This window comes from Schistocerca americana, chromosome 2 (genome assembly GCF_021461395.2).
Source record: "Schistocerca americana isolate TAMUIC-IGC-003095 chromosome 2, iqSchAmer2.1, whole genome shotgun sequence".
In the NCBI taxonomy this organism is placed as follows: Eukaryota; Metazoa; Arthropoda; class Insecta; order Orthoptera; family Acrididae; genus Schistocerca; species Schistocerca americana.
Window position 1 is genome coordinate 604232549 of NC_060120.1, and position 144179 is coordinate 604376727.

Genomic DNA, 144179 nt, shown 5'->3' on the forward strand with positions numbered 1-144179 from the left:
TTTCTGTTGTGATTGCTCTCATCTCCAGTACACCAATTCTAAGGACCGGTTCGTTGTAGCCTCATCTTTTCATCTACATCCAACATTTTACTACAGACTTGTCGAAGAACAGTAAAATATTCTCGTTTTAGTCGCTGAGAGAATGATAAATCTTTCAATACATGATGGATGATGATTCCTGTTTCCATCCCTGAAACACGTCTTTGTATTCCAACTGATGGCCAGCTGACACAGAGGAGCTCGCCATTGGTCAGCACTTTTTATTTACGAAACAACAGTTGTTCGAATCGAAGAGGCTCCAGATTTATCTTGCTGCCTATTGAAATTATACACCAGAAAGGATGGCAAATAACGAAATCGTACTTAATGTGCATATACATTATAAGAGGCCATGCTGAAAAGTAAAAGTAATTCCGAATTTTTGATGCGATAACTCTTAAAAGGTTTTTAGATAAAACGAACGTTATTAGTGAAGTATCTGCCCTAGCAGAATAGAAACAATTTATTGGACTCCCCAAAACGAAACAATAATACTATTTCCAAATGAACAAAACACTCGATCTCAACTGAGGATCGTCGCAAATACAAAATAACAAATAATAATTTTATTTATTTATTTATTGTTATTGCCAAATTAACAAATAATAATAGAGACCCGTGAGAGAACACAATCAAACAATTCTACAATGTGAAGATGTTCGTCGACTATACGAACTCCATCTGCAAGGGACTGGCCATGGCTGCCGGGGTGGCAGTTCTGTATACTTCCAAAGGGTGCGTCGAACTGCTCTTTGCAGTTTTTTTTTCTTTATTATATTTCAATTCGCCATCGGGGCGGGCTGGCAGCGGCATATGCGCTGCTCTTCAGCCGAAAGACATAAAACATGCAATATAAGACATTTAAAAATAACATAAAGGAGGAAACATGGTGTACATAGGTATAAAATAGGGGGAACATTTTGGAAGACAATAGACAAAAAGGGGCTGCTGTAAAACGGAGATAGGGACAATTAAAAGAACACAAGGCGAAGTATGACCGGAGCACAAAAGTATCGACGTATGGCATAGCACATAACAAGCACTGACAGTAGCACACAATTAAAATCATACTTCTTGACACACAGGAGAACAACACCAAACACAACACTGATGTAGCACACTGATGACAATGAGCAAAACACAGGATCTATCAGGGGCATGAAGATAAGGGAGAAGGGAGGGAGGGTTGGGAGAGGGGGAGCGATGGGCAGGGGCGTGTCGAAGAGGGCTAGGGAGGGGAGAACGTGGGAGGGACACAGCTGAGGAGGGTGTGCAGGGACTCAGGGGGGGGAAAGGAGGAAAATCCTCTCTGGGAGAAGGAGGGGAGAGGAAAAGGGGGTCCCTGGGGAGAGGAGGGAGCAAGGCTAGGTAACAGTTGGAAGAAGGGGTATATGTCACGGCGAAGTTCAACATCCGGGAGGGGGAGAAGCAGGAAATTGCCCTGATGAATGAGATGGAGGGTGTGGAAGTGGAGAGAGGGAGGGATACAGCGATAGAAGCGCGCCAATGGGTGGGGGGTGGAGAGGAAGGAGGAAACCAGGGGATGTGGGGATCAAGCGTAAAGGATGCAGAGATGTTGGATGTTGGAGGAAAAGGAGGAGGTGGGAGAAAGGGATGAGGTAGTACAGGAGCCGTGCGGGGGAAGGAAAGCAGATACAGAAGGCAAGGTGGAGCACGTGGCATTTGAGGATTTAGAGGGCCTTGTAAAAGCGGGTGGGTGCGGAGATCCAGGCAATGCTGGCATAACAGTGGATAGGACGGATGAGGGACTTGTGGGGGTGGAGGATGGTGGAAGAATGCAATCCCCATGTTTGGCCAGACAGGAGTTTCGGGAGGCAGAGGCGGGAATGGGATTCCTGCTGGAAGGTCAGGAGGTGAGGGGTCCAGGTGAGGTGATGGTCGAGGGTGAGGCCAAGGTATCTCAGGGTAGGGGTGAGCTGGATGGGACGACCATAAAGGGGGAGGTAGAAACCATGCAGATGGAAGGAGCAGGTGGTGACGCCTATGATGATTTCCTGGGTTTTGGAGGAGTTGAGATGAAGGAATCACTGGTTATATCAAGTGGTGAACTGATGAAGGTGGGTTTGGTGGGTGCAATGCTGTCTCTGAAGGGTAGGATAGAGAGCCAGGAAAGCAGTGTCATCAGCATATTGGAGAAGGTGGACAGGTGGGTGTGGCTTGGGCATATCAGCCATGTACAAGAGATAAAGGAGAGGGGAGAGGACGGAGCCCTGGGGGATGCCAGTATTGGGATCAAAGATACAGGAGTTGGTGTTGTGGACAGTGACATAGGAAGGACGGCGCAATAGGGAGGAAGCGACCACACAGACAAAATTGATAAGCAGGGCATAGGTTTGGAGTTTAAAGAGGAGACCGGGATGCCATACACAGCCATAGGCATTTTGGAGATTGAGGGAAACAAAAATGGTGGAGCGATGGGAGTTAAGCTGGAGGGAGAGAAGGCGAAAGAAGTTAAGAAGAAGGAGCCACACTGAGTAAGAGGGAGGAGGTGGTGTTGATTAAGGTGCTTATGGGTACAACAGGTGAGGCAGATGGGACAATAGGAAGAGGCGATGGAAGAGGGTTTGTTGGGTTTGAGGAATAAGAGGATGTGGCAAGTCTTCCACATGTTGGGGTAGAAGCCAGTAGATAGGATGACGTTATAGAGATGGGCAAGGACAGTCTTGAAGGAGAAGGGGCTTTCTCTGAGGTGGCAGTAGATGATACAGTCGTGACCAGGGGCCGTGTTGCATTTGGACAGGAGGATAAGTTTAATGTCTTGTCCTGAGATTGGACTGTTGATGTTGGAAGGGGGGCAACTGCCGCAAGTATTGGACACTAGAAGCAAGTGGAATGACCGAGGTATCGGCGTGTTCCATGATGGTGGGGAAAAGAGAATAATCAAAGTGGGAGTCATCAGGAATGGAGAAGACCTCGGGAAGGTGGGAAGCGAAGTGGTTGACCTTACTATGGTTGTCAGGAAAAGGGCGGTTGTTATGTAGAAGGGGGTAATAGGGGGCAGAATGGGTACCAGTAAGGCGATAGTAGGTGGACCAGTACTTGGAGGAGTTGATAGGGAGGGTGGTGTTGAGTTGTGTGCAGGTCTGGCACCAGTCCCGGCAATTCTTTGCTGTAATAAGGTTCCGTATGTGTCGCTGTATCTGCAGGTGGTGTTGGAGTGTATCCCTGTCAAGGGTGTGCAGGAAGGAGCAATAGAGGCGGCAGGATTCGTGGAGGAGGAGGACAGCCCATGGAGGGAGAGTCAGATGGTGAGGGTGGATGGTTTTAGTAGGAACATGGGCCTCCACAGCGTCAGTAATTACCTTCTGAAGTAAGGATGAGGCGTGGATGACGTCAGCAGGATGGTGATAGGTAAGAGGGTGGCTTTTGACCTGGGTGACGATGGATTCCTGGTAGGCATCCCAGTTGGCACGACAGTAGTGTGGACGACCTTGGTGCAGGGTGAGGAGCTAGGAGCTGGGGGGGGGGGGGGGTGACCAGACGTGATGGTGAGAAGAATGGGAAGGTGGTCACTACATGTAGGGTCAAGGATGTCGACAGTGATATGCCCAAGGAGGTTGATGGAGGCAATGACAATATCAGGGGTGATGTCAGTTTCGGGACATTTGTGCTGGGGAAGGGAAACAAGGTCACCTTGGATCAAGGAGAGGAACTGATTCCACTGCCGAAGGTCAGCAGGGAAGCGGCTATGGATGTTATGTCGGCGGCTATCACATAGGTGGAGAAGGTGTGGTCAATGTGGGACATCAAGTCATAAGGCAGAGGATCAGTGGAGCGAACATAGGTGGTGGCGATGGTAATGGTGAGGGAGGAGAAGAAGACCCTGAGGATAAGGTGTTCAGAGGGGTCATTGAAGAGGGGTTGTGGCCAGACGGGGATATGTTTAAGGTGGCCAATTGAGACTCCACCCTGGGCTTGAGGACCAGGAGCATCAGTGCAATGGAGGATATAGGGAGACATGCAGAGAGAATGGTGGGGCTGGAGAAAGGTTTCATTCAAGAGGAAGGTGTCGACCTGGTGGTGGGAGAGGGTGTTCATGAGGAGGTATCTGTTGGTACGGAAGGAGCGGATGTTCTGGAAGAGGATGCAACACTCATGCTGCACCATGATGGGAAGAGAGGTGGGGGAAGAGAGGGAAGGGAAGAGTCTTAAACTAGGGTGTTGAAGAGGGTGAATGTGAAGTGGGCTTGGTTGTGGGTGTACGCAGCAAAGGTGTTCAGTTTGAAGACGGAGTGGGTGGCAAGGGAGATCTGTTGGAAGGTGTGGGGGCGCTGAAAAGGGTAAATGTTTTGAAGGACAATGGTAAGGAACTGGACGATGTCCTCTGCCGTGGGGGTGGATGTAGGGAATTGTTGGAGTGGATGGAGGGGATCAACAGGATGGACAGGGACTGCAAGCTCAGGAGTGGCAGGAGGGGGTTTAGCTTTACACTTGTGGGAGTAGGTGGGATGAGGGCCATTGCAGGTGTTACAGGAAGGAAGAGCAGCCAGGTTGGACCAGTTTTTAAGAAAGTGGGAGGCCTTGCAATGGGGACAGGTGGGGGGGGTTGCAGTTGGGGGTCAGGTGATAGTTATACTGTCGTGTCACCGCCAGCCACCACACTTGCTAGGTGGTAGCTTTAAATTGGCCGTGGTCCATTAGTACATGTCGGACACGCGTGTCGCCACTGTCAGTGATCGCAGACCGAGCGCCACCACACGGCAGGTCTCGAGAGACGGACTAGCACTCGCCCCAGTTGTACGGACGACTTTGCTAGCGACTACACTGACGAAGCCTTTCTCTCATTTGCCGAGAGATAGTTAGAATAGCCTTCAGCTAAGTCCGTGGCTACGACCTAGCAAGGCGCCATTAGCATTATATTGCATTTATCTCGAGAGACTCTCACTTGTATCACCAAGAACGCTGTATACAAATGATGGATTAAAGTTAAGTATTCCAGCAGCTACGTACCTTTCTTTATAGCATTCATTACGTATCCTGTTTCAGACCTAACGCCCGCCTGCGTGAGTTAGCGCGTGCATCTTGGCCGCCTCTTTCAATTAGTGTGCGTAGTGTTGGCAAGTCTGCCGACACTACATATACATCAGGCATTGCTGGCAGCTGTCGGATTGGGGAGGAGACTTGGAGGATTCAACAGTGTGGCGACGGTGGTAAATCAGGGAAAACTGGGTGAGGAGATGATCAATGGAGGGGGCGGACTCCGAAAAGACCCGCATAAGGTAGGTGGGAACAGAGGCATTGTGGATACAGTGGGCAGTGCGGATTTCCAGATCTGAGTGGGAGTTCAGTTCCATCAACACCTCTTCCTCTGTGATCTCCGGTCTGAGCTTGGTGATCACGATCACGGCAGAGTAGGTGGGGGGGGGGGGGAATGGGGAGGCTAGGGTTGACGAGGAGAGGAAGGGTATCAGGATCAGGGATGCATGAGGGCCAAACATAGCATGTGGGAGTTTGTGGAGGAGGTCAGTGTGAAAGGAGGGGGCTGGGGACTTGATAAGGACTGAGTCGCTGCAGGGAATCAGTTGGGAGATGGTAGCACCAGGTAGATACTTTCATATCTCCTAGGTGAGGGTACAGGCATCAAGGAACTTGGGGCCTGGGGTGGATAGGACAAAGGTGTGGAGCTTGGGCTTGGGTGGCTGGAGGAGGGATGGTGTCCATGGAAATGACGGGAGGAGGGGGAGGAGGTGGTGATTTTTGGTGGGAAGTGGCGGGAGCAGAGTGGGCAATGACGCGCTTTTGGGGTGTTTTGGAGATCGTAGGCTGGGAGGACGGGAGAGGGATGGCGAGGAGAGGGAGGTGGCAGGTGGAAGATCCCAGCGGCATGGTGGAAGTGCCGGGAGAAGCAGCTGGTTCAGTGGTGGCGATCGTGGCCCAGCATGACGTGATGCGTGCGGAGGATGCAGATGATGAAGTGCTTGGGGGGGGGGGGGGTTGAGAGAGGGGAAGCTGACCACCTGAGGGCGGCAGCAAAGGCGGCAACAGAGGCATATGTGAGGTCGGGGGCAGCAGTTGGAGCGGTGGAGTGTGTGGAGGCTGGAGGAAGGGTGTAGAGGTGGGGGTACACAGCAGGGGAGGAGATGGGGGATGGGTGAGTGGGGGAAGGGGAGGCGAGGTGTAAGGAGGGAGGCCAGGGGCGGCAAGCCAGGAAGTGACAGTGGAAGAGGGGATGGGGAGGTGTAGATGACAGTGGAGGTGGAAGTACTCATGGTGGACGAACGGCGACGGACGGACAGCAGGCAGCGGCGACGATGGATGGCGGCAGATGGACAGCAGGCGGCGGCGAGACCTGAACGGTGGTGAGTTGGCAGGCAGGCATGCAGGCGGATGGACAGACGGCAACAGCAGCAGTAGGCAGCGACGATGGCAGACGGACGACAGCGGCTGGCAGACGAAACACGCAGGCAGACAGAGAGACAGACAAACATCAAACGTAGCAGCAACAGCAACTTCAAAGATGTAGATTACACCCTTAGGGTAGCCAATTCTTTGGAATCTTGTGCTTTTGAAGGAGGGGATCCAACCCCCTAGATTCCCTTTGCAGGCAGTGCACCACGCTATAAAGCCCGTTTGGTGGCTGTATCTGCCAGAACTACTTGCAATCACGTGCCTGGCGTAGCAAAGTAGTTGGCTCAAATGGTTCAAATGGCTCGGAGCACTATGGGACTTAACATCTGTGGTCATCAGTCCCCTAGAACTTAGAACTACTTAAACCTAACTAACCTAAGGACACCACACACATCCATGCCCGAGGCAGGATTCGAACCTGCGACCGTAGCAGTCGCGCGGTTCCGGACTGCGCGCCTAGAACCGCTAGACCACCGCGGCCGGCTGCAAAGTAGTTCCTGGGCTAGCTGCGACCTGTGGTGAAGCTGCTGCAGGCTCTGCGAACGGTTAGCGATCCCTGACGGACATTGGTGGAGGCCTGGTGTGTTGTGTTGTGGCCGCCGGTAAATATTTGTGTTGACAACACAGATGGCGTTGGTTTTCCCTGTGATGGAGGTATCCCGTGTTGGTTGTATGTGAAATGGGATGGTGGTGCTGTAGGCGCTACGATGTCTGAAGTGGGCGGCCACAGAAATTAACATCTTTAGTCTCCATTTCTACATACCTGCAGCCCTCTCCGCTAGAGGCTCCAAATCGTAACGTGTTATATGATGCAGTGTAACATAAGTATGTCGTTGCTTGAGAAACAGCGTGCTGCAATCGAGTTTTGAATTCGAAGAGTTCTCGTACACATGAAGCACCCTCTCCTTCAGCATGGTAATACCAGAACATTTATGGGGGCTGCGACATGTGCAACAGTCTGACACCTTGGGATCTGTGGTGCCGTTCAGTATCGATACCAGACTGGGCAGAACACATGCCAAGGTTGGTTGTAAACCAAGCGACGACCTCGCCAATCCGAGGACGACTGGGGTACACATGTCCCGCTGCATGCGCACGTAGTGCCACCACCGAGCCGGCATAGAAGACGCTGCAACGAGGCCCATCCAATCTACTAGCGGAATCAGCCCTAAGCCTGAGCAGTGTTTATAGCAGTCCATCTGTCATTGTGATTATATTTGACGACTAGGCTCTGATTAATGGACTCTCTAGGACTTACTGTTTGAAGTTAAGTAAAGATAGTGCCATTCTGTATGCTTCTAATCATTTCTGCTTTCTGTCCGAGCACCCAGCTAATCCTCAGCATCCACCTCTGTCGGATCCAACGGGTTCACCGTCATCCATCATCCAGCATACAGTCACATACATCCAGCATACAATTACGGCAGATTTTCGTCTGTTTCCAGATCTTAATGACATCTTTGAGAACTTGAATCTAATGTGATGAAGCGGCGCAAGTAGTGGTGAGGTTGCGGCTGCGTTAATCATATGTTCTGTAGTGAGGGTATAAACAAACTGATCTCTCTTTGGGAAAAATGTGTTCGAAGACAGGGTGACTATGTTGAGAAATACATTTGTAGATGTGAAGAATAACGATGTAGATAGTTAATAACGTTTGTTTTAATTAAAAAACTTTAAGAGTTTTCACATAAAAATTTTCAGTAAGCTCTTGTAGTAGATGAATGTACTACTTAATTTGTACATGATTTGCGGGTATACAGGTTGCGAAATTCACTGCACGGAGCTGTCACCTCTGGCAACAATAATGGCTCTAACCCGGCAGGACATCCAGTTCAACTGAGCTTGGATAACGGATATGGGTACGTCATTCCATGCTCCATCAACTCGATGCCACATTTCATCAGTCGTAGTGGCTGGTGACTTGAGGCGTGCCAATATCTTGGCAGCCCATGATCTGATATTTTAAGATGTTGAGAGATGTGAAGAATGCTCCAGCCATGTCAGCGGCCAGACAATCTCTGTATCTAGGTAGTTTATAACAGCATGTATAACAGGCGGTTATGTTATCTTCCTAAAAGATAACGCCACAGAGACAATCGCCGCCCTTAAGGGAGTTTTTCGGTCTCGGAGCCTTATTTTCTGCTCATGTTCATCTTTTTTGCTGCAAAAAATTATTGTTTCATACAAATCTTTATTAACAGTCAAAAGTACATATCTTCGACAGAATGTAAATAATTTCTGGCCGGTAAACTGATGAGCCTATGCAGCACAAGAAACCAACCAAAATACCTCTGCGCGGATTGCGAAACTAAACGGTTGGCACGATTGAGGGTCAAGTATAGGTCTTCACTAAAAATTAAACGTTTGCATATTATCAGAATTATATTGTGCATGGCATGAACCTCGAAAATGACACTTCCTGAAGGGCATCTCAAAATGGCGGACACCTGATTACGTAGGTATTTTATTTAAGTAACAAAAGTTTTGAAAAATATATCGTTCTTTTCACGTCAGAATTACAAAGTGTCATTTTATTAAATCCAAAAAAGTATGCGGTTAACACAGTACTTTTTTTAAATCATGCAAACCAATTAAGAAATCTTGTCTCGCGATATACGCACTTAAAGTTTCGAGTACGGTTTTTGTGTACATAACTTTACAGTTTTTCAATGTACGATTAATCTGCTACTCCTAGGCCATACAGTAAATTTTCCTCTTCTCTGAAGACATCATTTTCCAAAGTGAATGTCTCTCCAGCCGCAATTGTAGCCTCGACGCTTGGCGCGTTTCTCGCCCATTTCCGTGGAGGCTGAGCAAGCCGTGGAACCGATAACAAGTCCCATGACTTTCATGCTATGTAGAACACCTTTAAAAACTTCGTTGAAAACAATACACTGCCAATTTTTATCAATTTGGACGACTTTTGCACCCGAAAAGCCGCGCGGGATTGGCCGAGTGGTCTGAGGCGCAGCAGTCATGGACTGTGCAGCTGGTCCCGGCGGAGATTCGAGTCCTCCCTCGGGCATGGGTGTGTGTGTTTGTCCTTAGGATAGTTTAGGTTAAGTAGTGTGTTAAGTCCCATAAGATTTCACACACATTTGAACTTTTTTTTTCTTGCACCCGGAAACATGTTTTTTTAGAACATAAGTCCAAATTAATGAGTTCAGTGCTTGATTGTTGTTCTGTGTATAAGCTCCACGGTCTCTCTCCATCAAATTGTAATCAGGCGGATGTTTGTAAACATCAGCAATAGCTTCAATAACTTCACTCCTCAGTGGTAGCTTATGTTCAGAAATATCCAGTGTGCTGTTCATCTCGGCTTCGTTTCATTTACACTAACTTCCGTGCTGCAGTCTGTCATTTGCTGAAATTCTGTGATAAAGTGCTTCCAAACCCCCTTCTTTAGCTCAATTTCGTCGACAGAATATATTTGAGATATCTGGTGGGAAAATAAAACACATTATAACTATAAACCGATTTCTTTTCCTATGTATGTCAAATGATTCTTAAATCTGTAAATATTTTGTATTATGAATGCTATTTAATATCTTTAATTGAGTGACCTTTTATGTACATAGTCAGAGACTGCAAACTTAATGTAAACGCTTGTCAATAATTGGGATTAAAATCAACAAAATATTAACAATGAATTTTGCATTAATTGGGAATGGAGTACGTCTATTTATTGTAAGACGAATTACCACATTATCATAGCTGACAGACTAGATGTTCGGGTTCCTGTAAATACTTGTAACAGTTTCTGGAATAATGATGTGGCGACGAAAATTTAGCAGCCATTTTCTGCACCTCATGCAGATCGCTACTAACGGTAGTAAACATTTTCAGAGCCTGCAGTTATTATTTCACTACAAAGTCCGATGTCCAAGCGCGGATAATGTTCGCATACCTGTAATAATTAATATTCATATGGTCGCGAATTAGGAATTGCGAGCCTGATATTCCGGCAACGGATTACTAGTCTACATACCGCCTTTCTAAAAAAATATATAAATAATTTTCTTTGCCAATGTAATTCTTCTTCTTCATCGGGAGGGAGAGCTGTAACCTAATCGATTTTTTCTTCGACGAACAATATTACGATAGCTTTTCTGAGAGAGATATCGATCGGAGTCGCGAACAGCCCAAGTTCCGAGAGCGGCTAGAGCGGACATACGCGTGCTTCCACTGAAACGTAGTTCCCTCCAAAATTATTTTGATCATATATTCTTAAGACTATAATGGGTCAAAATATGCAAACAACAAACAATTTTCTGATACCTCGATACCGGAACATCCTCTTAACAGACCAGAAACGTACGCTTGCTGTCCAAACTATCGTCTATCAGAAGCACAGGTGATTTTGTTGTGTACCACGCACAAGTACGCCAGGTCTTGGCCTGTACGACGATGACAAATGCAGTCCGGAGACGTTCGTTCTCCTCGAAGTCTCCACACAAGGATACGTCCAAAAACGGAACTCAACCTAGAAGACGACGTGGTGCCTCTCCTGTTGTCGTTAGGCGATCCGCTGTCGTCGTGCCTGGCTCTGCTTCTGCGTCAAGGGTAGTGGGACTTCGGATGTCGCCGCACTGTCCATATGGATACTTGTCTCGCCGCAAAGGAACCCTTTTCCTGAAAGTGACGTGGCTGTACGATCCTGCACGGCTGGGCCAGCAGTGAATATCATCTCGGGTGCCATTCGTGTGGAGCCGTTGAGATCCAGCACCGCGTTGGCTATAGTCCTCCTGAACCCAACGAATTAATATCTCCGTGACAGTCGCGAGATTCCAACCGGTATTGTGGGATGATAAATGAGTATCGTTAGACACCAGTCCTACCACTGTCGAATTCCGTCACTTGGCGCTAGACATCTCTCTTACTCGAGGCATAACACAACCTTCTCACGAGCAACCAACATTCAAATGCGATTTCTAAAAGAGGTACCCATTATCAATTCTTTCCTACTTTGTGTGTCTGCGCCGAACTGCTTATCATTTTCCTATACACTGATCAGCCACAACACTATGATCACCGATCTACTATCGATATAAACCCGTCCAGGCGATAGTAGCGTCACCTAGCGAGGAATGACTGCTAATCACACACACGCACGGTGCTTGTCGTATTGGTGAGCTTGCTGTCCGCGTATAGAATGGGGAAGGCGCGTGATCTATCCGAGATTCACCGAGGGCTGATTGTGATGGCCCAGAGGTTCGGCACGAACATTTCGGAAACGGTACGACTTGTTGGGTGTTCGGGAAGTGCTATGGTGAGTGTATTCAGCAAGTGCCGAAACCAAGGTGAACACTCCTAACGATGGGCCCCCCACAGCCGACAAAATATGCATGTGCCAATGTTAACACCACGATATCGGCATCTACGACTGAAATGGGGACGTGACCATCGACACTGAACGTTGGCGCAGTGTCAGATCGTTGCGTGATCTGATGAATCCCGATAACTTCTTCATCACATCGATAGGAGGGAGCGAATCCTTCTTCTTCCATGGGAGCAGCTCCTTGACACATGTGCTGTTGGACGGAGACAAGCTAGCAGCGGCTTCATTATGCCCTGAGGAACATTCATGTGAGCATCCATTGGTCCAGTGAAGCTCGTACCATGATGACCAAGAATTCTTTCCCGACGGCAGTGGCATTTTTCAACAAGATAATGCGCCATGTCACAAGGCCAGGAGTGTGATGGAGTGGTTCGAGAAACGCAGTGGCGAGTTCTAAATGATGTGTTGTCCCCCCAGCTCGCCAGGTTTGAACCTGATCGAACAAATCTGGGATATAATTCAACGTGGCTTCAGAGCACATGGCTCTCCTCCCTGCAATTTACGGGAATTAGGTGACTTGTGTGTGCAGATGCGCCAACTCCCTCCAGCAACCTAAGGCCTCAATGCTTCCAATGTTTCCACGACACGGCGTGTAGCCGCTGTTATTCCTGCCAAAGGTGGACGTACCGGCTATTAGGTAGGTGGTCATAATGTTCTGGTTGATAAGTGTACAAACGTCCACCCAGGTTCGATTCCCGGCTGGGTGGGAGATTTTCTCCGCTCAGGGACTGGGAGTTGTGTTGCCTTTATCATCATTTCATCCTCATCGAGACGCAAGTCGCCGAAGTGGTGTCAACTCGAAAGACTTGCACCCGGCGAACGGTCTACCCGACGGGAGGCCCTAGCCACACGGTATTTCCATTGAACAAACTTGTAGCACATTTTATGTCAGTTTGATCTTTATTGTGTGTCATCTCTACTGTGTTACACTCTTAATGGCTAGTAGTGTTCGAGGAAAAAATAACATATTTCGAATAAGAAGATGGGCAGCGAAGTTTAAAAAACAAAGAAGTACCACCTTTGAAATTCATTTTTAGAATTAAAATGGATAAAGTGAATCATTTTAACACAAATAATATAATCTCTATTGTTTTTTTTCTTTTACATACTCATGTTTTAGACCATAAAATAAATCTTCTTTTTTAGCATTCTTCCATAACATCACAAACCGGCATAGTTCCTTCCAAAAGGATAAGACCTATTTCCTTGCCTATCCTCCTCCAATCCGTAATCCGTCGTTAATGAACTCGTCCTTGATGGTACGTTAAAGTCTAATTTTCCTTCCTTCCTTCCTTCCTTGCTTCTATACATAACAGCAGTGCAAAACAAACACTGAAGTTAGTTGTTTATATTTCCTGCTACCGTAAGAACTGATTTCTCCTTCCACGTGTTGTGCAGACGGCGAGACCCAGAGTAACATGTGCAGTGGTTAGACACTGGACTCGCATTCGGGGGGACGACGGCTCAATCCCGCGTCCGGCCATCCTGATTTAGGTTTTCCGTGATTTCCCTAAATCGCTCCAGGCAAATGCCGGGATGGTTCCTTTCAAAGGGCACAACCGAATTCCTTCCCCGTCCTTCCCTAATCCGATGAGACCGATGACCTCGCTGTCTGGTCTCCTTCCCCAAAACAACCCCCCCCCCCCCCCACCAGAGCAACATGTTGTTTGCAGTGTAGCGTTTCAGTGGTCTCACTGTGTTATCAAAGGTAACTGCAGCGTATAGCCTATATTTGTGGATTCCTTATATCCTCCCATCTTTTATGTCATTTTGTTACAACTGTTAGCGATTGGTTTTCAGAAGATGTTAAAATATTCCAACCTAGATCACTAGACATCTACTCACACATAACTGTGAAATAATAATCAGTCGTTTTGCACATAAAATCCATTACCTGCAATAATGTCTAAATTATGCACCTATTGCCGAACAGTATGGCTTAACACATCTTCCTGGGCTATCCATTAGAATCTATAGCTCGATGACTCGCTGGACTTTTGGCAACGATCTCAAACAATGCTCCGCAGGTAATTAGCTAGGTATTTAAACACTTCACACTTCAGTACTTTGTAAATTAATAGTCGGTACCTCTGACTAATACACTCCTGGAAATGGAAAAAAGAACACATTGACACCGGTGTGTCAGACCCACCATACTTGCTCCGGACACTGCGAGAGGGCTGTACAAGCAATGATCACACGCACGGCACAGCGGACACACCAGGAACCGCGGTGTTGGCCGTCGAATGGCGCTAGCTGCGCAGCATTTGTGCACCGCCGCCGTCAGTGTCAGTCAGTTTGCCGTGGCATACGGAGCTCCATCGCAGTCTTTAACACTGGTAGCATGCCGCGACAGCGTGAACGTGAACCGTATGTGCAGTTGACGGACTTTGAGCGAGGGCGTATAGTGGGCATGCGGGAGGCCGGGTGGACGTACCGCCGAATTGCTCAACACGTGGGGCGTGAGGTCTCCACAGTACATCGATGTTGTCGCCAGTGGTCGGCGGAAGGTGCACGTGCCCGTCGACCTGGGACCGGACCGCAGCGACGCACGGATGCACGCCAAGACCGTAGGATCCTACGCAGTGCCGTAGGGGACCGCACCGCCACTTCCCAGCAAATTAGGGACACTGTTGCTCCTGGGGTATCGTCGTGGACCATTCGCAACCGTCTCCATGAAGCTGGGCTACGGTCCCGCACACCGTTAGGCCGTCTTCCGCTCACGCCCCAACATCGTGCAGCCCGCCTCCAGTGGTGTCGCGACAGGCGTGAATGGAGGGACGAATGGAGACGTGTCGTCTTCAGCGATGAGAGTCGCTTCTGCCTTGGTGCCAATGATGGTCGTATGCGTGTTTGGCGCCGTGCAGGTGAGCGCCACAATCAGGACTGCATACGACCGAGGCACACAGGGCCAACACCCGGCTTCATGGTGTGGGGAGCGATCTCCTACACTGGCCGTACACCACTGGTGATCGTCGAGGGGACACTGAATAGTGCACGGTACATCCAAACCGTCATCGAACCCATCGTTCTACTATTCCTAGACCGGCAAGGGAACTTGCTGTTCCAACAGGACAATGCACGTCCGCATGTATCCCGTGCCACCCAACGTGCTCTAGAAGGTGTAAGTCAACTACCCTGGCCAGCAAGATCTCCGGATCTGTCCCCCATTGAGCATGTTTGGGACTGGATGAAGCGTCGTCTCACGCGGTCTGCACGTCCAGCACGAACGCTGGTCCAACTGAGGCGCCAGGTGGAAATGGCATGGCAAGCCGTTCCACAGGACTAGATCCAGCATCTCTACGATCGTCTCCATGGGAGAATAGCAGCCTGCATTGCTGCGAAAGGTGGATATACACTGTACTAGTGCCGACATTGTGCATGCTCTGTTGCCTGTGTCTATGTGCCTGTGGTTCTGTCAGTGTGATCATGTGATGTATCTGACCCCAGGAATGTGTCAATAAAGTTTCCCCTTCCTGGGACAATGAATTCACGGTGTTGTTATTTCAATTTCCAGGAGTGTATAATCAAATTACATAACAAAGTGCAAACTTTGATAGCATTCAGTACCTGTTCCCAGTGAAGTCATTGAACGAAACTCTAGAAAAACAATATACACTTAAGTTCTAACTTTAAAAGAGAGAAAACACTCTGGTAATATGTAGTAATAATCCAATATATGAAGAAAGGGCATAGAAACACCAAAATAAGCCATTTCTATATAATTATCTTGGTTATTGATTTAGTCGATGGTGGGAAAGCAGCCGCATACGATTACCAATTATAAATAAAACAGACTCTGGCTGCAAGGATAGTTGACTTTTGTTTTTACACTATCGACTTCGCAACAGCCAGTCCCATCTTCAGATGCAGCTTATGTACACATCAGTCGATGTTAGGTATTATTTTCCCAATCACAGCTGGATGTCAGTCGAATGGCAAGCGTGCACACCCATGTCCACAACACCACACAAAATGACACCTCATTGCTGGGCAGCAGCATAATTATCTAAAGCTCTAAGTGTTGAAAACAGCGGGAGGAACGGGGAAACGACAGAGTGTGGAAGAGCGAAATGTAGCACATAAAAAATCACAGTTTAATGTTACTGTTGCAGCGACAAACACAGAAGCAAGAAATTGCTTGAATCGTAGATTTGTTGATTGCAGTATAACGAAAGATTTACGTCAGCAAGTCTCCATTTTGATGCAAACACCGCACCTAGACACACGATTTGTATAGTTTCTCTTGAATATATTTCATATTACTCTAGACATTGGTTTTTTTACCACGGTCTAATTCTTCAAGCCTTATAAATGTTCAGTAAGAAACTGTATTTTCGGTGTGTTTCTGTGATATAATCAAGAAAATTTATTGTACGTTTTATAACGAAAATTGAACTCACATTTCTAGGCCAAGAAGCTTCCTGTATTCGTCCACAAGTAGGTATAAACAGTACTGCTCATTTTTATAATCATCTCTCTCTTCTCTTCAACAGCAGAAATTTACAGTGTACTCATTTGTGTATGAACGAACTACTTGTTTTGAATGTGAGTCACAGAACTACATCCAGAAAGATAGTACTGCTACAGTGTTGTTGCCATTTAAAGTATCGCTAAAATGTTTGTTTTGCCACGATATACCTCCCCACCTTTAGTTATGAGCTGTGTAAGACTCATAAGCGTTTTATGTAGAGGTCAGTCGAAACCACCGCCGGCGATTCTTTTCGAGGAATGTAACGTCAATCACAAATTCACCTGTATATCTATGATGTTTACCGCACTGTGCAATAAGTCATCAGCGATTTGTAGTTGGATGCTTATGTTTAATAAAATGTGACTATGTTAACGTCAAGCGCGAAGCGGAGAACTGTTAAACGGGGCTCAGGAACCCGCTGAAGTTGTGACGCTCAGCTTCATTTTTTTGCCAGTCCATATATTCTAATCCTACATTCCTCAAAGAACCATTTTCTAAATCCAATCTTTGTCTGCCACCACAATTTTCCAGCCTACGACTCCTTCCAATAAATAGCAGAATATTTGTTGAGATGTCATTCTTGTATGGAATATTCATAGATTTCGCTTCGTATTTGCAACTCTTCCTTTCGTACTTTATCTGTCTACTTCAGTTTGAATGTTGTTCTGTAGCATACCATTTCACGTAATTTTCCTTCAATCTGTATTTCATTTTCGAGCAACTTTCTGTTCCAATGACAGGTTGTAATCGGTTTCAGTTCAATATTCAGTTCACGAACAATACTTGTCTTGTGTAAAGCTGCCTAGATCTGCGCCAGTATGTTTATGATGCATCTCTTAGTCTGACGATATTGCATGTTGTTGCTCGCTACAAACGAGAATTCATTTTTTCCTCTCTCTAAGCCCCATTTTTTTCCTCAACGAGTCGACGCAAGAAATTCTTGGATTACCAACCGCGTCAATCCTTTCCGTATACGCGACGTCAAGGGAAGTACAAGGTGGTTATAATTAAACTTACGCTGCTTGAGCCAGTATAAACAGAAAACTATTTATCGTATGGGTGCCCAACTTTACAAGAATGATGTTCAGGTTGTGCGCTACAGGATTTGTATTCTTATTAGTGTTAGTGTCATGACTTGTCGATAGGCGCTGGTACTGTTACGACGACGTAGGGCTGAAACACAAACATCAGAGTGCATTACAGTGGCAGGTGGGTAGGGATTTAGACGTAAAGCTTTTTTATCAGAACCATAGCGATAATAGTGCTCTTCTTCGCGGGTATGGCGCATTAAAGGAATATGGAGAATCCTCTTTGTGCACCGGTGATGAAGAACATCGACTGGCTATTTGGGAACTGCTCCTGGGAGAGGAGGCCCATTCAACCACAAATTGCTAAAAAAGTTATTTTGGCCACTGCTGAGAATGCTGGACGCAATGTGCTATCTTCAAGCAGTGCATGAACTGTTTCACGACAGCTGAACATCCCATGGCCCACTGTTCGAAAAATGCTGCGACCATTTGTGAAATGGCATTCCTAGTGCTGTTCGAGGCTGTCGTGGATGTAGATGGTCATCACATTAAGCACTGTTTGTAACCTGGAGCGTAAACATGGTACGCAATTAACAACTTTTACCCTCTCGCGTGGTAATTAAAATGTGTTTCTTTTAATGGTTGATTTGTAAGTTCTCTACCGCGTGTCCTAACAAATACTTCCACAAAGTTTCAATGTCCAACGACCACTCATTCTTCATGGAGGCCCTCTCAAGCAGAAAACGTTTAATTATAAACACCCGGTACATTCTCGCCCATACTGTTCTGGTTAAGTGCTGGTGTCGGCCATATACTGGCATCTCGCTCCCGCTGCTCTTAGCTGGCCCAGAAGAATAGAAACTTTAGTAGGATTCGGACATCTTTGAGAGCTTGAATGGAAATACACATGCACATTGTCCATGAGAAGGCGCTTCTATGACAATATTCGAAAACGTGTGATTTTATTCTATATCTACATCTACATCTACATGAATACTCTGCAAATCACATTTAAGTGCCTGGCAGAGGGTTCATCGAACCACCTTCCCAATTGTCTATTATTCCAACTTCGCATAGCGCGCGGAAAGAATGAACACCTATATCTTCCCGTACGAGCTCTGATTTCCCTTATTTTATCGTGGTGATCATTCCTCCCTATGTAGGTCGGTGTCCACAAAATATTTTCGCATTCGGAGGAGAAAGTTGGTGACTGGAATTTCGTGAGAAGTTTCCGTCGCAACGAAAAACGCCTTTCTTTTAAAGATTTCCATCCCAAATCTTACATCACTTCTGTGACACTCTCTCCCATATTTCGCGATAATACAGAACGTGCTGCCTTCCTTTGAACTTTTTTGATGTATTCCGTCAGTCCTATCTGGTAAGGATCCCACACGGCGCAGCAGTATTCTAAAAGAGGACGGACAAGCGTAGTGTAGGCAGTCTCCTTAGTAGGTCTGTTACATTTTCTAAGTGTCCTGCCAATAAAACGTAGCCTTTGGTTAGCCTTCTCCACAACATTTTCTATGTGTTCTTTCCAATTTAAGTTGTTCGTAATTGTAATTCCTAGGTATTTAGTTGAATTTACGGCTTTCAGATTAGACTGATTTATCGTGTAACCGAAGTTTGACGAGTTCCTTTTAGCACTCATGTGGATGACCTCACCTTAGGGTGAACTACCACTTTGCTCACCATTCAGATATTTTTTTCTAAATCGTTTTGCAGTTTGTTTTGATCTTCCGATGACTTTATTAGTCGATAAACGACAGCGTTATCTGCAAACAACCGAAGATGGCTGCTCAGATTGTCTCCAAAATTGTTTATATAGATTTAGGAAGAGCAAAGGGCCTATAACACTACCTTGGGGAACGCCAGAAATCACTTCTGTTTTACTCGATGACTTTCCGTCAGTTATTACGAACTGTGACCTCTCTGACACTAAATCGCAAATCCAGTCACATAACTGAGACGATATTCCATAAGCACGCAATTTCACTACGAGGCGCTTGTGTTGTACAGTGTCAAAAGCCTTCCGGAAATTCAGAAATACGGAATCGATCTGAAATCCCTTGTCAGTAACACTTAAGACTTCATGTGATTGAAGAGCTAGTTGTGTTTCACAGGAACGATGTTTTCTAAACCCATGTTGACTGTGTGTCAATAGACCGTTTTCTTCGAGGTAATTCATAATGTTCGAACACAATATATGTTCCAAAATCCTGCTGCATATCGACGTTAATGATATGGGCCTGTAATTTAATGGATTACTCCTACTACCTTTCTTGAATTTGGTGTGACCTGTGCAACTTTCCAGTCTTTGGGTACGGATCTTTCGTCGAGCGAACGGTTGTATATGATTGTTAAGTATGGAGCTAATGCATCAGCATACTCCGAAAGGAACCTAATTGGTATACAGTCTGGACCACAATACTTGCTTTTATTAAGTAATTTAAGTTGCTTCACTACTCCGAGGATATTGACTTCTACGTTACTCATGTTGGCAGCTGTTCTCGATTAGAATTCTGGTATATTTACTTTGTCTTCTTTCGTGAAGGCATTTCGGAAGTCCCTGCATTAACGACGTATATTCGTGAAAGTCGTCAGCCTGACCTACTTTCTTCTTGGATGATGTTCTCCTTGTCTGTGATAACAACCGCTTCCTGGAAAGTATATTATCAGCATGACTAAGGGTGTGTCGGATTGTGATGCCACAGCGATAAACAAAATTATATCAGTTAGGAGCTCATCTTCATCCGTCAGACCAAACTCTGACTCATATTTTTGTAGGATTACAATCACAAAAATTAAATTACGTCTCAAGTTAAATATGTTTGCATCAATGAACAGAACTTTAACAACTGATCGTGACTGATCTACGCGTAAATCAGCAGCAAAGCCGTAATACCGAAAACTTCTATTATACTTCCTGCACTAGCTACTGAGCCGGCCGAAGTGGCCGTGCGGTTAAAGGCGCTGCAGTCTGGAACCGCAAGACCGCTACGGTCGCAGGTTCGAATCCTGCCTCGGGCATGGATGTTTGTGATGTCCTTAGGTTAGTTAGGTTTAACTAGTTCTAAGTTCTAGGGGACTAATGACCTCAGCAGTTGAGTCCCATAGTGCTCAGAGCCATTTGAACCATTTGAACTAGCTACTGAATATCCCCAGGACAAGAAAAGAAAAAGTGGCGCCACAGTAAATTGAACTAAAGCGCGAAGAACACGACACAAAAGAAAGGAAACCGTAATAAATTTCGTATTACCAGGTGGACTTTAATAACTTCTGCTTCGTGTCTTGAGAACGCAACAAAAAAGTAAAAAAAGGTTATGGCCTCAAAATCTTCTCCGCCTAAGTAACAAGATCTGTTAATCTTTAATAGTTTTCTGCAAATTCTTCTATATTTGTTTAGCCATAAACTTCCAATATACAATTTGAGGGATTTCAGTGATAACCAATTCATTATCATTTTGAATGGGAAACCATATCCAGTGACGAACGGTCCATTGTTATAAAAACACACGTGAAATAGTATTCACACTGCAGAGTGTCCTGGGTAAGGTGTTTATTTCGTTTGCACCAATAAACGTAATGAAAATAACCAATGTCAAGCGGTACACGAAACATACGGTATTGACATAGCCATTCTGTACACCCAGGGTCTTTATTCACAGTGATGGTTCGTGTTGTTTTCGTTTACAACAGCGATAACATGGGGAAACCATGAGGGAGATAATTCAGATCGGCCAGTGAGGGATTTGCATACAACCAGCTGTGTTTGAAGCGTGATACGTCTTCGTCATCTCGCTCTATCAAAATACTCAAATGGCTTGTCTAGGAATAAAAATCACTGCATTACACAGGGCGAGAAAGACGAAAGATACTTCATGTAAAATAAAGACAAAAAGTTAGAGTAGAGCTATATATCGAACTGCTACACATCGTAAGTGTGTGTCCACATTCTCACGCACACCTGGAGTGAGGCTGACATACAAATTCTGGGTATGTTGAAAACTGTTGCCCAATTGCCAGTATCATCATTTTAATGCAAAATAACGCTTACACTCGTTTTCAAGCTGATTAACGAGCTGGAATTTCTGTAGATACAAATTTCAGTCGTCACTCTTAGATAAACAGGAACACGTATATTGTATTACCTTTATCTTCACTGGCCAGCTGTCACAGTCCTTGGGATAGACAGTAAAAATCAAGTGTTTAGTTTACAGAAGAGATATCTCCAAAGACTGAATCATCGTGAATTGCAGAGAACTTCCTAAGATAACTAAAGCATGCACGGACCCGGCTCTTCTCATTACCTTCCGGATGACATGACATCGTAGATGAAATCGAGGAAGTTAGAGACCTGGCAGAATATAGAGGGGTACGGGTAGGCGGTGCAGGGGTTGAGGTTCCACGAGGCGATGCCGATGACGACCGCGTCCTGCACCAGCGGGCCCCCGGGGTCGCGCTGCAAGCACACAGAAAGGTCTTTGTATCGCTACCGCCAAGGTCTGACACGGACACTACTTACACGTTCTAGAAGGTTAAAGTCAGAAAACTTAGGAGGAATAGTGTAAAGCCCCTAAACCTGTGGAGCTAAAAACTTATTGAATTGATTGGCGACTCCATGGCGTGTTGTGTGCACCAAGACCAAATAGTGGATAGAATTGGAAGGAAAATCAGCATTGGCCATATTTTGTTGTTTTATTGTCAGCAAAATCGATTTTCGGTCACTTAGTGACCATCCTCAGTGCTGTAATATACAATTAAAATTGGTAGGCAGTGGTATCAAGCTATAACCACAATCTTAGAGCGATCACATAAACAGTTTCATCTGATCGCTCTAAGCTTGTGGTTATAGCTTGATACCAGTGCCTACCAATTTTAATTGTATATTACAGCACTGAGGATGGTCACTAAGTGACTGAAAATCGATTTTGCTGACAATAAAACAACAAAATACGGCCAATGCTGATTTTCCTTCCAATTCTAACTTACTGAATTGTTGAATGCTGCATCTGAAACAAGCCTACAACAAAACTAGACAACAGACCAAGACTGCCAAAGGGTTATGCCCTTCAGGAGTCGGACTGTTCTATGTGTATTTTATCTGGCAATTTCCAGCCCTTTTGTCCCTTCTTTCTCATTCGTCCCTTTACACACACACACACACACACACACACACAGATGTATACATATCTCAACAGTTCTTGCAGACTTGCTATTTGCAAGTAATTCTTAGACCGCAATCTTGTATCTTCACTCACTAATGAAATTACTCTATTCCTATAGGTACGGAGAGTGCCTCGAAATCTCCAGCATTGGTCTCCTACGAGGTCATTTCTCGACCCCTCTCTCCTTCCTCCCAGCACCGCAACTCCCATTCACAAACCTTTCCTTATGCCTTTCCACTCATATTTTTTCCACCGTGTACAAACTATAGGGATTGATCGAGGATACGGAACAAAAAAGATCTAATGAACTTATGTCCGGAAATGCGTGGTTTACATTTTAAAAAATGGCTCTGAGCACTATGGGACTCAACTGCTGTGGTCATCAGCCCCCTAGAACTTAGAACTAATTAAACCTAACTAACATAAGGACATCACACACATCCACGCCCGAGGCAGGATTCGAACCTGCGACCGTAGCAGCAGCGCGGCTCCGGACTGGAGCGCCTGGAACCGCACGACCACCGCGGCCGGCGGTTTACATTTTCGAGACCATTTATTCAATCATACATTGTTATAGAGACTGCTGTCTAATACGCACTGTACCATGCAGCCACAGTTACAGTATGTGTTGAAAATGGTTTCCACGTGACTCAACGAATGCATTTTCTGTCTCACACGTTCACATCCGCCAGGCTGCATCCGAACAGCGTCAAAGGCAGCATGAATACGCTACTCCAGTGTCTCCACATCTGGAATGGGCTCTGGATTCACGATACTTTTGAACTTTTGAGATGGCCCCATAATCAGAAATCGTACGGGTTGAGACCCTGTGAACGAGGAGGCCCCTCGTCCGATCCATCGACCGGGAAGACGCGGTTGAGATGCGTCCGGACGTTAACGGCGAAGTGGGTTGGAGTACCATCATGTAGCAGCCACGTAACCATTCGAATCGTCAATGGCACTTCTGCCTGCAGGGAAGCCAAAGTCGCCCGTAAGAAATGCCGACAGTCCCAGCCTTTTAAGGCGATGTGGAAGGAAAACTGGTCCCAAAATACGGTTACCATTTATCCCGACCCACACATTCGAGCTGCACCAATTGTGATGATTCGCTGTCACTGTACCGTGGGGATTCTGCTTGCTATGCTACAGATGACTGTCATGAAAGTTGAAGATACCACTCCGCGTAAGGGTGACCTCACCTCTGAATACGATGGACGACACAAATCGTAGAATCGTGGTTGCCTGGAGAAGAAACCAGTGACAAAACTGGTCCCGATGAGGAAAGTCTGTCGCTAATAAGCCCTGCACACGCTGTAAGTGATAAGGGCAGTTACAATTGTCATGGAGAATGTTCCACATAGTCGTCTGGCTTACCCTCCACTGGCTGGCCAACTGCCTGGTACTGACACGGCAGTCGCCTTCCACAGTGTTAATCACATTATTCTCCAAGTCTGGTGTTCGAACGTTTCGGGTACATCCTTCAATATTTCCTGCTTCCTGAAACGTCCCTGTCTCAGACACACAGCGAAACACTGTTGCAAACATTGAATGCTGTGGTTCTTGTCGGCGGAGATAGGTCTCCTAATACAACCTTGCTGCCCGCAGCCCGTTGTCCTTTGCCTTTCCGTAAGTAAACAAACCGTCGGCAAGCCTCGATTCGAATACGGAACCATTGTGTACAACGCTGTATCACATTCACTACAAGGCGAGTCAGCAAAAGAAGTGAATCGGTCACAACATTGTCAATGATTATAGCAGGAGAGGGCGCTACGGCAGGACGTATGTGGAACAGTACCATCCTCTAAGAGAAAGCTATGCATACTGTAACTGTGGCTGCATCGTACAGCGCATATTGGACCGCAGTCTCTGTAACAAAGTATGACTGAACAAGTGGTCTTTAGCATGGAAACTATAAGTTCATTATACCTTTTTTGTTCCGTATCCTCTCATCGATCAATCCCTAGCGTTTGCACACGGTGGGAAAAAATCACGCTGTATAACTATTCCGCACACTACCCGTTTGCAGTGTCATTAACATTCCTCTGCCAAATATTAATTTCAGGTCCAAAATCAAAATAGACTTACTATCAAACCAAGCAGAGTCCTTTTATGCTTGTAAAGTTCCTGTATTAGACGTCAATGTACTGCCGTTCGTCACCCTGAAAATCTTCGAGTAGCGATCCATAATCTCCATTTCCCCCAAATTAGGTAATGGCCTGTAACTCACTGACCACTCTGTCCTCTTTCTCCTGACCTATAGTCCGTTACTTAACTATTACTGGCACAAGTCAGTAGAATGGCTTCCACTGCAGCTACCACATAGAAGAGACAGTCATAGTGTGTAAAGCACTTCCATCTTCTTCTCCAGTACAATAATACAAGTGCTTCAACAACAGAGAACCACCACCGCCACCACTACTATTCCTACCACCAAACGGCAACACTATCCTCAATCTTGTATCCTTCACATATAAACTCCTACCATTCTCTATAGCCAGCGGCCACTGGTTTAATCAAAATAATCGTTGCCAACTTAAATTTCATTTTATCACATAATTGTGAACGATACATTAACTCCTACAGCCCAAACAAATTGGGAAGTCGACTACAAGTACAGTACTTAAACTCATATGTGTCTGCCGTGCTCTAAGTAAGTTTAATCACGGCTGAAGTAGATAAACGCATATTGTCCATACAAAAAGAAAGAACTCACGGAAATGGTGGGATAATAATAATTAAGTTAAAATCAGAGGGATGCGTAGTGAAAGTGAAGGACACGATGGAATTCAAGGGAAGTAACTAGATGAAGTGTCAGCCAAAGAAGCTATTATTCTAAATCAGGTGGCTCAGTGTGCTGTGGTATAATATATCCTCAATATTGAAGTACAGATTCATGTGGGCGTGTGAAGAAGAATGGCTGGAAGTGACGGACATTACATTATCATTGATAAAACATAACATACGACAATAAGGACTAGTAAACGAAACGATCGTCACGGTGAGACTGAAGTTTGCGGACATCTAACAGTTGTAGGAATCTACGCACCAGAGGAAGGAAAGAAGGAAGAAACAGATTTGTCCTCGAAGAATTACAGAAACACATGAATAAAGTAAACATCACTGACCATGTCATCTTGGCAGGTGACCTAAATGAAAAAAGTGGTTCAAATGGCTCTGAGCACTATGGGACTTTACATCTGTGGTCATCAGTCCCCGAGAACTTAGAACTACTTAAACCTAACTAACCTAAGGACATCACACACATCCATGCCCGAGGCAGGATTCGAACCTGCGACCGTAGCGGTCACGCGGTTCCAGACTGAAGCGCCTATAACCGCACGGCCACACCGGCCGGCTGACCTAAATGAAAGGACAGGTAAAGAACGGTTGATGAGCCACAATGAAGAAGATACTCTTAATAACAACAGTATAAAATTGACTGTGTCTGACGCCTTTAATGAAGCCAAAGTAACTAAAAATTTTTTTAGAAAGAAAGTTAGATAAAGAAATGATCTGCACGAGGCTACAGATTTCTTTCTGACTGTATAATTATAAATAAAAAATTAGTTTCAGGAGTGGAAGATGCACACCTACATACGGTGACAAATGTGAGTGCACATCACTGTCTTATTAAATCAAAGATTCAGCTGTGGGAAAGATGGAAGAATCCGAATATGAGAAAAATTAAGTGAAATAAATCCAAACAAAGCTTTTAAGGCGCATCTGCTCCAAGAAGAGAGTTTAAGGAGTCTATACCGCTGCAGGTTAACTATTCCATCAAATGCCATCAAATAAAGGACTAATTGAAGAATTTAAAAACATTAAAAATATCACTATAGAAGTACTAGGTGAAAAAACCAAAAAGAACAGAAGAAGGGGGACTGAAAATTTGGGATGAAGAGTTAGAAGAAGGCGTAGAAAGTAAAAATGAAGCCCATAGGTAGTAGAATGAAATTTTGACTCTGCAGTGGAGTATGCGCTGAGGAGAATCTTCCTGGCAGATTAAAACTGTGCGCCGGACCGAGACTCTATCTCGGTTTCCTTCGCCTGCCAGAAAGTTTCACACCAGCACACACTCCGCTGCAGAGTGAAAATTTCATTCTGGAAACATCCCCCAAGCTATAGCTAAGTCATGTCTCCGCAATATCATTTCTTCCAGGAGTGCTAGTCTTGCAAGTTTCGCAGAAATTCCGTGAAATTTGGAAGGCAGCAGAGGTACTGGCGAAAGCACAGCTGTGAGGAGGGGTACAGAGTCATGCTTAGGTAGCTTAGTCGAAAGAGTACATCCTCGCGAAAAGCAAAGGCCCCGAGTTCGAGTCCCGATCCGGCACACAGTTTTGATCTGCCAGAAAATTTCATACAGAGAGTTTTTGCAGAAACAGACTGAAGAAGCTAAATAAAAAATATAATAAAACCAGAAAGGAAACGCCACAAAATAGTAAGGTCGGCACAGAGATCATCAGGGATACGTTCATAAGCAGAGCCGAACATGACATGCACGATAGACAGGATATTGTATATAAATTGCTAGAAAGAACACACATAGATACTGCAAGTATCAATATCCTTCTTGGATAAATCACTATAAGAAATTATGGTATGAACCGGACGCAGAAGTGCCAATTGAATAAATGTAGTGAAAGGGACAGATCTAATAAATCTGACAAATTACGAGTAAAACAGGGGTTACAGGAAACAAAAAACACAAAAACTGTCCTTTAATATATCCTCTCTGTTGAGGTAGAGGCTCATACAGTGGAGTGAAGAAGAGTCGCCGGAAGTGATGGACAACACATTATGTTTAGTAAAACATAAGGTGATCTTTTCTAGTAGACCTAAGGATGATCACAGTGAGACTGAACTTTGATAGAAGCCATCAACAGTTACAGGAACCTACACAACGCGAGAAGGACAAAAGGATGAAACAGAAATGCACTACGAAGAATTACAGAACCATCTGGATAAAATGAGCAACAATTAACTTAGAACTGTTGATATATGGCTAACTTTCTAGAATTCGGGATGCTCCATCTCCACAACATGTGTCGGCGTACGGATGAAATACCAGAGAATGGACATGCACTAAAGTTATTTCGGTTTTTAAAAAAGGGGAGAGTGAGAAGTAACGTAACTAATTACAGGGAATTAGTCTTCAGAAAGCTCCTTACAAAATCTACAGCAAAATAATTAATGAAAGGATTCGAAACATTTCTGATTCGAATGTATTAGAACAACAAGCAGGCTTCCATGAAAGAAGATCCTGTGTCGACGATGTTTTCACTCTGAAACAAATTATACAAAAAAGTCTAGAATCCAATTTGGAATCATACCTAGCATTTGTCGACTATGAAGAAGCATTCATCGCATCCGCAGAAAAAGACTCTGGTTAATAATGGAGGAAAGAGGTTTCACCCGGAGCCTGATACAAGCGCGCCAAGTTGTCTATAAAAACACTGAAATCAGAATGAATCCTGGCGAAGAGGTGATACCAAAAATATAGATAAATTAGGTAGTAAGGCAAAACTGTTCAACATCTACATCGACGACCTTGTCAGGTTATGGATGAAGGACAGAATACCTCAAGGTATAAAAAGTGGGATAGGTGAACTTCTAAATACATGCTTTTTGTCGACAACCAGATAATTTTATAGGAAAGTGAAGACAAATTATAAATATCGGTACGTAGATTAAACAACATAAGTCCAAATTTCAATCTGAAGATATCGACAACAAAAATAAAAAGTATGTCTTTTTGTAAAATAGCCCATTAAGGCTAATATAATCATCAGCAACACAACAAGAGAAAATCAGCATCTATCAATACATATGTGGCACGACAGGAAGAACATCAAGGGTAAAACGAGCAGAGAAACCCAACGGAAATTTTATAAAGTAATGGTACTATCTGTAGTTTTATACGGAGCAGAAACTTGTACATTAAGAGCAAAAGACCTAAGACAACCTGAAATATCAGAGATGAAGTTCCTTCCTACATCAGTGAAAGACTGCAGAAAGAGAATGTAAAACAAGAAAAGAAGAAATAAGAGAAGAACTGGAATGCAGCCATTAATCCCTTTACAAGCAGCGGAATTCAATCGTTTTGGAAGAAGGAGTGTGGGAAGGCCGGGGAAGAGATGGTGAGGCTGGAACAGGCTGTAAATCGTAATTCAGGATTGGCAGAAGAAGAAGAAGAAGTAGCAGAAAACCAACTACACGGCCGAGGAGTTCCTTCCGTCCATTGAGGTACCACAAATTCCTCCTCACTTGCCTTGAGGTAGGGAACAATCTAATGAAGCATCACTTTCTTCTCTGGAGGGAGGACCCTCCACCATGTAGTGTTTTTAACTGAATGTGTTTTATTTCTATTTAAGAGGACAGGATGTACAAGGGAACTGTCCAATCCGACATGTCGAAACCACCCTGAAAATATTTTGTGCAGGAAGAATACACCGAGAGGAACGCAGTGTGAAAATTTTAGTTCCTAAGACACCCTGCAAGACTTTTTTTAATCTTGAAATTTGCAAATTCGTAGCTCGCCAGGTGGCTGAAGAAATGTATACCCTGCAGTAGCTTAGCAGACAGCACATGCGCAACATGGCGGGCACAAATCACTGGTTGTCAGCACATCGGTAAACAGATGACACGGGCCAGCGCGATCGTAATTTGTAAAGCGAGTTTCAGTTTCCGTTGATAGTTTTGGTTGGTTCAAATGGCTCTGAGCACTATGGGACTTAACTTCTGAGGTCATCAGTCCCCTAGAACTTAGAACTACTTAAACCTAACTAACCTAAGGACATCACACACATCCATGCCCGAGGCAGGATTCGAACCTGCGACCGTAGCGATCGCGCGGTTCCAGACTGTAGCGCCTAGAACCGCTCGGCCACTCTGGCCGGCGTTGATAGTTTTCCTGAAACAGTTGTTACTATTCGCTCGAATTTGCTACTCATTGAAAACGGTATCGCTAAGTTTTAACAAGGAGATGAACCTCTATTAACTTTCTTTGTGATTTTTTGGTACGTGTTGCTAACATCATCTGCCTCTGTGCAGGTTACAGAGTTTCACAGCAACGTGGAATCCAATTGAAGAGCGCAAGTGGAAAACATTGTAAGTGTCAAATCTCGCATTTGTCAGGTGAATTAAAAGACAGTATATCTCTTTTTGTACATAATTTATTGAATCCAAAAAACTGAGAGGGTAGTCTGATACCAGACGATTATACTGCTCATTTCATCTCTGCAAAAAATAACGAGACAAATCAGAAAATAAACAAGTACCATATCAGCAAACTTTCAGGCTCTAAGTGTCAGTAAGGATGATTTTGTTCCAATTGTCATTAATATAGAGGCACTAGAAGAATGCTGAAGATAAGGTGGGTAGATCACGTAACTAATGAGGAGGTATTGAGTAGGATTGGGGAGAAGAGGAGTTTGTGGCACAACTTGACTAGAAGAAGGGATCGGTTGGTAGGACATGTTTTGAGGCATCGAGGGATCACAAATTTAGCATTGGAGGGCACCGTGGAGGGTAAAAATCGTAGAGGGAGACCAAAAAATTAATACACTAAGCAGATTCAGAAGGATGTAGGTTGCAGTAGGTACTGGGAGATGAAGAAGCTTGCACAGGATAGAGTAGCGTGGAGAGCTGCATCAAACCAGTCTCAGGACTGAAGACTACAACATCAACAACGTTTCGCCGGCCGGTGTGGCCGTGCGGTTCTAGGCGCTTCAGTCTGGAACCGCGTGACCGCTACGGTCGCAGGTTCGAATCCTACCTCGGGCATGGATGTGTGTGATGTCTTTAGGTTAGTTAGGTTTAAGTAGTTCTAAGTTCTTGGGGACTGATGACCACAGATGTTAAGGCCCATAGTGCTCAGAGCCATTGGACCCAAGCCACTACGTGTCATTTGTGATAATACAAATACATATATACAGCGGTAATATTGTAACTCATTCCTTTTACAACAGAATAACAACGTTAAATTCATGAAAAAACATTCCACAGTTTCTTATACAACTCCGAACTCGGGATCAGATGTTGCGAAGTTTTCTGTAAAACTACCTGTGCTGTTTTTCTATTTTGTAACTGATGGGTGGTCTTTCAGATCAAGTACGGCAGTGTATCCGCCATGGGCTTTTCTCTCCTGAATACATTGACTTCTTTTTCGTTTTTCTGTTCCAGGATATGAATTTTTAATAGCTACGAGTATTTGAGATGGATAAGTATGAGGCACATTGCCCATACTGCATTCTGAGATCTTACTTGCCTACACTGACAACAGCATCTTTAAAATCAAAGGAGTCAGTTGTATGCATTGATGCGTTGGAATTACGCAGAATAGGTTCATAGCTTTAGGTTGCGGAACTCCTGAGGGAAGCGCTGTTTGGCACAAAGACCACACACCTTCTAGTAATGAATGTCTGAAACATTTTTCTACGATCTGACACTTGGATCAGGTTTCGGTACATGCAACAGAGTACCGAGAACACAATAGCGTTTGTGAAAAACGAGGCACTTAGAGCGTTTTCCATGTCCAGTCTTCAAATAACGTTTTCAACCGTCCAAAAGTGAATTATGAAGAATGTGGTATGCAATCTAACTCATCTACATCTCTTGAAGACTTACGTATGTCTTACTTTGCTGGACATCCATTCCAATGATGTCGACATTTCATTAGAAATTATGCAACTGTCATAAGAAACAGGAAATAACTCGGAAGATTCTGTGGACTGTGGTTCGAACCATGATTGTTGCGCTAATTAAAGTCCAGAGAACAAACAGAGTTCCTTCCAAGCCCAAAGAAAACACGTCCAGTAGTAGCTTTCAAAAATGGTTCAAATGGCTCTGAGCACTATGGGACTTAACAGGTGTGGTCATCAGTCCCCTAGAACTTAGAACTACTTAAACCTAACTAACCTAAGGACATCACACACATCCATGCCCGAGGCAGGATTCGAACCTGCGACCGTAGCAGTCGCGCGGTTCCGGACTGCGTGCCTAGAACCGCGAGACCACAGCGGCCGGCTAGTAGCTTTCAATTAGAAAGGAAAGGTTGTGAATTTTTTTGGTTAAACGAAGGAGGGAGAAAACACTTAAACAGTGTGCAAAGCCGGTTTCGTCTCGTAAAATCTAAACATAACTAGTATAAATGGAAGAAAGATTTACACGAAATACGAAATATACGCCAAAGTGAAACTCCACTGTTATCAGCGGTTCTTCATGCTGCAAAATGAATAACTTTAATATTTTAAGGAACTTGCAGTGCGCCTTAGCAGCTAAAACTTTGACAGTGCATTGCCTTCAGTGCATTCTTCCTGTGTGAGAAACTTCGGGCTAGTTTTCGACATGTCGGATTACACCATTCCATTCTTAGTTCACTATCTGACCTGCCCTCTATTCTAGCTGACAATGTGATTCAACTTTAGCGATTTTATGAGATGTCTGCCTTTTTCCTTAAATTATGAGGGAGAATTTTTTAGTGTGTTATCAGGGTGCCTGGTTCCTCGCGATTTTTTAGAGTGATCAGCAGTTCACACTACCTTGAGTTAATTTTTTTGTTCTATGGTTCACTTATGATTTTGACAACGCATTATAAGGCAGAAAAGGTCAAAAGTTCTACATTTGCCATTATGTGGTACTTCATGAAAGGTGAATGTGAGTGAAAATAAGAGAGAATGATTTTAAGCGAAATTATATTTTAGGCATTTTCAGTTTTAACTATTTTAACGACGTTTTTGTGAGCATTTCAACAAGGGTGCTAATATCCTCGGTGTTGAGTGCTAAAAACACACACACACAGGCACACGCACACACACACACACACACACACACACACACACACACACACACGCAAACACACACACACACCCCAAAAACTTGCAAAACTTGCACCGCATATATTGCGAAAACGTAAAGTACTATCGATGTGCGTTTTTCGCAGTATGGACTGGTAGTTAGGGGCACGCATTGTTAGTCACTAAACAGATTGTACTAATACTTAGAAAGTGTATTTTTGTGTAAACATACACTTATTAAACGGAACAATGCCCATTGACATTAACAAACCAAAAGTAGGGTAAATCAGAATGCCAGTGATGTTTGTTGCAGAATGTTATTGCGAATCGTTTATGAGATATCGTACTTTGAAAAGTTTTCACACCGACACTTGTTTGTGCCATTCAACCTGCGTGGTTGCTAGGCACGATGTTGTCGTGTTTGCTCACAGTATGCTTGTGTGTTCCTTGTGCGCATTGCAGCTTGCTAGTCAGTTAGTGTGTGGGTGTGCAAGCAGTAGGTCTTGAGTGGGCAATGGGATTTACCTACGCAGAAAAAGCCGATATGCTCATGGTGCGTGGAGAGTGTAAAAAGGATGCAGTCCGTTTTTATACGGTGTATGCCGCGAGATATCCTAACAGACGTTAAACATCTGTCAATTATCGGTCTCTTCAACCAGTTATGTGAAAGTTGTAGTGTAACACGTGGACAAAGTAACAAAACGAAACAATAGAAGACGAGGAATATAATGTTCTTGCTGCTGTTACAGTTGATCCGCTCGTTAGCTCCCTCGCAATTGCACGAGGAAGTAGCACGATCAGGGAAGCGTCCTAACACATACACCATCGAAATAGACTCCACCCGTACACATTCTCTCTATAAAGAGCTGTATGGAAACGATTTTAAGAACCGTATTAACTTCTGTACATGGGCATTAAGACACGATACTCCAGATGTTTCATGTATCTTGTTTAATGATGAATCCACGTTTACCAATCATGGCCAGGTAAACCGCCGAAACATGCTCTATTGGTCTGTTCTACAATCTCCGTTGGCTCTGTCAGGTGGCACTTCATCGACCATGGAGTGTAAATACGTTGTGCGAGATAGTGAACCATCAGCTCATAGGCCCGATTTGCATAGACGGAATACCGAACACACCAGTATCGCAGCCTCTTAATAGACTATCTTCCACGGATGCTAGAAGACGTTCTTCTGCGGATTAGGAGGAAGTTGTAGCACCAACATCATGGCTTTCCAGCCCATAGTGCACGAAGTACTACAGCATGTCTTCACGAACTGTTTCCAGAACGTTGTATTGGACGCAGAGGACCTGTACCCTGGCCGACCTGCTTCCTGGATTTGACGTCTGTGGAATTTTTTCTGTGGGAAAAGCTACACCAGATGATATTCAACGACGTATTACTGCGGTCTGCTGGGACATCTCCGCTGAATTGCTAGCACGTGTGCAGCAGTCGTTCCACTAGACTAGAAGCGTGTATTTCCGCTGGTGTGGTCACTTTGAACACAATGTGTGATAGTCAATTGTCTCGTTACTTGTCTGAATCCACTAACCAATGTACGCAGTTGTGTCGTTTAATAGTGTGTGCTACCAAAGGTATTGTATAAGAGTCAGTGTTGGAACTTTTCAAAATACGATATCTCGTAAACGAGTCGCACTGGAATTCTGCAGCAAACACCACTGGAATTCTAATTTACCCTCATTTTAGTTTGTTATTGTCAATAGGCATTGTTCCATTTAAAAGAGTATCTGTTTTCAGAAATAACATTCTTTCTAACTATTATTACAATCTGTTGACTGACTGAAAATCTGAGCTCCTGTCTGTCAATCCATTCTTTGAAAACCGCACGTCAATAGCGCTTTCCATTTACACAATATTTGCGGTGCAAGTTTTAGATGATTCACCCTGTGTATCAGAAATCAACAAGTCACTCTACCTTGAGTTAATTTGTTATTCTTGGTCCTATGGTTTAGTTAGGATTTAGATAACACATTTTAACACTGAAAACGTCAAAAGTCATAATATGGGATGACAGGGAAGGAGAAAAAAAATGGTTCAAATGGCTCTGAGCACGATGGGACTTAACATCTATGGTCATCAGTCCCCTAGAACTTAGAACTACTTAAACCTAACTAACCTAAGGACAGCACACAACACCCAGCCATCACGAGGCAGAGAAAATCCCTGACCCCGCCGGGAATCGAACCCGGGAACCCGGGCGTGGGAAGCGAGAACGCTACCGCACGACCACGAGATGCAGGGAAGGAGAATGTGAGTGAAAATGGGAGACAGTGATTTTAAACGAAATATAATTTAGGTAGTTTGGAGAACTCTTACAAGCAAACCTTACACCGTACCATTGTCACAGGACTTTCGAATTGAATTGATGTTGGGGACAAAAATTTTGTTGTGCACATTTGAATGCTAAATCCTCGGATGTACCTGGTCTACGCGCTGATTACTGACCGTGCATATGGATTTGTCAGGCAGGGCGTCGGTGCAGAGGTGGTTGACGCCGGGCACGTTGCTGGCCAGCGGGATGCACTCCTGCAGGGAGATGACGGGCACCACGGCCCACTGCAGGCGTGAGGGCCACGTCGGCTGGCTGGTGTTGCTCGTGCTGCCCCAGCCCATCATCGTCGCGTTAGAGCCAGCTGCGGACACGGCAAGGTGCTCGGTTAAACACACGCAGCAACCGGCGAGCGATGCTGATAGCCTCCGACGGGAACTAGGAAAGCTCGGCGTTACAGTCAGCGCGAATGGATACAGTAAAGACTACAAGCGATCTGTGGGATGCACCGAACACAAAGCAGATAAAGAAAAAGGACACAGCTCCCTGTCGCTCGCGTACTTTGCATGAGAGGTGTCAGCGACCGCATAGGTGAGGTGCTCAGATAGCGACGACTGGCGTCGTGGGGGGCGAAAATGATGTTGGCTTTCAGTGCACGGAAGAGTCACGCACTCGCCATGGCAAGACTCTTAGTCCACGAGGCACTTAGGCAGACAGACATCCTGCGTAGAGCCGTGCAATCGAGAAGAAGAGTCAAGCACGTGGGTGTCATTCTTGTCACGTGTCCAACATGGTGCCAACATGTCAATGGACTGAGAGGAAAGCGGTGAGGCGGGTGCATCCTTTTTACCCGATACTATACCCTTCTTCGACACTCCCATAGGTTCTTGGAACTGTCCGTACAAGACGCTATTGCACCCGGTTTTGGACTAAGCAGTTCTTGCATGGGTAAAGTGGCCGGTACAAGTATCTACGGCCTAAAGAAGGTGCAATGTGGAGCCCCCAAACTCCCTTAGTATCTTACTTCGTAATTTCCCGACGGTTCAAATCCATTAGGTGGCAGGAATACCTGATCTCTGAGAGACATTTAGGCGACGGCCGGTGACTTAAACGAGCAATGTAGAACGTCACAAAACCGAGACATTAGCAACATGGGCATCAGGCTGAAACCTGCTCCTAAGATGGTCGAAACGTCGGTTTTACTTTGTAGCTATTTCATCTACTAAACGACAAGGCCTAATACAAAAAAATAGATTCTCCCCAAGTCCCACAAACTTCCGTGCATTCGACATGGGTTGAGTAGATCGTAAGTACTATGTAGTGGAAGTGCCGAAACCAGCTATGCACGTTCGTGAGTGAATAAATGAGTCGCAAACTGGAATAGAGACATCAGGACCACCTGTTCTAGCCTGATATTTATCTTCCTTTTCAACATACTCCCCCTGTAAACTTATACACGTATCCCATCGTTCGACAAGGCGCTAACCAGGAAGGTCAGGATGCTCCTTGTTTATGCTCCTTGTTTGTGACTCTTTTTGTTCTTTGATAGATTCGTGTATACAGTTAAATACATTTTTCTATTGTTATATTGTTCTTTGCTAGACTCGTGTATCCAGTTAAATACAAATTTCTACTAAATACAGTTCTAACCCTAGAGGGGAAGAATTTCGGATGTTCCCTGTGGACAGTCTCTCGGCTCACAAAAATCGCTTTGTTCTAGTCGGGTTCGCATTCACAGCACACCAGCCTTCTTAGTCTGGCTACAGATAATTAATTATTGGCCGCGGAATACTGCGTATTCGATACGCCCCGCGCGACATATCCTGCAACCTTCTAGATAAACGATGTGCAGAATTCTGGCGTTTGCGACTTATTTGCTGACTCACCCTCGTAACTCTCTAACGGACTCATTGGGAGAGCGTGTTTGCGAATTACAATATTTATTATCCTAATAGAATGATTTCTGAACAAATGTTGTCATAATTACAACTAAACATTTCGATTACTCCTTCCCTTATCAAGAATTTTTGATGTCGCGTGTTAATGAAAGTATAAAGTAGTTTATTTGTAATCTAGTAAACACCATGCAAAGTGGATTCTTAGGAACGCCTGGTTTCGAAGGCTCTCCAAAACTGCCATGCTTTCCTTTAGCTGGTCAGTTGCTGTTCTCCTCATCGCAACAGTTGCACAAAGTCACAGTGCTCATCCTTATCTAACACGACTCGACTTGTACCTAAAGGTTTCTAACTAGTGAGAGGTTTTGTACTAGCCTCCATCTCCTCCTGTACAGAGTTAATCTCTCCGTCATTGAACACTTACAGCAAGGGGTAGTATACTGAATTCGCCTTCAGAAGAGTGACTTTACAGATCTCTCTCACCAACCAACCTTAAATCGTTTACTGCAAAATGCCAGGATGATTCCTTTCAAAAGTCAACGGCCAACTCTCTTCCCCCAGTTCGAGCTTTCACTTCGTCTCTAATGTCCTCGTGGTCGACGAGACGTTAAACACTCATCGTCCTTCCTCCCTGTATACCCACTACAATCAACATCCTCAATAATTTGTCTCCTGTATTCCAGCTTTTGACTCAAACAATAATTTACCTATCTGCTACTTCGTATGAAACCAACACAGCTATTCACGAACGTCTTAACAGTCGTACCATTAACTTGTCTTTTTTTAAATACAGGTAGACTTCTTTCTGCCACTTGTTTGTTTCGTACTATGCGTATTAATTTCTAAGGCCTCTCTGCTGCACCGCACTTCTTCATCTCTGGTTTTCATGTCCACGCAGTTTTAAGCTCCAAATGCACAGTTTGGGAAGCACCTTCTTGAATTTCATTTGAAAGCAGTATAATTCTTAACATGATTGAATTCTTCGCCTGCAAAAGTCTGCTTCTATGACTACAAATGTGCATGTCACTCTTCCGAATTTTCACCTAAATTCGAATGTAAGAAATAAGCCAAACAATTTGTCCCCAAAATCTTTCAGTAGAATGAACACATTTATTCAACGTCAATTCCTTTTGTTGATATTTTGTCTTCTTTAAACAGCTAGAACAGTAATGTCGGCTATCAACGAGTTTTGCTTTCTGAAAACCGATAACAGTAGTAAAGTATAATTTCAATCCAATATCTGTATATTCAAAGCCAAATAAAAGTAATTATGATACATGTGCATTGTATTCTGTAAGTGGCGCACCTTCTTGTTATTTCCTCATTTTGATTTTTACTGGAGCATTTAATATGTTTTTCTAGACTTAATTATTACTGATACCCTGAAGGTCATATTTTAATGCATATTTTTTTTACTTGATTGGCCACATTGGACCACTTGAGTCATTCCATGTTCACTTTCTCTTTGAAGATTGGACTACTTGCTCCTTGCGCTCAGCCCAGTACTTCATCATTCGTTCCGAACGTAATTTTCTTAACTCGTCTGATATCTCTACCGGTCTTCTGCACGTCATTTCTGCTGAAAATTTATGATTCATTTCTCATCACTAGTTGTTTTAAAATCCTGTCGTCAGGCAGTTGTAAGACATGAAAGAAATATGAGATACTTTTCTTCTTGATTGTGCTGGTGATTGGGACAATCTCACAATAGACAGTCTCATTAGGGAGGATTCTCCAGAGTTCATCAATCTGGTATTTTTTTATTGATGCATGTTCTGGTAATTCTTCGTTCAGTCTTGAGGAGTTGATCGTTTCTTCTTTCATTTTTAATTTTGAACAGAGTTTCTCAAGCATAAGTTGCTTCCGGGAGAGTTACAGTTTTGTCATATTGGATCTTAGTGTCTATTGACAGACATTTCTAATGTACGCTGACCAGGTTAGAAACTGTGCTTTTTTCCTTTTTGTTGGTTCTGTTTATCCATGTTTCTTTCTCACCCAAGTTGTGAAAAATAATTTCTCCAAGATATTTAAATTGTGTAAATGTTAATTCTTGATCATTAATGAAGATTTTATCTATGCAAAGAGGTTTCATGGGTATGATTTCAGTTTTCTCAAAGGATATTTGTAATCCTATTTTTGAAGCAGTTTTCTGGTGACTTGTGATCTGAGCATGAACTTCTTCCATGTCAAGGGCTAAGATAGCTAAATCGTCAGCAAATCCAAGGCAGTTTGCTCTTATTGCTGGTTTTTCTCCAATTTTGATTTTACATGGACTTTCTTTTTGCCAGATTGTCGTGATGTAATCGAAGGCCACATTGAAAAGCAAAGGCGACAACCCATCACCTTGTCTGAGTCCTGTTTTTATTGTGAAAGCTTTTGACATTTCTCCTCCAAACTTGACCTTTGAATTTGTGTTAGTAAAAGTTAGCTGAATGAGTCTTACTAGTTTGGTATGGAGGTCATATGCTCTAAGGATTTTTAGAAGTGTGGGTCTATGAACACTATCATATGTTTTTTTTAACTCTATGAATGAGATTAAAAACTGTTTGTTTCTATACTTGTAATACTCCATTATTAGTTTCAGGCTAAGAATTTGGTCCAAGGAGCTTCTGTATGGTGGAAATCCTCCTTGATATTCTCCAAGTTGTGGTTCCAGAATGTTTTTGATCCTATTGTAAATTATGCGGGAGAAAATTTTGTATGTGCAGTCGAGAAGGGTTATTCCTCCGTAATTATCTGGGTTGGTTCTATCTGCTTTTTTAAATAATGGATGTATTACTCCTGAGATCCATTATTAATTAAGAAATAATTAATTTTCTATGTTTGGATTACCCACCATTCAAAATGTATTATTACAGTGTTTGCAATTCAACTGATAAAATAACTTAATTAAAGATTGACACTAGCTTTGATTGTGGTTATAATGGTTGCTTACCATACTCGAAAAGTCTCCGAGATGTGTTGTATCTTGCTAAGACTCATTTCCATACTATTTACTTCCGTAATGGGAAGTCTGTTGATAAAAACTCATCTTCGGTAATTCTATCTTACTTGCGCATCAGCTGCGCGGTTTCTCTAACAAACTGTTTCAGTTTACCCGGACTAAATTATTGTTATCTGGGTGCTGAGCAGCTGCTCAGCACACTTACTACCCACTTTAGTAGCTGTTCCTAACGCATAAAATATTAAGTTGCTGTTGCATGGCTCCATATATAAATTCTCCAGAAGCTTAACCTTTTTGACATTTATCATGGTAACTACTTGAAGAAAGCTATGTTCTCAACTCCCAAATGTCAAACAACGCTAGCCGGCATTTTCACGAGATGAATAACAAATTTCGAGCACCTAATTTGGAGAAGAATTATATTTATCGAGCTTCCAGCCGAGTAAGTTAGCGAAAAATCTGAGAAGCGTGTGTAAGATTCACTTTCAGCCTTTTCCCCGTCTCAGTCAGTCTTAACGAAAACTATGATTTCTCTCACGACCTCATTCGGATGGGAGTGTGAAGATTTTAAATTAAAAATTTTGTAAGCGGCCAATCTTTATACGGTGGGTATCCACATACTGCTTTTTAATGGTTCGGTGTATTGCTAGTTTACCCAAAAATAACGTCCCGTTCCACTGGTAAGATGTTACAGTTGGGGTCTAGTCACACTTACTTGCGGCATATACATCGGTTGGCTCACAAATATTATCGTGTTGTCTGTCTCAGGCGTTATGATCTTACACTGCAAAGACTGGGCGTATTCGTACACACAAGCTAAAGTTACAAGGGTTGCACAAAAATATGGAAACACCAAAAATACAACTCATTACCACGTCTAATACGGTACAGGAAATCCGTTGGTATTCAAAATAGCTTCTAGTCGTTTCGGAATGAATAAATACAGGTCCTGTATGGTTTTGAAGGGAATCTTATTCCATTATTTCTGCAAAATAGTGGCAACTCCAGGCAGCGATGGGGGAGGTGGGTGATCACGCACGCTTCTCTCCATAGTAGACCGCAAAGGCTCAATAATATTGAGGTTCGGTGACTGTGGTGCCCAGGGGAGATGCGACAGTTCATCCTCGTGCTCGCAAGACCAGTCCTGGACGATACGAGCTTTGTGGATAGGCGTCCTGTGGCCTTGGAAAACAACCTCACGATTGGGGAGGAAACATTGTACCGCGGTACGGATCTGATCAGCTAAAATGATTACTTAATCCTTGGCAGTAATGAAACCTTTGCTGAGTAACCATGGGGCCCGTGGAATATCACAATACTGCTGCCCAAATCATCACTGAACCACCGCTATGGTTTCACTCTTGGGACGTAAGCTCCGTCAGAAGTTGTAAATAGTGCGAAACAACAATCATACGACCAAATGAATTTCTTCTATTGCTCTTTAGTTAGGGTATTATGGATTCGGCACCACGTTTTCCTGTTTCGAGCATTTTCATCCCTATTGAGAGGCTTTGAATTCCATATCGTCCTGCACTTCCTTGCTTACGGAATTCCCTTCGTGTTGTATTGGTGCTGACAGAATTCTAGATTGCGACATTCAGTTCTGGAGTGACTTTTGTAGCTGTCGTTCTCTTATTTTTCATCATACTCCTCTTCAATAACAGTCTGTTACGATCACTCAGCATTGTGACTTAGTGGATGACGTTTTCCCGCTTTCCCTGTATGCAGTGTAAATCACTGATACAGTGCCTACTGAAACACCAGACATTTCTCCTCCCTTGGTTCCTATAGCACCTACAATACGAGCACCAACAATTTGCCCACATTCGAATCCACTTACCTCCGACATAATGCACTCACAACTACTCACAACACTTTTTTTCACCACGGCTGACACTCGCAACGTATCGAGAACATTTCACGGGTGCTGCACGCTGTGAAATACAAGAGCGCAACACGCTTTTAGCATCTGCATTTATGTACCAGCATGCATTTCTCACGTATTTCTATGTCTTTGACAAACCCCTGTACGACCCACAATTTAACATCCTCAGTCCTTACGTAGCGTATATGCTATGTTCAACTTTTATTTTCTCATAGCTCGGGCAATAAACTAAATTTATTGCGACCCATTGTAACGTACACTTTACAGCTTGTGCATTCTGTGTGTTATTTGTTTTCGTTCCTGCAAGCTCCATGTAGGTTTCAGCATCTACTTGAAGAAACCTGTTTATCTCAGCGTCAGCATGGCTACGAGAAATAAAGGTAAATTTCTGTTTGTTTTAGTAATTTTGAGTTATAATGTGTTTACAATATGCTAATACAGCCAACACTATCAAATAATTGACATATAACTTTTATTTGTATAGATCGCGAGTTTATAAAATATTTCCGGTTTAGATTGTGTTAACAATCATCTCCAAATTTAAAATCGACAGAAAAAAATATTATTCGTAAAAAGTTCTATCTATTTACAATACTTAGATTATGAAACGTAACGAAAGTAACAAAGAACATACCATAAAATATTGTTACAGAGTGGAACACGTCACATGTTGTATATTTAAGGACTGAGTTATAAAACTACTGTTTGTGATGCTGCTATTTAAGACACAAAGAGGCATGCGTCTGATAGAGGACACCACCGTATGGACAATTACATACTAAAATTTATCATCGTAAAACAAAGTTAAAAATATATACAAAAGAATGTTGGTGAGTTCAAGAGTTTAACAAGTGATAATAATCGAATATAGGTAGAGCATATAGAAGATAAAACAACATTTCAAATGAGAGACTGTTAATTGATAGTGGAAGGTGTTCCTTAGTAAATTACGAAATAATTTAAAAAACAAAATGCAAGCTACGTCAAAGCAAAGATGTGCCGTCAAAAATTCATGTTAGTAAGTTATGAAATAATTTAACAAATAAAAAACAAAATATAGAAGGGCAGAGAGAGTGCGTTGTGCCACGGATAGGTCCCTTGCTGCCACCAAGGTCGCTTTCTTCCGTCGCAGTGTGTCTCCTTGTTGCCGTCAGTCGCCGATGCACTGTGAACGAGTAGGGGACGGCCCATCCGGAAGCAATCTGGCCAGCTTCCCATATTCACATTTTATGGTATAATATTCGTTACTTTCCTTGCATTTCATATTTTGATTATTGTAAGTAGGTAGAACTTTTTACGAACAATATTTTTTCTGTTTATTTTATGTCTGAAGATTATTTCTATTACTGTCGAAACCGGTAAAATTTTATAAACACGCAATCTAGACAAACAAAAATTATATTAAAAAATCAAGATCTCTGTTCCACATTCAAATGGTTCAAATGACTCTAAGCACTATGGGACTTAACATCTAAGGTCATCAGTCCCCTAGACTTAGAACTACTTAAACCTAACTAACCTAAGGACAAACACATCCATGCCCGAGACAAGATTTGAACGTGCGACCGTAGCAGCAGCGCGGTTGCGGACTAAGCACCTAGAACCGCTCGGCCACAGCGGCCTGCTTGTTACACATTGTTAACCATGCCATTATTTCATGACACCAATAATGCGATACAGTTTCTTCAATGCAGAACTGGGTCTGCATTTATGAACGACCTATACATCCACAGCCAGAAAAGAGAACGCAAGAGGAAGAAGAAGAAGAGTAATATGATAACAAAGATGGGGTAGTTCCAATGAGGAAGGGTTACAGAACATCAGAGTCTGTGCCGATACCAACAGAAAAGAAGTTCTATTTCATGCATCTCACTGAGATGAATAATACCCAGAAAAGTCGTTTCAGATGTGGGTTGTCTGGATGTAAGAGCTTCACATTTACGCAGCGCACTAAATGCTAAATAAATGTTCGTTTCACAGAAAAAAGGAAGTTATTTTGCAATTCCATGAACTAATTGTTGAATTATGAAAAATTTTCCGTTTGTTTCCACATACAATAATAAAATTTGTGATACTTAACATAAATATATTTATGTATCCAGTTTTCATTTTATAAATAAAATCCATCAAAGCAATACCTGAAAACGTTTTATTACTAGCATAAAAACATATTTGAGTTATAATGTAGAATATTTGCTATATGCACTAATGTTCTGTTGAATCACGCCAGTTTTTTAAATTTAAATTTAATATTAATATTATAGTCATGTTTTGTCCCACAACAACGTTCTGACCACCAATATAAACTTTTGATTCACAAAATCGAAGCTCAGGTCTAAGGATGTCAAAGGCAAATTAATATATTTTTCGAGTAATGACAGTTGCTGTGGTTGTCCCCCCAATACTTTAAGAGACAGTTACTGCTATCAGAAGTTCTTATAGACAGTCTGTGCACAATGCTCCGCTTAATTGTTGATATTTTAGATGATTTATGAAAATGTTCACTGAACACTATGAACGTCACTTTCGAGTAAATTTATAGTCTATTCCAGTGTTAATCTCGTTATTTCAGGCCGCAGTCAATTGTTTCGGGTCGTCGGGTACGCATTGTTCCGTTCTGCATTAAATTTCTCCCGTTATACACTTGTCACGCGACATCCCGCATAAGCAAACACAGATGCAATATTAACCCTTGCTTCCACGTATCACTTGATACGAAGCAGACTGAACTGCCGTCCGTCTAAGCGTTTTACCACGACGTCGGATAAACGTGGACACTCCATAAATGTTTGGGCACAGACAAACGTACTTGACTCGACCCACAATTCATTGCGAGATCTCGGCTCGTTGGGGAGACGGGGAGGGGGTATCGATATAAGACGCTTACGATCAGTTAACCAGTACTTAAGGGCCAAAATGTTCTTAAATCGTATACACTGCAATAAATTATCGTACAATTCTTTATTACATTAGAAAATTCGCCTCTTTTGAAATACAAAGGAAAAGAAAATTACTACCCCCCCTCCACCCCCAAATTTGTAATATGGTGCAAAATACTCACGGTTTACATGTCCGAAAAGCACAACAGTGTGGGCTTATCTGTTCGGTAGAGAAGTTTCATTAAGTTTCACTCTTCAGTGAATGTAATGTCATAAACGTCATTGTGTTGAAGGAACATAAGTGATTTTCACTTTTTATTTTCGTTTAGCCGCGGGATCAGGTGTTCCTCAACTTTGTAGAGGTAAACAGCAGAAACACCGGTGTGAGGGTTATTAACGATCCGTGTTATTTACAAGGACAATCGTATCTCCGTATTAAGAAACGTACATTAATATTTTCCTTCATGAGATCTGTGACTCAAATCTTTCTAGCAACAGGAAAATATTGGACCTCGGTAAGTGCATATTGCATATTTTTTTCACAGAATACAACCGGAGAATCACAATACATAGCCAAATGTTCCGAGAAAAACCGAAGTAGTAATAACAATCAATTATATTAAATTCTTCATTTGTGTGGCCACATCGTAGGTAGTTGTACTGTTATTGAAGTTATTTTAATTCCGCCTTTGCAACTAAAAGAAAAAGCGTGTTTTTGTCACCAAACACGTTCCGTTTTATTGAAATAAAACATCATGAGCAGTGCATAATGAAAGATATTTACAATTGGCTGGCTTTCTAGATAGAAAGGAAGTTCATTACAAAAATGTTGAATTACTTGCGTACTTCGTGTCAGATTTTCGCTCACATCAGTAAACGTCGTCTTCTTGCGCTTTTTGGAGTACAGTATCGTTTGTCAGTGGTAATTCTGGCCTAATCGCACATTGCTTTGCAGAACTATGCATTTTTATATGACACACATCACAGTGTTGCACCACTACTGTTTGTATCTTTCTGGCTAAATATGTATCGTGAGTCATATGTCAGTGTTATCAAATTTACCATTAGTTTTTCCTTTAATCTACAAATGTTCTCTTCCTCTGTGATTCGTCATTCAATTATGTTTATATGTACCTTTTATTTAACGTATATGAGAAATGGAGATGTAATGCCGTAGTTGAAGATCTAATTATAAGTGGTGGGATGGTGATGAAAGGGGGAGAAGAGGGGGCGGGGGGCGCGATGGAGATGAAAGGGGAAGAAGAGGGGGGGGCGACAAAACTGAGTAAAGAGCAACACAAAGTAGAGGAACTGAGAGCGTGTTGAAGAAAAAGGGAGTGAGAAGGAATAGGTGAAGTTAAAGGGCAAGGGGAGGTGGAATGAGAGTGAAGCGTAAGAAAGGAAACCGATCTTTTTTATTCTTCGATTTCCTACTCTTAATTGGTTATTGAGTAAATGTATGTTGCGGGTAAACGCTTTCGTTTATGATACGTGTAAATTTTGAAAAGAGAGGAGCTGTGTGTTTACAGATATTTCTGACTTTCACATGTTTTTCTATTGTGCTTGGTCAATGGCGTTCCTGCTTATGTTTGTTCGTAAATGTTGAGCATTTTATTCTGCATTTCCGTGTCCTGATGTGCTCTTTATATCTTGCGTCAAATGGCCTACCAGCCATCCCAAAGTAGATTGTCTCACAGTCTCTGCAACTGAGCTGGTAGGATTTTGGTTCTACTTTGGAATGTGTTCCTGTACAGAGTTATTCGTTTATAAGCAATGTTTATACCCTGTTTTTCCAATATGTTACGTATTTTGCATGTTATTTTATTGTGGTAGGTCACTGTATGTCATTTATTTTGATTGTGCTGTTTGTATATGTTGGTGGGATTTCGTTTGTTTATTTCACCATTTGTGTCTTTATTTTTTTGTTAAACAGTATGCAAAAATATTATTCAGCTTACGTATCCTTTGCTTACAGCTGTTCCGCTGTACACTGTGCATCTGCTTTTCTTTCGCGTTAAGTATTAGGTGGCGACTTGGCGACTGGGTGGGTGAGTATTAGGCCAGACATATTGAATTCGTTCCTTAAGTGGTCACAGGATTACTTTTTTTTTCACAACTAACACACATCAGTTCCGGCAGCGTTCTGCGTACTTAAAAACACAGTTCGTACTAAGGTTCACATAGCACGTTAAGTCCGTAAGATCCCGACACGACTGAAAGGATGTGTCGAATGGTCGGGGGAGACCGCAGGCATACCGTCGCCAATAGGACTACGTTCGGGAGGTGCTGTAGCGCTCGTGTAGCTGATTCACTTTAAGTAACACGCCAAAGCTTGTTTTGAGAAATTAAACAGCCACTAGAGGAACTAAATTGAGGCAGCTATAGTAGACTTCGAAATAAAGTCGTTCCAGGTAACCGAAAGATGCTTTATTAGCGCATCTTCTTCTGACTGGAATTTGTGTTGCTTCCTGTAGTCTTCAGCTCCGATCGCCACAGACGTAGCCACGGGTCATAACTCTACAACAAATGACGATAAAGCTAAGATCGGTTCCATTCCACGCTGGTCGCCTGGCACAGCAACCGGTACGAATTTCTTGAACTAAGACAGGCTTGGTTGCAAAGTTGTTTTATCTATTTATTAGCAGTAACAAGTTTCGCCCTTGTGGGGCATCTTCAGATCAACCTATGGGGTGTAAAATTAACACTGTGAGGCGTAGGTACATTAAAAACGGGAGATAGGTGTAGTATGATGCGAAGTTCCGGGACGTGTAGCCGTCTCTACGACTAATAACCGTGAACATACGCAAGAGTAATGTGGGCAGCCAACATCCGTCTTCAATTATAAAGAAACATCATCCTATCGACATTACACAAGTAAAGGCATAAGGATCGTGAAAGGGGGAATAAAATGCCAAAGTATAAATACAATGTCAACTAGGAAGAGGAACTATTCCAAACGAAATAAATATTTAAAAGAGCTTTCACAAACGGAGCCAATGGCGTTCCGGCGTACACAGCACGGAGAGTAGCGCACAGCAGACGAAATGTAAATATAATGCGTATATTTTATCCATACTGGACGCAGCTGAACTCCGTAACTGTTCCTGTATAGGGTGTAGAATAACAACAGCCATCAGTCACTCTCATGTATAGTTTTATTGTTAGACAGATTTTTAACAGTTTGATATTTTATAGAGCTCATTTTACTCATTTAAAACCATTGCACTTATTTTATTTTAATTTGAATAATTTTGCTATTGGGGTAATTTATTGTTTCCGCATATGCAATTCAGTTGAGCAAACGGTTTTCTTAAGAACGTTGGGTAATCAACGATATCTACTCTTAATTTCTGTTACTATAGTTGTATAATCTTGTCTTTACGACTCTATATTAGTGTGGCCGGCTGCGAGGTCTGACGTGTCTTGTATTGTCGAGCGCACTATATTTACATTGCGTCCACTATACGCAACGACCCATGCTGTGTACACCGGAATGCGGTTGGCTCCGTATTATGTACGCTCTTTCAAATATTGTCCGCAACTCGTGGTCGTGCGGTAGCGTTCTCGCTTCCCACGCCCGGGTTCCCGCGTTCGATTCCCGCCGGGGTCAGGGATTTTCTCTGCCTCGTGGTACGCTCTTTCAAATATTGTCCGCAGCTCGTGGTCGTGCGGTAGCGTTCTCGCTTCCCACGCCCGGGTTCCCGCGTTCGATTCCCGCCGGGGTCAGGGATTTTCTCTGCCTCGTGATGACTGGGTGTTGTGTGATGTCCTTAGGTTAGTTAGGTTTAAGTAGTTCTAAGTTCTAGGGGACTGATGACCATAGATGTTAAGTCCCATCGTGCTCAGAGCCATTTGAACCATTTTTCAAATATTTTTCTTCGATTGGCATAGTTCCTCTTTCCACTAGATATTGTAGTTATACTTTGGCATCTTTTTCCTGATTTCAGGTCCCTTATGCTTTTATTTGTCTAATGACGATAGGACCATGTTTCCTTATAATCTTTATCTTAGTGTCATACGCTGGCATTAAAGGACGGATGTTGGCTTTCCACATTTCTTCTTACATAAGTTCACAGTTATTGTTATTTGTAGAGACAGCTACATAGCCCGGAACTTTGCGTCATGCTACACCCAGCCCCCCGTTTTTAATGTAGCTATGCCTCACAGTGTTATTTTATACCCCAAGGTTAATCTGAAGGCCAAACGCCAAAGGCGAAACGTGTCATTGCCAATAAACAGATCAAAAAATCTGCAACCAAGAGTGTCTTATTTCAAGATGACAAAGTTGTCTATTGAGACGCATTGTAGTAATATTAACTTAGCTGAAGCGTAGCTGAAAGAGATAGGCTATCTCAGAGCCATCTCACAAGTCACGCACCTTCAGGGGTGGAGTTGTACTCTGGGAGCGATATGGCGCTAACGTTGACGTTGAACTCCAGCGAAGAGTTCAGCCGCAGGAGCGCCGTATCGTTGTACAAGCCACCACTGCAAAAATAGAAGAGAAGGAACAATTACTTAGCAGCCACATAATACAGAACATGTGAAAGGAGTGCCACTGACTTCAAATACACTGCTGGTGACTAACACTTCAGTGTAACTGCAGAAAACGGTGGGAGTAACGCCATCTCTATAAGGAAAGATTCGGGAAGGGGTTTCTCCCTCACAAATCGCATGAGTTTGTTGATTCTTTGTGAGACCAGCATATTAACCCTCGTGGAAGAAGAAACGTCTGTCACCAAGGGTTGGAATCGACCGTGTCAGGACAGTGGCCCATCGAGACTGCACTTTGTCTTTCTGTGATATATCTATTCGTGTTGTTTCGGACCCCACTACTGCCATGCAGATATGGGATCAAGAGGGTAACACTCAGTGCCGTGCAGGATGAGAGCGGCCCTGTGCTACTAGCGCCTGAGAGAACAGTCACGAGAAGAAGTCTCCAAAGTTTCTCATTAGTGGTTACGAGACGGTAGATCCGACAGTCAGCAGTAGCAGCACATCACAGGCACAGTCTTGTAGCTGGTGTATTGCTACATAAAGATTGATACCAAGGCTCGGAAGCCTGAGTATTTGTTATTGCTTGCCCGAGGCGATGACGTTATGTCTGGCCAGCGATGACCGAATGTCGCCTACTTTTCGGGGCTCATCATCAGTTTCCCTATCGCTCTGCTTTACAATAATGGCTTTCAGGGTTTGAGCTTGTAGCCTCTCCGCCATATCAGCAGACTGATAGGTGTTCTTGTGAAATTTTTACTCTCTTCCTTACGAAATCAAGCGGTGCTTTTAGAATGACGTGATGTCTTCTCCTCAATGAGGTCATATTGCTGAGTTTACAATTCAAGTCTCCCACTCATCCGAAGTTAAATAATGTTTTCCATATTTGATCTGCTTCCCGCAACGCCGGAGTTCTCTCTGTTTGTGGTTTTGATTGCGACATTTGTCCATAATACATTTCTGCTGTGTAACATATCTCTGACATGGAATGACATAGCCATCCGAACTCAGTGTAGCTCGATGCCCAACTGAGTTAGGGCCGTTCTTGCTGACAACAATCCAACAAATCAGGTACAAACGTAGTCACAGAATGAAATTTCACTCTGCAGTGGAGTGTTCGCTGATGTGAAACTTCCTGGCAGATTAAAAATGTGTATCGGAATAGGACTCGAACTCGGGAACTTTGCCTTTCAGGGGCAACTGCTCTACGAAGGAAGAAGATAGTGGATAAGGTACTGGCGGAAGTAAAGCTGTTACGACGCGTCGTGAGTCGTACTAGGGTAGCTTAGTTGGTAGAGCACTTGCCTGAGAAAGGCAGAGGTCCCACGTTTGAGCCCTCGGCTGGCACACAGTTTTAATCTGCCAGGAAGTTTCGACTTTAGTTATGTTTTCTTTCTACTACGCCATCTACACACATTAAGTAGAATTTTGTTACTTCGTCTCCTTTCTGATGTTGCAGTTTTAATGACGATCATTGTACATCTGCAATGAAAAAATTACATTTAAATCTGTTTGAGATGGTGTGAGTATGATTATCTGCTGATTATTAAATAGCTACAGGCATCAGTTCTAGTCAGTATATAGACGCAAGACAGCTGGAGTCCCATGGAACGTCTTCCTGCTTAACGTTAATGTTCAATTGATAAGACGGCGTTGAAGATTAAGATTCTTTTGCAGCCATTAAGTCGATGAATGCCCTTCTTGTTTCGCGAATTAAATATTTTAAGATATTACAGTCAGCCAGTATAGCCGTATCTACCCACCGTGGACGGCCAGTTTTGTGAAATGGTGTAGATAGTGGATACGGAAAGACTTAGGAATACTGGTGTATGAAGTTTGTCGATGGTTTGTTTAATGGAACGTTTCGTCGGCGTTACAGTAATGTGGCTCAATGCCCTATCTCTGACGCTTTAGATTTGAGGTGTTTAGTTTCAAACCAAGCCACGTCAAAATGTCGGTCATACTGATCTACACATACCATCCGGTTATCAGTATGAAACAGTACCGTGTCCTGGAAAGTAATCTCTCATATTTTAACCTCTTGGTGTAGTATAAGGCTTTGAATATTGGGGTGAGTTTCAAATCCTTAGTTGTGAGTGCTGAGTGTGTTGACGGCCAACATGGTGAGCGCGGAAACTGCTACTCAACGTAGGCCAGACGCAGGGAGAACGTACTTCGACAACCATGTCCTAAAGATACGCAGAACTTGGGCTTATGTGCACACAAACCCATTGCCAACTGCCAATTCTGTGGCAGCAGCAAAGGTGGTTGACGTTCAAGAACGGTTGGTGAAGCACTTTGGTGCATAATTGGCAAATGATACTCGTGTGCAGTACTATATACGTGAGATTGAAAACAGCAAAATGATTCAAAATGTTATCACAGGATGATGAAATGTGTGAACAAAGGTCTGCAGAAGAGAATCATAACATTGATTTTGAGTTTCAAATCTAAGTCGAAATAAATTACACAATAATCTTGGGAACAATGGCTTCAGATCTTCTAGTATCCTGAATACTTATAGACACCATCAATAACAATTAATTCACAAAATTTGAACACCACTCTCACTGCCTTGCTTCTAGGCTACAACAGCAGTAATATAATAGTACATAAATTAGAACATAAATTACATTTCTTTTTAAATGTTAAGAAAGTCACTTGGCGGATACTGCAACTCATCCCCTCATTTGTGCTAAGCGGTCAATTTCACATTTTTCTACCTCTTTGTCGTTATTTGTTTTCTCCTGTTTTATCACTGACTTCCGATAGCTGAACAGTATCTGCCCCTCTTTTTTTTTTTCTTTTATGTTAATAGTCATCGAGTGAGGTGGCCCAGTGGTATTACAGCGGCTGTTGAAATCTCCGTCCAGTCATTCAGAATTAGGTTTTCCCTGATTTCCGTAAACTAATTTCCCTAAAATGCCCCGATGGATCCATTGAAAGGATACGGCCAATTTTTTCTTCATTTTCCGCATTCCGTGCTTGTGCTCCCCCTGTAATGTTTTAGCTGTCGATAGGTTGTGAAAATCCTATTTGCCATCCATCCTTCGATGATAAGCAGGAATACCATAGTTACAGATGTCGGTTCTTATTATCTGAAAGTCAGCGTCCCTGAATGACCACAGAGGGCGCAGTCCGATCTCCGGTGTAAGGAGCTGTTTGAAGAGGAGGAAGGAAGTCAAGGAAAGCTGTTTTCAAAAGATGACATTGAAGGCTGGAAGAGGAATGTGAAGAGCGCATGCCCCACCAACACTGCAGTCTCACGGTGCATTAAAGCAGAAGCAGCCGACATCGTATGGTAATCTGCATCTGGTCGTATGGTTACCTTGTTTCTGCGTTAAGGTTAGGATTGAAACATCGTTTTATGTGATCTATTAGGACGTCGGAGGATCGCAACAGCAAAGCACCTCCGCCAAAATCTTGACCAGGAACCTATGTATCCAATGATGATCGATTTTCTATGTGGAATCGAAAGACACCGAATCATTTCTATGTACGTTGACGATGTACAGATAATATATCAACACAAAACGTTATCTTTGCATTGCCTGGAGACTGTGAGGTACAGGTCACACTTCAATGTAATTCTTAGCAAATAACATTGCTTAGCCTGGTGCCGGAAGTGATTTACATACTTCCTAACTGCAATAGCAGCGATTGTGCTTGGCATGGGTTCGACAGGAGCTAAGTAGGTTTATTGAGACGTGTAGCACCAGATGTCTACCCACAGGTCGCAATATACCCGTAAATTACAGAGCGGTGGTTCGTGGCCACGGGACTGGCAGCCTATAACATAGCAGGTGTACTCCGTCCGGTTAAAATCAGGCGAATGTGGTGGCCAAGACACCAACATGAGTTCACTATCATACTCCTCAAACCATTCCTACACAATTCTGGCCTTGTGGCAGGGATGGTTATATGTTGGGAGATAACGTCGCCCTCGGGGAAGCCATAAAACATAAATTTCACATTGCCCACTGCTGTCACGGAGCCTTCTAATACTACTGAAACTCTCATAAAGCCCAGGCGAGTGAGCACTATACCATATTGCTGCCCCTTCACCAGCTTACCACCGTGGCGCAATACATGTTTTGTTTGAGCACCCATTCGTCTGGATAACAGCGTCTTTGGACACAACCTTCGACGTGATTCATCAAACGCATTTCCATTGATCCACAGTCCACTCTCGATGATCCCGTGGCCACTGCAATCGTAACTGGCGATGTCATTGAGTTAGGACAGAAAGACATAGCGGCCAACTGCTGCGGAGCACAAGTGCGCTAAACAGTGTGTTCTGAAACACATGTACCTGCTTCAGCATTGAGATATGCCAGCTTCTTCGGTTTACAGAGCGAGCAAGACTCCGAGCTCCACATTCTGTGATGAAATGAAATGTCGTGTGGCTAGGGCCAATCGTCGGGTAGACCGTTCGCCTGGTGCAGGTCTTTCGATTTGACGCCACTTCGGAGACCTGCGCGTCGATGGGGATGAAATGATGATGATTAGGACAACACAACACCCAGTCCCTGAGCGGAGAAAATCTCCGACCCAGCCGGGAATCGAACCCGGGCCCTTAGGATTGACAGTCTGTCACGCTGACCACTCAGCTACCGGGGGGTGATGAGGCTCGGACATCCAACACCTTCTCGGTTACTACTGGTTCCGCCGTCTTTCAACCACTTTCCATAGATCCTCACGCTGGTAGCCCGTGTACAGTCGACCAGCTTCGTCGTTTCCGGTATGTTCGTTCCCAAACACAGGGCCAAACAATTTGTCCTTTGTCAAACTCGCTTACGTCAGTGCATTTCTCCGTTTGCGAGCGGTATCTTTGCTAGAATGGCACCCCTTTCGTCTCTGCTCCGCTTACGTCCTTTCCTTACCAAGACGCGAACGTTCCCACAAGGCCAGCAGGCGGCATTCAAACTCTCGACGGCAGCTGCCGCGTCACCACGGCGAATGGAACAGTTCCTGCGTCGTGTGACTTTGATGTCGTCAGACACTTTCCTGGCTTTCGGCGTGAAATCAAACGCAAGAGAGGCAAGACTTCGATATCTACATCTGCATCTACATCCACACTCCGCAAGCCACCTGACGGTGTGCGGCGCATGGTACCCTGAGTACCTCTATCGGTTCTCCCTTCTAATCCAGTCTCGTATTGTTCGTGGAAAGAAGGATTGTCGGTATGCCTCTGTGTGGGCTCTAATCTCTCTGATTTTATCCTCATGGTCTCTTCGCGAGATATACGTAGGAGGGAGCAATATACTGCTTGACTCTTCGGTGAAGGTATGTTCTCGAAACTTTAACAAAAGCCCGTACCGAGCTACTGAGCGTCTCTCCTGCAGAGTCTTCCACTGGAGTTTATCCATCATCTCCGTAACGCTTTCGCGATTACTAAATGATCCTGTAACGAAGCGCGCTGCTCTCCGATGGATCTTCTCTATCTCTTCTATCAACCCTATCTGGTACAGATCCCACACTGCTGAGCAGTATTCAAGCAGTGGGCGAACAAGCGTACTGTAATCTACTTCCTTTGTTTTCGGATTGCATTACCTTAGGATTCTTCCAATGAATCTCAGTCTGGCATCTGCTTTACCGACGATCAACTTTATATGATCGGAAATAATAAAATAATAAAATAAAATTTCGGAAATTTCTAGAACATACTAATTACACATTATATATTTAACAGACAGTTTGAAAGAAACATATATTATTTGGATCATGCATATCGGTGCATGTAATCACGTCCAGGACGTGGATGATCGATGTTTGGAACACTGCATCTCTGAGATCTAGCATGCACTGTGCTTTTCACTTTCCACCGTGCCAAATGTGTACTGTGAGTATTCATTCGGTGGAAAACGACAACCGCCAGAGTGAACTTCTTTCACTAACAATATGTTGATAAGAGACCAGCAACAACTGGCACGGATGTTAGAAGCGGGTAGACCGGCCACGGTGCGAAAGATCACGCGCCAAGTCAGTGCCGGATGTACATGAAAAACCGGTGAGCAGCCCTACACCACCTCACGGTGGGTGAAAACGCATATCATACCAGTTGTAAGTGAATTATAGACTGATTGCCATAGTATCGTTGCGGATCAAAAACTAAACAAAGAGAGCCAAGGTAAGCGTGCAACGCTCATATTTATAATCTCTCACATCCTGTGAGAATTTTCAAGGCTTTATAATGAACACATTATTTTTGTCAACAGTATACATGATTTTATATTTAATACATTAATTCTGACAAAACTGTACTTTTCATAAAACTAAGAATTACGGTCACAAGAATGTGGTACTGGATTACTGGTTATTCAACTCTAATTCAATTTTACAAAAGAATATTGTAGAATGTAAAAGTTTTCATCATAAATAACTTCTGAAACAAATTATTTTTTGAAAAAGAAAATAGTTATTTCAAAGTAGAGTACATCGAGCTTAACACAAATAACTTTTATCTGTGTAAAAATATTAGATACCTGTAATATATATTTTGTAGAGATCTTAATTTTATCATACACTCCCGGAAATTGAAATAAGAACACCGTGAATTCATTGTCCCAGGAAGGGGAAACTTTATTGACACATTCCTGGGGTCAGATACATCACATGATCACACTGACAGAACCACAGGCACATAGACACAGGCAACAGAGCATGCACAATGTCGGCACTAGAACAGTGTATATCCACCTTTCGCAGCAATGCAGGCTGCTATTCTCCCATGGAGACGATCGTAGAGATGCTGGATGTAGTCCTGTGGAACGGCTTGCCATGCCATTTCCACCAGGCGCCTCAGTTGGACCAGCGTTCGTGCTGGACGTGCAGACCGCGTGAGACGACGCTTCATCCAGTCCCAAACATGCTCAATGGGGGACAGATCCGGAGATCTTGCTGGCCAGGGTAGTTGACTTACGCCTTCTAGAGCACGTTGGGTGGCACGGGATACATGCGGACGTGCATTGTCCTGTTGGAACAGCAAGTTCCCTTGCCGGTCTAGGAATGGTAGAACGATGGGTTCGATGACGGTTTGGATGTACCGTGCACTATTCAGTGTCCCCTCGACGATCACCAGTGGTGTACGGCCAATGTAGGAGATCGCTCCCCACACCATGATGCCGGGTGTTGGCCCTGTGTGCCTCGGTCGTATGCAGTCCTGATTGTGGCGCTCACCTGCACGGCGCCAAACACGCATACGACCATCATTGGCACCAAGGCAGAAGCGACTCTCATCGCTGAAGACGACACGTCTCCATTCGTCCCCCCATTCACGCCTGTCGCGACACCACTGGAGGCGGGCTGCACGATGTTGGGGCGTGAGCGGAAGACGGCCTAACGGTGTGCGGGACCGTAGCCCAGCTTCATGGAGACGGTTGCGAATGGTTCTCGCCGATACCCCAGGAGCAACAGTGTCCCTAATTTGCTGGGAAGTGGCGGTGCGGTCCCCTACGGCACTGCGAAGGATCCTACGTTCTTGGCGTGCATCCGTGCGTCGCTGCGGTCCGGTCCCAGGTCGACGGGCACGTGCACCCTCCGCCGACCACTGGCGACAACATCGATGTACTGTGGAGACCTCACGCCCCACGTGTTGAGCAATCCGGCGGTACGTCCACCCGGCCTCCCGCATGCCCACTATACGCCCTCGCTCAAAGTCCGTCAACTGCACATACGGTTCACGTCCACGCTGTCGCGGCATGCTACCAGTGTTAAAGACTGCGATGGAGCTCCGTATGCCACGGCAAACTGGCTGACACTGACGGCGGCGGTGCACAAATGCTGCGCAGCTAGCGCCATTCGACGGCCAACACCGCGGTTCCTGGTGTGTCCGCTGTGCCGTGCGTGTGATCATTGCTTGTACAGCCCTCTCGCAGTGTCCGGAGCAAGTATGGTGGGTCCGACACACCGGTGTCAATGTGTTCTTTTTTCCATTTCCAGGAGTGTTTTTCTTTAAATATAATGTTTCACTAAAACTGCACTATTACAAACAGGTGCTGATGACTAAATAACGAATAAAAAACTCAATGTGAAACATTCTTAATAAAATTTCGGAAATTTCTAGAACATACTAATTACACATTATATATTTAACAGACAGTTTGAAAGAAACATATATTATTTGGATCATTAGTTCCTCCTTTTTTTTTAGTTACTCCCCTTACTGCAAAATAAATGATGTGATGATATACCTTTATTACTGTAAGATAAATATAAGTGTGATATTTGGCTATAACTCATAAGAAGTGTATTTATAAGTTACAACAAATGCTATATGAAATATAATCTTGTATATGGTGATAGTATCGCATAATTCAGACGTAAGTTAGTATCAAGAAATTCTACAAAAACTTGTCTCAACTACTACAGGGATACAGATTTGCTCCTTGACAACGTAAGGAAAATTTCCATCAAGGCACAAAGAAGATACAAAGTTAGTTCCTGAATTTCCCCACATCACTGAACTGGTTTCGATAAAAAATTCTAAATACTTCGAATTTTCCAAACATTCTGCATGACAAGCACAGTACTACACGCACAAACAAATTTGACACTCGGCGCGGGGGCTGCTGGAACCGACCGTAAAGACATTTCCCATTTACAATCGCTCTCATCAGACTCGCGCCGAGTGTCAACTTTGATTGCACGAAAATTACTTTAAAAAAAAAAAAAATGGTTTCACAGCAAAACCAAACCCGAAAAGAGGGTAGAAACTGAAACCTGAAGTAACTGATTTAACAAGGAATTTTGGCCAGAGAGATCAGCGGTCTAGAGAGTTACCAGTTGCAAAAGATTTTAGAAGCACGGGGAAAAAGTAGTATGGAAGCAAACCGTTGATTTCAGGCAATTTATCCAGAAAGTTATTCATATTTTAAGAATGAGTATCCGGAAACTGAAGTAGGTTTTTCCACATTGCGTTAGCGTGGGTGCAAGTATACACCAATGAACACTCGCAGTTTTTAAAAAAAGTCGGAGGAGGAGATTGGTGTTTAACGTCCCGTCGACAACGAGGTCATTAGAGACGGAGCGCAAGCTCGGGTGAGGGAAGGATGGGGAAGGATGGGGAAGGAAATCGGCCGTGCCCTTTCAAAGGAACCATACCGGCATTTGCCTGAAGCGATTTAGGGAAATCACGGAAAACCTAAATCAGGATGGCCGGAGACGGGATTGAACCGTCGTCCTCCCGAATGCGAGTCCAGTGTGCTAACCACTGCGCCACCTCGCTCGGTAAAAAAAAAAAAAAAAAGGGCGGCTGAACTCATGAATCCAGGTACCCATTGGTATATGCCTGCGGCGGGCAAAGGGTACTTATAAAACTACAAAAGACGATGCATCCGACTTCAGGCATATGGAGCAAATGTCATCGAATGGAGTAGTTTGTCAAAACTGTGGTTCACTGCAAGGTATGGAGGTGCTAATATGACCATCGTGGTCACCTGATTACAGTCCCACTGAGTGCATGTTCTACTTGACAGCAAAGTATGTGCAGCTTGCACGCAGGTCCAAGAAATCTCCTTGAATTAAAGAGTTGATTGAGAGATTCCTCAGTCTTTCAAGAGCTTGACTTGTTCCCTGTCATCAGAGCAAAGTGGGGTGCTACATGCAACTCGACTCATGAGTGTAATTTTTAGAAATACATAGTGACCCAGTTAAACACGTAACTGAAAGTAGATGTTTTCTATCATCGATGTTGCGCTCTGTAGTAGATAGTGTACTCACTGGGCAAGGTACGGGTAGATGAACGCCTCGGAGACTCCCACGACCTGCTCAGTGCCCTCGTCCACAGTCAGGTCATACTCGCCGGCCACCACCTGCAACAAACGTTCCGCACACCTATGTCAAAAGAATTCTGTCTGATTCGAAGCACTGTACAAAATGAGCAGGATACAAACCAAACCGCAGCAGCAGTTGAGTGTCCAGTGAAATCAGTACGTGATCTCAATGACGATTATATACTAAATACACGAAATAGACAAAACCCTCAACTGAGTAGGGCAAACAGTAAGCAGAATACATTCAAATAAAAGAAATGGTTCAAATGGCTCTGAGCACTATGGGACTTAACTTCTGTGGCCATCAGTCCCCTAGAACTTAGAACTACTTAAACCTAACTAACCCAAGGACATCACACACATTCATGCCCGAGGCAGGATTCGAACCTGCGACCGTAGCAGCCCCGCGGTTCCGGACTGCGCGCCTAGAACCACTAGACCACCGCGGCCGGCACATTCAAATCATTTACACCGAAATATACGGATTACTGGTTGCCCCCGTCACTCTCACTTTCAGTCAAGCTGTATTAAAACGTCCTTACAAGGAACGGCACTGAAAATAAGAGTGGCGGAATGAAGAAGATGGCCGTGTTAAATGCTCAAGTTATAGGAGGAAACATGGAAGATAATATAATAAAAAAAGTACTTCAAACAGACCATGGATTGGATAAAACACGTAGAAGTCTGTTGTATCATGCTCACCCGGAGGAAAATAACCATATTATCGTGTAGGGCCGTCAAATGGACAGTGCTATAAAAGTTTATGTGTTTCACTGTAATTTATTTCAATTTAGTACTCGCCAGAAAAATTTTAATTTTTCCCCCAATCTCCATTTTTTTCTGTTCAGATGTACTTAATAATGCAACTTTAGCTTGTAAAACTGGTTGTACTAATAAAGGATTCTTCAACAGCTGCTGCGGTTTTACATGTGGCGTCTGTTCTTTCAGACAAGTCCGAAAGAACAGACACCATTTTGATCTAGCAGCTGCTATGAATGAAGACACAAAGGAATTAAAGACATTAGCTGCCAGTGGGCACTGATTTATATCTGCGTGGCAAGTTGAAATCTGTACCAGACTGGAATCCGAACCTGGGCAGATGCACTGACCAACACACCATTCGGACACAGTGGTCACCGCAGCTGGGTCGACTACCCTAGCACGCCTCCTGTCAGACGCAAATTCTCAGCTCATACCACACACCCTACTGATGTTGTCTGGGTCTGACGGGAGGCATGCTAGGGTAGACCGCGCAGTCTGCATGACGTAGTAGTCAGTGCACCTGCCTAGTAAGCAGGAGACGTGGGTTTTAATCTCGGTACAGCACAAATTTTCAACTTGTCCCATTTATATAATCAGTGCCTACTGGCAGCCAATCTCTTTAATTTCTTTGTGTCTTGCTGCGGATTTGTTTAAAAGGAATGCATTCTCGCAGCTGTGAGTGCCCACAATATAAAAGTGTATTACTTGCAGCATGTGCTGCGCTCAGGGTAGTTCACTTCTGGAGGTAACTAAATTGTTTGAAGCATAATACCAAACACCCGTTTGTAACATTCATACAAGAACGTACTGGCATGTAGACATCCCGGGACAGAGACGGGAGAGAAGACGTAATAAGTAGTGAATAGTTTTTTGTTATACAAGTTACCTCACTCTGAAAACCTTCCACACCGTCCTGCTTCCAAAAACAAGAAACATCGTATTGATTCTGCACTTGACATTTAACGACTCGCTTTTTCTTATCCAAAAACTAAATAACCCATATCGTATCATAATACTAATGCAACTTCGAGAATTGACATTGTTATAAAATAAATAAGGGTCTGCCATCCTCAAAGAAGATATCTTTGAGAAACTGCGTTGCCTGAAATCAACCAGAATTATTTTTGCAACTAATGACAATGCTAGTCAATATTTTATAAATCTTAAATTGAGAATATTGTCCATGTTTCCAAGTCTTCCGAAAGGACATGAAATTCTTTAGATAACTATTGTTACAATGGATTAAAGTGCGTATTGATATGTACCGTTATGCTCGATCCTAATTCTTTTAAATGCTTCAATTTATAAATATAAACAATTTAAGATGGCGATAACCAGATCATTTAATCTTTATGGAAGAATTCCTGAACCTCTGCAAACACTTATTAGAATGGTAACCAGTCTCTACGACAACTGCTGGTTTACCCCGCCGCTACAAATAATTTTTAAAAATCTCTTCATTAAAATTTCACGAGTCATTTCATTATTAAATTTCATGTCATAGGAGCATCTTTGACAGGTTGGACTCATCGTCAATGTAGATGACGTTAATATCAATTTCTTTGGAAACGGGAAGACTACGAATTTATATAATACGATGACGAGGCAAAATAAGACAAGTCGAAGGCATCTTTCAGCTGTCGCATTATACGAATGGAGCAGATGCCTTGCCTAAATACAACAACTCTCTCAATGAAGCTAGGTTTGCTATCTTCCAGTGAAACAAGACGTCTGCAACGACCAGATGATATTACTTACGGTTCGCCTTCGACAAATGAAACAATGTCTGTCAGTGAAACAAATTTTCCTTGTTTTTATCGTTTCGTCGGTATATTTTTCTTTGAGGATCCTACTCCAAACAGTACGTCACACATGTAGCTCAACGCTAAGACCATTGGGGAAAAAGAAAAAATGGTTCAAATGGCTCTGAGCACTATGGGACTTAACATCTGTGGTCATCAGTCCCCTAGAACTTAGAACTACTTAAACCTAACTAACCTAAGGACATCACACACATCCACGCCCGAGGCAGGTTTCGAACCTGCGACCGTAGCGGGGGAACAAGAGTGGTGCACTGTCAGAAGAGAGTCGAAGTTCTGAGATTCCTGCAAACGCAGTTCTGTCGCGGTCTGGTTGACAGGTGTACAACAGTGCAGGAGTGGAATGGCGCAGCAAATGGAAACGTACTCCAAAGCAGAAGTACGCGAAACAGTACGATTCTTATGGGTGAAACGCTAAATTGCACATTGATTCACAGTGAAATTCTGTTGGTATCTGGACTAAATGCAATGTCGCGTCCAGCCACAGTGAGCTAAAGCCAGCCGGCAGGAGTGGCCGAGCGGTTCTAGACGCTTCAGTCTATAACCACGCGACCGCTACAGTCGCAGACTCGAATCCTGCCTCTGGCATGGATGTGTGTGATGTCCTTAGGTTAGTTAGGTTTAAGTAGTTCTAAGTTCTAGGGCGCCGATGACCTCAAATGTTAAGTCCCGTAGTGCTCAGAGCCATTTGAACCATTTTTGAGCTAAAGCCAACAACTTCAGCAAGGCCGCGCAGTCGTGTGTGATGCTCGTCGAGAAGAAAGGCCTCCGGTGTCGACCACAGCCGACACTGTCCAGGTAATCGAGGAACTGAATCGCAGCAGTCACAGATTTTCGAAGGATGACGATGTTCACATAGAAATTCCCCGGTGGCTCCGTGAGCAAGGCGCGCATCTCTACTGTCGAGGAATTGAACGGTTGGTTGGAAGAGCGCGCCGACCGTACTTTACAGAGACTTCGTGAATAACTTAAAAATTAATATCAAATATTTGCATTACTTTGAAGTGCGGTGCATTATTCGATAAAAGAAACTTTATTCCTAAGTAATGTGTAACTTACTTTAGAGAAATCCCCTCGTAATTGTAAAGTATTTAAGAATATCTATATGTATAGTCTAACAATGGAAAATGCAGGACTGAATGTAACAATACTATGAAAAGCAAAGTAGCCACTCACCAAACACACACACACACACACACACACACACACACACACACACACACACACACACACACGAGTCGTGCGTGTGAGTTGCGTTTGTGTGTGCGTGTGTGTGTGTGTGTCTACCTCTATTGTTGACGAAGGCCCAAAAGGCCGAAATCTTCATTTTTGACAGTGCTTTAGTTGAGCCTATCTGCGAGTCAGCATCTCCGCTATATAAATATCTTAATAGAGAAAACGGGAAACAGAACAGCAATAGACCAAATTAAACAACTTTACGGACCAAGAGGATGGAAACTAGAATCACGGAACAAAAAAATTTAATGCAAACTGAACATCTACCAAGGAAAGCCAACAATGAGGGGTGAGGAATTTATCAACTGCGAATGTTTGGCGCAGACTGTCAGTGTGAGTATTCGCCTTAAAACCAAGAAAACCCTCTCGACGGCCTCTGGCTGAACTCGGGAACTGGGAATTATTGAGATTCAGGCGCGGCACTGGGTAGAAGAATAAAGCAAAGTGCCATACCTTCAATACAGGAATTAACCTGACCAAACACTCCATAAAATTATAAGAAAATCATATGAACATTAAGAAACTCCGGATAGATGCACGTAGGAATCAGACGCCGAGGGTTCCGTACAAACTTAATTATGTACATAGGTACTTCATCCATCCTGGGAATGCAGAATCTTTATGATTTTGCCTGTTACCGATATCGGTACTGACAAGATATCAGTACCGGAAATTCCAAGACTTTGGAGGATCACAAAAAAAAATTCTTCTCATGTAACATAATTACAAATTACGAATTTTCGAATTTTTTCTCTGCTTGATGCATCTGCCCGTTCCTGAGAACAAAGGGTGAGACAGACAGTCGGATAAAATGATAAAAAAATATTTCTGTCGTGTCACATAATAAAATATTGAAAATTCTCGGATTTTTTCCTTTAATTGTACCGTGAAACCTCGCTTCTTGGCAAATCTCACGATTCTAGGTCAACAGAAAGTTTTTATAGGTTTTGATGAGTAAGTTTGCGAGTATCTAAATACGTGGCATAAATGGCCGTACCTTTTGACTGCTTTATCTTACAAGCTTAAATTTATTACACCGACAAGAGAGGATTTACTTTAGTATGTGACATAAGTTTCAAATCCATACGTGTGCCTGTTCCTGAGAAAACAGATTCTCAACAGTCGGACTGACAGACAGATGGACATCAGAGTGATCCTGTAAGGGTTCCGTTTTACCGGTTGAATTACGGAACACTAAAAACAAATGGAAAATGGAAATGAGGTCCCATGCGTCTTGACAGAGCGTAGGGGAACGATGCGGGAGACCCGCACCGCCCTACTAGATAAGGTCCTTGTGGAGGTGGTTTGCCGTTGCCTTCCTCCAACCGTAATGGGGATGATTGATGATGAAGACGACACAACAACCGCCAATCAGCTCGGACAGGTGAAAATCCCTAACCCCGCCGGGAATCGAACGCGGGACGCTAAAAACAGATAATATAACCAAATAATACAACGCGAACTGTTCAGATGTCTTTTGTTCCTAAGAGGAATTTTCTTATTAATTAACAGCCTTGTTTATTAAAGAAGGGTACATTTTTGTTCACTCTTTTCCCTTTTATTTTCGTATGTATATCTTTTATAATTATTGTTTGAGAATAGCATATGTAGACGAAATTCGTAGAATTTAGCCTAACCGAATTGCGTACGCCGTACCAGGAACGACTTGGTACTGAACTTTTCTACATCCAGAACCTATTGCATTCCGTATCACATTCTCAGCTGTTATCAAGAAAGGAGGAGGTGCTGTACACTATTAGGAGGGAAGCGCGTAGTCTCCCAACCCATGAGTTTCTTTCTTGTCACATACTTACAACGTAATCAGAGACATTCAGGTTGATGACGCAATGTGCAGCTGTGAGAATCCACTCTTCTGTCAGAATGGAGCCCCCGCAGAAATGCTGGAACCCGGACTCGTCCGGTGTCTTCAGGGATACCACGTACGGGAACTGACCTGTTGAAGGAGAATACTCACATACTACTTCCATATTTAGTAAGAATGAAAAGATGAAGATGCACTACGTCGACCATGTACGCTTAATGTTAAAAAATCGTATTAATTGTGCATCGTCATTTATGAAGAGTAAGTGGAATATTTGATTAAGCAGTCAGTTGAAAGTTTAGACCTGAACGTACGATTCAGTTTCAATCTTCCGGTAATACTGAGCTGTGTCATTCAAGAACACCGAGCATTCAGCATCCTCTTTTCGCCCAATTACGTTACTGTTTCCAGAACAGTCCCGGTCAAGAATAAATCACAGAGAAACTCATCAAGGCTTCTGTCCTATTCGGTTGTGAAATAACAATCACCACACCACATTTCCTTTTAACTCGATTACTACGAAATATTCCGACGAAATGAATTGATAGATCACATCGCCACGTTCACATGAAAGTCTGTTGCTCGTGTCGACTGTCAGAACGTGAGACGGTTTGCCAGCCAGGCGCTGAGAGGCCACCGAGGGAAAATTCCACAGTATTTACCTGTTATGTTTTGATATGGCCTTCAGCTGAATAACACATTCAGTCACTTCATTTGTATACACTATTGGCCATAAAAATTGCTACACCACGAAGATGACGTGCTACAGACGCGAAATTTAACCGACAGGAAGAAGATGCTATGATATGCAAATGATTAGCTTTTCAGAGCATTCACACAAGGTTGGCGCCGGTAGCGACTCCTACAACGTGCTGACATGAGGAAAGTTTCCAACCGATTTCTTATACACAAACAGCAGTTGATCGGCGTTGCCTGGTGAAACGTTGTTGTGATGCCTCGTGTAAGGATGATAAATGCGTACCATCACGTTTCCGACTTTGATAAAGGTTGGATTGTAGCCTATCGCGATTGCCGTTTGTCATATCGCGACACTGCTGCTCGCGTTGGTCGAGGTCCAATGACTGTTAGCAGAATATGGAATCGGTCGGTTCTGGAGGGTAATACGGAACGCCGTGCTGGACCCCAACGGCCTCGTATCACTAGCAGTCGAGATGACAGGCATCTTATCCACATGGCTGTAACGGATCGTACAGCCACGTCTCGATCCCTGAGTCAACAGATGGGTACGTTTGCAAGACAACAACCATCTGCACGAAGAGTTCGACGACGTTTGCAGCAGCATGAACTATCAGCTCGGAGACCATGGCTGAGGTTACCCTTGACGCTCCATCACAGACGGGAGCGCCTGCGATGGTGTACTCAACGTCGAACCTGGGTACACGAATGGCAAAACGTCATTTTTTCGGATGAATCCAGCATCATGATGGTCGCATCCGTGTTTGGCGACATCGCGGTTAATGCACACTGGAAGCGTGTATTCGTCACCGCCATACTGGCGCATCACCCGGCGTGATGGTATGTGGTGCCATTGGTTATACGTCTCGATCACCTCTTGTTCGCACTGACGGCACTTTGAACAGTGGACGTTACATTTCAGATGTGTTACGACCCGTGGCTCTACCCTTCATTCAATCCCAGCGAAACCCTACATTTCACCAGAATAATGCACGACCGCATGTTGCAGGTCCTGTACGCGCCTTTTTGGATACAGAAAATGTTCGACTGCTGCCCTGGCCAGCACATTCTCCAGGTCTCTCACCAATTGAAAACGTCTGGTCAATGGTGGCCTAGCAACTGGCTCGTCACAATACGTCAGATGAACTGTGGTATCGTGTTGAAGCTGCATGGGCAGCTGTACCTGTAGACGCCATCCAAGCTCTGTTTGACTCAATGCCCAGGCGTAACAAGGCCGTTATTACGGCCAGAGGTGGTTGTTCTGGGTACTGATTTCTCAGGGTCTATGCACCCAAATTGCGTGAAAATGTAATCACATGTCAGTTCTAGTATTATATATTTGTCCAATGAATACCCGTTTAGCCGATGTGGTCGAGCGGTTCCAGGCGCTTCAGTCTGGAACCACGCGACCGCTACGGCCGCAGGTTCGAATCCTGCCTCGGGCATGGATGTGTGTGATGTCCTTAGGTTAGTTAGGTTTAAGTAGTGCCAAGTTCTAGGGGACTGATGACCTCAGATGTCGAGTCCCATAGTGCTCAGAGCCATTTGAATACCCGTTTATCATCTGCATTTCTTCTTGGTGTAGCAACTTTAACGGCCAGTAGTGTACATACATTAATATATGCCACTGTGAAACTATGGCACATTTCGCACAAAATTAAGAAAACAAAAATACAGCATAAAATTATGCCTTAAGGCGTATATGATTCTACCAAACATACACATCTTCCTTTTAAAAATTCGTTATAGTCTACAGCAACAAAGTTAATCGCACCCAAAGTCCCTTCATGTGCTGCAAGAGTACAGTAACTTCCAGTAACATGTCAGTGGTGCGTGGTAACGCATTGGATCTCTGAAGACCAGGCGGCCAAGGTCTCCGATCACGTCAGAATCTCACGAGTAGGGCTCCGACAGGGGCGGTTGTCACCACGAAATTCAACTCACTTCTTGCCCCACTACCACGGTCCACTGGGAAGAGTAGGTGCAATGTCAGTGACGTGTCTCATTTTAATATGTTGTGACAGTTGTGATAGGTGGTCCTCTTCATCGTGGAATGAATCACAATGCCGTTAAGGATGTCGCTGGCTGAAATTTCATAATTTCTAGTGTCCTACGAAGCAGATAGTTATTAGTCTTATTATTAAAAAAAATTTCCTTATAGTAATGCGGGACGTGAAGCTAAGAGGATTAACATTGTTTCTGCGAATACATTTTTTACATGAGTATCAATCCTTCTAAGACAATAGAGCTCAGCTGTCGTTGCCGATGTTTCGTCAGGGAGTTAAGCCGTCAACACTTCTTTCATTAACGAATGCTCATCCAGTGCCTTCAGCAGGTTTTGAGTTAGCCATATAAATACATGTAGCTTTCAGTTACGCTGACATACAATAATTTTCTTTTCATCTCCTTTGGTAACCATTTCTAATGTATTCTGACGTCGAGTGCAGAGATGATGCGTGGAAACATTGTTTTAAATGAGTTTATAGTTTTTGTAACAGCAGTCTGTTTGTAAACTTCGTCTATTCAAAGTACAGTGTGCTAACAAAATAAGTTTCTTAATGAGGCAGTATCGTTCAACAAAACATCTAGCAGAATGATCCCGTATCGTTTGTGGAATCAGTTATTTGGGACCGTTTCATTAAAAACTTAGAGTCCTCGTATCTACCTCGTACGTGAAGTTGTATCTCAATGTATTCCACTAGAAGAGTCTTGGTTAAGCTGGTCTCATGACTTATGTACAGATTCGTAATACTTATTTTGTCAAACATCAAGTGCTATATCACTGGTGTCTGGAGTCGAACCAAAACATGTTAAGCCGTAATCCATATACGGACGTACCAAAATGCAATACAAAGTAACCCCAAGTCTAGGGTCCAAGCCTCATGATGAACCAGAAACATAGCCTAGCATGTTAATTGCTCTCTCCCATTTCTATGTCGCATATGTGTGTAATCGGCAAAACACCCAAGGAAATTTTCCACTCTCTTAAAAGGGAAAAGAAACTCTCTTAAGATCATGTTCAATGGTTCAGTTAGTTGATATTTCGTAAACATACAGGCAGATGAAATGTCAAGCGAAATTGTGATTGATTTAGCACTGAACCAGTCGTTAAAGATGACCGTTGCGGCCCTCATACTCTGTCATGTAAGAAGAACGAGGAAATCGTTTGGTCAGTAAGAATTCAAATCTCCACATCAATCATAAGTTGAGAATACGTAGTTGCTTAGGACCTTCGTTTCGATATTATATTAAAAGGAAAAGTAAAATATGATACAGGGAGCATTGGTCGCGTTTCATAACCTAGTAACAATCACACGTGAATAACACAAATCGGAAAATGTATCGACATTTCGAGATGGTAAATAAGTGTGATACTCAAGTAACTTATGGAAATGCATGAATACTTAACAAGGGGAGGATAACACCAAATCCAACGGAGATAGAAGTTAGCTGCTTTCATCTAAACGATAAGTTGCCAGTGCCAAGTTAAACATCGTCTTTAATAATCAAGTTCTCCGCCATGAAGACTTACCAAAATATTTAGGTGTAACTCCTGATAGAACATTTTGCTACAAGAAACACATAGAAAGCATCACGTCAAAGCTGACAATGAGGAGTTCATAATTGAGACGGCCCTCATGTTGCGCAAGGGGTAGAGCACTACGATGTTCTTCCTTAAGAGTCGACCACTCGAGTGCCGAACACTTTGCTCCAATATATCTCAACAGTTCACATGTAGAATCCATGTTCAACTGAATGCAGCTCTGAGGAAGATTCCAGGATGCATCACCTCTACACCTCTTAACTGGTTACCATCTCTAAGCCACATTGTGCCACGTGATATTCGAAGATAGAACGCCCCTCTCAAGGAATATGAAAAATTAATTCAAATTCCCAAGCTCTCGATGCATTCTGATGTGCCTGCATTTAGAATGAGCAGAGTAATATCTAGGCAGTTACCTATCATACTGGTAGAATCGTAGTAAACAGCAGCTTTCCGCTTGAAGAGACAGTGATCAGGGACGTGGAATAGCATTTCCTACTGGAAATATCAAGCTCTCGTAAGACCCACTACAAGAACTGTCAGCAGTAAACTACCGCAACGTGCATGGAATGTTCAGAGGCTTCGTACAGACCGTGGCATCTGTACAGAAAGTCTGCACCAACGAGGAAAGGCTTCACATTCTTAACGCTTTCGGTGCCCACGCCCCGCCAGGCGTGGTACCTCCGGGAACGTCACGTGGCCGACACCACGCCTAGCCTGTTCTCACTAATGGCGCCGTCTAGTCTACAGTATGTTTTGTTTACTGTGTAGGTCGGATTTGCGTCAGTCCGTACCCGGGAATTCAGCAGCGAACGACGGCTGCGATTTAGCTATTCGTTTGTCTTGCTACCATCCTATGGCGAAACATGTATAGGGAAGTGCATTTGTTTTCAATTTATCGTTCTTTATCTATAAACTAATTACTTCCAGCGTAACTGCACACAAAACTTACGTTCAACACGAAATAATTTCGTCTGACGTTCACATCTGTTTGAGACATTTCTATAAAAATAAAATTTGTGTGTGATTACCCTGAAAATAATTAATTTATAGATAAAGAACGATAAAGTGAAAACAAATGCACTTACCTGCACAAGTTTCACCACTGGTAGAAAGATAAACCAACATCTAAATCACAGCCGTCGCTCACTGCAGAGTGACCGGGTGCAAAGTGAGGCAAATCCGACCCGCACATTAAACAAAACATAGACTAAATGGCGCCGACAGTCAGAACACACTAGGCGTCGCATTTGCCATCTGCCGGTCCCCGAGCTACCACGCCTGCAGGAGCGTGTTAATGTAATTGTGGCAAGGAACATCAAGCCATCAAACACATTGCAACAAGCTGTAAAAGATTTCTTTGAAATTGCAGAGGCAACCCTTGAATGGATTGAAAATTAAGATATTAAGTTACAGCGTTAGTGTTTTATTTATGATTATTTTGTACAGTTATGAAGTGCAGTTATGTTAGTTGCTGTTCCGTTTGTGTTGCCATGTGCTAAATAAATAGCCAGGTGAACTCCCGTCAGAAGCAAATAGAGAGGTCACTACGGCCGAGCCAAACAGAAACCAAAAGACGGCGTGTGCAGAAAAAGAACATCCACCTGGAAAACTAGAGCCATCACACAGCCAATTATGAATTTTTATTGTCATTTGTTTTTTACTCATCATTGTAATAGTTTCCAGTAATAACTTGCAGTAGCTTCAACAGATGTCTGTCAATAGTTAAATAGATAAAAAGTTTTGTATATGTTCCGATTCATTCGTAAGAATGTAGGCCTTGGCCCGGCAGACGTTGCTAGTACAGACAAATTGCAAATGTACTGGACCTTTGAGTCAGGCGTTATTAGCAGTGATTTACTGACCTGAAACAGGTGAGCAAGTAGTGCTAACTCTGTCTCTCTGTTGCTTGACCAGAGAGAGAATAGAATTCCAAGCAGAATTTAAGCATCGAACCTTCACTCAGTATAGAAGGTCTCTTTATAGTTTGTAACGTCGGAAATGCATATCCTCCTATTTCCATCTATTGTACTATAAATTTTTTCCTTATTTTGTTACCTGAAGATATGACATTTCTGTCTCTTTATATATTGTAATTGTTTTACAAAATTGCGTTCGACTTGCTATGATAGGTTCTGGCACCGTGTCGCGGACGGGAAACATTAGCTGGCGTACATCAAGAGCCCGTTTCGCCTGGTGACCGTGTCGAGAAGAAGGCGCGCCAACATCCACCTTCTGCAGCAGCTACGGCCGACAAGAAGTGATTGTCGCCACCTCCTCGATCGACGACTTCAAACGTTCAATCAACCAGCAAGGAAGACTGAAAGCACGTAAAGTTTTAGAACTGTATGGCAGACCTCAGCTTTTAAAACTGTTGCATCACAAAAATACAGCAACTTTGCGTGAACCTTTGTTGCTCATTGTCCCAATTGCATTACCAAGCAGGGCCCCTTCCTTTTCCGAAATGAACTCGAGTGTCGTTGAGATTCAAACGCCAGCATTAAAGTAATATCATTGCATTTCACTGCTTTTATTTCAAAGTTCAGTTAAAGTATTCATAGCTGGCTACAATATATAGATTACACAAGCACAAATTAAGAGTGCGAGTTTTGTTACCATACTTTGGCTTACCTGTGACTGCAGCCCAGCTTGGTACATACTAAATTTACTGTTGTTAATTGTTCAAAATCATTTAATTCAAGTTCAAAGTTAAATCTCGTATTTCTAAACTGCGTAGATTCATGTAGTTTTTGAGATGATTCTTGAGGTAGACCAAGACTAACCTCATATTATTTAATTTCGTAGTGCTTCAGAAGCAAAGTTCACTATTAATTTCAGTCACTAAGTTAACTATCAATTTTCCGGTTTTATTAATTCTTTTGCTAAATTAAGTCAGAGTGTAGCGAAATTTATTACTTCTGACAAACATTCAGTTTTCACACAACACGTGTCAACCTTCAGTTGCCACGCCTTTAGTGCGAATTATATGTGCATTAACCTTTCTTTTTCAGTTATTATAGTAGTTGTCCATAGGACTGGCGACCGTAATTTTCCCCAAATCTCAACTATCTAATAAACGCCAGTTAATTGGTAACGTAACGACCGCACATTTACTTTCTTCATTAACTTTACCCTTTTTCAAAATTAATTTCCACCAATTTCATTTGCATTTTCCCCTTTATTTAGATGTAACCCTTTCCTCCCTCTTTACCGACAGATTAACTTCGGTGACGATTGCTTTTCCCAAATTTCCATTAGGTACACGCGGTTTAATTTTTCACTGTCGTTAAGGTCGATAAGTGAGGGGGAGGTTAAAATTTTAATCATAACAACTTACTTAATAGCACTACCCTAGTAACTGAAAATGCACGTCAGGATCACTGTGTTGTTACATTCCATCGTATGACCGTCACCAGCACACTGTTTCGTAAACGCATATTTTCCCGACTATTGTAAGTGCGTGTTAATCTTATGGTCTATAGATCAGTCCTTCACGGCCCTAAATCCATGACATATGAATGACGTATCATGACTGCAGGAGATACACTCGAGCCCCCCACCCCCTCCCCCACCCCTTACGCAAACTAAGATAATTAAAAGCCCTAAAGTGGCCATGATCTTAAACGGCAGCCGAAAAACACATTTCTCATCGTGTTTCTTCAGGACAGACGAAGCTGTTGGGAATACCACCTACGGAAAGGATCTGTAGTTGTGTGGTGGTACAAGTTGGTAACTTTGTCTGTTGATTTTCTTTTGTGTTCCTTCCTGATGCAGCCCAACGCAACAAGGGTCTAATTAGGCAAGAACTCTGATCTCTTGTTTCATTTGAACCTTGCGGATGACGAGGTGTTCACCTGTCGAAATATCGGCAGTTGTCAAGGACGTTACCCAGCTTCTTTCACTCGAGACGGCGGACGAAATGTTTCAATTTCCCCTAAGAAGCGGTGATACAGTATATGTGAAGTAGGAGAGATTCATTCTGTGTAGATTTTGTACAGAAATTTTTTACACTTTTCTCTTGAACAAAATCAGCGCTCTAGCTAGAATACTTTTAAATCGATTAAAAACAGTCGTGAACAAAATCATGTATTTACTTGTAATGGTAACCAGTTCCGGTCAGAATGTGATCATCTTCAGACCATTTGTACCATGATGGTGAGCTGTGGCGGCGAACGGAGCAGGTGTGGCGTCACGAACGTCAACTCTCTCACACCATCATGCCAGATGTTAGGCCCGTATGACGATGACGAATGCAACATTGGTTGTCAAAAATGGTTCAAATGGCTCTGAGCACTATGGGACTTAACATCTATGGTCATCAGTCCCCTAGAACTTAGAACTACTTAAACCTAACTAACCTAAGGACATCACACAACACCCAGTCATCACGAGGCAGAGAAAATCCCTGACACCGCCGGGAATCGATCCCGGAAACCCGGGCGTGGGAAGCGAGAACGCTACCGCACGACCACGAGCTGCGGACTATTGGTTGTCCTCGAGCCTCCAAAAGCCGAAACGTCCATTGTGGTGCCGTGAGCAGCACCGGCACTTGTCTGAAAAGACGAGGTGCTACTATTTCCGTGTCCAGCGTTGTTGTTGGTCTCAGTGCCGGCAGACCGTCGTTCCTTCAGAAGTCGTCCCACTGGTTTGGATACTGGTTTGCTGCAAACCACCCATTTCCTGACTCAAAGTATGTGTCGTGTTTGTATAATCTACACGACAGAGTGAATAATGTCTGTCCTGTCGAGCGCTAACCACGCGGGACCGTTAAGGCTCTGCATGGCGTCGAGCAAGACCCTCCTGATGTTAGCGATTGCATATTCGAATAACAGCCGTCGGAACCCGACAATGCGAGCAGCGGTACCGCCAAATGACAAACCGCAGCCTCGACGGCCAACGATCCTGCCGCTGCACGTGCTGGTGCACGTTTCTCCTTTATACCTGAACATAACACTGTCTTCTCAGAAGCGAGCAACTTTCAAATGCGATTTCTGAATGAGAAACTTGCTATACAGTCTGTCCTTACCTACAGAATATAGATGGTATTACTCTAATCTACTTTGTGTCGTTGCACTTAACATTTTAATCATTTACATACGCAGGAAAATGTCAGCTTCATAGCGTTGGAATTTTAATGGTGAGTAGCGTAATTTACAGGTGCTAAATCTGAACATTCTCCAATAGCATTGCATCTCAAACGTGTTGGGGTACGTCTTTCTGACTCTCGACTGCTTCTGCATCAGTTCTGTGAGAAATGGGTACGTGACCTCAGAAATCGAGTGATTTTAATATCACATAACCGTATTACTTCTAGTGAAGAAAAATATCAGTACTCTATTAACTCACTTTTTAAGTCTACTGAATTTCCTATATTGTATAAAGACGCAACAGCAGCATTCTGTGTTGCTTATATAGACAATTCATCGGGCAATAAGTAGGTTTTGACATCAGCTACTCTCTCCACTATTGATCTCTGAGCTGTATGTAGGTTTATATAAAACTCATGAGGTAGACATGCTGACAAACAAAAGGCTCTGACAGACTTTTATTAGGCTGGGAAAGACTAGTTTCGTAACATACACAAAGAATTATATAAGAGATATATATAAGTATTTATGCAGACTGAAGCGACGACTGAAAATTTGTACCAAGGCTGGGATTCGAATCTAGTTCTTCTGTTCACTAGCCAGATGTGCTAACTACTATGCCACTCTGGAACAGTAGCTTTGTTCAACTGGATGGACTACCCTAACGCCTCTGTCCTCTATCCAGATTCCCATTCACACCTCAACCCACTTGCTATTCCCCCATAAAGTCGAACAGCAACCTATATGTTACAGGAGTAGGTCTGAAGACGGAGAAGTACTCACCTGGAAAGGCATCGGAGCCGCCAACGATGCGTTCTTCCACGTCGGTAAACTCTGATGGGCTGTCAGCTTCTTCGAATTTGTACCAGTCCGGAGCCTCTGGCGATCCGTACCACATCTCTTCAATCGGTCCATCTCCCTCGTTTGCTGAAAACGGATTTGTTGCTGATGGTGTCATATTAAACAGAAATTAATTAATGCTTGCTTTTAAGGGGGATGAATGCTCTACAATATAAATTGAAAATATGTGTTTAGATTACAGCACGAGACGTCATGTTCTGAAAGGAGTTTACATCATGTTGTGAGACGATATCTTAGTACATGCCAGAAACGACCACTCATTTCAAGAGAACATTCAATTTGGGCCAGGGTACATTTAGTAGAACGTGTTCTACTGTTAGTACAATGCAAGGAAATGTGCCATTGAGGACTTTGTAGTGTGTCGCAGATACAAACTGTGGAACAGGTACCAGCAGTCGTGGTAATGGAAGTGGAGTGTTCAGTGACAACATCATGCATTTAACTCTCATACCTCTCATCGTTAGGTAGTCACATTATTGCCAACACACGCATTTACTAGACCACATTACCGACCGAGAAAAGAAGTGTTGTTCCCACGTCTGCTGTAGCCTAAACATTTGGTTCTTGAATACTACGAGAGCGTATTAGTGTTGCAGGTGTACTAACAGTACCTGTAAGACATATCTATCATCTTCTGTACACGTATAAATTAAGGGCCCTACCACTTTTTATATCAGTATGATCAGGTTAACCTCGGTAAAAACTACAGGAATTTTGATACGATTTTCACTAATAGATATACTGCTTCAAAGGGAAGATTTACATATATAATTTATAAATATTTTGTGCAAATTTGCTGAACTATGGTGAATTACAGTCCCTTGCTGCAGTGAAAACGATACTATTGTCGTCTAGCAGTGATAGGGGTAAAGCCGTCTGACTACAGCGGCAGGCCAGCGCAAACTATCGCTACTGGGAGGTCAGCATGAGCTAATTTTGCTCTTGTGACGCAGGATGGGTCAGACACTAAGCTGATAACAACAGGCTTTTTGTTAAAGAGTTAACGTTTAAGGAGTGTGAAGAGAAATGCTAGGAATGGCCACACAGAAAATGTAGCCTGCGAATAGCTGGCAAGTGGCTGTGGCACCTCCAAACTGGTACTGCAGTTGGACAGAATGGGGTGATGATGATGATAATGATGATGTTTAGTTTGTGAGGGGCTCAACTGCGCCGTCAACAGCCCAATTCCAATACTTTTTTTACGCAGTCACAAATGATGACGATGAGGATGAAATGATGAGGACAACACAAAATCTCAGCCCCCGGGCAGGGAAAATCCCCAACCCGGCCGGGAATGGTACCCTGGACCCCGTGATCCAGAGACAGCAACACTAGCCACTAGATCACGAGCTGCGGACAGCAGACTGAGAAGCGTGGTAGCTGCAACTCCCATCACTCCACACGTCAGTTATATGCGGAATAGACAACATTCGTGCCTTCTGAAAACTTTCCTGCTGTGTGCTGCTTAAATCGTTTCAATTGTATGAAATTGATGATAATCAGCTGTCTAACGTTGTCATAATTCCTTACAGTGGCTCATAAACAATATTACCATTACACCGGACATGTCGTCCAATCTCAGACACTTAGTGTTTCCGGTGTAAAACTGCGGTAGAGCACGAGTACAATACAAAATAAATCGTAAATTTATATATACATCAATAAGGAAACTCGTTCAATTTTCCACACATTTTATATTTTCTACGTTAAAAAATTAAAGGTGCGTACATGACCTGTTATTATTTTACTTTCGAACTACATTGTATATACTTTCATGTCATAATTGTATATTACACTATTATTGAAACTAAGATTGCATTTTTGTCTTTTTAATGCAATGTACAGTTTCTCATGTACCTGGGCCTCGGACCACGAAGTTTTTAAATAAATAAATTAGTTCTCTATTCAGTTTGATACTACATAACAAGTGCTTGCTTACACACAAATACACAAGCATTCACAAGTTAAGCATAATGCAGAAATTTCACAGAACAAAGTAAAGATTAAACACAAGACATTTGGGATAAGACAGTGACGGAACGGTATAAACAAAATACTTTTCAAACAAAAGACACACATTGTAAAGACAAAAATAAAACAATAAAGAATAAAATTGGGAAACTTCTTACACAACAACGCACGAAAAATCTCAATGTATGGCAAGAACTCCTCGGTACCTGGATGGACAATCTACAGTAACCCAATTCCACATAATATCTCGGATACTTAGGGGAAAATCATCTAGCCATCAGAATTAAATCGTGAAGCTAACGAAAAATGAATCTTTAAATTAAAAAACCAGAATTGTAACATATTTAACAAAAAAAACATGATCCCAGAACAAAATCAAAGACACTACAAACACATCAATTAAACTACAAAAATCATAAGCGCCAGAAACTGTGGTAATTGGAGGCAGATCAAAAATTCAATGCCCAGAAAGCAAGAAAGAAACGCTCAAATAATTTTTTTAGGTTCAGTCTCCCTAGGAGCAATCTGGACAAAAAGGACACCTAAAACTTATATCAACATATCGAGTAAATCTCCGATACTTTCAGGACGAGGCAATTAAAATTTTATGATCATGTTCTGAGAATGAACTCCCCGTCTGCTTATCTCAATGAAAGTTAAGACAAATTAGCTGTTTGAAACTGAAGGGACCTTCAGGGTCTGGCACCACAGTTTACATGGTACAAAGCAGAGATACATTCACAATACCTCTCAATAATCATTTCATCTGGAGGTAAACCGAGAACAGTTATCAAAAAATAGAAGAACGAAAGCGAAACTACTGCGAGAAAAAGAAGAGATTTTGGGAGAGTAAACAAGTAAACACATCAGAAAAATAAGTTCAGTCGACCCACTTACTCAATAGCGCACAATGATGAAAATAATTAATAGGGAATATGGTCACCTCTAGGTGTCATTCAACAATTCCTAGGCGCCGGTATGATATACAAACTCTTTCGATACCCCTCAGATTCCGCATGTGGCCAGCAAGCGCTAGTTCAGCGGCATAGCACTCCTCATCTTAGGTGTTTCGAAAAGGCTGCCTATCACGCCGTTGCCTAGGAATCGCAGAAAGGCTATATCTGTGCAGTCAAATTTTTAAAGTGCTCGCCGAAGTTGTGTGAATGGAATTGAGTGTGCCGCCAACCTGGAGGACGTTAGAGGACCCTTTGCTATTTTATTCATGTGAACGTTGCACGCCCCCCCCCCCCAAACACCCTTTCGAACTTGGTCGAATGGTTTTGAATGGTATCTAATGGTGCCACATTGTACACCAGAGCAAACTCCAAAGGCGTCAGATCACATTCGACAGCATTTCAGTTCTGCAGTGTTCTTAGAGATGGGTTGAATCATACAGAGACTGCGAGCAGTGACAAGGTTATTGAGGTCATCGTTCTCCTGCACGTCACACTGCTACCTATCGTTTTCGACTGTGAAATCAGTGAAAATGAACGACTCAGGTGAAGCAATGGTTACATTTCACAGCCTTCATGATACCTCTTGACGCTTTTTGGTATCTGTTATGAGAGGAAGTGTGTCTCAATTGTTTTCTTCGGCCACCCATAAGAAAGCCACGTGACTTCAGCGCTGGGTGTCGCAGTTCTGACCTCCGTCGGAGAGACATCAGGTGAAGAATTCAGATGTGGGTAAGGGTACGTGTGACAGCCATCCAACGGTGTGGTACGTCGACGGTGGCCAAAAATATGGTAAAATTTGGTTCTGATGTGACATCATTAAGTTACTTTACACCTCACATGAACATCTGAGCTCCAGCCTTTGTTTTTTACACAAGTCGACGCCTCGCTGTTATAAGTATCGTCGAGTCAGAGGGTGATGTTGCAGGGCACCGTATTTTGTCACCATTACAGAGGAAGGCTGCAGACACCGTCTAGCCAAATTTCGCAAAAAGGAGAAAATGACGGGGTTTCAAAACAGAGATCCTTTAATTTTGTTGCGCAGCGGAGTTACTGTTGCCTTGTGCTGCCAATTAGTTCCTTTTCTCTTTTGAAGTAAATAATAAAACAATTTCTGTTCCACTGTGGGAACTGCCTGCAGCTCCGAGAAGACAGTTTCGTGAGATATTTTGGCATATGTCATGTCTATGTGCCAATTTTACTGTCGAAAGTGCTTGATGAAAAGCGAAAAGTATGCGTGCAATGGGTGTTCCGTGAGAAATGTGATATTGCCTCACAAGTTGTAAATCCACCACACTGCGTCACGCTAAAATCTGAAAAAATGTACTTATTCGTAACTTATATGATCAGTATTACAATACTTCAAAACAGATATACTATTTATTAACTTTTAAAAATTATTTAGTTTCGTGATTGTAACACAATCATGTTGCTGTTGTTGTGGTCTTCAGTCCTGAGACTGGTTTGATGCAGCTCTCCATGTTACTCTATCCTGTGCAAGCTTCTTCATCTCCCAGTACCTACTGCAGCCTACATCCTTCTGAATCTGCTTAGTGTAGTCATCTCTTGGTCTCGCTCTACGATTTTTACCCTCCACGCTGCCCTCCAGTACTAAATTGGTGATCCCTTGATGCCTCAGCACATGTCCTACCAACCGATCTCTTCTTCTAGTCAAGTTGTGCCACAAACTCCTCTTCTCCCCAATTCTATTCAATACCTCCTCATTAGTTATGTGATCTACACAATCATATCGTTTTGTTTTCATGCATCATAAAAGTTCACTTTTCCCCTCAGTAGGTAATTACAACTGTGTTGGAAACCATTGTAGTAGTCCCTGTGGAACACCGCTAATGTTTTTACGCAGAAAATCATTGTAGTGCACAAGGAAATACAGATTCTGTTGTAATTATCATTACTTCAACAGTGGAATGGTTATGGATGCATATACGATACCAAATATTATGGAGGCCCTGGATAACTTGAGTCAGTGCAAATACTTCTTTACAACAGACCCGAACAGAGGTTACCTTCAATTGGAAGTAATGCTTCAGGATCAGCGAAAGACTGTATTTACATTCCGTTGAATTCTTTATGAGTAAATGCCATTTGGCCTAAGGAATGCACTGGCAATGTTTCGGTCGTCACCAGATGGGTTGTTAAGAGATTTAAAACTGTGATAATAAATGGTGTATCTTAATGACATTATTGTATTTTCAAAGGATATGGAGAAACACATCCAATGACTGAATTTTTTTTTTAAGAGATAGCATTCCACTTGCCTGACTTTGAGTATCAAGAAATACCATTTTGCGTTAGTGGAAGTCAGCTACTTGGGACACATGTGAAAATGGATCCAAGATTTCACTGTGAAGTTTAGTGACACTGTAGACAAATAAAGAACTACAGTCATTCTTCAGATTATCTTATTACTATAGGATATTTGTGATGATATTTTCATGTACTGCATGACCACGCACTTGTTGAAGGAGGCTCTGGAGCTCCAGTGGACAGCGGAATGTCAAGCCACATCTGATAAACTGAAGGAGACATTAACAGCTAGCCCTATGTTAATGTTGTAGCGGGTGATGCTTCCAAACAGGCAATAAGGTGTGTTCTGATCCAAGAAGTATACTGTAAGGAGCATTCGGTGGCTGAAGGAAACTGAATAAGACTGAGACTCAACCACTGATAAGGAAATACTAACTCTGATATACATCGTAACACACTTCAGGTGTTATCTGTATTACAAGAAATTCAATGTATTTGACAGCCCTTAAAGGTACCATCAAGCGGGCTGACATGGTCAGCATTTAAGCTAAATGAGTCTGACTTTGAAATGATTCACAAACCGGGTAAGAAACATGATAACATGGATGGACTGAGCGGAAAGATCGGTGTAATATTAGCACTTGGTCTGAGCCTTGTGGAATGTTCAAACATGGTTCTAATAGTTCTGAGCACTATGCGATTTAACTTCTGAGGTCATCAGTCGCCTAGAACTTAGAACTAATTAAACCTAACTATCCTAAGGACATCACACACATCCATGCCCGAGGCAGGATTCGAACCTGCGACCGTAGCGGTCGCTCGGTTTCAGACTGTAGCGCCTAGAACCGCACGGCCACTCCGGCCGGCTATCCTTGTGGAATGTCAGAAGGCACGGAGTGATTATGTAAATTGCAACATATTCCAAACAGAGCCACCGCATGTCATTAGTGTCGGGTTGTTATGTAGGACAACGAAGCTTGGGCCACACACAGAAGTTCCTGCTGCACTATAGATCAGGTGTCTCCAAACTTTTTAGTCCGCGGGCCACATTGACTCGTCCACGAAGTCATAAGGGCCAAGATCTACCTAGTGGGATTAAAGAACCCTAGCACTCCATGATCACCGTAATGTAAGGCTAAAGGAAAGATGAAATCGCAAAAATCTAAGGTTGTGGGAATAGCTAGCACTGAAGCGAACTACGATTTTTATTTAATTTCATAATTTTGATTGGTGGACGTACCTTACCGAAATTCTGGCGTATTTTATTCTGGCGAATTTCACCGACAAAAAAGTATATCACTGCACATTCTATATGTATTTTACAACGTAATCAAAGGAAAGTGAAACCTCGCTTAAGAAGCATCTTCCGTAATGATTGATTACTAAGGCTAGTCGCCGAAGTGGCGTCCATTTGAAAGACTTGCACCAGACTCGTGAGTAGAATAAAACGCAAAGAATTTTTTTACTTAAAATGTTATCACCAAACTAGCCTGTTAACCGTTCTTTCTTTTTTTCCACTATCGCACGGAGAATGGTCTATCTGTTTATTGTGGATAGCCACAAGTTTAACCATGACCATCCGCTTTGTAAAGATAGAGTTCCGACAATGTCGCGGTGTATTGGTCGCGATAGACATAGAAACTAAATTGTTGTCAGTATAGGTACCACCTCAAATATTTGGCGGGCCGGATATCGGGGATGTCCGGCCAGCTAACGCGGCCCAGATTGCCGGCCCTCGCGGGCCGGTTTCGGCCCGCGGGCCGTAGTTTGGAGACCCCTGCTATAGATGGAAGTGTTAAAAGAAGTATGTGATCATACGTTGTTTGGATACAGAAGACATAGGACGGTACACCAAAGACTTGCTGAGCGTTATTAAAGGAGGCACAGAAGAAGGATGCGGACCAGTATCTGAGAAAATGTGTGGCGTATGCACAATGAGCAGACTTGTGTCCAAGGCTGCTGAGAGACAGGACTGGGCCTGGGGAAAGATATGCGATTGTGCCCCATCTTTAAGTATGGCAACCCCATTTTATTGTTATTTTGAAGATTTGACATCATTTACACATAATGCAATTCCAGAAATACTGGACATACACAAAAATTGCTCTTTGGGATGAAACATAGAAAAATATAATTTCTTCTTAAACTCTAAATATATCTTCACCAATGCAATCAGTCCACGCACGACAGTGCACGGTGTAACCTCCCCACAAAAATTTTAAAAGAAAATGACGATACTAATTAGAAATGCTGATCGACATTGCTCTATACGTAACCTGCCCACAATGAAATGTACTGACAATGGCAACAAAAATGTGAAATTCGCAATCTGACTCAAATATAAATCCTTCGAAAGTAAAGTCCATTCAGTGACAAGAAAATTCAATTAAACCGAAATATCGGTCTTTGGCCCTGTGTAAAACAATCAGAATTAAAGTCTTACCTCAGAATAAATGGATGTCACATATCTGCTCTTGTTGTTGCGCACCGCTTGGAGGAACTGCATTGCAAATAATAATATTCTCTTTTTTTGTGATTTTAGTGGAATTTTTCTTCAAAAGAAGTGGAATGAAATGGGAAGTGCAACGAAATCTTGAGTTCAATAAAAAATTAAATTTTTGAGAAAATGCTTTTGAAATAAAAAAATTATTATTGGGAGACTTGTTGGAGAATAATTACAATAAATAAAATTTTTCATTATCTAATGATTATATTAATTAACAGTATACCTTATTCCTCATCTTGACCATTGTTGCCGACCGCCTACATCACACAACCGCACTGGGCTGCTACTACTGACCGACCGCTCTGCATGACGACTACAGACTGACTACTGCTCTCAACTAGACAGAGCTACAGACTCGCAACGACTGACTGACTGCTCTGCACAGCGACAACTAACTCGCAAAGACCACTACTGACTGACTCGCAACGCTCGCGCGGTCAAGCGCATACTCTCTGGTCACAGATGCTACAATGCCTCGCCATCGCTGCTGCGTTACATACGTGTTTCATAACCCTCCACTCGGGGGGCAAAAATTTGGCAGCGATGGTGAGTCATTTGGACTTGCCAAGCGCGGCAAAATTTTTCTTTAATTAACAAAATCCTACAACCTACAGAATATTTAAATGTTGTGCACACGCACTAAGTACAAAATATATCAGACAAAGACAAAATGTGAGTACAAAACATAGTAGCAAATCAGAAAAGTATATACAAATTATTTGACAGATAACAAAGTGCACAGGCACTGAAAAAATTCTTTAGCATATGCAGAACAAATAAACAGACTGGCAAGAATAATTAGATGTAGTACATAAAGTAAATGTTGTGCACACGCACTAAGTACAAAATATATCAGATAAAGACAAAATGTGAGTACAAAACATAGTAGCAAATCAGAAAAGTATATACAAATTATTTGACAGATAACAAAGTGCACAGGCACTGAAAAAATTCTTTAGCATATGCAGAACAAATAAACAGACTGGCAAAAATATTATGTTGACAAGTGTACATGCACTGAAAAATGTCTTTAGCGTTTTCACAACAAATAAACATAATGGCAAAAAAAAAAATTCATGTCCAAAGTGCACATGCACTGAAAAATGTCTTTAGTATTTTCACAACAAATAAACATAATGGCAAAAAAAAATTCATGTCCAAAGTGCACATGCACTGAAAAATGTCTTTAGTATTTTCACAACAAATAAACATAATGGCAAACATCATGTCGACCAGTGACATAAGTGTACTCACACTGGAGTTTAGCGAATCGAAAAATGTATAACCTATGAACATAAATGATGTTACCAAAAAAAAATTTTTTCTTTATGTGACAAGAATCAGGATAGGAAAGGGAAGGATTGCATCATGGTTGTAGCACTTTAGATTGCACACAGCTGCTCTGAAAGTCCATATCTTTCCACAGTAGTACAACACCAAGTGACACAACTTGAAGTTCTTTTCCCATCAGAATTTATCAGTGTAGCCAAGACACTGAACTGTCGTAGTAATGTTCCATGTTTTCATTTTGGCAGTACATTAGGTACACCAAACAGTGGGACCATAATAATGTCTTCATCGCTCATGGTGGTGGACAGCATGTCGTGTCAACACCACACTCTTACAAGGCACACCAACGTAGAATTAGTGCAAAACCAAATATAGTGCTCCATGATCACTGGGATAAACAGGACAAATGGACATTGCAGTAATTCAGGGTAGTCAGCTTATGAGGTGAAGGACATCAAGTCACATAATATTGACAATTACAGTCTTCATTGATAGTTCGTGGCATTCATAGCCCAGTTATTGAACATTTCTGTACCAAGTATGTAGTATTACAGAAAAATGTTCATTAATTGTTTTACATAGAATCAGTAGCCTTCTTTTCCTGGTTACAAAATATTATGAAATAATCGCATTCTTTTCAGTTACAGAGTATAATTAAGAATCATTAACCTTCTCCTAATTACAGTTAATTAATCATTTGTCATTAATTAATCATTTGTCTAATTACAGTTAATTAATTAATAGTAACAATTATTAGCCTTAATTAATTACAAAGCATTATTAAACAGTACCATAGTTAATTAATTATGTGTCATTCCAATCTATTAAGAATCATTAGTCTTTTCCTAATTACAAAGCATTATGAAACAGTCACATTCATTTCCAACAACAAAGTATGGCATCGTTAATTAATCATTTGAAATTCCAATATATTAAGAATTATTAGCCTTCTCCTAATTACAAAGCATTATTAAACAATCACATTTATTTCCAATTACAAAGTATGAACATTGAAAACAAGAGTTAATTAATGGCATAATTAATAACAATTTCGTTGATTGACATTAATTATTGGCACTCAGTGGCCATCAAGTATTGAATAGAATAAAACATAGTTCATCATTCAGTATTATTCAGATCATTACAAAGTCATTATTAAAAATCAGTTAATTACAGTCAAATCATTAGTAATCACAGGCATTACAATAAACAGTGGCAGTTATTAGCTAGTGACAAAGCATTATTTTGAATATAGTCTCATTAAGAGGTCATTACTCGAGTGACATGCTATTCAGAGTTGATAAGTATTATTCAGAATTATCATAAACTAGTGACATTATGTGGGACTGGTAATACATTTTTTTTTTGGTAGCAATGCATTGCGTTGGGATCGATAATTAATTGCTGAGGCATAATACTTTTTGCTTTTGACCTATTGCTGCAAATGAGGATAGGTAACGTCATTCGTCATGAGTCAGCTGTAGCAAGATTATGTAACAAGGCAGTACATGTGATCACATTTATAAATGATAAACACAAATGGGTAAAAAATATAAAAATGCAAGTACTAGAACAGGTATAATAAGTAACAGGTTTAGTAAGTGTCATGAAAAACTTCTCCTGGAAAAAATACAAAAACGGATTATTGACCTGAAAGAAGAAACGCACACTATGCTGAAAAGTAGTGAACTTCGAATTAACAAGTAGTGAAATGTGTATAAAATGTGTTCCATAGCTGTCCTTTCCAAAACTTTCCGTCATCCTACTATGCAATGTAACACCTGCTGTCAAAGCAAACCGCAACAAATACTTAAATAACTACGTGGCATAAAGAAAAAAAACTTCATTATCCATATCATCATAACTTCACCATTATCATCACCTGTAAAGAAAAACTTCATTATTCATAATACCATATCCTTCATCATTATTCATCAGTACTCATTATCATCTGCAAAAAATCACTTCGTTACTCATTACATAACTATTCCTTATCTCTAGCATATTTCATCACTAAAAATAAGATGTGTAGTTCTCTCTGACAGCCTGCATCAATCACCTTGTATTCTGAAAGAAAAAATTAGTTAAGACTGCTATTCTGTGATGAGTATAGTATAGTCTTGTTAATGCTTGTTAATCCTGATCCATTTACTCTTCCTCATAAAGTTATTGCATCTCCTTTCGTTTATCCCGTAGGTGAAATTCCATTTCTGTTGAATTTATTTCTTACACGCACCATTTCTTACTGAAATTGATGAACAAAGGTTAATGTCTTGCATTTAAATCCTATACCCACTAAATAATGACTGGTTTATGGTGACACAATTAACCATACAGCATAACATGACAGAAAACGTAATATGTCCAAGACATTGACAGTGTTCGGATGCGAAAAAATGTACACAGAATAATACAATGCAGTAGCAAAAAAAAAATGTGAAACAGTCACGATGTTGAGATGTCATAAGGCAAAAAAAAAAAATGTCAAAGTCGACTGGTGTGTGTTATATCTTAACTATTTCATAATGCATACAAACAAAACTGGAGTACAGTCATATACACAAAAAAATGGAAAATGTGCACGGTCTGATGTGTAACGACAAGAAAAGCGACCTGCTAACCTTACCTTGCCGGGCACTTGCCAAGAAAAAAAATACGATAATCATCAATAAGTAGTCACATAAATATAATTGCAGAAATAGTCGTAAATGTGTAAATTCATCTGGAAAAATATGCACGGTCTGATGTGTAACGACAAGAAGAGCGACCTGCTAACCTTACCTTGCCGGGCACTTGCCAAGAAAAAAAAATACGATAATCATCAATAAGTAGTCACATAAATATAATTGCAGAAATAGTCGTAAATGTGTAAATTCATCTGGAAAAATATGCACGGTCTGATGTGTAACGACAAGAAGAGCGACCTGCTAACCTTACCTTGCCGGGCACTTGCCAAGAAAAAAAATACGATAATCATCAATAATTAGTCAGGTGAATTAATTGCATTAGTAAATGGCATCATAGTGTGTTGAATCATACAGTGGTTTCACTCAATAAACGGTTTAATGTTTGAGATATGGTGATTGCCTTTCGATTTTCTGGTTCTCAAAGTTTCGACGTGTACAACATTGGGGTGAGGGATACTGCGAATCCGATACGGACCTGTGTATAGAAGTTCAAATTTACTGCACTTACCTTTTAATTTGCTGGATAAATAGTGTGTACGTACTAATATCTTCTGTCCAACGTGAAAGTCGCGGCGTGTACAAACCTGTTTTTGCTGTCTTCTCCGGCGCTCTGCGGCACGTTTGATGTTGTTCAGCGCAATGTCAATTATTTCGTGGTGTCGTAGGCGACGATTTTTGGGGAATTCTATTAATTCTTTAATTTTGTTCGGTGGTTCAACGTTTTTCAGTATAACAGTCGGAGATAGCATAGTGGATTCATTTGGAATGGAATTAATTACATCTTGGAATGAGAGTATGTGTGTATCCCAATCAATATGTCTTTTGTGGCAGTATATTCTGCACAGCTTACCAATTTCCTTCATTAATCTTTCACAGGGGTTCGAAGAAGCGTGGTACTTGGATATATAAATCGGAGAAATGTTTCTAGCTCGTAACATGCGTGTCCATATACTACTACGAAATTGTGATCCATTATCAGAAATTACTTTCATTACATGCCCTACATGAAATAGAAAATGTTTTACAAATGCTTTCGAAACAGTTTTAGCAGTAGCTCTGCGTAACGGAGTGAAAGTAACAAATGTTGAAGTGAGTTCAACAGCGACAAAGATGTAGCAAAAACATGGTAGTGAGGTCGGACATGTTCTTTTGTGTTCCGATTCTACTTTGTTACTATCCGTAATAGTTTGCACGTGTCAAAATTAATCATTTGCTGAAAAACATTTGTTTGTGTTTTGTGAGTGTCGTAAATTGGTAGTGACAGCAGAAGACAACACAGCTGACGGACAGAAGCATTAGCTCGTGCAGCTGACCAAAGCATGTGAAAGAAAAAAAAAAAGAATACTATGTCTCGTAATGACGACGAAATGAAATTTTCAAATGCAACTTGTTGAATGTACATGACGCTGAAATTTGCTTTGCAGAAGTTGGTTGCGATGTCTTGCTGATTGTTGCCGAGAGAACGCGATAGTGCGTCTGCTATAACATTTTGTGTGCCGGGAATATGAACAATCGTAAAATTAAATTCTTGTAAATATAGTTTCCATCTACTTAATCTGTCGTGAGTAAATTTAGCTGAAAGCAAAAATTGTATAGCTTTATGGTCTGTGTAAACGGTGGTATGTCTGCCATAAAGAAAGTGCCGAAATCTCGTAAAAGCCCATACAACACATAATGTTTCCAATTCTGTAACAGAGTAATTTCGCTCAGCAGGTGACAGAATGCGGCTTGCAAATGCGATGTTTTTGATTACTATTGAACCTTCTTCTTCAATTTCTTGGAAAATGTGTACGCCTAAAGCGGTGTTAGAACTGTCGGTGGCAATGGAAAAAATTCTAGTAAGATCTGGGTGCGATAAAACTGGTGCATTCAACAAAGCATGTTTCAAATAACATTCTCGTGAGCAAAATTCTGCGTGTCAAAAGTAATGTTTGCGTCACTGTATTATGCAATCTGTGCTGTATCTGGTTAAAATCTATCGTACGTGTTATTATTTACGGGAGAATGTTGTGGCATATCCACTATATGAACTGTTCTGTTATTTCTTACTGACGTGTTACGCTATGGATGACACCTATTGTCTGTTTCATTCATGATTATTCGTTGTTGCTGATGTTCTTGCTGCTGAAAAAATCGACTGTTATTAAATGTACGCTGAAAATTGTGCTCATCATTCTTTTTACGTCTGTCCTAATAATCATTCCTATACGGTGTATTGCGATAGGAATTGAAATAGAGTGTTGTCTGTACGTAGTTATTTCTTTGCTGCCATGCGTTACTATTTGTTGGCGCTGAGACTATACATGCACGCGGCGAAACATTAAAGTTTGGTTGACCTTGTAGACTGCATTGTTGGTTAGGTATGCTAAGCGGCTGACTTTCATGCTATTGTGGTGAAAAACATCTATTGTTACAAAAATATGGTTCCGACTGCTCAAAATTTTATACATACTGATGATTACGATTTTATCTGTAATTAAAATTACGGCGGTACTAGAGTGCCTACTGAAAATTGCCACATTCGGTAAAAGATTTGTCGTATCCGGTTTTCATTACATACGTTTCTTAATACTAGGTAGAGCAATAGTTAAAGAGCAGTTTGGATAGATATAAAGGATAGTAGAAGAAAAGGCAGCAGTGCAGAAAACTAAAGATGAAACAGCACTACTACAGCTCGGGGCCCTATGCTCGCTACGGCACATATTCATTAAAGCGTAATGAATCCCCTGAGGTCATTTACGCACTGCAAATAAATTTTAGCTTTTGTGTTACAGGCAATAGCGGTAAAATTTCAAAGGCAAATTGTTGTATCCATGTTAATTCTAGTTTCCTCATTACAGGCAATGCTGATGAAAATGCAATAGCAAATTGTCGCATCAGGTTCAAAGCTAGTTTCTGCATTACAGGTAATAGCGGTGGATGTACAAAAACAAATTGTCGTATACAGCTCAAAGCGTGTACCTGTGTTCTGTCATTATTAAACTCCTTACATTTTCTTACAAATGCAAACTGCTTATTATCAACGTTCTCGTCACTGAATTTGAGAACACGTTCGGGTTTGTGTGTGAATCTGTTCGTCTCTGTCATTTCGGTTTTCAAGTTGCGTAGCTTTTCAGATTTTAATTCGCGTGGCTTTTCGGATTTTAAGTCGCGTAGTTGCTGTAAATTGCTCACATTATACACGCTGCGTGAGTCTGACAAATGTTCATAAAGGGGCGTCTGTTGTGGTATGTTATTAACTGAAATGTTTTTCATCTCTGTTACTTTTTGTTGTAAATTTGATAACTTCCGACGTAACGTGTTGTTAGATGAATTGATCTCATTAATTGTCTGCTGTAAATTTTGAAATTCAGGTGTTTGGATAAAAGAAACCGGTGCAGTATCGTCTGATTTATTGTCATTAGTATTTTCGATAACATCAATACGACTGGCCAATTCATCACATTTTTCAGTCAGTATTTTAACCTGATCATCGGTTTTAGAATCAGACGCATTAATCTGTTTTTGCAACTTGCGCGTAGTTTCGCTCAGTTTTTTAACATCAGCTTTGATAACATCACAATCCTGTGTTAGATCTAGTTGTTCAAATCTATCTGTCACTGTTTGAATATTTACTGTGTGTGTATCCGTTTTTGCTTTAAGATCAGAAATTTCATCCCGTAATTCCGCGTTCAATTGTTCTATGGTATTAATTTTGTCGGACACTGTAGTAATATTATTGTCTACATACGTCTTCGCTTTCGCGAATATTTTACGTTTGTCCTCTTGTCTCTGTGCAGTGATTGTTTCCATGACTTGTCGTTTTACTTTGTTTTGATCTTGAATAAATCTGCGGAAACGCGTATCACTGTTCTGTATGTGCTGACTAAAGCGCTCGTTAATCTGAGTGTTCTGCTGTTCGAATTTCGCGTCTATCTTTGCGTCCATAGTGCGCGAAAGTTCTACCGTCATTGCTTTAAACTCGTCCCGTAATTGTGCAGCTTTTTCAGAGCATTGTTTAGCGACTCCGCTAATTTCGTTTCTGAGTGTTTCTGTTGCGACTGTTTGCATTTCTCTTAATTCTTGCGCAACAGATTTAATTTCTTCGCTGTTTTTTTGTGAACACGCCTCAATTTCCACGCGCAACTGTTCCTTAGTGTCATGGCACTGCGCGGCAACGTCTATAATTTGTTCACTAAGCTGCCTGTTCTGTTCCCTAAGTTGTTTGAAATTTTCATCATTATTGTCAAGTTTTTCGTTCTGTTGTTTGAAATTTTCATCGATTTTATTAAATCTTTCATTAAACTGTTTGAAATTTTCACTCTGTTGTTGTAGCAATCTTACCATAATTTGTTCAAAGCCAAAGTTAGCGTTTATACTCTCTGTGCTGTTTAGTGGTGGATCTGGAACTCTCTCGCTTACTGTAACCATTTGGTTATTCTGAGATTTACAAAAAGGTTTGTCAGTCGGATGTACATTGTCAGACGTTATTTCGGAATTAAATAAATCCGTCGTACTTTCACTACACTGACCATTTTCATTCGAAAAATTTGTTTGTATGTTACTTGAATTTCCCAAATCGGGTGTGTTAAGCTGGGCAGCGCTCATTACAATAGAGCGTCCCGCGTCATCAATTGTCGTCAAATTAACAGACGAGACAATTGAGTTCGCTTGTTCATCATTAATATAAACGTCATCACTAGTGGTTATAATGCACTGATTGTTAGTGGACGCAGGATTGTCATCATCACACTGCGTGTCATAATTACTATCGGTCACGCTGTTTAAGTCGGTAATTTCATTCAAAATACCTCGCGATACACTATTCACAGTCTTTCGCGGCATTTTTGCAACAGTCACAAATATTCACAAAACAATAAGCACAAATGCAAAAGCAACACACAAATACAATAGAGCAACGAATTGCCGTTGACCTGTAGGAAAAAAAAAAAGTTACAAGTTAATAAAAGCGTTGCGCCAAATCCTAATTATATCTAAGCAAACAAGAGCAGATATGTGCCTGTTTTTCAAAAGACTCTCAACGAAATTCGATCCTGGACTGGGTGTCGCCAAGTGTAACCTCCCCACAAAAATTTTAAAAGAAAATGACGATACTAATTAGAAATGCTGATCGACATTGCTCTATACGTAACCTGCCCACAATGAAATGTACTGACAATGGCAACAAAAATGTGAAATTCGCAATCTGACTCAAATATAAATCCTTCAAAAGTAAAGTCCATTCAGTGACAAGAAAATTCAATTAAACCGAAATATCGGTCTTTGGCCCTGTGTAAAACAATCAGAATTAAAGTCTTACCTCAGAATAAATGGATGTCACATATCTGCTCTTGTTGTTGCGCACCGCTTGGAGGAACTGCATTGCAAATAATAATATTCTCTTTTTTTGTGATTTTAGTGGAATTTTTCTTCAAAAGAAGTGGAATGAAATGGGAAGTGCAACGAAATCTTGAGTTCAATAAAAAATTAAATTTTTGAGAAAATGCTTTTGAAATAAAAAAATTATTATTGGGAGACTTGTTGGAGAATAATTACAATAAATAAAATTTTTCATTATCTAATGATTATATTAATTAACAGTATACCTTATTCCTCATCTTGACCATTGTTGCCGACCGCCTACATCACACAACCGCACTGGGCTGCTACTACTGACCGACCGCTCTGCATGACGACTACAGACTGACTACTGCTCTCAACTAGACAGAGCTACAGACTCGCAACGACTGACTGACTGCTCTGCACAGCGACAACTAACTCGCAAAGACCACTACTGACTGACTCGCAACGCTCGCGCGGTCAAGCGCATACTCTCTGGTCACAGATGCTACAATGCCTCGCCATCGCTGCTGCGTTACATACGTGTTTCAACGGTACTAATATGTTCCAAAATCGTTTTTCAGGGATCATATCTCCTGTTCTATTGATCACAGAAATAAGGAGTTAACTGTTTTTGGTAGCCCTCGGCCGAGCGACCATTTGTATATTTATCGGAAGAATTTTCATAATCTAGCTATTCTACAGTGCAAGGTCAAAATTTAAACATTACGTACTTTATCCAGCCCAGGAGAATGCAGCAAATCGTTTGATTCTTTTGCATTAGATGTGGTCTAGGGTAGATCTCAGATGGCTTATAAAATCACCATTTGTTAATGGGTGATTCCCGAAAAAACCGCGAAAAACCACGATTTTTGGGTACGAAGAGTACCAGTTGTTGGGATGGCCACTACTAAAATTTCTGTTCATGGCAGATAGTCGAACATTTTGCCATATGTTTTTTAGACGGTGTCCTCGGCAAACTTCAAAACATGTTTCGATATCATTGACTGTTACCAAGATGCAGAGGTTCAAATTTGTCGTATTTATGCAGTCAGATATGCCCCTAATATCCGGTTTAGGGTGTAAATGTAGTTTTAGTAGACGTTGTGGACATATGAAAAGAGTTCGAAGATCATCGCAAGGATTCTGAGGTCACCAAACTATGTTTTTCATCAGCACTCTTCACTAATAAAACTTTATGACGCACTGTCTCTATTTAACGGGCGCTTTACGCCTGTATAAATACGCCCAAAGTGGTACTTCAGTAACAAAAAATGGAGCTAAAAAGACTCTCAACATGCTTAACAAGAACTTAAAATGACTGTTAAAAATGATCTAAAACTGTAAAGACTGCAAATTCAATAAAATATTTCAAATAACTTTTTCTTTCATTTATGATGCAAAAAACAAACCGGGCGTTCTCGATGAATTGCGATCTATGAGCAATGTATTCAGAAAACTGCAAAGCAAACGTTTTTGTGTCAACCTTATATTATGCGGACTTATTTTTTTTGTGTAATATACACTCCTGGAAATGGAAAAAAGAACACATTGACACCGATGTGTCAGACCCACCATACTTGCTCCGGACACTGCGAGAGGGCTGTACAAGCAATGATCACACGCACGGCACAGCGTACACACCAGGAACCGCGGTGTTGGCCGTCGAATGGCGCTAGCTGCGCAGCATTTGTGCACCGCCGCCGTCAGTGTCAGCCAGTTTGCCGTGGCATACGGAGCTCCATCGCAGTCTTTAACACTGGTAGCATGCCGCGACAGTGTGGACGTGAACCGTATGTGCAGTTGACGGACTTTGAGCGAGGGCGTATAGTGGGCATGCGGGAGGCCGGGTGGACGTACCGCCGAATTGCTCAACACGTGGGGCGTTAGGTCTCCACAGTACATCGATGTTGTCGCCAGTGGTCGGCGGAAGGTGCACGTGCCCGTCGACCTGGGACCGGACCGCAGCGACGCACGGATGCACGCCAAGACCGTAGGATCCTACGCAGTGCCGTAGGGGACCGCACCGCCACTTCCCAGCAAATTAGGGACACTGTTGCTCCTGGGGTATCGGCGAGGACCATTCGCAACCGTCTCCATGAAGCTGGGCTACGGTCCCGCACACCGTTAGGCCGTCTTCCGCTCACGCCCCAACATCGTGCAGCCCGCCTCCAGTGGTGTCGCGACAGGCGTGAATGGAGGGACGAATGGAGACGTGTCGTCTTCAGCGATGAGAGTCGCTTCTGCCTTGGTGCCAATGATGGTCGTATGCGTGTTTGGCGCCGTGAAGGTGAGCGCCACAAGCAGGACTGCATACGACCGAGGCACACAGGGCCAACACCCGGCATCATGGTGTGGGTAGCGATCTCCTACACTGGCCGTACACCACTGGTTATCGTCGAGGGGACACTGAATAGTGCACGGTACATCCAAACCGTCATCGAACCCATCGTTCTACCATTCCTAGATCGGCAAGGGAACTTGCTGTTCCAACAGGACAATGCACGTCCGCATGTATCCCGTGCCACCCAACGTGCTCTAGAAGGTGTAAGTCAACTACCCTGGCCAGCAAGATCTCCGGATCTGTCCCCCATTGAGCATGTTTGGGACTGGATGAAGCGTCGTCTCACGCGGTCTGCACGTCCAGCACGAACGCTGGTCCAACTGAGGCGCCAGGTGGAAATGGCATGGCAAGCCGTTCCACAGGACTGCATCCAGCATCTCTACGATCGTCTCCATTTGAGAATAGCAGCCTGCATTGCTGCGAAAGGTGGATATACACTGTACTAGTGCCGACATTGTGCATGCTCTGTTGCCTTTGTCTATGTGCCTGTGGTTCTGTCAGTGTGATCATGTGATGTATCTGACCCCAGGAATGTGTCAATAAAGTTTCCCCTTCCTGGGACAATGAATTCACAGTGTTCTTATTTCAATTTCCAGGAGTGTATATATCAACGTGTATAAATGCGTCGAAGTACATAAACAAGCTGTCAAAACTTTACTGGCCTATATAATTCCTTTTAATTAAGCTGTGTACGCTCCTGTAGCAAGGAAAAGAGCAGATTCAGTGGAAAAATGCTTGTGCTGGAGCACAAAAGGGTGAATATGTTCTCTCTGACAGGAATCTGACAGATAAGTGGGGAACCAGCTGCCTCCTTTCTTATTCCGCCAAAAATTTCGGCGTTTGAACGTATTCAAAAATTTTTTGTGCTAAAACAGAATAGCAGAGCGAAAGCGACGCGGCAGAAAAAGAGAGAGAAAACAGTGATGTAGGTACAGAGAGAAAGTGTCAGTGAAAGAGAAAGGTGGATGGATGAAGACAATAGCAGTGGCAGCCAAAGAGAGAGGGGCGTTAATGGTCAGTGAGAGACAGAGACATGAAAAGATGTAGAGAGATCCATGTAGATAGAAGAAGTGGGAGGAAAAGAGATAGGAGACAGTGGAAATTAAAAAGAGAGATGAGTGGACACTATACATAGGCTTGGGAGAGGGAGGAGGGGGGGGGGGAGATCTAGACCCTTCCAGACAGCCGGATTTAACATGTAGATATAGCAGAGGATGCATTTTGGTCCGAAATTTTAAGCACGTGCGTATAGGCGAAAATGTAAGTTGGACCCTGCCCACCGCCCCTTTCTCCATCACAGAATCCCAAAGGGAAGTTATCTTGCCAAATTATGCACAGTTTCCAGGGTTCCAAAATCTGTGAGATATTGACGCGTAGTTCATCTTAGATAACTTTTAACAAGAGCCGGAGTGCTGAAATACATTTCTGCTTCAGCTACAGTCATCGGAAGAGTGTAAAAGATGCGCATAACTACAGATATATTCGGATGCAAGCTTAAAATTGAAAGCTAGTGCATCTTATTCAAAGAGTCCTTTTGGTTCCAAAGTAATGTACTCGAAGTCGGAAGTATGATTTGTTTTCAAATATTCAATTTCTTCGGACTTCACAGTCCAAGTGGTCGAAAATTTGATTTGGTATTGCATTTTTTGAAACGTATATGTGTCTCGAATATTGAGACGAAAGTGTTTTGTAATCCATGGGTTACAAAAGTTTCTACAGCCCATTATAGGAAGCAGTGTCACAGCCGCCGTGGGACGCTCTCAGCTGGAGACGTCAGGCTCAGGTAGAAAACTTGTCGTGCCGTGATGCAAGTTCACAAAATGATTTGTACTGCGTTATGCATGTAAAGATACTCGCCGAAAAAGCTGACGAACAACGGGCGCAGGGTGCTGAACGCAGCAGATCCAGCTGAACCAGATCGGCTTTTCTCGCCAAGAAGAACGAAGGAATTGCTCTCCAAGAACAATTCGAGTTAGAGGAAGGGTTGGTATACGGTACCGGAATTGCAGACTAAACGTAAGTAACGAAAAGACTTTGTTTGGTAAAATTTTGGTCGAAATTGGTGAAAACATAGTGATGAATTCTTCTCGGGTTCTCAGCCAAGTGGTGTCGTCGTCTTGTCGCAACGTTTCAATTAGTTTCGCACCCACTTCTGGCGAAGTGTCGGGATGCTGCTCTCTCTTCACACTTGAATTCCTCTTCTTGAGAGGTAAGGAGGAGTCTGTTGTCATTAGACATTTACTCCACTTTGGATGGATTGAAAGCATGCTGGGACGTTTAGGAATAACTGGGATTGTGTGCGTGGTTAGGTAGACTGATGATTGCCGGTCAGAGACAGGCGGTAGGTTGAATGGATAATAGCGATGCGTGAGTTAGGGGCCTTTACTTGACTGGCCCTGTTGACGCCTTGGACTGCCAGCCAACGACTGACAGGGCAAGTGGTTGATGACGATGATGATGATGGGTGTCTGGCGCAATAAGGAGGAAGTCTTCTACGTCCTCCTGGCGTCTGGGTGCTTCTTCTTGTCCTTCTTCTTCTTCTTAGATGTGTCTGCTTGTGCCACTTCGGGATCTAGCAAGTCCTCCCAGCTGGCGGCTTCAGCGTCTTCAGCAGTCCTAGCTGTTCTATGGACGAACAAAAGAAGATGATTACCCATACCTCTTTTCTTCACAGCATCAGCATGGCCAATGTATATCTTTCATGACATTTTCATTCTTCAGTTTCACGATTATTCCAGCGGACTATACACAAATCGAAATCTCTTATGTTGTGTTTCCTCTTGAATGTAAAATATTTTCTGTATACTCGTTTTTCGCGTAAAATCACCTGGTGATGGGATCGGAAGTACCTTATCTATGAAACCTACCAAATTATAACGCTGTTTTACAACTGTTTCCGTGTACATTTGTTGGGGAAATTTTTTGATAGGCTTTCCAACAACATTTAAAGAAAGTGTATTCTCGAATCCATCACACAGGAGTTCTAGTGCACGATGTCTAACGAAAATATTGTACATTCGAGATTAAAAGTGAAATAGAATTGTATGGAGTTGGCCTGTATGACTCATAAAACTGAAGTGCAAAGAAAGAGCAAGATTGTCTGGCCCTGCAGGTTTTGCCTCCTCCCCTCCCTACCGCTGTCTCGTCGGGCCTGCTTTACGTCATCAGAAAGTGTCACTTGGGCGGCTGCCAGAAGCAACTAAACCCTCTGAGATGACTGAAATGGATATCTTAGGGCCGATTAGCCACACACTTGTGAGAAACAGCTATGTTCTGACTACTATAGACCATTTTTTGCAATGTATCTAAATGTTTGCAACTGCAAACAGCAGAGCAGCACATGCAGTGATAAACAACTGGTTGTTGACCTTTGGAATCCCTAAAACGATGAACGTGGATCAATGCACCAACTTCATTTCGGGGTAAATCAAACAGTTGTGCTGCTTGTTATATTTCTGTAAACTGAGAGCTAGCCCAATACATCGACACGCTAGGAATGGATTCATCAAACAGTTGGTAAGAGGCTGACCTATTATGTCAATAGTCACAATAATAAATGGTATGTTCACTCACTATGAGTTGTGGCGGTGTATAATTCGGAAGTGCATGACAGCACTTGTCCCTCGTCGTAACAGGTGGTTTATGGAACGAAAATATCATTACAGTTTGAGTTTATTAAACCAAAGCTACGAAAAAGATGGGAAACCTTTATGAAACTAAGGTATAACGTTACAGGATTTGTGAAAGCGTCTCCAGAAGGCGAGCGGTAGGGCGCTCGAATTTCAGTAATAAATTAGGTGGCACAGTAGTAAATTACGAGAGTATGATGTTGACCAATGGATGATTTTAACTAGTCCATATACTCCAAAGGGTAAGATAAAGAAGTTTATCATGTGCCCCTGGGGACCATAACAAGTTGTGGGATTGATGTCGCCAGTGAATGTTTAATTACAATTGCTGATGCAGACAATCATTGTCCATGTAGGGTGCGTTCATTCTTTTACAGGTACTCCAGGTTCCATTGTCACAATACCAATACTACTACCCTGAAAAAAGATAGATGGAAAAACTCGCAAAAACCACACATGGGATGCCGTATACATTCAGGGCGTGAAAATAGGTGGTAGGTTATCATGTTGTATTTTGAGAATTTCATTGTGTGTGATTACTTATGTAGAAAGTGTGTTATTCATAAGGGACGCTGATAATGGTTTTGTCTTGTTCATGTATCTTGTTTTCTTTGAGATATTTTTTGTTAATATGAAAGGATTTATGTTTATTCTTTTGGTGTATTTTGTACTGGTTTGCATCACGTGGAGTTTATTTTCTTACGAATTAAGTAATGGTGTGATGTCATATCAGAAGGGTTTATGTCGTTGATGATGTGTGTATCCATCTGATCTTTTTGAAAAGTAATTGTAGCTTCCTTTCCCCACGTTGCATCACCACTAAGTAAGACTATGATGCATGTCATACACTCTTGTTCAGAAAAAAACAGAACACCTTGAACGACAAGAGACACGATGTTCATATTCAAGGGACATGAACATTAGTATGCTCTGCAGAAATGATTAGCACTTGAACCCTGTCGCCCCGTGGGTTCAGAGTCAACATCGATATCATGGCGCAATACCACCTGCCTGTATAATAGGACTGCGGCTCTCGTTGTCACTACAAACAGAAGGTAATGGATCATTGTGACTTGAGCAGACATGCAGGATGCCTCGCAGGCGTATGCGCGAACCACATCGTCAAATCAGTGAATCAAAGAGAGCGCATTATTGACGTGAGAGACAGTGACGCATCCATCCGGGAAACTGCTGCTCGTCTAGGAACAAGTGTTTCGGTAGTGCAACTGGTGTGTACAGAATGGTTGACGGAAGGCCGTAGAACATGACTAGATGGGTCAGGTCACACCACCCAGACCCGAGAAGATCAACGTCTCATCCGAATGGCACTGTAGGACAGATCTGCGTCCTCCTCAGCTCTGATGCAACAGTGGAACATATCTTACACTATCAGGGCTGACTGTCCATCGCCGTTTATTACGACACGGGTTACGTTCGCGTCGTCGACTTCTGCGCCTACCTGTGACGAACGTGCAGAAACATGTTAGACGGCAATGCTGTATGGAAGGACGTTACTGTGGACAAGAATGGCATCAGATAGCGTTTACGGACGAATCCAGGTTCTGTTTGTTTGAAAATGATGGCCACATTTTGGTTCGCCGCAGACAGGGGGAGCGACATCACAGTGACTGCATTCGCGCGAGACATATAGCGCCAACTCGAGGCCTTATGGCGTGGGGTGATATTGCGTACAACCACAAATCACAGTTGGTAAGTGGATAGGGCACTGTGACCAGTGTGACACAGGTGAATGGCATGTTGCGGCTCGTAGTTATACCCTTTCTGCACAACACCCCAGACGCCATTTTTCAGCAAGACAGTTCACGACCACATGTTGCTGCACGAACACGTGCCTTCTTTGTGTCTTAGGATGTCAGCTTTCTTCCCTGGTTCGCCAGACATGTCGCCATTAGAAAATATGTGGGTATGGTGAAACGACGGTTGCAGTGCTGTGAGCCAATGCCGACCACCAAAGATAAACTTTGGGACCAGGTCAATGCAGCATGGATGGCTGTACCAGAGGACGCCATTCACGCCTTATACGCGTCGATACCATCACGCATGGAACAAGTTATCAAGGCGAATGGCGGACCCTATGTCTATTACACAATAGAACACAAGTTGAACCGAGGAGACTGAAATGCTAATCATTTCTGCAGCACATACTAATATTCATATCATGTGAATATAAATGTCCTATAGCCGGCCGCTGTGGTCGAGCGGTTCTAGACGCTTATGTCCGGAACCGTGCTGCTGCTACGGTCGCAGGTTCGAATCCTGCCTCGGTCATGGATTTGTGTGATGTCCTTTGGTTAGTTAGGTTTAAGTAGTTCTAAGTCTAGGGGACTGATGACCTCAGATGTTAAGTCCCATAGTGCTTAGAGCCACTTTTTTTATAAATGTCCTATCTCTAGTCGTTCAAGGCGATATGTTTTTTTTTTTTCTGAACAGGAGTGAAGATCTGATAATGCAGATGACAATGAGACAACCTCTTCAGAGGAGAAGGCGTAGGCGCACTGCAGAATCAACATCTCCTACGAGCAATTGCATGAGCAGTTACACCAACCAATGCACCACGCACTTGTTGTGTCGTAAGAGAGGGTGGTTGAACCCGGGCAGTTAGTTACTAAGATGGTCTTCGGGACCATAACTACTGACGAAATCCGAGTGTTGAATTATAACCTGGGATGGGTGAAAAAGTACCAAATACATTGGTGTGCAAAACTTAAATACGAAAGTAACTTTCGCATAATGTGTCACTGCTAAGTAGCATAGCTCGATGAACCTTGGACCATACTTAGAAAGAACTGCCACAGTACAGTACAGCACAATATAGCAGGTAACTGAAAGTAACACGCAGTGGAACGAACAGAATCGACGTGACCATCACGAACGATAGTGTATGCTATGATACATGCTCCCCTGCTGGCCACAGTGTTGGTAAGTATTTCTTCTTGTAAGGAATTCCATTCCTCCACCACTGTGGTTGACAACTGCTGGATGGTCGTTGGTGCATGAGGACTTGCTGCAATGCATCTCACCAACGCATCCCACATGTGCTAAGTGGAATTTAAGTCGGTCAAACGGGCAGGCCAGTGCATTCGTGGAATATCCTCTCCTTCCAAGTGCTCATCCATCTGCGCTGTTCGATGCAGCCATACATTGTCTGAATGCACCTCTGAAAGTCGCTCATGGGGAAGAGGTACAGAGTCACAGTGACTTTGACCAATGAGTGTATCATGTTCAAAGATTTGGAGGTCAGTACATATATGTAACATTATGCTTCCCCATACCATAACAACTGGACTACCAAAACGATCATATTGGACTATGTTCCTGGACCTCGTATCCACGGATAAATACGGCATTGCAATGTCTGTGCTGTTAAGGAGCACGATGCAGAGTTCCTTTGGACAAGCATGCATGTTAGCAGGCAGCGACTTTCAATTAATATATCCTCCCCCTGTACGGAATTACACTACTGGCCATTAAAACTGCTACACCAAGAAAAAATGCAGATGATAAACGGGAATTCATTGGACAAATATATTATACTAGAACTGACATGTGATTACATTTTCACGCAATTTGGGTGCATAGATCCTGAGAAATCAGTACCCAGAACAACCACCTCTGGCTGTAATAACGGCCTTGATACGCCTAGGCAAATAGAATTTGGACGGCGTGTACAGGTACAGCTGCCCGTGCAGTTCATCAAGAGTAGAGACTGGCGTATTGTGACGAGCCGGTTGCTTGGCCACCATTGACCAGACGTTTTCAATTGGAGAGAGATCTGGAGAATGTGTTGACCAGGGCAGCAGTCGAACATTTGCAGTATCCAGAAACGTCCGTACAGGACCTGCAACATGCGGTCGTGCATTATCCTGCTGAAATGTAGGGGGGTAGAGCCACGGGTCGTTAACACATTTGAAATGTAACGTCCACTGTTCAAAGTACCGTCAATGCGAACAAGAGGTGACCGAGACGTGTAACCAATGGCACCCCATACCACCACGCCGGGTGATACGCCAGTGTGGCGATGACGAATACACACTTCCAATGTGCGTTCACCGCGATGTCGCCAAACACGGATGCGACCATCATGATGCTGTAAACAGAACCTGGATTCATCCGGAAAAATGACGTTTTGTCATTCGTTCACCCGGGTTCGTCGTTGAGTACACCATCGCAGACGCTTCTGTCTGTGATGCAGCGTCAAGGGTAACCGCTGCCATGGTCTCCGAGCTGATATTCCATGCTGCTGCAAACGTCGTCGAACTGTTCGTGCAGATGGTTGTCTTGCAAACGTCCCCATCTGTTGACTCTGGGATCGAGACGTGACCGCACGATCCGTTACAGCCATGCGGATAAGATGCCTGTCATCTGGAACGCTAGTGATACGAGGCCGTTGGGATCCAGTACAGCGGTCCGTATTATCCTCCTGAACGCACTGATTCCATATTCTGCTAACAGCCATTGGATCTCGACCAACGCGAGCAGCAGTGTCGCGATACGACAAAGCGCAATCGCGATAGGCTACAACCCGACCTTTATCAAAGTCGGAAACGTGATGATACGCATTTCTCCTCCTTACGCGAGGCAACACAACGTTTCACCAGGCAACGCAGGTCAACTGCTGTTTGTGTATGAGAAATCGGTTGGAAACTTTCCTCATGTCAGCACGTTGTAGGTGTCGCCACCGGCGCCAACTTTGTGTGAATGCTCTGAAAAGCTATTCATTTGCATATCACAGCATCTTCTTCCTGTCGGTTAAATTTCGCGTCTGTAGCACGTCATTTTCATGGTGTAGCAATTTTAATGACCAGTAGTGTACTTTGTGACGAGTACATGTTGTGATGCAGGAATCGACGACATCTGGATGTTTGGGTCTGGAAAGCCAAAGCGTTTCAGGCAACCACATGTGTAAAATGGGAATCCCGGGTTCCAGCCCCGGTCCGGCACAACTTTTCATTGCCGTCATTTCATTATACAGTTGACGGTTGTCCGTTTTCGCAACTGCGAATACATTTCGTGTATTTCATGACGGGTGTGGTTGCCGCAGCGTCTCTTACCTGCATGCATGTGCGAAGGAACATTGCGTTGTTCTTCTTAACAATACAAGCACTGCAATACTGCATTAATTAAATAAGTATATAGTAATGGATAGCTTTTATCGGCCGCTGAGCGTTATGCACGTTCAACTGAAGAAAAGCTATGGTGCTGTGTTTCATCAGCTTAGGCAACTCGAGGCACAGATTATTATTATTAGTAGTAGTAGTAGTAAAAAACTAAGTGAGAAGCTCGACCATACAGAGTGAAGACAACAGCGCTTTCCACTCTGCCACCGAATGTGCTTACCTGGTATGGTATCAATCCAGTCACAAGTACGTGAATATGGCATTTAATGAAGAATGTCTCATCAGTAATGACTCAGTAAAATCTACTCCTCTAGAGAATCCGCATTGCCTCACTAGTACAGATTGACATAAGATCAGACGCGAGACTGCGGCTGCGTATCAGAAGAAAAAGATTTTAACATCCCAGCCCCTTCCAATGTACGACTATTAGACCGCACTTTCGCAACTTACATAAAAAGTAACTTATTAAAAACATGCATACTTCTCACACGCACATCAAGCAAGGCACTACGGCACTGGTAGGAAAATAAGCCCCACCATCAAATACTGCTGATACAAAAGATACGAATCGAACCCCTTCGACATCGTTTGCTGTGACCACTAAACCAGGCTAGGAATGTGGACATAGCTCGCTTGGGACAGATTTGTTTTCTTCTCTGTCGCTGGCGTGTACCCAGATACTAGACCCAGAGGTGGTAGAGAACGACAAGAGCTGTTTTACTGACGAAATGGTTTCTGTTAAATTCTTGCTAAGAAGACTAACAGAGACAGTAAGCGAGGACTTAAAGAAAACAGATCCACTGTACTCCTGTAGCTAATTTACTGCGTTGCACATCGGCTGCCAACCTTCCTCCCAACAGTTACCCGAAACGATTACGTACCGAGGACGCAGGTCACGAACAGCAGTAAAAGCAGCGGCAGCTTCATGATGGTTTCTCAAACAGCACTGCTCTCACTTATCGCCGTCGCCGCTCAATTAGCGTCGCAAATACAGATCTCGAGATGAATTCTCTGATAGTAGATATAAGATAGTCATTAATCAAGAGATAGCTCGCGCTCCTTCATCAGTAGACTCTCTCCACCAACTACGAGTTGGATGTTACAGGGCTCTGGAGAAGTTAGGTTGGTCAGTTCGCTTGAAGGTACCACACCTAACACACAAGTAAAGCCTACTTACCGTGGTCGTATAAGATCAAATGCTTTAGCTCTGCAACCGATTGCCAATGGCAGAGTATACGATAGTTTACACTCTTAGATGAAGATGAAGAGAGTACAGCTTCCTATAGGCACAACGAATCCAGTAACGACGTTATTCAGCACAGATCGTTTATTCTCAAATACTTCAAATGGTATATTCTCAGATTCTTTTTTTATTTGCACAACAGATCGTAGCAAATGAAACTCCTGAACAGCAAAAGTACTGAGTGGAGGGGCAAGTAAATTTCTCATCCCCTCCACGTAGTTTGCTTGCTTCCTCCACTGTCCCGTCCCCACCAGTCCTCAGTCGGTAGAAAATGGCAAAAATTGGAAGCCTTCGGGGAAACAGCATATTTGCTTCAGCATCCACTCACCGACCTTTGAGATCCTGTAATACTGTAGCGAAGTAGCACCGAGAACTCCATTGTCGAAGAAGAGTAAGAAGGCGTTCTTTTCGTGAATCGCTACTGAGGAAATTTAGAGAACCAGCATTTGAGGCTGATTGTAGTACAATTTTACTGCCGCCAACTTACATTTCGCGGAAAGACCACAAAGATAAGATAAGAGAGATTAGAGCTGGTACAGAGGCATATAGGCTGTCATTTTTCCCTCGTTCTGTTTGGGAGCGGAACAGGGAGAGAAGATGCTACTTGTGGTACGAGGTACCCTCCGCCACGCACCGTATGGTTGATTGCGGACTATGTATGTAGATGTAGATGAAGAGCGAATAGCGTAGGCAGACGATGTGCGAACCAAGTTCATATTAGCGATAGATGCCTGTTTGGCAATAATTGTTTCTTTATGATACTACATACTAAGTGTCCCAATTCAAAACTTTTGTCCAGCAAGGGTGGTGCATTTTTTTTTTTTCGGTCAGTCTTTGCGCCTGTCTATGCCTGAGCCTATGGTGGCGGGCCTACCTCGCCACCCCTCGGTACGGCCCCGTTCTCCAACATCAACCAAAAGCAAATGTGAAAATTATTTAATCCGCAACATCTGGACCGTTATAAAAGGAGAGCAAGCGATTTTTGAGCATTGTTTGTTACTGTTGATCGTCCAGTTCGTCCCAGGAATGGATAGTAGTAAGTGACTCTCCACCTAGAAAGGCGAAGTGGTTTTCATCTGTCAGGTAGGTTATGGCCATTGTTTCCTGGTATGCAAAAGAGATTCTTCCTATGTGTTACCTAGCTAAAGTAAAACAATAAATGGTGATTGTTACACAAGTTTTCTTGTCTGAGTAGGTGAAGAAATACGTGAGAAGAGTCTGGATAGCGTAAGAAGAAAAAGAGATCATTTTTTAACATGATAAAACACCTGGCTTTGGTAACAGGAAAACTAAGATATATGGAGTAGGAATTGGTGAATCAGTAATCCATTTCAACAAATTTAGCTCCCTCTACACAAGCTTATTTTCACATTTCACAAAATTTATGGTTTGGGAACGTCCAGTGTATAGGCTACAGCAGCGGTAGGAGATATTTTGCAGATCCAGAATCGTACCTTACGAATAGAATCCACTAACTGGAGAACTTGAAATGCGTGAATTGAGCTAAAAGCAAATTTCATCGAAAACTGAGGAATTTAAGTTACAAAAAACACTACCTAACACAGCAAGTATGAGAAATTTCTTCCCTTTTCCTTTCCAGTGTTGAATTTTCCGTATACGAGATCGTCGTTACTCACTTAGTTGAAATGCGGTCTCCCACAAAGTCTCAACGACCACAAACTAGGACTTGGTTTCCTACAATTCTTTATGGCAGAAAAAAATAAACACAAGCACTTAGAATTCAGCCTTGGTTTAAAACAAAAAATTCTTCAAGTTATTGAACATTTCGAACTATATTTTCCATGAGCACACATTGCTAATCCTGTACAACAACTGACTTCAATCAATGCCTAATTTGCATTGCCTGAGTATATCTTGACAGCCTTTTTTGGAGGGGGGGGGGGGGGGAGGGTATAATATCGTCACCGCTGTGCAGTAAGTGGGCCGTGTGTCGTGGATAATAACGGAAGGCGCCCTACTATGAAGTGAGATGGTACTGCAGACCATCACTCCTGGTTGTCAAGCCGTATGGTGGGTGACAGGTTGATACCCCATGCTGCTTGGGGCGTCTCCAGACATGTCTTGGGCCTGAAAGGTCAATGACTGGAGTAGAACTGTCATCAGTGATGAGCCCCACTTTGCGTTGAGCCCCGATGACCAGCGAAGACGTGTCTGGAGACGCTCCAGACAGCGCTGAAAGATGACCAGAGGTGGATCAATGCGTTTTCGAGTTGCTCATTTTGTGAAGCTCTCTCTTTTGAATAAGTCATCCATTTTCCCTGAAACTATGATCATTTTTTTGCCTGTACATGCATATCACAATTATAGATTTCTGTCCCATTTGGATAATTTCTTCGTGATGCGCATTTTCTTTTTTTTTTTTTTAATGTACACTGTTGTTCAAAATTAAAGCAACAAACCGCTATTTCCCTGTCCCGCGTTTAGCTCATGATATAATCATACAAACTGTCAACAGATATCCGTATAATCTTGTTCTGCATGTCTGCATGGAAGACGGCAATCCGGTCAACGGACAACCACGCCTACGATGGCGTTAGGGCACCTCTCAAACGGGATAGTGTTTGCCGCGTAGTGTGTGCAAATGCGACAAGTCGGAAGAAACGAATAATATGATTGTCTACCGCTATGCATGTTGCAGTTGCTTACGTTCTGTATTCTTTGCACTGTTTCTGCTTTATTATCACATGTGTATTTTGGTTTGTGGCAAAATAAACGTAACCTTGCAAAATTTTCGTTTGTTGCTTTAATTTTGGCTTCCAGTGTGTTTGCTAGCGCATGGCTATAAGGCATTATTCTCATTTTACACTTCTGCCCATCAAAACTGTAACATCATGAATGCAGGATGCAATAAATTTCACTTGGAAATATAAATGATTAGCAATTTAGCACAGCCGTACAGAATTGGTAGGAGTAACACCATCCATATTCTGTATATAGGGGATGATTACGCAGTGGTTTTCTCATTCAGAAACCGCATCTGAATACTCGTTGCTCGTGGTAAATGGCAGTGCCGTGTGGCTAGGTCATCCCGTCGGGTAGACCGTTCGCCTGGTGCAAGTCTTTCGAGTTGGCGCCACTTCAGCGACTTCCGTGTCGATGGGATGAAATGATGATGATAAGGACAACACAGCACCCAGTCCCTGAGAGGAGAAAATTTCCGACCCAGCCGGGAAGCGAACCCGGGCCGTTACGTATGACATTCCGTCGCACTGACCACTCAGCTACCAGGGGCGGACGTTGCTCGTGGTAAGACCGCGTTGTTCCAAGCTTAAGAACGAGAAATTTCTACCAGCACATCTCGGAATCCGACAGCGCCAAGTCACGACCCTTCGAAATTTCGGTTTATCATTCCGCGGTATTGCCACTCCCAGACATCTGGATCACATGGCTATCATTGGAATATAAAATGGATTGGTTCTTGAGAACCCTTACTCAACAGCAAAAAGGATCTCCATGGTGCCACAAGAACAGCGCCAGAGTGGGGAGACGTATTGTTCGCTCAGCCGTGCAGATCATACACTGAAGCGCCAAAGAAACTAGTATAGGCATGCGTCTTCAAATACAGTGATACGTAAACAGGCAGAATACGGCTCTGCGGTCGGCAAAGCCTATATGAGACAACAAGTGTCTGGCGCAGTTGTTAGATCAATTACTGCTGCTACAATGGCAATAGTCCTGGGTTTTTCTTTATAAAGGAAGTTCGAAAACAGAGTTCAGCATTTCTGCTTTTACTTTACTACTCTTAGCTTCAATTCCAGTCTCGTCCGTGAGCGACTTGACACTAACTTAGGTGCTACAGCCTTTACATATGGCCAGAATTTCTTTTGTTTCGTGAAAGATTATTTGACAATATTCTGCTACAGTAGTCACTAAAGGTTTCACTCATTACTCTCTTGACAGCCAAACGCATTTCATTCACCTTCATTCAATCTATAGCCCTATGCTTTATTTTATTACTGTTATACAGTAGTAGCCTTTGTTGTGAAGCCCTCAAGCAGTTCGTCTCACATTTCCACCCGCTGGACATCCTGCTCCTCGTCTGTAGCGCGAGGCACTCAGCGAAATGAAGTCTGTTGACCGCTAAGGGACTGATGCAATACCTTTGCGACATACCCCGAGTAACAGTGGCGAGCACTGTGAGATAAAGAATTGGAATCAAGAGATGATGACAAGTCTTCTTAATTTTCTCTATTTGAAAGTGAAATGCATTTCTCTGTATTCACTTTATTGGGTCATGACATTGATGACCGGTTTGACGTGGACACCACGAATTTCTCTTCTGTGCCGACCCATTCGTCTGAGTACTGCTTGGACCTGATGTCCGCATTATTTATTGGATATGTTCAAACCTCTGTCCTGCCCTACAGTTTTTACCGTCCACAAAAATGGTTCAAATGGCTCTGAGCACTATGGGACTCAACTGCTGAGGTCATTAGTCCCCTAGAACTTAGAACTAGTTAAACCTAACTAACCTAAGGACATCACAAACATCCATGCCCGAGGCAGGATTCGAACCTGCGACCGTAGCGGTCTTGCGGTTTCAGACTGCAGCGCCTTTAACCGCACGGCCACTTCGGCCGGCTTACCGTCCACACCTCCCTCAAGTACCATGGATGTTATTCCTCCATATCCTGTTCTCTTCCTTGACGTTGTTTTCCGCATGAGTCTGGAGAGTAGCTCCTTATGTCCCCGACTCTCTTCTCTCCTGAGCTTCCCACAGTCCACGCTTCAGTTCCATACAATTTTGTGCTCCAAACTACGTTCTCAGAAATTTCTTCCTCTAATTAAGACTTCTTTTGGCCATGAATGCCCTCTTTATCTGTGGTAATCAGGTTTTTGGTCTTCCTTGCTTTGTTCGTCATGTATTATTGTGGTGTCAAGGTAGTGGATTTACTCTCAATCCATAGTTTGTGCTCATTAGGCTGTTCCTTCCATTCAACAGATCCTGTAATTCTTCCTCACTGTCACCGATTAGGCCTACAGGAATTCCAACAGTGAATCCTGTCATTGATGGTCTTTCACCTTGAATTTTAATACGCTACCACTCTTGCACCTTTTGTTTATTTCTGTCGTTGCTTCTTCGATGCACAAACTGAACAGTATGGACGAAAGACTACGTGCCTGTCCCGTGTCCTTTCTAATCCGAGAACTTCGTTCTTGGTCCTCCTTATTTTTTCTTCTTGCTTCTTGTACTTATTGTATATTGCCCATCTTTCCCAGCAACTTATACCCATTTTCCTGAAAATCTGAGAAGTCCTGCGGCATTTTACATTGACGAACTCTTTTTGTAGGCCGGCAAGTCCAATAAACGTGTCTTTTCTTAACTCTTCTTCTTACTCCTGGCTTATATTCTGTATCTTCACGAAGTGGGCACATTACTCTGAATTTCGTAATTTTATAGTTGGAAGGTGGCCGGGCTCCCTATCTGTCGCCATCCGTCATCCCCCTCCCCTCTCTTCCCTCCTTCCAGGACGAAATTGTGTAACCCCATCTGACTGTGTCTAGTGTTACATCAGGTGAAACTATGAGAACGTATTCGAAATGTTTTCGAATCGTGTAACTGAGCGGGACTCGAGCATCAGCCTGTTATTCACTTAGTCGGATGCGGGAAACCGCCTAAAAACTACATCCAGGCTGGACAGCACACCGGCCCTCGTCGTTGATCCATCGGATGGATTCGATCTGGGGACGGAGCGCTCCCAGAATGCTGAAAGCACGTTGCTAACACGCGCATTTGTATTTGTAATATCTTGGTTCCATTACCAAGCGCAACGTCAGAGCTTCCTCTCTGCTGCCTTTCCGATGGTCAGACTGATAGACATCTAACAGCTCTCCAGTTTTATTTTCCGTTCTTCTGTATATCATTGTTGTCGGAAACTTGAACGTGTGAGATGTTAAGCTGATTGCGCGATAGTTATCGCACTTACTGCCCTTGCATTCTGTGGGAATGTGTAATGACATTTCCCTATAGTCTGATAATATGTCTCCGTACTCATAGATTCTACAAACTAACTTGAATAGTCGTTTGGTTGTCACTTTCCCCAATGATTTTAGGAACTCCGAAGGATTGTTTGCTATGCGTTTTACCTTATTTGATCGAAAGTCTTCCAAAGCTGTATTAAAGTTTCACTCTAATATTGGATTCCATATGTCTACCAAATCGACTTCCACTTTTTCTTCTATCACGTCATCAGGCAATCTCCACATTTGTACAGGTCTTCAATGTACTCTTTACGTCTCGTCACTATCTCCTCTTCGATCAACAGTGGAATTCTTCTTGCACTCTTAATATTGACACCATTGACTTTTGTATACGCTGCATCAGTCCTACCAACAATAATTACTTTTGCCACTTGTTCACGTTTTACCTGCAGCCATTTCACCTTGGATTTCCTGAGGTTCGCATTTTTTTCCATTTCTAAGTGATTTATATTACTTTGTTCCTGTCTTGTCCTGAAAATTCTTGTGCTTCCTTCTTTCCTGAATCAATAGAAGTCTTTCGTCAGTTACCTAACGCTTCTTCGCAGTTACCTTCCTTATATATATAGCTGTCTGTTCACCTTCCGTGATGGCTTTTTTTGAGATGCCCATTCCTCTTCAACTGAACTGCCTATCGTGGTAGTCATTATCGCATATATTCTGTATTCGCTATAAGACTGTATTGATCGGCTTACTCATAGAAGTATCTAGACTCATCACCAAACCTGAATGTTCAGGAGTTTCTCTGGGTGCCATATTAGCATTAATATGTTTATCAGCATAGCTAGATCGCTCTATAAGCACTTTCAGGCATGGGAAAATATTCTCATTGTTGATGACAGAAACATCGGTATTACTGAAAAAAACACCAAGAACTCCTGAAGCAAATGAAATTTTAATAATATCTACAATGGTCAATTTTCAATAAACTATCATAAAGTAAGAAGAAAATAAATGAACTACATAAATTTCAGTTTAAAGAAACAAAATAATAGTATTAATATAAACGCAGATAATTTAGTAAATCGTCTGAGAAACGTGTGATTTTTAATGCTGAGTATTGATTGTCAGCAGACGTGAAATGAAAACACCGAAATATTAGCACATAGAATGGTATTAGCGTATAATCCCCTTGGAATCCTGTTGTCAAAGTGTAACAGAAAGTGCCTCGTGGCTATATTTCATTCCGACAGGTATATAATTCTCATAGAAGCTTTTTCTATCAAATACACAAAATAACACAATTACAGACCTCAAAAGAGATCAATAAGGTTATTTATTATAAATGTACTGGAACTTTAAAAAAAACCTGTTTGTAGAGTTGTGGATTCTAACTGCACTATGTGGTTACATTAAGGAAACATTAGCAACTATTACATTAATAGAAGTCTGTAATTATGAATCAAAAGCTAGACTTATCTTCCGTTGAATAAGAAAAAATAATTCCTGTTTAGCATTTTTATCAGAGAATTTAAATGTATAGCAAACTGTCCAATAAGATTAAAGAGGTAACTAAAATAACATATTTGAGACGCAAGTAGAACATATCGCTTAAATCCTGTGGAATCTAATATTGTCTAGACGACAGAGAGTTACGGATTAATAAATACACGGTATAACATAATAATAAAAAGCCACTTTTACTAAATTTTCGCCGAGTAATTCATATTACTGGAAAATCCAGAAAGAATGAAGGATGTAATTGATAGGTCGTCTGTTGAAAGAATGTGCTTCTAGTTTGCACAGAAGGTTCAATATGTGCAGTTAAAAGTATTGAGATATGAATGAATATTGTAAAATTAGTTATTATATTACAAGAAAACTTGTTGGAAACTACGTATATGTAAATGATCATTGTACACTACGTATTAAGTCCTCATGAAACTAGAGCTGTAAGTACTTACATGCCTATGTTTTGAAGCAGTTAACTTTTAAGTATTTTTAATCACACACCTCTGTGTATTAAGCCAACGAGTCAGATACATTGTACAAGGTTTCACCAGTGACACGGTTAAAGACTTGGAAGGGCACTGAATGGAATCGATACTTTTCCGAAAAGACTTTAGATGAACCTCAATAAAAGAAAAAGAAGACTAATTGAATCTAGCCGGATTACACGATAAAGAGGGAATCAGAGATTAGGAAATGAGACATTAAAAGTAGTAGATGAGTTCTGCTGTTTCGGCAGTAAAATAACTGACGATGGCCGAAATACCAAGGACATAAAATGCAGACTGACACTACCAAGAAATGTATTTCTTAAAAAGAGGAAGTTGCAAACATCAAATATAAATTTAAATGTCAGGGAGTTTTTCTGAAGGTATTTCTTTGAAGAAATCCCTTCTACGGAAGTGAAACATGGTCGATAAACAGTCCAGACAAGAGCGAAACAGAAGAACACTGAAGATTATGTCGGTAGATCGAATAACTAACGCGGAGGCACTGAACCCCACTGGGGAGACAAGAAATTTTAACAACTTGACTAAAAGAAGGACACATCATGAGACATCAAGGGATTGTCAGTCGAGAAGTAGCGCGAAGGAAGGGTGGGTAAAAGCTGCAGAGGAAGACCAAGACTTGAACTGATAAGCAGGTTGAAACGGATGTAAGTTAAGAGTAGCTGTGCAGAGATGAAGAGGCTTGGATAGAATAAAGGCTTGGGCAGCTGCATAAAACTAGTCTTCGGACTGAAGATTACAACAAATTCAACAGATGAATAAACAACCAACTTGTTAAATAACTGACATATTAGTAAGAATCTGTGTCTCCATATTCTCCATACTGTTAATTGGAGTACCGTTCACTAGAAGTAAGTGTCCAATGTGCTAATGTTCTGTAAGAAAAGTAGTCATCCACAAACTCATAACATCCACCGGTGCTGATAAATCCCAATGTCTCAGATTTTGAAGCAAATAGGTTGGTGACCCATCACGCATAAACCGTACCATAGTCTACATGTGCAATGGAACACCATCCAGCAACTCTGGTTGCACATCGCACTGAGCTTAAAAAGATCAGATGGACTTTCCCTGCCGGTCCTTGACGCAAAGTGTGTTATCTTATTAAATAGTTCCTGAGAATAGCTGTCAATATGTCAGTAGAAAATGGATCCAGATGAGGTGTGTGAACAGTAGTAGTTGTTTCAGCATCCTAACAAACATGACTGTTTATAATAATGCCGTCAGTGCATAATCCTGTCTCGTCTTCAAGTTACGAGTCTTCTAATAAAGTACAGTATATGTAGACCCTCAGGGAATAGTCGTTCGGCGAAAAGTTTTGTACTCATTACACAAAAGAAAGTTACTAAAACATCACAGTCGCTGTACAACTACGTACCCTCCAAAATACATGCTTGTTAAACTTATAATGCCCTCAGTTCGTTGTGACTAGTGTTCCTCTTAAGGCTTTTAGTCCTGACGGGGAGCATGTGATAGATCTGTACTGAAGAACTGCGAAGAGAAACTGACTTTTTCTCCGAGAAATCGTGTACAGTCTACTGAAAAGAAAATCAGTTCTCATAGACACGGGAATCTCTCCCTTGTTTTGCCTTTACTGGCAGTCAAATCGCATCTCTTTAGCGTAATAATGCTATGAACAGAATACGTGAACTTCGTATACAGATCATATAAGTTGCGTCCTCTCTGATGATTTACTACGTGGGTCATTTTGGCCAAAACTTACACCATCAGTAATGGTTAGACTGAATATATCGATGTCGGTTCTTTAAATGAAAGTTCCTTCTAGGCCTTATATCCATGCAGACATTTGGTGACAAGATTTTTGTCATGCATGTGAACAATATGCCACAGATTTTCAGAGGACCGTTATTTTGATAACAAAAGAATACTGAGCCGCCTGATTACTGTAATGGTACTTGAATTACGTAACCATTACGGCACCTCATCTGAACCTCTCGATACCAGTAATATTCTACTGTGTTTCTGTTAACTACTTAACATATTTCTGAGATAACATTCAGATTTGATTTCATTTGTGATACATCGATATATTTATATTGCAATGATATTATCCTTATGTGTATTCTTTCTTTTGTCACTATGATATTTGGCATACTTGTAACTCTGATTTTTGGGCGCGTAAGCGATAGTTAGTAGTTAGAGTCGGACCTTGAAAAAGTTAAGTCTTGGACGTCATGTTCGAAAGACGCATAACGTAGTCAGCTTATAAAGTGAAATTTAACAGTGAGGAAGATGTTTTCAAGTATGTTTTGTACTGTGAAGTGATGTTTTGTGTGTTACGTGATATTGCAATAAAAGCAATTAAAAGGAAGTGTAACTTAAATCCGGAGTGCTGATTATTTTTTTACATCACCATTGTGCTAACTTTGAAAGGTTTAATCTTCAAGAATGGTTTGTGAAGCGCATCTACAAAACTTTTGAATATAGCAGGATAAAACCTAGGCCATTATGCATCCGAGCTTGGAATCATCGCCACCTAGATTTTCGACGATTGAGCCATGATTTTACAACAAGACCAGCGTAGAAAACACGAAAAGATGTGTGCCTAGTTTATTCATTATTACATGAAATGACTTTATTAACTGTGCTCTAATGACACCTGCCACATAATAACTACGTTGTTGCCCGAAAATGCTGTATTTAGCAGCGTGAGCAACACCACAATCATTATTAAATTTTGACCTTTGTTGTAGTAGGGTTGTTAGATTACTCAGCATTCTTCCGAAGTTAGTATTATTATTTATCGATCACTACACACATATTTAAGGGAATCTTTAGACCGAGCACTTAAAAAGTCTGACGTAGCAACCAGATTAATCATAAGGCATGCGCTGATTAGTTATTAACTGACAAGCTATTAGCGAATTAAACAGAAATATTGTATAGTAATTCAAATGACACTCTGACTTCTTTTATGGTACGTCTAGCAGATATATGAAGAATACCTGTATAAAAAGAAAACGAAACTATGTTTGCATTTTAATAATATTTGCATTTTAATAATATTTATTATTCTAATAGCAGTCGATAAAGGGAGATAAAGTTTTGGAAGATTTTTTTCTATTTTTTACGGGGTTCTGTTTCATAATGCCATCGCACATAAATATTGTTATTCCATTTTGTTCTTACAGCAGCTACACTTCAGTGTTTTCAACTCTGCTCGCTTTTTCTCTTTAGTTCTTCAGCAATTTCCGCGGATCTCTGTTTAGCTCTTTCCTGTTGCTGCAGCGCATTCTGCTGTACTCTCTCCAGTAACTGTGAAATCATGAAAATTTGACCATAAGAAAGAGTAGTGTTCAAGTGGTCTCTAAAACAACAACAGGAATCTCATTACATTCTGCTATTCACATTTTATAATGACTTTAAAATTACATGCCTAAAGGTAAATAATTAAAGGAAAATAAGGATTATGTACAAAACAGAACTTCATTCTTTTTTCAGCGCTTATTCAAATGCCTAATCTGCCAGCTTAATGAACAGGCAGAAAAACAAAATACTAATCGACACACTTTTTTTCGATGTGACCGCAATGCGCAGTCATTTTCAGGCTGTGTGGATAGTGACATAGTAAAGGAGAAGCCCAAGTCACTGTGTTTTCGCTTCTTCGAATTAATATCGAAACTAACTACCAAGGCCTGAGCCCAATAACTTAGCTTCCTACACTGTACTGCTACTTGTTTATGTAATCAACATTACGATGATAATAAACCCATGTGCACTGTTCTGATAAAAAGTATCCAGACACCTGTTAGTGGTGTGGTGTGTCTACCCTTCACCTTTATGACGGTGGGAACTCTGCTGGGGACAGTTCTAATGGTGTCTGGATGTCTGTGGAGGAATGATAGCCCATTCTTTCTCAAGAGCCGAAATCAGAGAATGTAGTGGACGCTGGGATCTGGAGCGAGATCAACGTTTTAACTCATACCATGCCAGTTCGGCTCTAGTCGGTTATCTTCGCAGACCAGACAGTTACAGGACTGTTGTTGTCCACAGGCCATTCTCTCACACAGGCTGCTTTATGACAGGGTCCATCATCATACTGATCCAAACAATGGTCGTCCCTGTACTTTACTGTACTCGGGGCACAGTGACTTAAAATCTGTTTACTTCCTTCCGCAGTAAGGTAGCCACACCCAAACCACAAAAAACACCTCCATAGAGTACCACTGTCTCCTCCATGCTTTATTGTTGGCACTACAAATGATGGCAGGTAACGATCTCCAAGTGTTCACCAATCCCAAACCCTTCCGTCGGATTGTCATAGCATACAGCGTGACTCATCACTCAAAACTACTCGTTTCCAGTCATCCATTTGTTACAAAACAGAAATATATTACAAGCAAATATAAAACTTTCTCAAAGTCCTCTCCAGCCTGCGCCAAGCCAAAGCAAACCAGGCCAACGCCCTATGTCGCAATCAACTCTACAAACGGGCAGAACACCAACACTACAGAAAGCAGAATAAAACCATCTTGCATGAGCAGGAGGCTTGAATCGTAAACTCAGCAGCATGACCTCAGCGAGGAGAAGACATCACGTCATTCTAATAGCACTGCTTCATTTCGTAAGAGAGAATGAAAATTTCACGAGAACACCTATCAGCCTCCTGACATGACGGAAAGGCAACTAGCTGAAGCCCTGAAAGCCGTCCTTGTGAAATGAGAGGTGATGAAGACCTACGATCAGCCCAGAAAAGTAGACCACATTCGCTAATCGAAAAATGGTTCAAATGGCTCTGAGCACTATGGGACTTAACATATGTGATCATCAGTCCCCTAGAACTTAGAACTAATTAAACCTAACTAACCTAAGGACATCACACACATCCATGCCCGAGGCAGGATTCGAACCTGCGACCGTAGCGGTTCCAGACTGAAGCGCCTGGAACCACAAGTCCACACCGGCCGGCTTTCGCTAATCGCTGACTAGACATAACTTCATTGCCTCAGACAAGCAATAATAAATGCTCAGGCTTCCGAGCCTTGGTCTCCATCTTTACGTTGCACTACACAAGCTAAAAGACAGAACCTGTGATTATTTGCTACCGTTTTCGCTGTTGACTCCCGCCATCGGTACTGCTACCTGCATGGCCTACCATATTCATTTGCTGGGCTATCCTTTAGCCCATAACCACACCGTGCAGAGATGTTGAGAGATTACCCAAACACACCCCTTCGGTGTCTACTAGACTGCTCTGATAAAAACTGAGTTTCTGTCCTGGGCAGCAAGGCCTGTATCACTAATTACGCCGAGCGCCAACGCAGTTTGCCAACTGCCCGATACCACAGACGCCACAGACCACAGACCGACTTCCACAAGAGTTTGCTGAAGTAGTGTCAGCATGTCCCAAGGCCAAGCGCCCACCCTGGGCGCCGATACAGAGAAGGATACACGATTGTTAACTTTAATGTAATAAATTCCTGTTGCAGTAATGTTTTATCATTAGCATCCAGTGCACCGACTGGCCCGCTCCACCACACTCCAAACTCCGTCATTCTAGGGGTCTCAACCCAGGCCCCTACACACTGTCCAGTGGCACGCTCTTCACACCATCATGCTGAAGAGCTCAGTCAGGTGCCAATATCTGTATTAACAGCACCAGACCAATATACCGCTTGTGTGTTCATTTACATTTGTCTTTGTGCTTTTGTAGCTTATTCGTAAATTTATCATGTACACTCCTGGAAATGGAAAAAAGAACACATTGACACCGGTGTGTCAGACCCACCATACTTGCTCCTGACACTGCGAGAGGGCTGTACAAGCAATGATCACACGCACGGCACAGCGGACACACCAGGAACCGCGGTGTTGGCCGTCGAATGGCGCTAGCTGCGCAGCATTTGTGCACCGCCGCCGTCAGTGTCAGCCAGTTTGCCGTGGCATACGGAGCTCCATCGCAGTCTTTAACACTGGTAGCATGCCGCGACAGCGTGGACGTGAACCGTATGTGCAGTTGACAGACTTTGAGCGAGGGCGTATAGTGGGCATGCGGGAGGCCGGGTGGACGTACCGCCGAATTACTCAACACGTGAGGCGTGAGGTCTCCACAGTACATCGATGTTGTCGCCAGTGGTCGGCGGAAGGTGCACGTGCCCGTCGACCTGGGACCGGACCGCAGCGACGCACGGATGCACGCCAAGACCGTAGGATCCTACGCAGTGCCGTAGGGGACCGCACCGCCACTTCCCAGCAAATTAGGGACACTGTTGCTCCTGGGGTATCGGCGAGGACCATTCGCAACCGTCTCCATGAAGCTGGGCTACGGTCCCGCACACCGTTAGGCCGTCTTCCGCTCACGCCCCAACATCGTGCAGCCCGCCTCCAGTGGTGTCGCGACAGGCGTGAATGGAGGGACGAATGGAGACGTGTCGTCTTCAGCGATGAGAGTCGCTTCTGCCTTGGTGCCAATGATGGCCGTATGCGTGTTTGGCGCCGTGCAGGTGAGCGCCACAATCAGGACTGCATACGACCGAGGCACACAGGGCCAACACCCAGCATCATGGTGTGGGGAGCGATCTCCTACACTGGCCGTACACCACTGGTGATCGTCGAGGGGACACTGAATAGTGCACGGTACATCCAAACCGTCATCGAACCCATCGTTCTACCATTCCTAGACCGGCAAGGGAACTTGCTGTTCCAACAGGACTATGCACGTCCGCATGTATCCCGTGCCACCCAACGTGCTCTAGAAGGTGTAAGTCAACTACCCTGGCCAGCAAGATCTCCGGATCTGTCCCCCATGGAGCATGTTTGGGACTGGATGAAGCGTCGTCTCACGCGGTCTGCACGTCCAGCACGAACGCTGGTCCAACTGAGGCGCCAGGTGGAAATGGCATGGCAAGCCGTTCCACAGGACTACATCCAGCATCTCTACGATCGTCTCCATGGGAGAATAGCAGCCTGCATTGCTGCGAAAGGTAGATATACACTGTACTAGTGCCGACATTGTGCATGCTCTGTTACCTGTGTCTATGTGCCTGTGGTTCTGTCTGTGTGATCATGTGATGTATCTGACCCCAGGAATGTGTCAATAAAGTTTCCCCTTCCTGGGACAATGAATTCACGGTGTTCTTATTTCAATTTCCAGGAGTGTATTTGTATGATGTAGTTTCTCACTGTGTTTAATATGGATAGAGACTACGAATGCTGTGTTCAGGTACAAGCCAAGTTGGTGAATCGTCGCTCACTGCTCCAGGAGGTGTTGGCCTCAATCACACAGCTTGAGGCTGTTGATATAGGCATTACTGTGGGGGACCGGACGTGGGGAAACAAGGGATGTTCAGTACGCTCCATGTGTCACCCAGTTGGTCCACTACTGTGGCTCGCTTGGTTTCTGTCTGCGTTGAGGTGGGAGGTCGTACCAAGGAACGACAGGCAGCGAAAGACTCTCTGGGGAATCGATCAAAAGGCCTCTCCAGTTCGCCTGACAAACAGATTTCAGGCGTTATGTGTGGCTGATAAAGATCCTGAGACAGATTTAGTCGCTTGTCCTGTTTCAAAGGATGTCTCTCGGACTGCAAGATCGGGGCATTTACAAAGAATGGGATTAGTGGTAGTTGGGAGCTCCAATGTTAGACGAGTAATGGGCCCTCTTAAGAATATGGCTGCCAAGGAGGGGAAGAAATCCAGTGTGCACTCTATCTATGTGCGTGCTGTGGGTTGTCATCCAACATGTGCGACGGGTGCTTCTGGATGCCATGAAGAAAACGGGGTGTGTTGAACTGCAGGTTGTGGCTCATGTCGCACTAATGATGAGAGTCGCTTTGGACCAGAAGAGATTCTCTCTGGCTTCCGGCGACTCTGTGAAATGCCACAGACAGTCAATCTTGCTTGCAAGATGAAGGAAAAACTCATCAAATCTAGCATAACTGACTATGGACTTTCGGTACAGAGCTGAGAGAGAGTTTGAATCACAGTCAGACGACTGTGCGAGCATGTAGGTTGCAGAGTCCTTGGCCTGTGACATAGAATTGTGGGGTATTGGGTTCTGGTTGACAATCATGGGTCCATTATACTTAAAAGCAGCGGCTACACTGGCAGTGGGTGTTGTGTGGAGTGGACTGGGTGGAAGTGTAAAAACAGGGGTTCCGTCTTAATGGGTGCCGGTCAAACACAGGACGAAGGAGGAATTACAGTTGTCAATGTCCGTAGCTTTGTTAGGAAGGAAAAATAGCTACAACCGTTTAGAGAAAGCACTGAAGCAGAAATCGTTATAGACACTGACGGCTGGCATAGAGATAAGTTCCCCTGAGGTTTTTACCAAGGATCTGATAGTCTTCAGAAAAAAATAGATTAAATTCAGTTTGTGGTGGCGGGTTTGCTGCCATTAAAAATGGTTTATCTTGTAGTGAAATTCATGTTCACATTGTCTGGAGTTTATACGGGTAGAGGTTATTCTTGACAATCGCAATAAATCAGCAATTGATTCCTTTTATCTATCTCCCGACTCAGATGATATAGTTGCTGAAGGATTCAACGAAAATTTGAGTCTCATCTCAAAAAGGTTCCCGATTCATACAATTATAGTTGGTGGTGACTTCATCTACACACGATATTTTGATGGAAATAAACTTTTAAAGTCAGTGTTAGGCATAAAACATGGTCGGCAATTGTGTTAAATGCATTTTCCGAAAACTATTTCGAGAACTTTGCTTAGGAGCCCGCTCGAAATGTAAACAGTTATGATAACGTACTTGATGTCTTAATAACTACTAATCCTGAGCAAATAGGGAGAATCACTGCGTATACAAGGATTAGTGAACACAAGGGCGTCGTAATATAACATCCAAATTCATCAAAAATAAACACAAATATCTATTTAAAAAGCAGATAAAAATTCACTTCACGCCTTTCTGAGCGACTTTCTCCACTCCTCCCAAATTATGTAAGCGTAGACCAGGTGTGGCTTGAATTCAAAGAAATAGTATTAATGAGATTAACACCATATAAATTAATAAGAGTCGAAACAGATTCCCCATGGTACACAAAAAAGGTATGAACACTGTAGTAGAAGCAACGAAAAAAGCACGCCAGATTTTAAAAAGCACAAATCTCCAAGATTGGCAACGGTTTATGGATGCTCGAAACTTAGTTCAGACTTCAATGGAAGATGCTTTTAATAGTTTCCATAACGAAATCTGACAAAAACCCAAAGAGATTCTGGTCATGAGTAAAGTACACCAGAGGCAAGACACAATCAATACCTTCACTGCGTGATAGCAAATGGTAATGTTACCAATGACAGTGCCACAAAAGTGGAGTTATTAAACACGGTTTTGCCAATATTCCTTCACCGAAGAGGATGAAATAAATATTGCAGAATTCGAATCAATAACTGCCAAAATGAGTAACTTAAAGATACCCTCTGTGCTGCGAGGCAATTTAAATCAGTAAGTAAAGGGAAGTCTTCCGGTCCAGAATACATACCAGTTAGGTTCCTTTCATAGTATCCTAACATAAAGCAGTAGCTCCATACTCAGCAATCACATATAACCCCTTGTTCGACGAAAGATCCGAACTTAAGGAGGGGATAGTTGCACAGCTTACGCCAATACACAAGAAAGAAAGTAGAACTAATCCGCTAAATTTCAGATCCATATCAATGAAGTCGACTTGCATTCGAATTTTGGAAGATGTCCTATGTGTGACCATTATGAACTACTTCGAAAAAAATTATCTATTCACACATAGTCAGCACGGATTCAGAAAACACCGTTCTTATGAAACACAACTATTTCATTCAGACGAAGTAAATGAGTTCTATCGACGGGAGATCTCAAATTGATTTCATATTTCTAGAATTCCAAAAGGCTTTTGACAACTTTCGTCATAAGCGGCTTCTTATCAAACTGAATGTATGCGTCCCAATCAGAGAGCTGTCATTGAGTTTCTTTTTGGCGGAAAACCAGAGCATCGCAGATATTTTTAGGCGCTTGCAGGATGTCTACGGAGACCTGGCAGTGAACCAAAGTACGACGATTTGAAGAAACGACCAGCGTCTTCGTCGCCACAAAAATGCAAACGAACTTCTTTTTGTCCATGACAAAGCAGGGCCTTATACAAGTCAGCAGACCCGAGAGGAGCTCACGGAACTTCATCGGACTGTTCTTCCACATCAACCTTACAGCCCGATCTCGCACCTTCCGATTTTCAGTTGTTTGGCCCAATGAAGGGTGCACACCGCGGGAAGCAGTACGTGGACGATGGAAAGGTTTTTGATGCAGCAAGATGTCGACCAGTAGAGTGATACGACGTGGACATATAGTTATAGCAAGGTGGCGTAAGGCCGTCGTATTGCACGGTAGTTTTGTTGAAAAATAGGGTGTTGTAGCAAAAAGTGTGGGAATATTATGGTACTCAGGGTCCCTGAATAAAACCAAACTGCTTTAAGACAAAAAAAGAATGTCTTGCATTACTTATTGAATGCTCCTCGTATGGAAAAGATTTAGGCGTCAGTCTGAGCAGCTCTCTTAGGGTGTGTTCAGATGACTCTGTCGTTTACCGTCAAGTGAAGTCATTAGAAGATCAAAATTAATTGCAAAATGATTTAGAAAATAAACACTGACAAAAAATCGCAGCACCAAAAAATAATTAATGTAAATTAATGACATTTCGCGAATACATATGTCTAGATGACATATTTAAGAGATTAACATCGCAAGATCACAAGTTAATATGAGCGCGAGATAAGCCACTGCAAATGTGAAATGCTGGTACATTGATAACTGGTGTAGCCGCCAGAATGTTGAATGCAAGCATGCAAACGTGCATGCATTGTGTTGTGCAGATGCCAGATGTCAGTTGGTGGAATGGAGTTCTATGCCCTTTACACTTGGTCGGTCAATACAGGGACGGTTAACGATGGTTGTGGGTGACGCTGGAGTTGTTGTCCCACATGAGCCCGATTGGAGACAGATCTGTTGATCGATCAGGCCAAGGCAGCGTGTCGACACACTACAGAGCGTGTTGGTTTACAACGGCGGTATGTAAGCGAGCGCTATCCTGCTGGAAAACACCCCCTGGAATGCTGTACATGAACGGCAGCACAACAGGTCGAATCATCAGACTGACGTACAAATCTGCAGTCACGGTGTGTGGGATAACCACGAGAGTGCTCCTGTTAACATACGAAATCACACCTCGGATCATAACTCCAGGTGTACGTCCAATGTGTGTAGCACGCAGACAGGTTGGTTTTAGGCCCATAACTGGCCTCCTTCTAACCAACACCTGGTCATCACTGGCACCAAGGCAGAACCAGCTTTCGTCAGAAAACACAAGAGACCTTGCCCTCCAATGAGCTCTTGCTTGACACCACTCAAGTCGAAAATGGCGGTGGTTTGTGGTCAATGGAATTCCTACTACAGGGCGTCTGGCTCTGAGCTGTCCCAGTCCATGATGCTACTCCAGTAAAGGAATGTGCGCAATGGAAAATAATAAACGCTAAAATGAAGATTTAGCCCTGTGTGACTACCCCCTGAAGCAGATCTTAGAATCTCTTAATTCCATAAGTTACAATCTAAACATAAATAAATGAATGATGAAGTCAACTAATACTACTAAATGATAAACGTTGTTTCTTATTATATGTTTATTGCAGATTAAAAAAGGCACCCTTTATGACAAATGTCTATATTTCCTAAGTAAAATTATTAATCAAATGCCGAACTCTGCCCCCCTTTATGGCCACGCGATCTGACATAAATAACGCGAAATGACTGACATTATCTACGTACCAAACACTAGAAGACACTACTTTCGCCAGCCGTTGTGGCCGAACGGTTCTAGGCGCTTCAGTCTGGAACCGCGCGACCGCTGCGGTCGCAGGTTCGAATCCTGCCTCGGACATGGATGTGTGTGATGTCCTTAGGTCAGTTAGGTTTAAGTAGTTCTAAATTCTAGGGGACTGATGACCTCAGAAGTTAGGTCCCATAGTGCTCAGAGCCATTTGAACCAACACTACTTTGAAAGATGATCTACAGTGGTGTGGAACCTCAGTGGAAATAAACTAACGTGATCACAGCTGTTTAGCTTTATAGCGCTAATAAGCCGAAGCAATTTGCGATATCACCATATGTACTGCGTCCGGTGCGTTGGCGTGCTGGTTCTCGTACACGTCTGCGTCGATAGAAGAACTCCAGCCACAAAATAAAACTCTTTCAAACACTAGGACGGCAGAAGGCGGTTCTCGACTACGATACTCTAATACTGTCTTCTCCTCTCTGTGTTCTGCAGACGAGAAACGCGAACTCCTAGCCTTAAGGGCGGAGTTCAGATGACGTCTCACGGTAAGTATAGGCAGAAGAAGTGCTCCCAATTACTGAACGCTGCTTACTCAGTGACGACTTCCAACCCGGAGGTGAAGTCCAGAATCGTACAGGTTCGCAACAGTACAGTGCCTAACTGTTCTAACAATAAACTCTCCTGAGAGCAAAGACAGCAAGTCCATCTGTATCAACAAAGATGATACCGAACGACCGTCACACACGGGCGCCCACAACGGAAGACCCCGTCTCCCCAGCGCTGGCGTCCCAGCAAGGCTTGGCACCCCACCATCGTAATTCCGAAAACGAATCATATTCCCGAAACCACGGAATTTCCTCCCTCTCTACTGATTCTTCCGAACGCCGACCAACCATATTTTAGTCTTTTGTCGTCCAGCGCGGAAAGTTTGTGAGGAAATACCTATACTCGTACAATGGTACGCTTCTGAGTAAAAGTCCTTGGAAATAACACAGCCTGCGTGGTTTCTGAGGTGCCGCTTCTTCGTTCCTCTCACCTGCGTCCAAGATTTCCATAGTTTGCAAAGTGTAATCCTTCCGGTTCGGCTACAACCGACCGGTCGCGACACCATTGTGCTCCAGCTTAGGTGCCACGACGTGTTTAAGCAGGACGAACACCTGTGCGGGCCTTCCACCCAGAGCTTGAGTTCTGCCTGCCGTCTCATCTCCACTGGCGTTCCAACCGCTACTAGTATAGGTAATCGCCGGCCGCGGTGGCCGTGCGGTTCTAGGCGCTTCAGTCCGGAACCGTGAGACTGCTACGGTCGCAGGTTCGAATCCTGCCTCGGGCATGGATGTGTGTGATGTCCTTAGGTTAGTTAGGTTTAAGTATTTCTAAGTTCTAGGGGACTGATGACCTCAGAAGTTAAGTCCCATAGTCCTCAGAGCCATTTTTTTATAGGCAATCATTCATTACGCCGTTTTTATAATAAAGAAACTCCGTCACCTTTCATGCAATAAGCGTTAACAATTATTTACAAGACACATGACAATATCAGTCTCCTTTATATATTCGTATATACGATGTAAAACCTATCACATGATACCTAATTGTTTGTAGATCACGGCAAAGTATGTGGATGAGTTCTTGTAACGTGCGAAATTACAGCCACCTTACACCTGACGTAACCGATTTGTTACAGTTTGTTGTGTCACCGTGGTACCAAATGCTGCCCAGCCAGATTGCTGTTGCAGTTGCAGTACAGTGCGCCAGAGCCATAGGCCGAACACGGCGGTCTTCCTCTCAGTATTGCCACGCGCCGTCCTGAGCCCAGCCTCGACACGACAGTACATTCCCGTGACCAACTGCGCCAGCAGTTACGAACAGTGGCTACAATCTTGTCCAGTCTTCCTACAATTACAGAAGGAACATCCAGCTTTTCGTCACCCTATTACACGACCTCGTTCAAACTAAATGAGGTGTTGATAATGGCGTCTTTGTCGCCTTAAAGGCATTCTTCACTAAAGTCAGCTCACCACGTCCAATCTCAAAGGTAACTAATTCTCACGACCGTTACAGCGTGTATTTGAGGCAAATCTGATTTGATTCCTCATTGTGGGACTTCTAGTGCCGCTTTTAAGCGACTGTCGCGAAATTCGAACAGTCATCGTCTTTCAGATGTGGAAATTCGCCCGACAACTAGCTTTTATGTCCCACAACTCCATCTTGGTGTTTCAACTTTTTCCCGTCAGTATATCTGCATGGCGTGTGAAGTGGCTATTTACTCTAAACAAAGAGGTTTGGTGTCATCTACATTCGTTAAATTTGTGTTACATGATAAATCGCACAAATCTAAAGGCTGCCAATACAAGTAAATAACTAGGAATTACAATTACGACCAACTTAAACTTCGACGATCATAATTATAGATATTGTCGTTGTGTAGATGAACGAAAGACTGCGTTTTATTGGCAGAACACTTAAAAGATGCAACAGGCCTGCTAAAGAAACTGCCTATACTACCCTTCGCGGTCCTCTTCCGGAATATTGTTAGGCGGTATGGGTTTCCCTACCAGGTAGGATTGTCAGTAGACACGTCGAAATAGTTCAAAGAAGGGCAGCTCGTTTTGTATTACCGATAAATATGGGAGAGAATGTCACGAACATGATATGCGAGTTGAGGTGGCATTCATTAAAGCAAAGGTGTTCCTTGTTGCGGTGAGATCTTTTCACGAAATTTCGATCACCAACTCTCTCCTCCGAATGCGCAAAAATATTTGTTGACGCCCACTTACACAGGGAGAAATGCTCATTGTAATAGATAAGAGACATCAGTGCTCGCACAGAAAGATTTAAGTCTTTGTTTTCCCCATGTGCTATTCGAGTGGAACTGTAGAGAAGTAATTTGATAGTGGATCGATGGATCCTCTGCCAAATACTTAAGTGGGAATTGTAAAGTAGACGTGAGATGCAGAAGCAGCTTTTCAGCGTCGCCTAGCACTGACTACAGAAATATTGGCTTCTGAGGAGCTGCTATACCACTCTCCCTACACACTATCATTGTTCTATCAACGATGATGGTAGCACTTTGGAATACACGAGGGATTCCTTCCGCTTATTTCATGCGATTTTTACTACGACGTAAGATTCAAACCCACCTGCTAGTTCGCATGTTCTTCACTATGAACACTTATGTTTGAAGTTATATTTCGTGCATGATTATATGAGTCCACTGGACTTAGTCTTGAACTGAAGATGATCACTCTGCGATTGAAATCGATACGCAATAATAAAAAACCGTTTTGAAATTTATACGACCGGTGCTGGAATTTTCCTTGTTTGCAGCACGTATTGTGTGTTCGGGTGTATAAATTTCCTCATGGAAGTCATTCTCAACAACAGTTTTAATCTGCCAGGAAGGTTCATATCATCACACACTCCGCTGCTGAATGAAAAATTCAGTCTGAAAAGTAATGATTGTTTCAATGCCATCCTCCAGAGAGGCCAGACCATAACCTTGAGATGAACAAAATATTGGTAACGCACACATCTCCTGTACTCGGAGCTCTTAGTTTATTTTTTATGTAATTCGCTAAAACTTTCAGAAGTGCGTGGCGAAGCAGCTTAAAATGACAGCAGCCTTAGGAATGATTCCTGCAGATGTACGAGGGCTAGTCACAAAAGTTTTAATTATCACTTCGAAAAGGTATAGAAGTCTTCTGGATTTTGCCGACGCGGCTGTAATATTGTGTTGCTGCCGAAAACGAATTAATGCACTATTCTCTATCAATGTGCTCCGACATTTTCTTTTGGCTCCTCTAGGGATGTGTTACTGTACTGTGATATGAGGATGTCACTGCGTACCAACACAGCAGATATGTACCTAGAAACAAACGCAAAATTAGCTTCATACTTTTTTCAAGGTTATAACTAGAACTGTCCCTCGTGTTCTCAATTACTCTGTAACATGCCCAGTGGAGATCAGGAAACGAGGAGTAGTGTTCTACAGGAGAAAGGGAATGAAAAGATACCTTTTACTCTGAAGTCAGTAGAATAAAAGGAAATTAACGAGGGCCTACTGCATGTATGACAGTTCGAAAACTTGTCGAAGGGCTTGTAACTTTATTTCAGCCTAAAAGAGCTCTTGATACTAGGATTTTTAAATCTATCAAAAGAACTAATCAGTTATCTTATAGGACGTGAGCATTATGCAAAATACTTAAGTAGTGATAGATTGATTAGGCAGGTCGATGATATGAGCTCTGTTGTGAGTCGAGGTTCAACAAACAATTTGATTTCCGCCTTTCCGTCAGTTTAAAGAGGAGGTAAGCAAGTTACCTCGAGAAACGTGGAATCTTGAGGATTAGAGCAATTCTTAGGGTCCAGGGAACAGGCAAGGCCGCATAAATGTCAAGACAGTAGTGTGCAGAAGAAAAATGGCTCTGAGCACTATGGGACTTAACATCTATGGTCATCAGTCCCCTAGAACTTAGAACTACTTAAACCTAACTAACCTAAGGACATCACACAACACCCAGTCATCACGAGGCAGAGAAAATCCCTGACCCCGCCGGGAATCGAACCCGGGAACCCGGGCGCGGGAAGCGAGAACGCTACCACACGACCACGAGCTGCGGACCTGTGCAGAAGAACGGCTGATCTGAAAAGGTAAAGAAGAACGATTAGAATTCTACGTCACGTCGACGACGTGATATTAGAGAGTAAATACAAGGAAGAGCTGAGGAAAGATAAGGAAGTAAATCGGTTGAGATCTTTTAAAAGAATTATCAGAACACCCTTTTATAGTTTTTCCATTTACTCAAAATTTACTGTAGAAATGATGACATTTACAGATCAGTAGCTCAATCAGTTCTGAAGTACTATGTTTATGTTGGTATGCGTCCTATATTAGTACGAAGTATAGTATCCACAATCAAACAGGAGGTAAAAATTGTCTTGGGATACGTTAATGCACACGTGCTCGGCCTGTTCTCGTAGTTGTGTGGGAGCTGTAGGTGGAAGAATCACTCATCGTCCCAGATGTGTCTGACACGTGTTAGATTGGAGACAAGACGGAAATTGTGCAGCATCTTGCAGAGTATGTTGAATTTCACGACCATTGTGCGGTACCATCCTGTTGGAAAAGCACACCACCATTCTATTGCAAAAAAGGCAGAAGAACTGCTCGAGCAACTTTCTGCTCTGGTCAACGTCCCCTCCGCAAACACGAAAGGGGAAAGAGAGTTGTAGCTTATCAAAAACCAGGCAATAAAGCCTGTGGTGAGACTACTGTGTCTTGGATGAATGCACTCTTCAAGACAATAATCACCAAGTCTATGTCATGGACGATTACCATCATTTCAGCGAAGGCAGATCTGCTTTCATTGCTGAAGACAGAGGAACGCCACTCCAGCCTACGGGTGATCCTTTGACGGCGCCAGTCGAGCAATGCACGTCGATGCCGTGACGTGAGTGGAAGGTGTGTGTCCCTGTAGTCCCACTGCTAGTAACCGATTGTTTGCAACAGTTCTTGTTAACACTTGTGGAAGCAGTACAGTCTTCCACTGAAACGAACTTCGTTAACGTCTACGTTACGTGGATGTTCAGAACGTCTCCGACGGGGGTGACAGCGTCCTCTGTAGCCAGTACCGCTGCACAACTGACGTGGAATTCCACATTGTGTGAAAATTCTCCAAAATAACCATCCCACCATTCGAAGTACCACGATTGAACACTTCTCGAACTCGTTTAATTGACTGAAACAAGTACGAATACGTCTCCTTTTCATTGTACCTGTTTGCGCTACACACTGGTACCACAGTCAGCCTTATGGCTTTATTTCCGTTACTGGTATTTCATTCCCTCGTCCGTTACGGCGAGGATAGGGCGTTGGTACATCGTCACTCTTCAGCCGAGAGCATTAAAAAAATACGAATATGGTTTCTAAAAAATTTAAGAACATGAAATATGTACTTGTTCCGAAAATTATTGAAATAGGTGGTTGTACATTTAAGATTTGAAGTAAAACATTGTTGTCTCTTTTTTAAAAAATGCAGTTAATTGATGATATTATTCATGAAAACTTTACAGGAGGTACAGGAAGTGAGCAACGGGTGAAGATGATGGCTGGAGGAAGAGCTGGAAGGACGTAAAATGGAAGTCATGGTAAGGAGGAACCAGTCAAGTGTTTGGACAGCACGAAAGAACAGTGGGCACGGGGGGAAGGGGAAGGTTGGTTGGGGGGGGGGGGGGGGGGAGCGGGTGAGGGGGCGTCCTTATCACGTGGGTGCACTCCTTAAAGGGTAACTGAACCACTCGATCATCTGCTGGCGGAGGCCGTTCAAACCATTATCAGTACATCTACTAACCTACAGGTGGTGTATGCTGTCTTTGGATCTAAAACGACATCTTTGCAGGTGTTCTATTGTTTTTCGGCACTGTAATTAAGACATAAGAATTTCTAGATACTCAAGCAGTAGCAGTAATCGATAGTTGGAAACTAAATATTAATATGTGTTAGTACAAACATTATAACGTTTTTCTTACCTTACAATTGTAATCAGAAGGCATAAACACATATACAGTCCAGAACCAAGACGGAAACAAGACAGCTCATCGGTAAAAATGAGATTAAGTAAGGACTAACTAATTGAAAATGAAACCACTCATAGTCACCTCCCCCCCCCCCCCCCCTCTTCCCCGCATTCAAATCGAACCAGGATTTCCTTTTGTTACATACAGACAGCAACGCAACCTGACACTGAGCCAGTCGCGTAACATCGTGAATGAAATACTTAAAAGACCATTCACTGTTCGTATGCCAAGGAATCGCACAACCCGTTCAAGTGAAAGGATCTGGATCTTTCTCCTCCATCCACTTCGCGATTTACGCTGTCAGTCACATTATTATTACTACATACCATGTCTATGCCTCGAAAGTCACGCTAGTCACTTTATGTAGTATCGTTCGTGGATGGTACTTCTTGCTCCCCCTCCACCGCCTCCCCCCCCCCCCCCCCCCCCCAGCCACAACTTACGTGTTTCTTTCTCTAATGGTGTCCGGAAAGAATGACTGTCGGAAACCCTCGGTATGAGAGATGTGAGCTCTGCCAGGTGAATCTCACAACGTATTTAACATTGTCGAAGTAGATACATTAGAAATTTACTGTATGCACTTTGTACAGAGCGTTTACATAGAAAAGAACCACGTTTAACTGATAGTAAATAGAGACGATCATCATCGACTTAGGCGTGAAGGGGACCTGCATTTCCAGAACAGAGAATTTTTGAGCTGTTGTTCTTCTTATCAATGACGTCATCAGCATCGTGTAACAAGCCATGCCCCCTTTCGATCACGTCATCGTGCCCTTTCCCACTACAGTCAATAATAGCAACTCAGCATAACAAAATTGTAACAAGTTGCCCTTTCTTACACTGTAATCATTTTTCGGTGTAACCATTTTCCAATGTAATTGTTTTCCAATGCGACCGTTTTCCAGTCTAACCGTGTTTTTTAACTATTTAGGCTTGAAAATTGCATTGGGCACTTAATTCAAGAGTTCACAATAACGCTTTTAACCGCAGTTTTAACGGATGTGTGTGTGTGTGTGTGTGTGTGTGTGAGTGTGTGTGTGTGTGTGTGTGTGGAAATGGAAATAACAATGTGGCGCTTCACACGAATATTGCATTTTTAGTGTTGCTGACGTATTTTTTTAGACATTTTAGATGTGGTATGAAAATTGTGACACTTGACAAGCATCATGGAACAATTAAGATTGGGAAAAAATACACCATGTGATCAAAAGTATCCGGACACCTGGCTCTAAATGACTTGGAAGTTTGTGGCGCCCTCCATCGGTAATGCTGGAATTCAATACGGTGTTGGCCCACACTTAGCCTTGATGAGAGCTTCCACTCTCGCAGACATACATTCAATCAGGTGCTGGACGGTTTTTTGGGAAATGGCAACCCATTCTTCACGAGTGCTGCGCTGAGGAGAGGTATCGATGTCGGTTGGTGAGGCCTGGGACGAAGTCGGAGTTGCAAAACATCCCAAAGGTGTTCTACAGGATTCAGGTCAGGCCTCTGTGCAGGCCAGTCCATTACAGGGATGTTTTTGTCGTGTAACCACCCCGCCACAGGCCGTGCATTTTGAACAGGTGCTCGATCGTCTTGAAAGATGCAATCGCCATCCCCGAATTGCTCTTCAACAGTGGGAAGCAAAAAGGTGCTTAAAACATCAATGTAGGCCTATGCTGTGATAGTGCTAAGCAAAACAACTAGGGGTGCAAGCCCTCCCCATGAGAAACACGACCACACCAAAACTCCACCAAATGGTTCAAATGGCTCTGAGCACTATGCGACTTAACTTCTGAGGTCATTAGTCGCCTAGAACTTAGAACTAATTAAACCTAACTAAACTAAGGACATCACACACATCCATTCCCGAGTCAGGATTCGAACCTGCGACCGTAGCAGTCACTCGGCTCCAGACTGTAGCGCCCAGAACCTCACGGCCACTCCGGCCGGCAAAAACTCCACCGCCTCAGAATTTTACTGTTGGCACTACACACGTTCACCGGGCATTCGCCATGCCCACATGCCGCCATCGGATCGCCATATCATGTACCGTGATTCGTCACTCCACACACGTTTTTCCACTGTTCAATTGTCCAATTTTTACGCTCCTTACACCAGGCGAGGCGTCGTTTGGCATTTACCGGTGTGGCTTATGAGCAGCTGCTCGACCATGAAATCCAAGTTTTCTCACCTCCCGCCTAACTGTCATGGTACTTGCAGTACATCCTGAAGCAGTTTGGAATTCCTGTGTGATGGTCTGGATAGATGTCTGCCTATTACGACCCTCTTCAACTGTCGGCAGTCTCTGTCAGTCAACAGACGACGTCGGCCTGTACACTTTTGTGTTGTACGTGTCCCTTTACGCTTCGACTTCACAATCACATCGGAAGCAGTGGACATAGGGATGTTTAGGAGTGTGGCAATCTCGCTTAAAGACGTATGACACAAGTGACACTCAATTACCTGACCACGTTCAAAGTCCGTGAGTTCCACGGATCGCCCCATTCTGCTCCCTCACGATGTCTAATGACTACTGAGGTCGCTAATATGGAGTACCTGGCAGTAGGTGACAACACTATGCACCTAATATGAAAAACGTATGTTTCTGGGGTGTCCGGATACTTTTGATCACATAGTGTATAATACGATGGTCCATTGTGCCTCACACCAAGTGTGAAACTGTCATCGAACTTTGAACGTTCACAAGTGCTTTACCTGTCGGTTAGTGGCATATTTTAATTGTGGAAATACTGCAAGATAGCCCTTTACATAACTTTTTGAACACGAAGCAAAAAATATTCAGATCATTTAGATACTTTTGAGCTTGACCAAGACGGCTGCTCTGGCACTACATTGTGATTGGCTGCTGTATTTTAATGTCCACTAAAATACTACACTATTATTGGCTGTTTCATTCTAATATTGGGTTGTTATTGGTGAGAGAGGGGAATGGGACTGGCATGATTTACAAAAAATGGTTTGACCTTGGTGACACTAAATGAATGAAGACAGGAACATAAGGGTTGATGGCAAGGCTATTAGAGATAAGCGCAAAGTGGATAAAATATGAAGGAAATCGGCAGTCTGACACTTGCCTCCATTTAACTTGGGAAAACTATAGAAAATGTGTAATCTAGATGACCAGCTAGAGATCTGAATCTCATTCCTCCAAAGCACAGACCTCTCTCACGGCAACAGCGCACACACTAAACATAGGGAGGTCATATGGAAGAAAGAGGTGTCATACATGAACGCTTCTAGAGCGCCTGCAACAGTCTTTGTGAGCAGAGATCTTTGACAGAGTAATTTCTATGAAGACAGGACGAAAAGTTCGAATGGCTCTGAGCACTATGGGACTTAACTTCTGAGGTCATCAGTCCCCTAGAACTTAGAACTACTTAAACCTAACTAACCTAAGGACATCCCACACATCCATGCCCAAGGCAGGATTCGAACCTGCGACCGTAGCGGTCGTGCGGTTCCAGACTGTAGGGCCTAGAACCGCTCGGCCACCCCGGCCAGTGACGAAAAGTTCTCGGTAACATAAACAGATGGTGTTGATGAGAAAGAAATTTTGTTTTTATTATGTTGGCTTATGCTGTGAGTAACGTTAAGTCAAGAAGTAGCTTATTTTTATTCAGCTTATGCAGCTTTTTAAATTAGTCATGTTACGTGTTTAGAGCAAAAGATAAACAGGAATACCATGAACTCACAAAATTCTGGATTTTGCTCATTCTCTCGACAACAGAATCTGATTCCCCATTTTTATTTTCAATAGGTAAGAATCTGATGGTTCAGTTTAAAGTTGAATCTAATTTTTTATAAGATGCTCAACGTGAGAAACGTCTCAAAACTGATCCACATATGAAAATATCAAGATAGAGCACAATATGGTGTTGGACGATGGGTACTTAAAGATATATATACGAGCATATACGAGCAGTAGACTTCAGGGATGTAGCACAAATCACATTATATGTAACTGCACTAGCAGAAACTTCAGGTTAATTCTGTAAAATATACTTGTAATCAGTTATGATTCCTACTAAATATGTTTGACTTTGCCAGTATATAGACAGAGTTGTAAGTGCAAAGCGGGCAGGAGTAAGCTTTTTCGTTACAGTATTCACACACAGGTGGCACTTCAGTTAATTACCCGTCCGAATACACCGGAATTTCATCTAGTGTGTGACCATTAATCTCTATTTCAGGCACAAAAAGTCACTTTTATTTGGCTGGAATTGAATAATAAGGCTTTTATGTAGTTAAGAGTTGCTGTGAAGTTGTTGTAAGCCGGTTTCAGTATTTTCCTGGCTGTGTCTGATAAGGGTGTATTTGGGTGCTTTATCGGTACATTTTTACCATTAGTAAACATCATCATAAATGAAGACACCACCAATGTCTTCGGTAAATCGTTTAGGGAGATCAAGAACTGGAGTGGGCTACGTACTGAATCTTGCAGAATACCATATTCAACGAAACCGTTTCTTCAGACCGTTTTAAAAACAGTAAGACTTCTTCTGTGAGACATGTTGTTGGTGCATATGAGACATGGATCCACAACTTACAGCAGAAGCAAAACACCAATTAAAGAAGTCAAAGTGAATTTAACACGCTGGAAAGATTGTGGCCACTTTCTTTTTGAGATGCAAGAGGGGTCAGGACCAAATTTTCTTTTTCTGGGGTGCAAGAAGGTTCGTTCTTATTGAGTACTTTTGAGAGGGTAAAACACTAACTGGAACGTTTAAGTCTTTTGGGACAATTAGATGAAAAATTCGGAGAAAAAGAGAGGGAGAGAGAGAAAACAATGCTGCTTCCCACAAAGGTGCTTTGGCAATGAGAAATGACAGGTTTGACGTAAGAATTGTACGAATTTACGGAACACTCACATTGTTCACTACATGTGGTACTCTCTCACTCAAACACAAATGCAGCTCGTGGTTTCAGTTTATTAATTGTTCTATATCGTTCACTAGCCATGGCTAGACAGACTTTATCAAGATTACAGTAATATCACCACAGTAACGTTAAATAGATAAAATGAATAAAATAATGCAATTTAAACTATGATACTAAAATGGCTACTATAAATATATTGAAGTTAAGAATTAGAGTAGAATATAATTTGCAATAATAATGCAACTATAAAATCAATACTGTAGCATAGTGTAGTTAAATAACAGAGTTGCTGTTAAGTTGGGTTCACACACACAACGGAAGTGTCACCGCAGCTAGTGGCATACTACAGTTGCAGTGCAGTTGCATGTGTGAATTACTTCCTTTTAGTGGCGCAGCTTAAGAGATGCAACTTCTGTCATGCCACAAAAAGTTCAACTTCTTTGTACTTTTTTGCGCCACTTTCCTTCCACCACTGCACCCTGGTGGCAGTATTTCTAAACACGCGTATTCTGTTGCAGTTACCGTGAAGTAATTGCTGCTGAACTCCATTCGATTTTATTACTGGAAAAAGTGAAAACAATGATCACCAGGTACACTTTTGCAGCTTCTGTAACTAGGAGAACAGCAATCTGTTTTATTTTCTTAAGCAGTGTGTGTGTGGCCAATATTTGCAAGCCAATGATGTATACCACTATTATACAATACTTTTGGATGGACAACTAAATAAACTTAATATATATAACCAAAAAAGTGAGTCATACAAGCGGCATGATTCGTCGTCGTGATATGCTGGAAATAGCTCCTCAGTGTAATATGGCAACAGTTAAACAAAAAATTAGTTATTCGAAATGCCTACACCAATGAATACAATAAGATTCTAAAATCTGGGAAGAGTGGTGTGTGTGTAGATAATATTTACATGTCAGCCATTAGTTAGTTTGCCCTTCCAGATAGCATTTTTTCATCTCTAAGTATTATTTCATTTGTAAAGTGTTTTTGGTCCCCACAACACCTATTTTTGGATTCAACATTTGGATTTCGTCTTCCATGTATTTAACTCTTGTCACAGCTTTAATGCCATAAAATGCGCTATAACATGCATATTCGCCCATATGATTTCAAGTCTCGCCATGCTCAAAGCTGTGCAACTACCTAGAATTTGTGGCGTGCCACTACAGAAAGCCACAAGCTGTGGCACCACATTAGTTGCGTGTATGAACCAAGTTTTATTGTCATGACACTGAGTTGCAGCTCAGTTACACACTTCTGTCACCAGAGAAGAACTCCATAAAACTGTACTAAGGTTGCTTTTTCTAATTTGCACAAAAATTTTAATTCTAAATTGCTCCATTGGTAACGACTAAATATACTTAAGTAGTGCATTAAATAACTTTATGGTCGCTATTGGGAAACTGTTTTGTGTGTTTGTTAATCGATGTCTTGGGCTGTCTATATCGACTTTATTGCAAATGTTGTATTGATGAACTTCATTTCTCGTTCTGTATTTTTCTTTGTGTGAATAAGGTACCTGAATATATATTGCATATACAGCTAGAACTGTTGGTCTGAAAAATTGCTTTACTATGGTCAGTTTTTTGCGTAATTACCGTCTTTGCTTTCCTTTGCAACAAAAGCACATTTTGTAGGCTGCAGATTGGCCCAACAGCAGCAACCCATAGCTGATGTCACTTGCGACTGTGGAATATTGCATAGTAAACTTTTAGTAGGCACTGTTCTGTTGTTATACTTTTTAGTTCCCTGAACAGATACAGGCCCCGTGAAAGTTAGGAACATAAATGTTCATGGTGTTGTTGCCAGGTTAAATTATTATCAATTTTTCGCCCTGAGTTTAGCTGCTGCTATGTCACCTAGCTCTGCATTATCACTAAGGCTTCATATGAAGGGCTTATTTCAATAGTGGTACAAGTCCATTACCTCCACTTTTCTGCCTATAATTCTTTTGAAATTAATGCTCCAAACAGACAGAAAGACAGGTTCTTCTCTAGCAAGAAGCCATATACTTGAATATTTCTGGTATCTCAACTGCAGATCTTTCAGCGCTCATTTAACTTTAGGACTCTGTATCTCGAAATGAACAAAAATGGACTTGTACCACTAGTGAAATAAGCCCTTCATGTCATCCCCTGCATTTGGTCTTCATTAATTTTCATCTTGTTCATGACAAACTAGGTGTTGGCCTCAATGAAAGGCCTTTCTGCTTGTTGAATGTTGTTGTTGTTGTGGTCCTCAGTCCTGAGACTGGTTTGATGCAGCTCTCCATGCTACTCTATCCTGTGCAAGCTTTTTCATCTCCCAGTACCTACTGCAACCTACATCCTTCTGAATCTACTTAGTGTATTCATCTCTTGGTCTCCCTCTACGATTTTTACCCTCCACGCTGCCCTCCAATACTAAATTGGTGATCCCTTGATGCCTCAGAACGTGTCCTATCAACCGATCCCTTCTTCTGGTCAAGTTGTGCCACAAACTTCTCTTCTCCCCAATCCTATTCAATACTTCCTCATTAGTTATGTGATCTACCCATCTAATCATCAGCATTCTTCTGTAGCACCACATTTCGAAAGCTTCTATTCTCTTCTTGTCCAAACTATTTATCGTCCATGTTTCACTTCCATACATGGCTACACTACATACAAATACTTTCAGAAATGACTTCCTGCCACTTAAATCAATACTGGATGTTAACAAATTTCTCTTCTTCAGAAACGCTTTCCTTGCCATTGCCAGCCTACATTTTATATCCTCTCTACTTCGACCATCATCAGTTTTTTGCTCCCCAAATAGCAAAACTCCTTTACTACTTTAAGTGCCTCATTTCCTAATCTAATTCCCTCAGCATCACCCGACTTAATTAGACTACATTCCATTATCCTTGTTTTGCTTTTGTTGATGTTCATCTTATATCCTCCTTTCAAGACACTGTCCATTCCATTCAACTGCTCTTCCAAGTCCTTTGCTGTCTCTGACAGAATTACAATGTCATCGGCGAACCTCAAAGTTTTATTTCTTCTCCATGAATTTTAATACCTACTCCGAATTTTTCTTTTGTTTCCTTTACTGCTTGCTCAATATACAGATTGAACAACATCGGGGAGAGGCTACAACCCTGTCTTACTCCCTTCCCAACCACTGCTTCCCTTTCATGCCCCTCGACTCTTATAACTGCCATCTGGTTTCTGTACAAATTGTAAATAGCCTTTCGCTCCCTGTATTTTACCCCTGCCACCTTTAGAATTTGAAAGAGAGTATTCCAGTCAACATTGTCAAAAGCTTTCTCTAAGTCTACAAATGCTAGAAACGTAGGTTTGCCTTTCCTTAATCTTTCTTCTAAGATAAGTCGTAAGGTCAGTATTGCCTGACGTGTTCCAGTGTTTCTACGGAATCCAAACTGATCTTCCCCGAGGTTGGCTTCTACTAGTTTTTCCATTCGTCTGTAAAGAATTCGTGTTAGTATTTTGCAGCTGTGACTTATTAAACTGATAGTTCGGTAATTTTCACATCTGTCAACACCTGCTTTCTTTGGGATTGGAATAATTATATTCTTCTTGAAGTCTGAGGGTATTTCGCCTGTTTCATACATCTTGCTCACCAGATGGTAGAGCTTTGTCAGGACTGGCTCTCCCACGGCCGTCAGTAGTTCCAATGGAATGTTGTCTACTCCGGGGGCCTTGTTTCGACTCAGGTCTTTCAGTGCTCTGTCAAACTCTTCACGCAGTATCATATCTCCCATTTCATCTTCATCTACATCCTCTTCCATTTCCATAATATTGTCCTCAAGTACATCGCCCTTGTATAGACCCCCGTCTTTTTACCTACTTGTTCCTCTGCTGCCTTCACTACTTCATCCCTCAAAGCTACCCATTCTTCTTCTACTGTATTTATTTCCCCCATTTCTGTCAATTGCTCCCTTATGCTCTCCCTGAATCTCTGTACAACCTCTGGTTCTTTTAGTTTATCCAGGTCCCATCTCCTTAAATTCCCACCTTTTTGCAGTTTCTTCAGTTTTAATCTACAGGTCATAACCAATAGATTGTGGTCAGAGTCCACATCTGCCCCTGGAAATGTCTTACAATTTAAAACCTGGTTCCTAAATCTCTGTCTTACCATTATATAATCTATCTGATACCTTTTAGTATCTCCAGGGTTCTTCCATGTATACAACCTTCTTTCATGATTCTTAAACCAAGTGTTAGTTATGATTATGTTGTGCTCTGTGCAAAATTCTACCAGGCGGCTTCCTCTTTCATTTCTTAGCCCCAATCCATATTCACCTACTATGTTTCCTTCTCTCCCTTTTCCTACACTCGGATTCCAGTCACCCATGACTATTAAATTTTCGTCTCCCTTCACAATCTGAATAATTTCTTTTATTTCATCATACATTTCTTCAATTTCTTCGTCATCTGCAGACCTAGTTGGCATATAAACTTGTACTACTGTAGTAGGTGTGGGCTTCGTATCTATCTTGGCCACAATAATGCGTTCACTATGCTGTTTGTAGTAGCTTACCCGCATTCCTATTTTCCTATTCATTATTAAACCTACTCCTGCATTACCCCTATTTGATTTTGTATTTATAACCCTGTAGTCACCTGACCAGAAGTCTTGTTCCTCCTGCCACCGAACTTCACTAATTCCCACTACATCTAACTTCAACCTATCCATTTCCCTTTTTAAATTTTCTAACCTACCTGCCCGATTAAGGGATCTGACATTCCACGCTCCGCTTGTTGAATAGCCTGACCTATATTCTCCCCTTTTGAAAACAAGGTTCTGTCATCCGCAAACCTCAAGGCATGCCTGATGGAGGCTATGTCTCTAACTACTCTGTTATAGATCCCTGTGGCATATTGTGTTGTAAGTCCTTTTCGCCTGAGTTTGCTCCTTCCACTAATACAGTCTGCCGTTTGTTATTCAGGTAGGATTCGAGAGTATACAGAATAACTTCCCCAACATCATACGAATTTACAACATTCCAGTGCCTGTGTTATTCTGATGGCAACGCAATGCGGCGACCACAGCCGTCACAAAACACATCACATGATTTCGCAATTGCGAATAATGATTACCATCAGCTGGTCGTGAGTAGTGCACGGATAGCCAAATGGTAAGGCGACCTCTAGCGATAAGTGGGAAATGTGCTGATGTGGCGAGAAGGGAAGGACACGAACAGGGTGAGGAAACAAGTTTGTTATGCTTAGTATAGCAGAAATCAAGAAATAAGAACAAAAGCTGAGAACGATCGTCATCAAAGAAGGTGTTCGCAATTGCATCCACGGACCGTGACACAGACTTCACATCTCCGCTGCACGGAGGATCTGATCACGGTACGGGGTCGTAATTGCGAACACCTTCTTTGATGACAGTCGTTCCCTGCCTTTGTTCTTATTTCTTGATGTCTGCTATACTAAGCATAATAAACATGTTTTCTCAACCTGCTTGTATCCTTCCTTTCTTATGTTCTGTATCGTCACTATGTCACTACCGCTCCAGGAAAGAATTTCCGACCATGCATTGTTATGTGATTTTCCAATGTCTTGGTGTACTCTTATCTCTCCTGAAAGTTTGTAGCCGCTCTGCTGAAACACCCTGTATATTGTGAAAAGTAGTAGTTCTCTAACGCTCCCTTGGGGTACGCTATTATTTATTTTTACATTTGAAGATTCCTCGCCATTGAGAATGACTAAGCTGTGTGCTTTTTACTAGGAAGTATTCACTGCAGTCACACAGCAGATCTGATACTCCTTATGCTCGTATTTTGTTCTCTAGGCAGCAGTGTGTAACTGTATTAAAATTCTTTCGGGAATAAGGAACATGACAACAACGTGGGCGCTGGTATCCAGGGCTCTCTTTGTCTCGGGGACGAACAAAGCTAGCTGGATTTCAAACAATCGTTTTCGGAACCCATGCTATTCCTACTGAAGAGATATTCGGTCTCCAGAAATGTCATAATACGCGAGCATAAAACATGTTCCAAAATTCTACAACAGACTGACATCAGAGATATAGGCTCACAGTTTTGTGCATCTTATCGAAGACCCTTCTTGAAAACTGGAATGAGTGCAATTTTTCCTAATCATTAGGAACGCTTCGTTCCTCTAGAAATCTACAGTCCACTACCTCTAGAGGAGAGGAAAGTTCTTTCGCATGCTCTGTGCCGAATCGTAAAGGTATTTTACTTCCATATTCATTGAATAGAATTTTACTTCCGTATTCATTGAATAGAATTTTACTTCCATATTCATTGAATGATTATCGAAAGACTCTCCTTAAGCTAATTTTGGTTTCGTTTTTGTATGTGTGTGAGTATTTGGCGACGTTTAGGTTTGCAGTGAAGCTCTCTTTGCTTTCATAGCAGCTTTCTAACATGGATGTCAAACGAAAGTGGGTCTTTCCAATCCCCCCCAACCTTGCTTGGCACATACATGTCCAAAGTGTATTGTATAATATTCTTGAATTTGTTGCATTGATGCTCAGCACCATAAAGGGGTCTATAAAATCAACCGATGACCAAGTCTGGCCCATCTTTAACACTTATATTCACTCTAATTATTTCTCCTCCACACTAGATTTTCTTTTAAAAACAGGGCTCCACCATTGCCTTTCAACCAGTCTTTGCAGTATACAGTCTAATTGAAGTTTAAACTTTCATTGTTGTTAATTTTTTATTTCAGCCAGATTTCCGTCACTAGTATTAGACCTACATGGGCGATGTTGCCATTTATATGCATGAATAGTTCTATGACCTTTCTATGGACACAACATTTTCTTTCGCCGATCTGCCATAATGAATGCAACTCTCTTTAATTAATGGGAATAATATTCCTCCGTGTCTGAAGTTAGGATTTATCTTACTGGGCATGTGGAAAGATGTTTCTGTCCAAAAAAATCTACATGTGCACGCCACACATCCACATATACTCCAATACCATAATAGCCACTTCCTGCACATAGTGCACACCTGACTTATCAAGGGAGAGGCTGGGGATGGGAGGAGGAGGGTCCTACTATCCTGCATCCGATAGCAGAAGTCTAGAACTCTGCATCTGGGATTGCCGAAGAATCGCCCGAGTTTCGTGTTTAACTCTCTACTCGCCTCCAAACCAGAAGATCGATTTCGGTTTTGGGAACGAACAAAATAAACACCATCCAGACAGGCACTGAAGGTCCAATGGTGCCAACAGGTCGCAGTGTCATCCTCAGCCATTAGGCATCACCAGATGTGGATATGGAGGGGCATGCGGTCAGCACATCGCTCTCCTAGCTGTTGTCAGTTTTCGTGACTGATGTCGCTACTTCTCAGTCAAGTATCTCCTTAAATGGCCTCACAAGGGCTGAGTGCATTCCACTTGCTAGCAGCACTCAACAGACCTGGACAGTGACCCATCAAAGTGCTAACCAAGCCCAACAGAGCTTAACTTCAGTTATCTGATGGGGACCGGTGTTACCACTGTGGCAAGGCTGTTGGTATGGTTTTTAGAACAATGCTGCAAAATGGTAGCTCTGCTTCCATCCTATGAGTGTGGCTATCTGTCTTCACCAAAGCAGCCAGCTATCTGTAGAAACTGAAGATGGCCTCTGAAGCCAGGCTTCATCGTCCATGAGCCATGATGTGTGAGCCAGGTGCACCCAGCGCACTCAGTCGCTGCTGGCAGACCTCCTCCACATCTTGGACAAGATCTACTGACAAGTGGAGTTTACAGTGACTTTCTTTCCAGATCTGCCCGCTAATTCCCTAAGGACCTCCACATCTGCTTACAGGCCCCTGTAAACGAGCAAACTTATCTGTTAAATGTGCCCCAGTCGGTTTAACCTCACTTTGAAGAAGATGCTATTCATTTTCACGAGTATTTTGACAGTAGTGAGAATGGCTACAAGTGCAGATAAAGTATTTTTAACATTGTCTCTGGCACTGTGTTTCAAGGAGGAGGAGAAGAAAACAAACGCTGATGCAGGTAACTGTAGACATGGAAAACTTTTAATCGAAATGTTACGTTCTGAACCTGATGATTACATCAACTTTATATGGGTGGACAGTCAAACTTTTAATAATTTGATTAGAGATACTTCGCCCTCACACCGAAAAATAAGAATAAATGCATTGGTGGTTGGCACTAAGTAGCATCAACACCATATAAACACACATTAACTGCATTGTTATTCCTAAAACTGAACAAGCACATTGACGCAAGTAACATCAACATTAATATGTCCAAAGATAGCGTGACCCAGAGACCACAAAGAAGTTCTGTAACTCAGTCCCTTTATGTGGGAAAGTCTGCCTGTCCAAGAAATTGACCCCTCTCGACTTCCGTATTTCCAAAACTCAATGTTATTGACATTGTAGTTGCACACAACTATGCAAAAATTTATTCTCTTCTACTTGGTCCTCTAATGACAGTTTATTAAAATGCCCCAACCAACCAACCAAACCAATGCTATTAATATGCAAGAACTTAATACCAATTAAAAGTAATGACACAGGTTTCAGGCCCTTATTTCATGCAATAGTACATGAAGCGTTCACTAGATGGTGGCATTTATACTGCCATATGACAATGCACTCTAGCAATAGGTTTACAAACTTAGTATGCCTTTTCTACAGGCAATCGAATTTGCAGTCCCCCAAAATAAAAATGTTTCTAAGACTACAAAATATTAATATTAATTGTCAATTAATTATTTGTGAAGCACAACAGAGAATTACGAAACAGGAATCTGAGAGTGAAGGTCCAGGCACTCTGTTGATTTCCCATCAAATTAGACAGCTTCTGGAAGAAAGAATATTGTGAGACATGACATAGCTACAGCCTGGGCGATTTTTCCAGAATGAAAGTTTCACTATATGGCAGAGTGTGAGCTGATAGGGAACTTCCTGGCAGATTAAAACTGTGCACTGGACCGAGACGAGGCACTGGCGTTAGTAAAGTTGTGAAAACAGGCCGTGACTCATGTCTGGGTAGGTCAGTCAGTAGAGCAGTCACCGACAAAGACAAAGGTCCTAAGTTCGACTCTTGGTCTGGCACACAGTTTTCATCTGCCAGGAAGTTTCACACCAGTGACACTCCGCTGTAGACTGAAAATTTCATTCTGGAAACATCCCCCAGGCTATGGCTTAGCCAGTCTCTAGAGTATCCTTTCTTCCATGAATCTAGTCTTGCAGTTTCACAGGAGAGCTTCTGTGAGGTTTGGAAGGTAGCAAATTAGGCACTGGTAAAGCTTTGAGGATGGGTTGTGAATCGTGCTTCGGTAGCTCAGCCGTCAGGGCACTTGCCCACGAATGGCAAAGGTCCCAAGTTCGAGTCTCAGTCTAGTACACTGTTTTAATCTGCCAGGAAATTTCATAATCAGAAGAATACGAAAATCATGTGTACGTTGGTATGACTCTCTTGCACTCATTTTCTCTAACACAGTGGTCATGGCATTCTGTC

The 144179-nt window shown here is 42.7% G+C and overlaps 1 protein-coding gene across 1 annotated transcript; it reads right to left on the reverse strand.

Moving 5' to 3' along the window:
* Window positions 1-21309: 21309 nt before the first annotated feature.
* On the reverse strand, window positions 21310-103262 carry LOC124596583 (trypsin-1-like). Its single transcript, XM_047135775.1, has 8 exons — window positions 103182-103262; window positions 96356-96360; window positions 74118-74262; window positions 64000-64139; window positions 58315-58406; window positions 48482-48588; window positions 34677-34864; window positions 21310-21707 (listed from the first exon to the last, which is right to left on the reverse strand). The coding sequence occupies exons 1-8, from the start codon at window positions 103225-103227 to the stop codon at window positions 21552-21554; spliced, it is 879 nt and encodes a 292-aa protein (XP_046991731.1). The 5' UTR covers window positions 103228-103262; the 3' UTR covers window positions 21310-21551.
* Window positions 103263-144179: the final 40917 nt, after the last annotated feature.

What these genes read in the sequence shown, in the direction of transcription:
- LOC124596583 (XM_047135775.1), bottom strand. Translation starts at nt 103,227, where the DNA reads ATGAAGCTGCCGCTGCTTTTACTGCTGTTCGTGACCTGCGTCCTCG. An exon ending in CGGCTCCGATGCCTTTCCAG is followed by an intron (nt 64,140 to 74,117) that starts GTGAGTACTTCT and finishes CTCCTTCAACAG; the next exon opens with GTCAGTTCCCGTACGTGGTA. An exon ending in ATCTACCCGTACCTTGCCCA is followed by an intron (nt 48,589 to 58,314) that starts GTGAGTACACTA and finishes CTATTTTTGCAG; the next exon opens with TGGTGGCTTGTACAACGATA.